The following is a 144,179-nucleotide window of genomic DNA, read 5'->3' as shown; positions in this document are numbered from 1 at the left end:
TCGCGTTTTAATTCTTACATTTCGATTATAGAACAAAAACTGTTTTTTTTTTTCGAAAAATTCGCGTTCAATGCTAATACTCTTTTCAAACTCATTTTCTCCCCAAAGCAAACCAGAGATGATCTTCAAGAAAATGTTGAATTATTATGCTTTTCAGAGCCTGAAAAGCGTTTTCATTCTTACATTTTGACTATAGGACGAAACCTGGGTTTTTCGAAACATTCGCGTTCAATGCTAATACTAATTTCAAACTCTTTTTCTCCCCAAAGCAAACCAGAGATGATCTTCAGGAAAATGTTGAATTATTATGCTTTTGAGAGACTGAATTTATATATGACATCACACACCAAAATAACATAACAAAAACAAAATGGCGTCACAGAAATAAAAACAATTAATAATAATAATAATTAATAATGTTGGCCGCGGTGGCTCAGTCGGTAACGCGACTGACTACCATGGTAAAGGTCCCGGGTTCGATACCCGGCCGGTTCAAATCCGGGAACTTTTCTAACGATGGAAGCGGCCCCGGCGCCCACCCAGCGTCGAATAACATGGGTACCTGGGGGAAACCCTGGGGGGTAAAGGCGGTCAGGGGCGTGATGCTGATCACATCATCCCCACTCACGACCGGATCAAGAAAGTGTGGGGCGTTACCCCCACATCCCCTATACGCCTTCATGGCGTGGTGCTATGCACAGGGGAGCACTTTTTTTACTTTACCTTTAATAATAATAATAATAATTAGAGAATTTCAGACTCATCAACGCCATCTGTTTTCAAACACCGGAAACACGTACTCCAATTTATATATGATGTCACACACCAAAATAACATAACAAAAACAAAATGGCGTCCCAGAAATTAAAACACTTCATAATAATAATAATAATAATCCTAATATTTCAATTAATAATAATTTAATAATATAATCTGGTCACGTGACTTCCATTTTGTGACGTCACAAAGTCACGTAAATTAAAACATTTCACAATAATAATAATAATAATAATAATAATAATCCGGGAATTTCAGACTCATCAACGCCATCTGTTTTCAAACACCGGAAACACGTACTCCAATTTATATATGACGTCACAAAACAAAATGTCGTCACAGAAATAAAAACAATTAATAATAATAATAATAATAGTCCGAGAATTTCAGACTCGTCAACGCCATCTGTTTTCAAACACCGGAAACACGTACTCCAATTTATATATGATGTCACACACCAAAATAACATAACAAAAACAAAATGGCGTCCCAGAAATTAAAGCACTTCATAATAATAATAATAATAATATTTCAATTAATAATAATTTAATAATAAAATCTGTTCACGTGACTTCCATTTTGTGACGTCACAAAGTCACGTGACTCCCACGGTTATGTACCCCCGTTGAGTCCGATAAATCAATTGATTGGCAAAGATCGATCAAAGATCAATGACTCATGAACGCCATCTCTCTTCAAACAACGGAAACAACAAAATTCCCAGAATTTCTGACTCATCAACGCTATCTGTTGTCAGACACCGGAAACACGTACTCCAATTACCAGAAAACCTACCGTCACCGCGTCGCCTACTTTTACTCCTCCCAACCCAGACTTTCTGACTCATCAACGCCATGTTTTCAGACACCGGAAACACGTACTCCAATTACGAGAAAACCAACCGCGTCGCGTACTTTTCCTCCTCCCAACCCAGACTTTCTGACTCATCAACGCCATCTGTTTTCAGACGCCGGAAACTCCCTTCGTCACGGGAAAAACCCGAATTCCCTCCTCCAACCAATCAAAACGCTCCTTACAAAATAAGCCCCGCCCATTTATGACGTCACAACCAATCAAAATCATCCTTACAAAATAAGCCACGCCCCTTTTTATGACGTCATCCCAAAAAAAACTGCTGCGTCATCAATTGATCTTTGATCGATCTTTTCCAATCAATTGATTTATCGACCTCAAGGCGGTACCATAACTACTATAGTTAACTCTTTTTTATTTAATATTCAATAATTTTTGTTATTTGGATCCATATTTAATGATTTAAAGAATAAGTTACCTTAGGGATAACAGCGTATTCTTTCTTGAGACATCATATCGACAGGAGGGGTTGCGACCTCGACGTTGGATAAAGATATCATTTGGGTGTAGCATTTCAAATTTGATGGTCTGTTCGACCTTTAATTTCTTACATGATCTGAGTTCAAACCGGCGTGAGCCAGGTTGGTTTCTATCTCTTAATATTTAAAGTGTTTAAGTACGAAAGGACCAAATATTTATATTATATATAATATATAATATATTGATTAAATAATTACTATTATGGCAGAGAAGTGCATTGAATTTAGAATTCAAGAATGAAGATAAATTATTCTTTTTATAGTAGATGATATTAGATTTATTTATTGGAATTATTTATTTTATAATTTTGGTTGTATGTGTTTTAATTAGTTTCTTTTTTTACTTTGTTTGAACGTAGGATTTTAGGTTATATTCAAATTCGTAGGGGACCTAATAGGGTTGGAATTTGTGGTATTTTTTAACCTTTTGCTGACGCAGTTAGGTTATTTATAATTAGAAAACATTACCTATTTTGAGAAATTATTATCCTTATTATATATCTCCAGTTTTTAGTTTATTTTTATCTTTATTTGTTTGGGTTGTTTTTCCCTATCATACTTTATTGATTAATTTTTATTTGAGGGCCTTTTTCTTTTTATGTTGTATAAGAATGGGATGTATACAGTAATATCTGCTGGATGGTCATCTAATTCTAATTATGCATTGCTTGGTGGTCTTCGAGCAGTTGCTCAAACTATTTCCTATGAGGTTAGATTGGTTTTAATCTTATTATCTTTTATTTTTTTAATTGGTGGTTATAACTTACTTTTAATTAATATTTTCCAACATTATTTGTGATTTATTTTTATTCCCGCTAGCTTTAACTTGATTAAGTTGTTGTTTAGCTGAGACCAATCGAACCCCCTTTGATTTTGCTGAGGGGGAGTCTGAACTTGTCTTTGGATTTAATGTTGAATATAGTGCTGGTGGATTTGCTCTAATTTTTATGTCTGAATATGCTAGCATCTTATTTATAAGTGTTTTATTTAGAATTTTATTATTGGGGGTATAACTTTTCCTATTATTTTTATTTAAGGATTATCTTTTTAGGATTTATTTATATTTGAATTCGAGGGACATTACCAAGATTTCGTTATGATAAACTTATATATTTGGCTTGGAGGAGTTTTCTTCCAGTTTCTTTGAATTATTTTTTTGTTGGTTTTAGGGGGTTAGTTATATCAATTTATATTTAATTGCATAATAGTTAGAATGTAGAGATTCTAGAATATTCATATTCTATTTTATGTTTTCAAGACATATACTTAAAGTTTCAGCCAAGAAGCCAATTTTAAAAAAAATTAGCTTATAATAGTAGTGTTGCAGGAGATATAATGAAGTATATAAAATATGTAACTGTTAATACTTGTCCTGTAGTAATATATGGGGTTTCTACTGGTCGGGCCCCAATTCAAGTTAATAGAATAAAGGTTGCAAGTATTGATCAAAACCATACTTGATTTAAAGGGTAAAATTGTAATCCCCGAAAATTTCTTTTGTGATGTATTGGTATGATAAATAGAATTATGATGGATAATACTAGTGCCACTACTCCTCCTAGTTTATTTGGAATTGATCGTAGAATGGCATATGCAAATAGAAAATATCATTCTTGTTGGATATGTACTGGAGTTACTAGTGGGTTTGAGAAATGAAGTTTTCTGGGTCTTGTGACGTGGTCGCGTCCTTTAGTATAATGGTATAAATTTGGAAGCTAAACAAAAATATGAAATAGGTTTTGTTATACCAGTAAGTACACGACCACTTCACATCAGCACTGGCCAAAAAAAAAAAATAGAGCCACAAAAAGGTTGGTTGCCCAAAAAAAAACTAGATCTGTACAAATATTCGAAAAAACCCACAACCCTTTTCTCTTTTGCTCTATTCCACTATTTATTGCTACCGTGGTAAAATCACCATTCAGTCCAAAACGATGACCACAGATATAATTGGCCCCCTTGCGCTGACTCAAATTAACGTGTATCTCGAGCACCAATCCCCACCATACCATAGATTTCCCAGCTTATCTAATCGTCGAGATTTAATATTGGTTTCCGTGTTCGTGGTCGTCTAGCCACGAAAACGGAAACGCTCTCAACATATATCAAAGCAAGGTGGAACGCTAATGAACGTAAAAATAAGAACCATTGCATACGTCATACTTCAATTTTAGTGTCCATTTATTGTAACAAATTAGCACCCGGACAAATAGAAACATCTCCCCAACAATTTGACAAAAATCTCTCCCAATATATTTAATTGTGTGTACCATATAATAAAACCCACGTGGCAAAAATAAATACAAGGTGGTTATAATTAAAGTGACGGTGTTCAGAGTGGTACAGCACGGGCTGTAATGAGAGTAGCAGTCTGAAACTTCGTAGATATGCTAATGAAGCAATGCGCTCGCAAATTATGCAAAAAAAAAAAATAGTTCCAATTCTCGCCACCAGGGTAAAAAATGGCGCTGTAAGCAGTCAAAACGTGGTATAGTTACAGGAAAAAGGCAGGAAAGATCAAACACATGAGAACAATGGCTCTGGCATGTTTATTAGGAACTATGGTTACAATAACTGTTCAATATGGCCTCCCAATTCAGCAACATGCTGCATTCGTAACACGGCATGGTCGACGGTTGCTCGCAGCATGTCTGGTGAAATCTGAGCGACATGTCGTTGTATGCTAGCCTTCAGATCAGGCAGAGACCGGACATGTCCCTGATAGACACGATCTTTTAAATATCCCCACAGCCAGAAGTCACATGGATTAAGGTCGGGGGATCTGGAAGGCCAATCATCTGGAAACTGCCTAGAGATGATGCGGTCATTAGTGAAGGTTTCTCGCAGCAAATCTTTCACGTGGCGAGCGACATGTGGTGTTGCCCCATCTTGCATGAAAATGGTGATGTGTTCACAGTTCCGTTCTTGCAAAGCTGGAATCACGTGTTGCAGAAGGAGGTCCCTATAACGTGCAGATGTCACTGTACACCTAACAAGCCCTCGAGGTGTCATCTCCTCAAAGAAAAACGGACCAAGAATGAAGGAGCTAGTGAACCCACACCATGCAGTCAAGTAAACTGAGTGCAATGGTTGTTCCTGCACAACATGTGGACGAGTGGAACCCCATATGCGACAGTTCTGAGTATTCACTGTACCGACCAGAGTAAAATGCGCCTCGTCAGTCCACAGAATATTCCCCGGCCACATGTCATCCACTTCCATGCGTGCCAAAAACCGATGGGCAAACTCACGGCGTTGTGGAATATCTTGGGGTTTCAATTGGTGCACAATTTGAATCTTGTAGGGATACCAGTGTAAAATGCACCGCAATACCTTGCGAACTGTTGACCAGGGGAGTGACAATTCACGTGCCACAGCTCTAGCACTGGTTGCAGAAGTTGAGGCATGTGATGCACGGTCAGCTACAGCTACAGCAACTTCGTCCACAACTTCCACGGGGATGGGCCGCCTTCCTCTCCCTGGTGCAACACCCAATTCACCTGTTTCCTCGAATTTCTTCATCATCTTCTTCAGCCCATTAATTGACATGGGCCCTCTTCTCAGCCCTTTCTGTTGGCGATATTTCCGCAGTGCAGCGTTACTATTGCTCCCATTCTGGTAAAACAACTTCACTAGCAGTGCACGGTCTTTCTTCGCAATAGCCATTGCTTTTTACACGGGAAAAATCAAACTTTTAATGTTCGGCGAACATTCACATCACTAAAGGAAAAAAAAAAGCAACAAGCGTCACCAACAACAACCAGGGAGCTCACACAATGGTTACGCAATGTCACCGACTTTGACGTCAGAGTTACGGAAAATTCCACGTTTTGACTGCTTACAGCGCCATTTTTTACCCTGGTGGCGAGAATTGGAACTATTTTTTTTTTTTTTTTTTTTTTGCATAATTCGCGAGCGCATTGCTTCATTATCATATCTACGAAGTTTCAGACTGCTACTCTCATTACAGCCCGTGCTGTACCACTCTGAACACCGTCACTTTAATTATAACCACCTGGTACTTCCCTTTTTTGCTACATGTCGTTAAAATTTATAACACGAAACACCCGTTAAATAAATACAAATCCATATTTGTGGTTTAGGTGATCGGAATCCTATATCGACGAAATTATCAACAATCAAGGTGGCGAATTTTTAACTGTGTTACGTCAGTCATGGAATAAATGCACTAAGTTTTAAATCACAAAACGGATAATTCCAAAAAGACTATTCCTGAAAATCATTACTAAACAAAAAGGACCGGTCACTTAACTTTAACCTAAACTGAAATAAATTAAATTATTATACTCTGTTATTCCATCCAATGCCACAGTCACATTCCTATGTCGATGCGGATCCGATCACCCTCGCCTGTGACCAAGGAAGGAGAAGGAAGCTCCTTACTATACCAATGACTCAGCTGCAACGTTCTGTTCTCTCGGGAGAAAACTTCGCCCGCAGCCGAAGCTTTCCCCCTTTAGTTACAAAGTTCTCCGCTAGGGGAAACAGTGTTGCCAAATTTAATCTGCTCGACGTCCGGAGCCGAGCGTCAAGAACACAATGGCGCAAAAACTCCTTGTTAGAATAACGAGGAGGATGTGGTGGAGCTTTTAAAATTATGCGAGTTATAAGCAAACACCACAGTCTCCTAGGGTTGTAGGAAATATTAATGAGAGTTGTATTAGTATTAAAATTATAAATATAAACCCCAATATGTATTTTATGGAGAAGTATGGCTGAAATTGGATTTTGTCCATATTGCTGTTAATAGAAAGTGGATTATTAGACCCGGTTTGATGTAAAAAAAGTAGGTGAATTATGGATAATGCTCTTAAAATAAATGGTAGTAAAAAATGAAAGGCGAAGAATCGGCTTGGTGTAGCACTATCTACTGCGAATCCACCTCAAATTCATTGAACTAATATGGTTCCTAAATATGGGATTGCTGAGAGTAAATTAGTAATTACTGTTGTACCCCAGAATGATATTTGACCTCATGGTAGTACATATCCAAAAAATGCTGTTGCTATTGTTGTTAATATAATTATAACTCCAATTCGCGATTAAAATTACCACCTGAGCGCTAGTGTCGCTTCCAATATGGCCGCTCTAAGTAGGATAAATCTTTGTTTACATTCAGCAATAGTACAAAATAGCAGCGTGTTGTCATGACTGCTATGGTAGAAAACGTTTAAATAACGCATTATTTTTAAATATTGCGAATGCGATGTGAATTCCAGGTACTCTAACAAACGTGAAGCTGTACTGAGAACGAAGCATTTGATTATGATAGGCAAAAATAACAGGGAAAATGCAGACGAAACTATGTATACGCACTGGTTGTCCAAAGCAGTGCTGTATCATCTGCACGTCATGTTGTAACTGGGGTTCTCGGAAATTATTTGAAAATAAAGGAATTAAAATTGACCTGTACTTGAAAAGCTGGGACAGGAGAAAATTGTGAACATATCGTTGCAGTTCTTTCTTTAAAGAGAAAGGCTGGTTTAGTAATAATATTCACGATTTCATGACCAGGCTATACTCGCTGAGAAAGGACATCGTACTGAATGAAACAGTAACATTAGCATGTCCACTTTTTTTTCTGGTTACATTTGATATTAATTCATTCTCAAACTATTTTCATCTTCCCTCTTAATCGACTTGCACCTGTTCCAAATTTCACACATACGTAATACTGGTAATACATGGACGCATTGGGTAAGACGCTTCATGATTTTTCGGAAAAAAAGCTTTATTTATAAAGTACAATTTAAAACTTTACTTTCATGGTAATATATATTTATCTCTCGAAAAATAAAGTAAGCAGACTCGTGCATTCTTCGTAATTTCCTTGCCGAATTACAGTGTTATATCCCCCATACCAATCTTCTGTCAATTACGTTTTCCTGATTTATTAACAAATTTCATTTTGTTGATTCCACGGGGTGGAAACACATGAAAACTTTTAATTTGTTCTGACCCATAAAACGATTTAGAGAAGAAAAAAAACCCTGAACAGTAGACCGTACTCTCTCGCATATTCCCCATGCTTTAAACGACTTCAACACAACGTATCCTACTTAGAGTACTTCCTGAAAATCCCACCAGATGGCATATCGGTTAATTTTAATCGCGAATAGATCATGTATGAATATACAAACATGTATATACGTATATACAAATAAAGAATATGGAGGCTCCATTTGCATGAATAGTTCGTAATATCCACCCATAAAATTTACATCTCGACAGATGTGAATTACTCTAGAAAAGGCTAAATCTGTTCTTGAAATATAATGTATTGCTAAAAAAAAGACCTGTTAAAATTTGAATTGAAAGACATATATCTATAAGTGAACCAAAATTTCATCAGTAGGAAATATTTAGTGGAGCTGGTAAGTCTACTAATGCATTGTTTGCTAGTTTAAGTATGGGGTGATAAGTTCGTGCTGGCTTTGTCATTTGTAATTATATAATTATTTTTAGGGGCCCATGCGAAAGGCTAGTAATTGTTACAATTGCAATTAATGTAATAAATAGATAGGTTACTGTTATAGTAGTTATTATTATAACGGATTCATTATATAATTTTATCCCTAGCAGTGGAGCTGTACTTCTTCAGGTTGTATATGTATCTATATTTTGTAGTGTTGAGGGTGTTAATAGTGGGTATATTATTATTAATATAAATAAACATAATAATATTACGGTTACACTAATAGTTATTATTTTTGTTCTTATTTTGAACATTTCGTTTGGTGTAAGTCTTGTTGTAATGTGATGAAAGGAATTTCCTATCCTGTGCCCCTGAATAAGATCAATCAATTTTTAAAAAACTATAGAGAGGAAAAAAGAGAAGATCTCGATATTTCTGTGTTCGGGGTTGACGATTGCGGCGACATTTGTGTGTTAAGACCTGCGAGAAGCCAGAATAATGTAATTCGACTCTTGCTTGTAGATGGCCGTTACAGTTTGATTCGCAATTTTTCTCGCCTAGTCGGAAGACAGATCAGCAAGCATCACGATAAGATTGAAATTTGCGATCGGTGTTTGAGAATTTTTCGCGGGGGAAAGAAGATGAAAGAACAGCACAAGTGTTTTGGCTCCGTGAATGCAGAACCCGAAGATGTCATGCCGGAACCCGGAACCAAGATGAAATTTCAGAAACACCAGGCTCTTCTCCACCATCCCGTTGTCCTTTATGCCGACTTTGAAAGCTTCCAAGTTCCCATGACGTCTTGCAACCCTGATCCCTCTACCTCAAGCACAATACAAATTTTTCACCACGAACCTTGCAGTTTCTCCATTTACGGAGAAAAATTAAATGATGTCTTCTTGTATTGCGGACCCGATGCGGCAAAAAAATTTGTTAAGAAGATAGCGGAATGTGCAAGAGAACTTGCACCCAGCCTGAAAGGCCCTTACGTTTCTCCACCTCCTCTCACAACGGAACAACAACGGAGACATGACACGGCAACAAGATGTGTGGAGTGTAACCAGGCTTTCACCCCCGAAAATCACAAGGTCGTACACCATAACCATCAGAATAATTTTTTTCTGAATATATGTAATTCCTGTAATCTTAAAATTAAGGAGTCACATTTTGTTGCCGTGTATCTGCATTACACAGAAAAATATGATACGCATCTGTTCATCAAAGAGTTGTACAATATCACGACTCGAATCAGCATCATCCCTAGAACGAGCGAGAAGTATATTGCAGTAAGAGTGTGGATCCCTCTTGAAGAAGGAGGAAGTGTGGAAGTTAGAATCCTGGACTCTTACAATTTCCTGTCCTCCAGCCTCGCCACCCTTGCAACTCAACTTGGCGACGAAGATCTTGTGGCCACCAAGCAATGCTTCGGAGATGAGAATTTGAATCTGTTGCGTCGCAAGGGCGTCTACCCCTACGAGTACGTCAATGATTTCAACAAATTTGACGAGACAGAACTTCCACCACGGGAGGCATTTTATTCTCATCTCACGGAGGACTACGAACACGCTCGTAGTGTGTGGACGGCATTCAATTGCCAAACTTTTCGCGAATATCACGACCTCTATCTGAAATTGGATGTGACCCTTCTCATGGACATTTTCGAGTCGTTTCGCAAGAGATGCATCGCGATCTACAAGTTGGATCCTGCGTATTTCTTCACGACGCCGGGATTGACTTGGGAATCTATGATGAAATACACCAACGTAGAACTGAAGCTCATCGCAGAGAAAGAACAGTATGCTTTCATGGAGAGTGCGATACGCGGTGGTATTGTCCAATGTCCCCGACGCCATGCTCTCGCAAACAATCCTCATACGCCTGGTTACGATGCATCGAAGCCCAACACCTACATCGTCTACTGGGATGTCAACAACTTGTACGGTCATTCCATGTCGCAGTGTCTTCCCATCGGCGGCTACGAATGGATGAACGAAGAGGAACTCTCCTCCGAGGATTTTCTCAACTGGACCGAAAATAACGAATGGGGCTGTTTCTTGGAAGTGGATCTCGATTATCCCGAAACGCTTCACGAGAAACATCACGGATTGGCCCTGGCCCCCACGAAAGAGAAGCCACCTGGAGGAGGATCGGAGCCAAAACTGATACTAAGCGTGGAAAACAAGCGGAATTACGTTCTCCACTATAGACTACTACAATTTTACGTGAGTCATGGTTTACAGCTGAATAAAATACATAAAGGATTGAGGTTTAGACAAAGCAAGTGGCTGGAACCGTACATAGCCGAGAACACGCAACGCAGAGCGCAATCAACATCCCCTGCAGACAAGGATCTGTACAAACTATTCAACAACGCCATCTACGGCAAGACGATGGAGAACGTGCGCAATTACATCGACGCAACGTTGGTCACGGACGAAAACAAATTCGAGAAGATCGTCGCATCCCCCTACTTCAAAAACTTCACCATTTTCGACGAGAATCTGATATTCGTCGAGAAGAACAAGAAGCAAGTGATGCTCAACAAGCCGATTGCCATAGGTGCCACCGTCCTTGAACTCTCTAAATTGCACATGTACCAATCCTACTACGATCAGTTTCAACCCTTTTATGGAGATAACATTGAAATATGTTACATTGACACGGATAGCTTCGTTTTTCTAAACCAAACACCAAACCTACAACATGATCTGAATTCGATGAAGCAACTTTTTGATTTTAGTAATTTACCATCAGGCCATCACTTGCATTCGACAGAAAATAAAATGACGATTGGAAAATACAAAGATGAAGTTGGCGGGGAGTACATCAGCGAATTTGCGGGGCTTCGTGCCAAAATGTACTGCGTCAAGATTGCAGATAAGAAAGAGATTAGGAAAGCGAAGGGAGTGGAAAAAACAAGCACTGGTAAATTCACCATGGAAGACTACAAAGAATGCCTGTTTCAAGGTAAAAGAAAACTCAGCACCGATCATCGTATTGCCAATACATTACACGAACTGTACAAGACGTACAAGACAAGGTAGCATTGGATGCCAGAGACAACAAGTTACGTATTCTTGATTGTCAAATCCACACAAGAGAGTGGGGCCACTGCAATGGAAGCAACAAATGTGACGTGTGTGTACTCTAACCCCATAGCCATGAAGTTCGCTGTCTTTTTCCTTCTCCAAAAACATAGAGAGGAAAAGAGGAAGCCCTCAGGCGATGAAGTCGTTATGGTCGCTCTAACGAGGCTCATTAAATTCAACTCTTACCTTTTTTTTTCTTCATCATGAACTAATGACATAATTACATGTTCGAGTCTTTTTGAATTGCATCGCTGCAGAGAGAAAAACCTTCTCTTTTTTTTATTCGATCTACAAGGGGCACACCATAGAAATTTTATTTTAAATAACTACGAAGGACAATGAATCTTTTTGGTTTCCGAAAGCAAACCAACATGGAAACTGTGCACCGCACGACAGATCTACCTTCCGTGTTAACTAAACTCAACGGTCTACTGATCGTTCACCTTAACAGCATTTGGACGAAATTCGATGATGAAGTCGGCAAGATTTTTTATGTCTTCAACAACAATTTAAATTTCTACGAGATTCCGATCGACGGGAAACTTCGGATCACCGTGAATCCGGAGAACGCAGGCGAAATCAAAATTTCTAGCGGCAAGAACATTTTTCGAATGAAGCACGACAAGATGTTTTCTAACATGGCGTACGATGTGTCTGCAGGCGATTATCTTTACGTTCAACTCCTCCGAGATTACGACAAACTCATTCCTCTCTTCGTAGAATTACAAATCACCTATCCTATTATAAATAACCGTTAACAAAAAAATGCCTAACGACATTTTTGGCCACACCAAGCGTGTAGACCACATAAAGAGATTCTCATGCTGGGCGTTCGAGTTAAAAAGTTGAGGAGCGATTTGATCGCTTTGCAGGAGACCTTAAACAAAAGTTTAGAGTCGGAGATCGCTACGCTCCAAACGCAATGTCTCGATCCTATTCTGAAAATCGATTCCGAACTGAAAACGCTCATAAAAAATTATGTTGATGTACCTTCTTACGACAACGTTCAAAATATACAGTTCAGCGTGGATTCGCTTCAAAATGATCTGGCCAAATTACAGCAATTTCAGTCGAAAGATTTGGAAAAATTGAAACTCGAAATCGAAGAACGAACTTCCGCAATTGAAAAGAATTTCTCTGAACTTCAAACCGTTGTGAATGATATCGATGTAGAACGCTTGCATGTCGTCGTTTCTAAATTACAAGAAGAATTCACCAGCACATTGGAAGAAATTAAATCCAAGTTACAGACTTTGGAAGATACCATGACAAACCTACCATCGTCAGACGAACTGCAGGTCATCGGTAAAAGCGTTGCGAACATAAAAATTCAATTGGAGGCTTATCAAGATTTCGAACACATTCAAACCACCATCGCTACGCTTCAGGCGTCTTTGGAGTTGATCAACGAAGAAATTAAAAATATTCACGTTCAAGCAAGTGCGTTGACGAGTATTCAAGACACGTTAAGCACGGTTCAGCAGAAGATCGAATATTTAGAAAATTTGAACGTGGAATCGAACCTTGCTCATTTTCATCACGTACTGGACAACATACAGGGTGACTTGGAATCGTTACAGACGAGTGTGCCTTCGAAGGAAGATTTGGAAAAATTGGAAAACGGCAGTGACGGCATTATCCGAATCGAGTGACATCAAAAGTTCATTGAGCGATCTCGAAAGTACGGTGGCCAATCTCCCCACCCCCAAAGAATTACACGCTTTGAAAAGGAACATATCTCGAATGCTGAAACGACTAGAAACGGAAACGGCAAACGTGGAACAGATTCGAGATGAAATTACTTCGCTGGTGTCGACGTTGCCCGCTTCGCAGAGCGTCACGGATCTTCACACGCAGTTTACCGAGATGCTAAGCATCGTGAACGATCTTACCGAGAAAAGTTCGAAATTGAATCAAGTTGAGAACCTTCAGAACATTGTCGTCAACATCAGAGATCAAGTTGGAGTGCTGGAATCCACGCAGGAATCGACGCTGGCCTCTTTCGGTGCCTAGTTGCAAGAACTGAACGAAAACTACAAGCAGTTGAACGTGGAAGTGAAAATCAAACCGTTATTTTCTGCCGTAACGAATACCATAGTCGAGCATTTGTTGCCCATTGAAAATAAACTTGGACACGTTCACAGTAATTTGCTCAGCGTCGACACTAAAATCGCCAAATTGTTCACCTTGCAAGCCATCGAAATCAACAGCGTACCCAATCAACAGAGAATCTCCACGTTCGTCGAAGGTAACAAACTGTACGTGTTACATCCTTATCATCCGTATTACAAGTTTCTCCTCGATGCCAAAATTCAGATAAACGAATTTTCGTACTGGTCTCACGGCAGAAAAGCTAGCGTCCCCACCATGACGTTGATATCGAATCGTGGTGTCCAGAAAGCAGGAAACATTCCTCTGGCACGTTGGAACGAAACGCACAACATATATGAAATACACGAAGACGAAGATCTTACCGTTTTCGACGTGAGTGCCGGCGATAAGCTGATCATTCAAAACACAAGCGAGGTGTCACCCTCTTTTAATCCCATCACGCTCGTGCTTCTCTTCAAACGTAATCTCTAAAAAAAAATGTCTAGGCAAGCCATCGTCGAAGAATTGCATAAACCTGCACGCCGCAACTACAAACGTTTAGCGGTGGTAACCAAGGGCATCGATGACCTCTGGGAAAGTGACCTCGTGGAGATGAGTAGCGGCAATTTAAAAAATGTACATAAATTGAACAAGGGCAACAAGTACCTCCTCACCGTCATAGACACATTTTCGAAATTCGCATGGGCAGTACCTTTGAAAGCCAAAACGGGAACATGCGTCAAGGAAGCATTCAAATTAATTTTTCGCGAAAGCGGCAGACGACCTCGGTTTCTGCACACGGACAACGGGAAGGAATTCTACAATGCCACGTTCAGGCAGTTTATTCGGAAACACGACGTTCAACATTACTCGACCTTCAGTGACGTCAAAGCCAGCATCGTGGAAAGATCCAATTGGACTCTGAAATCGCGCATGTGGTCACGCTTTACGCTTCAGGGAAGCTACAAGTGGGTCACCATTCTTCCGGAACTCGTTAACGACTATAATCACACATTGCACAGAACGATAGGCATGAAGCCAGCTGACGTTACGAAGTCCGACGACCAGCGTTTAATTTCTACCGTTTACTGCCCAAAGTACACACCCACGACAAAAAGACCTAAATACAAAATTGGAGACCAGGTGAGGATCAGTAAATTGAAGCGAACGTTCGACAGGGGTTTCACCAGAAACTGGAGCACGGAACTTTTTACCGTGGTTCGAGTTTTACCCGGGAACCGTCACACATATATAATAAAGGACAGTGGCGGTGAAATTTTATTGGGGCGCTTCTACGAGGAGGAACTCTCTAAAACTAAATACCCCGGCACGTACCTTATCGAAAAAGTTTCGCGTAAGAGAGGTGACAAACTTTTGGTGAAATGGCTGGGACTTCCGGAAACGAGTTGGATCGACTCGAACGAAGTGATTCTATGAGTACGTGGAATGTTGTGAAACGTTTACCTGATTCGGAAAGTCAAACGAAAAAAAGGAACGGCGAATTGCTCCCCGACAGCATACGGTGTCTGATTGTAGGACCTTCAGGGTACGGAAAGACGACACTGCTCATTGATAATTTTATCCTCGCACCCAATTGGTTAGACTGGGAAAACAGACACCTCTACGTATTTTCGAAAAGTCTCGAACAAGCAAAATACCAGCAACTTATGAAACTGTACGAGGGACTGGACATTGCAACTTTCGCATCTGAAATCATTCCACTGGACGATTGTCTCGAGAATTCCGTTGTGGTGTTCGACGACATGATCTTGGAAAATCAAAACGAGATTCGTAATATTTTCACTCGAGGTCGTCACAAAGGATTAGATTGTTTCTACCTGGCACAAACTTTTTCCAAGGTTCCGAAACAACTGCTACGCGATAATGCTAATTTTATTTGCTTGTTTCGACAAGACCACACCAATTTAAAACATGCACATGATGATTACGTAGGGGCTGACATGAATTACAATCTATTTTCTAAATTCTGCCCCCACTGTTGGAACCAAGGTGATTTCGGATTCGTGACCATTGACATGACTCGAAAAGCAAACCAAGGAAAGTATAGGAATAAAATAAACGTTTATCTAGACGTCTCAGAGGCTAACAAGAGGACAATTTCAGATTTGAAACGAGAAGAAAGAAAATAAAAAAAAATTCAACGGTCGAGAATCTAAACAGTCAAAAAAATAAAATTTGAAAAAACGTTCTTCTTTTTTCAAACGTCTCAAGCATGTATATAAAATAACCATTATAACAAAAAAAGTGAGTGTTAGAAAAGTGGATAGTCTCAAGCGGGTGACGACAAGAAAACTACGAGAACCGAACGTATAGACTGAGAATTCGACGTTTCAGAAACGTTCCGACGTATATAGAAAAATGTCAAAACGTCAATTTCAAGAAGAGGACAATCTCAAGTTGCGGGATTACCTCGCGAAACGCTTCAAAGGTTGGAAATCCGAGAATCGCGGATTCTACGAAGAGAAAAAACGTCAAAATCAACCTGTGATCGACGCCATCATTGGTCTAGGTAAAGAAATTAAAAGTGTCACGGAACAAAATAAAAATTTGATCAACGAACTCGTACCACTTGCAGCTAAAAGTTACACTGTACCCACGCCCATTTCAAGCATTCCTTCGACGCCGTTCGAACTGAAGGAAGTACCGGCACGACGTCAAGCCATAGGTAGCACGTCGTCTTCGGATAAGATCGAGTTGGGACCTTTGGCACGAGACTACCTGAGCACGGGGAAATTCAACAAGGATGAAGTGTTCGGATTGTATCCGAACATGGAAACCAACGAAGGCGTCGTGTGGAAGATTGGGAAATCGAAAGTCACCTTCGAAGGCAACGACATTAAAGTTAATTTAGGCGATAAGAATAGTTGGACCAGGTATCCGGGTACGGTGGGACTGTGGGAACTCGTTGCCAAAAAATATCCGAAAGATTACACCGACGAAGATTACCAGAGTTACAGGGAAATTCTAATCATGACGGATGCCATGTACCAGAACAACGATGCCTCGCAGAATAGGGTGAAATCGAGTAGCGGTGAGAAGTACAGGAATCTCATCAAACCGATATGGAACGAGGTGAAAAGTGGAAGCGGTGTCAAACGCTACAACACGTTACCCAAAGAATTCGTTTGGGTGGACGACGTGAGAAAACTCATCGACCGATTGTTAGTGATAGCCGGCGAAGAGAATGCAGGCAATCGTAATTTTTACAACGAGAAGGTTGGCATCGTGGACATGATCAGCACCAAACTTTCCAACTTCATCGTGAACGACGACAAGGGTATCGGCTACCTGATCAAAATCATCAACACGCTGCCTCCGAGATTCTGGAACGTGGCCGAAGGAAAGGGACTCGTGAACGACATCATCATCAAGTTACCTTTCGAGATGCATTTACCTGGCTACCAGTACTGCGGACCGGGTACCAAACTCGAGAAAAGATTGGAGAGAGGAGACAAGGGTGTGAATCCGTTGGACGCTGCATGCAAAGATCACGACATCGCTTACAACACTCGCACCGATCTGGATGCACGTCACGAAGCAGACAAGAAATTGGAACATGCCGCTTTCGAAAGATTCGTCAGCAGAGACGCTACTTTGGGTGAACGGGTCGCCGTATTGGGCACCACCATTGCCATGAACACGAAACAAAAATTTGGTTGGGGTATATAAATAAATAACATAGAGTAAAAAAAATAATAACAACATGTCTTGTATAACCGACTTACCGCCCGAACTGCTATGTAAAATATTCAAATACTCTTTAAAAGGAGATTGCGAGGATGTTGATAAACTTGTAATCATAGCAAAAACAACGCCGGCATTTCGTGTCCTTTGTGAAATGGTTGTCAAGGACCATCTTCGGGAGATAAGCGGCATGAGGTGCAGTGATCTCGACACTCTTCTTTTGGCCGCAGGGGAAAAATTAAACGACAGGATGGACGAACTTCACGAGGCGAGGCAGGGTAGAAGACGATACACGGATGTTTGGCGCAAGTCTAAACAGGAGACCGATGATATCATCACACACATCATCGCGTTTTCCGAAGTACGAACTTTCTTCCTCTAACACACTCTGTGAAAAAAATAATAATATACATGTCAAAAAAAATGTACATGTCAAAAAAAAATGTACGTGTCAAAAAAAAAGTACGTCAAAAAAATGTACATGTCAAAAAAAACTTGATATATAAATAACACACACAGTGAAAGAAAAAAATTCTTCGGTATATAAATAACACATTGTGAAAAATTAAAATTCTCTAACACACACACCCTGAATTTGTCTTCGTTATGACTGAAAAAATGAGTGACCTCCAAGCATTAAAACAAATGCTAAATTTGTCAGTCGAGTATATAAAAATTCAGGAATTGGAAGTCGACAAACCTTACACGATAACTTCCGGTTCAATTGTTTCTACCCAGTATGGTCCCAAAGTACGTCTGTCGCTCAACGGACAATACAGTCTATTTTTACCAGATCGATACGCTAACATGTTATCCGACGAGAAGCTATCTATTTTAATCGAGAACAAAACTCGAATCGTGTACAAGGGGACAAAGGAACTTCTTGGTAAGAAAACGAAGCACGTAATAGAATTTGTGTAACGGCTGCGGAGTATATAAAATAACATACCTTGAAAAAAAATTACACGAGAGGGAAACAAAAAAAATCTCAGAACATAAATATATATATATATAAATAACATACCGTGAAAATAACATATAGAGCATCAACATGAAGCCCAAGGGTGTCGTGTACCAGATACCATATTCGAATCTGAAAACGCTGGGTGCCCTCGATGGGTTACTCGCCAAGAAACAACGCGAGAAGAAACGTTCTTGCTTGTCCAAAGGACATGGAATGAAATTGCTGCTCAGCACTCCACAATTGAGACGGTTGCAGCTTTCGCGGAAACAGCAAAAGACACGGGGGTTCATATTCAGCATCCCGGCCATCCTGGCAGCATTGGGGCCCGTTGGAAGTATGACTGGGGGTAGCGCCGCCATCGCAAAAACCGTCATCGACTCGAAGAAGAACAAGGCGGAATTGGAAGAACAGAAACGTCACAACCTGGCCATGGAGAAGAAAGGGAAGGGGGTCATGAGGAAGTTTTAAAAAAAGAAACAGCACTCACCAACCGAGACATTGAATCTCTGATCAAACCATTACAAATCAAACACTTCAGAGGCGTTTTCATGTCCGACTCGTTACCTTCAACCGTTAAAAATAGAGAATGTGGAGTAGTCAACTGGGACAGTCAAGAAAATACAAGCACGCATTGGATATGTTACCACAAAAATACAAATAACAACAAAGCATTCGTTTTCGATTCTTTCGGAGGTGTTCCACCTACAAATTTACTTCGTTATCTGAAAACGAACAACCTATACTACAACGACGAACGCATTCAAAATTTCGGAGACGTGAACTGCGGTCATCTCTGTCTCTCCATGCTCACGTTTCTCTCTAAAATAAATAAGCCGCAGGTGGAAGATTTCCAGAAAGCATTGTGGAACCCAAAGCATCACGATGGGCGTGTTCCATCTCACGAGCGAATCTTCGATCTTGAAACTCACGCTGCACGACGACATCGTCTATCCTAAATCCATAGCTCTGCGTGCATTCTACAGCATGTACCTCATACCTAACGTCACGCAGCACAACAACAAAATTAGCGTCGGAAGCGAACATATCGTCGTCACGCCAGGTCAATACAATCTTTCTACTTTGTAAGCTCAATTACCTAAAGGCACGTACCTTTCTCAAAATTCGGTCACGCACAGAGTGGAAATCGTGTCCGCGACGGAGACCGTGGACCTGGGCACCATAGGAGAACTTTTAGGTTTCGAGAACAACACCAAACTCGAAGCTGCCATCAAGCACGTAGCAGCCAATATTCCTAAATTTCTACCCATAGAGACTCTGAATGTACACTGTAACGTAGCGGAAGGCATGATCACGAAATCCGACGGATTGTTAGGAAGTCACAAGCAGACGGGAATCATAGCCACGTTCAAACCCAGTTCCGAATTCATGGAACCGATCATCTACACACCCTCTTCGCCGATCTGTTTTCCAGTATGTCGCAACCGCATAGACAACATAGAGTTGGTGGTGACGAACGAGAAAGGCGACATTGTGGATTTTGCAGGTACCACGACGACGGCCGTCCTGGAGATCGACGTATAATAAATAACACATAGTGAAAAAAAATGGAACAAATCGAAAGTTACGAATTGCAATCTTTCCCTCCCAACCGTCGCACGTTCGCAAATTTGAACGAAGCGAACCGGGAGATCGAATACGAAGTAGACGTAAGCGATGGGTTCGTTCATCCTCACAGAGCGGACCTTTACCTTCAATTCGACGTGGTGAAGAAAGAAAGCGGAGACGCGTTCCCCGCAGCAGCAAATTTGATACTCGTGGACAACTTCGTGCCTCACCTGTTCTCGCAGGTGGAGGTGAGGAAGCACAACACCGTCATCGACAGAATCGATTATCCAGGCATCACGTCAACGCCAGTGGGAACATTGAAATTATCCAAAACGGACGCAGCATACTATCAAGCGGGAGGATTCGAAGCGGGAACCAAAATATCGACGAGAAGTCACACGGTGCTCTTTCCCATGCGTCTGCTTCCGGGATTCTTCTCGGACTACAAGGAGATCATGTGGAAGAGAGGACTGAGAATCACATTTCGAAGAGCGGCCAACGATAACGACGCACTGATGCGATACAGCAACTTGAACGCAGACGGTATCACGCCGCTGCCCAACATTTTACCCGAAGCAGCGAAATGCGTCATCCGGAGCATGGAGTTGAGAATGCCGGTGGTGGAATACGAAACGAACCTACGCCCTCAACTACAAAGCGGAGATCTTGAAAAGTCCACAGGTGCCCATTCACTTTCACGGTTACCAGTGCGTGCAAAAAATAGCGTCGGGAAGTCACATGGAATTCGACGTGACGACGCAGTTCAACAACATACAGTACGACATGCCAGATTTCGTCATTGTACTCTTTCAGACCGGGAGGGACAAGAATCAGGAAAAAGATTCCAGCAAATTCGACGACTGCAAGATCAAGAACGTTTATCTCAAGAATGGCAGGAACGAAGTGTTCCCGCGCGAGAATTACAACCTCGACATGACCAAAGATGATTACCTAAAACTTTACGAAGCGTACTCTGCTTACAAGCGCGTGACCGAGGGAAACGTGGACATGTACTACACGCCCAGCGAATTCAAAACCCACAGACCCATGTTCGTCATCAATACCACGAAGAAGAAGCAGGTGGTGGTCAACGATCGCACCAACATCAAGGTCGTCTGCGAGTTCAACAGTCCATTGCCCGAGGACACCGTGTGCAGCGTCATCCTGGTCGCAGAGAAGTCCTTCATCCATGACGTGAAGAACGAGAGGGTCACAGAGTAGTTTTAACATTTTTTTTCTTGCACTTGCACAATCAGTTACAATAAGAAATTTGTACTAGCATAATCAGTTACAATGATAATATGCACAATACGAATTTCACCAGTTATCAGTTACAATATCTTTTTCATCCTATCAGTTACAATGTATTTTTTTTCATCAGTTTTTGCACTATAGCATGAGACAATCAGTTACAATCAGAATTTGCACAATTTTTTTTTTTTTACATGAGAAAATTAACAATGAAATTCTTTTTTTTACTTTATCGTTTCAGATGCTGTCGAACATCAAAACACATACACATACACACTAGAAAAAAAAGCATGCAACTTTATTTGTAACACACATTCTCCATCTTCATCAAGAAAATATTATAATAAACATAATTTTTATCTATCTCACAATAAACTCTATATCCCAATAAAAAATACAACATCAAATAACACTAGAGTCTTTAGTACACGTTGCATGCATTACGGAGGTCCTCTGTAGAGTTTCATGGAAGTTTGAGAGAAAAAAACACGTGAAACTCTACAGAGGTGTGGTTATCTAACCGCAGCCGTTAGAACCTTTTTTTTGGTTGGGCACCACGCACCCTGGCAGGGTTATAGGGGCCAGCAATCCTTAAAAAAAAAACAATTATTATTATTTGTTTGTTTGCTTGAAAAAAAACACGTCACAATACGGAAATAATGAGAGGCGCGCGCGCGTGTGTGTGTGGCAGAAATATCACATCGTTCGCGAGAGATTTACAAAGGTCACGATATATAAACATTGACCCGGACTTAGAAAAATTACGATAAGGCGCATTCATCCTTCAAGGATGAGAAAGTGCATTTACTCATCACTGCTTTTCTGCGCTGTGAAACATCGTCAGCGCAATAAATGAGACGCGGAACGTGGAGAGAAAGTGAGTTTTTGAGGTTTTGGTACGATTTTCTTAGAGGTCAAAAAATCAGGGTTGTCGTCCAAGGTACATTTACTGTACTACTTATTAGTAACTCTATTAAGACTGGAATTTATTGTATTATCTTTATATTTATATATAACTTATTGTTTTGTTAGTAATCAAGAAGAATCTTTTTGCCTGTTATTTATTTCATTTTGTGTATGTGAGGGGGCTCTTGGCTTGTCTATTATAGTATCAGTTACGTGTACTCATGGTAATGATAATTTTAATTCTTTTGTATTATTGAAGTGTTAAAATATATTTTTTATTTTATATTTTTAATACTTTTAAGATTTAATAGTTCTTTATGAATAGTGGTTCAAGTTTCTATTATTTTTGGTTGTTTTTTTTTACTTTTATTAATAGTGTGAATTGGTATTGGGGTATGGGGGGTTGGTTATTTTATTGGGTTGGACGTAATATCTTACTCTTTAGTTTTACTTAGTATTTGAATTATTTTTTTAATAATAGTGGCTAGAAATAATATTATCTCGATTTATTTTTATCCTTGTAGATTTATGTTTTATTAGTTGTTTTATTATTATTATTAATATTAACTTTTATGAGAATGATTTTTTGTTTTATTTGTTTTTTGAGGGGTCATTGGTTCCTACTTTATTTTTAATTTTAGGATGGGGGTATCAACCAGAGCGAGTATATTTGCTTTTTTATACATTACTTGCTTCCTTGCTCCTTTTCGTTGGTATTTTTATATTAAACTATAAGGTAGGGGGTTATATATATATACATATATTTAGATATGTTAATGTTGATATAAATTATTTTATTTGATATATTAGAATGGCGTTTGCTTTCTTAGTAAATATGCCTATGTTTTTGGTTCAATTGTTGTTACCTAGGGCTCATGTTGAGGCTCCGGTTAGTGGTTCTACAATTTTGGCTGGAATTCTATTAAAGCTTGGTGGATATGGTATTTGGGGAGTTATTTCTTGTATTGTGGAGTTAACTATTAATTATATTTTTTGATTTTGAATTAGAATTGTTGGTATTTGAATAATTAGTCTTGTTTGTATACGTCAAATTGATTTAAAGGTCTTGGTTGCATATTCATCTGTGGCACATATAGGTCTTGTTTTAATAGGAATTATAACTATAAGAATGTGTGGTATAAGTGGTGGACTTACTTTGATGGTAGCACATGGTCTTTGTTCTTCTGGTATATTTTGTTTAGTAAATATTACTTATGAACGATTGGGTAGTCGTAGTATATTAATTAATAGGGGAATGATTAATTATATTCCTAGATTATCTTTATGATGATTTATATTAAGAATTACTAATATGGCTGCTCCACCCTCTATTAATTTGTTGGGGAGATTAGTTTATTAAATAGAAATATTGGGTGATCATACTTTACATTTATGGGGGTTGCATTACTCTCTTTTTTAAGCGCGGGTTATACCTTATATTTATATTCATATACTCAGCATGGAATATATTATTCTGGTGTATTTTCTTCTTGAAGAAGTAATATTCGTGAATATTTATTATTATTTTGTCATTTATTTCCATTAAAGTTTCTAATTATTTTTTTCCCAATATTCACTGAATTTAAATTATTTAAGTAGTTTAAGTAGAATAATAAGTTGTGGACTTAGTGATAACTAAGAAGTTCTTAAATCAATGGTTTTTAGTTTTTCTATTACAAGTGTAATATCAATTATTTTATTAATTAGTATAATGATTCTATTGTTTGTTAGGAATAATATTCTTAATTAAGGATGTTACAATTTTTATTGAGTGAAGTATTGTTAATTTAAATAGTTCTAATATTATTATAACAATATTGTTTGACTGAATATCCTTAATTTTTTATAGGATTAGTTATATATATATTTCCTCTATAGTTATTAGTTATAGAGGTTCTTATATAGAAGGAGATTATAATATAAATCGATTTATTATTTTAGTTTTATTGTTTGTTGCGTCTATAATGTTTTTAATTGTTTCTCCTAATATTATTAGAATTATTTTAGGATGAGATGGTTTAGGGTTAGTTTTTATTGTTTAGTAATTTATTATCAGAATGTTCGTTCCTATTCTTCGGGAATATTAACTGCCCTATCTAATTGAGTTGGGGATGTTTTTATTTTATTATCTATTGCTTGAATATTAAATTATGGTAGCTGAAATTAGCTCAAACAAAGCTTACAGTACGGTGTTTCAAGAGCGGACCCATTACCATAATTGTTTTTACAGGATCTTATGTACTCTGTCCAGTGTTTGTGTTTTGCTATTTACGTACGTAATTCTTTACTTTGGAACAATAACTTCAGCGGTCGGAATTGTTTTGGTCGCCATTTTGAAACCAGTCAGAGGATTACAAAATCATGTTTGCATCCTTTTCACGTTTTCTGTGACCTTTAAAACGAGGTATTACTCGACCCCCTTTGCCATTTGAAATTTTAGAGTTCTTCCCTAACTTTAGACCCCCTTTTTTGGGTCTCGCGGTTTCATCCTTTTTTAGTCCCGCAGTCATCATGTGGCATATCGTTGGAAAGCTTGTATCCTGCAGTTTCAGAAACTGTTATGGTGCTGCACTTATCTTAATTGTTAAGCTCGGTATACTCGATTTGGTTCACCTTCCTTTTTTTGCAAAACCATTTTCTACACGGAAAACGGTAAGTGGTACAGACAAATGCTTCATATGGCAATCGTATTTTTCCCCGCCTTTCCGAATCTGCATTCCAAACATACCCTTCCCATTTGAAAATCGCACGAACGGGGCATGTGCCCCCCCCCCCACTAAAACCACAAATGGTGGCTTTCTGGCTGTTGCAAATACTTTCTACGGATTCTTTGGGCCCAACTTAGTGGTGCATTCCTTTGTTTCAACTTGATACAATCTCCCATTCTCGAGAAAAGGTTAGTGTCTGGGTCGCTCTGAAACACCCTGTATTATATATCATTGTATTTGACCCAATAAGAGCTTCAAGAAGCAACAGAAATCTCAAAACAAGCTGTAGCCAACTTCTGCGCCATTTTGTGCATAATAATCCATCGCTTAAAAATACATAGGATGCAAGAGAAAAGTTAATGAAAATAATCATGGACAATTTGCATGGTAATACTAATGGATCCCACTTTCCACAGAGGACTCCAACTGCCCCGGGTTCGATACCCGGTGGAGCCACATACTGGTTCGGATCAGGGCCGGATTAAGACGAAATTGGGCATGATGCTGCTACTAAGTAACCTGTTTAACGTAAATTTGATAGCATTAAATTGAAATCTTTCGGTGAAGAATAAACACAACGAAGTTATAGTTACGTCACAGCGCAAAGAATACTAGTAACTGTATAATAAGTAACGCTGTGTCTAAGTCCGAAATTGGGGCTCCAAATTTCATTCTAAGATTTATTTTCAGGTTAATATAGCAAAAGAAAACTGTTCAGCTTTCGGAAAATTCTCGTCTGTTTTAATCTATGCCTCTTTCAGGAATGGGCCTAGTGCTGCGGCATCAATAGCACCCACCTTAATCCGTCACTGGCTCGGTCCAACTTTAAACTGTAGGTCCAGTCCCAATTAGCCTTACTGTGCATAAAGTGGACTTAAAAACACCAACTTAAGCCCCTATCACACGGAACTAGATTTCTAGTAGGAATGCCCTAGTTGGCGCTGAACTAACTTTCTAGGTAGCAATCATGGCCGCCTGGCTGACTGCTTGACTGGTTTGAAGGAATAGGACATGTTCTAATTGCTACTTGCTTTCCTCGACTGGATTCTGTGGAACAGCCAATCAGAGCAAAGTTTCGCCATGTGAAGATAATCTGTGAGTATGAAAAGGAGCGCTTTTGTCTGTGGTTTCCGAGTGTTACTCTAGCATTGTATAACGTATACAGCATGAAAGGAGCGTTGAGTTACAACATCTATGCTGAGTGCACGGTGTTTACATTTGAAACAACTAAAATATTCTTCGATACATGTACAGTAAACGTTGTAAAGTATGTATTTAATCAGCGCCATTGTTTTGTACCTAATAACGTTTTATACGAAACGTTATTCCTCTCGGTTGAATAGTTATCGGCTTTTAAAAATGTGAAGTGATACATTGTTTACATCTCACGCTGCCGCCATTACAACTTCCATCGTATGGGAACAAAAGTCTATCGACAAGTACGCTGATAAGTATCGTGTGAGGCGAAAACTAGCAAATTGGTAACCAGTCCAGCACCAACTAGGGCATTCCTACTAGAAATCTAGTTCCGTGTGATAGGGGCTTTAACTAAGGTCTGCAGTTGCTTCCATCTCATGTAAAATTGCTCATTAATCAATCGAGTGTGCTTGTTTTGTACGTCCTACTTATCGCACAATGTTCAACCAACAAACCAGCCCTTCGCATTCTGACGTCATCGAAAATAATTCCATTGGTATGTATACGATTGTTACATATTCAGGTATAGTTCTCTAAGCATAAATAATACATTTTCTGTCAAGCCCCGAGAAACTACAGTGTATTTATTTATGCTAAGAGAACTAACGTAACAAGCCTAACCTAACAACGAAGGATTTTCGCTTTGACGTCAGGGGGAGAAGGAAGGTAGGGAGATTGGTTGAAACTTGTGCGATAAGTGAGACCCTCTTTTGTCCTCTGAGGTACATCCAGGCGCCGCTTGTGCATTATTTACCTGGGGGTTCACTGAATGCATGTGTCACATATTCAGTTTCCGCAAATAAACTAAAGGATGGGGGGAGGGCTTAAAAGGTTTGTCCAGATTTTTTTCATCTGGGAGAATACGGTTTCATAGTAAGGCTGAAACTACAATAAATTGTGCCTAAAAAAATGTGGGGTTTTATTGGAATATCATGCACGAGTATAAGCAAGGAAGATATTTTTCTCCAGGAGGGGCAAAAAACACTCCTTCAGTTTGAAGTTACTCCAACGCTTTTATAATAATTACCATAAATTACTGTGACTGAAATTAAATTATATGCGTGTAATATATATTTTTTGGTTGACATTCATTTTTCGGGGGGGGGGATGGCCTCCCTTTTCCCCTTCCGGACGTCCATGCCGATTAATCAGAACTGGTCCTACATTCATTAAAGGTAAATGGCAACTAATGGCATGTGGTGCATACTAGAAATCGAAGCTGAGACCCTTTCATTGATACGCGACAGCTTTGTTCAAATCTGGGGCTAGTTGACCAGCACACGTTTTCTTTCAGCGGACAAGGAAGTTTGTTTACGATAATTATGTGCATTTCTAGCGGTCATTTCTTACCTGCGCGGACAGCAACGTCTACACTGCATCAAATGACAAAAGCGTAAGTTAGGTAAACTCCATCCCTCGCTTCGGTCGCAGCATCATTTAATACTTTCCAACAAGTATCCAAGCACTTCAAAAACTAACAAACTTGAGACATTGACAGTTTGACACCGAGCGACAGCGAGTCACGTCTTCGTGCCATTCTCTCTCTTTCGCGAACCCGAACCCGAACCCGAAGTGTTTCCACCTTTAAGGAAAAGTCTCTGGATGCACACACGAGCAATTTTGGTAATGTATCTCTTTTATTTTAATTCATCGCATCTAATTCCAGCTTTTATTCGTTTCTACTCATCCATCTCTGCCACAATCTTGCATTTATTCCAAGAAGTTTGGCGCAAAAATGATACCAAGCGAGGATTGAATATGCAATGTGTGCCCTTCAAACTTGAACCCCACAAGGCAACACTGGAAGGGAGGAAGAAGCAGCGAGAACGGAGAGAACGAACTGCGCATGACCGTTGTTTGGAGACATGAGTTCTGTAATATCCTCTTCCATGTACTTTGCCCTATACCCTCCTCGAGCTTCTGCTCCCGCACGAAGCTTTCACAATTGCACGAGCTGTCCTGTGGGGGTTCAACTAAGGGTCTCTATCAGGGCGGCCGATTCGCGGTTTCTTCTTCTCAGCAAAAGAGTTCGCCGTGTTACGGACACAAATACATGACTTATTGTGTAAAAATGTTAGGGAAATAATGTGAAAAGGTAAAGACATTGTTTATTGTTCATTCTCGTGGTGATTATCGTATATTACTGGGGGTTCACTGATCCTGTACGCTATAGAGCCAACCGCACCTGGGTACATCCAACGGCAAAGTAATAGGGTTCAATCAACATTTTTCATTAGGGTCTGTTTTCCACATTGTGATCGTCATGTACTGAAATAAATACTTCAAGATTCTGCTTCTCATCAACGCAGGTTTCATTCCTTAAAGTAACACAGTAACTTCTAATATATAAAAATGGATATGTGTGTGTGTGTGTGTGTGTATGTGTATGTGTGTGTAATTTTGTTCCAGCATAACTTTCGAACGCCTGGAGCGATTTAAACCAAACTTGGAACACGTATCACTTGCAATCAGGAAAGAAATACTGTGGAGGTAAGACAGCCCTGACACCCCTGGGAGTGAGGGTGGGAAGGGGTGGCATGTAAAAATAATCGAAAAAGACCGATACTAGTGTGGAATCCATAGTTTTCGGGGTCTCTAAGATGAATAGTGACACTCCTAATGCCGTTCCACTTCAAGTTCATCACCTATCGGGATGGGGGTGAGAGGGGGTGAAAATTAAAATGTCAAGAATGACCAAGATTAGTGTCGAATCCATAGTTTTTGGAGTCGCTAGCTAATTGGTAACATTCACGATGACCAAACTTGGTACACGTATGACTTACAATCTGGAAAGAAATACTGTAGGGTAAGACACCCCTGGCATCTCTAGGTGGGGTGGAAAAGGGTGACATGTAAATATAATCGAAAACGATCCATATTAGTGTGGAATCCACAGTTTTCGGGGTCGCTGAGAAAAATAAGGACACTCCCAATTCCATTCAACCCAAGATACCTCTGGCACCTCTAGGGGTGGGGGTGGGAAGGGGTGACATGTAAAAATAATCGAAAACGACGGATATTATTGTGGAATCTATAGTTTTCTGGGTCGATAAGATGAATAATGACACTCCCTATGCCGTTCAAATCCAAGATACACCTGTCACCCGTAGAAGGGGGGTGGGTAGGGGTGACGTGTAAAACTACTGATATTAGTGTGGAATCCACAGTTTTCAGGGTTGCTAAGATGAATAGTGACACTTACAATGACGATCAGCTCCAAGACACATCTGGCACCCCTGGAGATGGGGTGGGAAGAAAGGGACATGTAAAAATATTCGAAAACGACCCATGTTAGTGTGGAAACATTAGTTTTTGGGGTCGCTAAGATGAGGAGTGCCCTAGGGGTGGGGGTGAGAAGGTGGTGACATGTAAAACGACCGATATTAGTATGGAGCCAAGAGTGTTCGGGGTAGCTAAGATGAATGGTGACACTCCCAATGCCGCTCTTCTCCAAGACACCCCTGGGGGTGGGGGTTGGAAAGGGGTGACGTAAAAATAATCGAAAACGACCGATATTAGTGTTGAGTCCATAGTTTTCGGTGTTGAAAAAATGAATAGGGACACTCCCAATGCAGTTCAACTCCAACACAACTCTGGCACCCCTAGGGGTGGGGGTGACATGTAAAACGACCGATATTAGTGTGGAATCCATAGTTTTCGGAGTCGCTAAGATGAATAGTGACATTCCCAATGCCGTTCAATTTATTTATTCTTGCTCCTGAAGGTGGAAGTAAAAATGTTCTTCATAAATTGTTGTTAAATTTATATTATAGTGAATTTGTAAAGGATATTACTTCATAATTTGTATACTGTACTTATACTTTTAAATACCTGTAAATAAAATTAGTTACATTTTACGCTATAGTTGGTATAAAAGAAGGTAAAGTGTTCCCCTCTGCTTAACACCACCACGCCATGAAGGCGTATAGGGGTGTGGGGGTAACGCCCCGAATCCATTAAACACCCGGGCAACGACGGGTAATCCACTAGTCTAATATATATAAATGGATGTACTCGTATGTGTGCATGTGTGTGTGTTTGTTTCAGCATAACTCTCGAACGCCTGGAGCGATTTAAACTAAACTTGGAGCACGTATCACTTGCAATCTCGAAAGAAATACTGTGGGGGTAAGAAACCCCTGGCAGCCCTAGGGGTGGAGGTGGGAGGGGGTGAAATGCGAAAATAATCGAAAACGACCGGCATTAGTGTGGAATCCATAGTTTTCGGGGTCGATAAGATAAATAGTGACACTACTAATGCCGTTCTACTTCAAGTTCATCACCTATCGGGATGGAGGTTGAGAGGGGGTGAAAATTAAAATGTCAAAAATGACCAAGATTAGTGTCGAATCCATTGTTTTTGGAGTCGCTAAGCTAATTGATTACATTCATGATGAACAAATTTGGTACAGATATGACTTACAATCTGAAAAGTAATACTGTGATGGTAAGACACCTCTGGCACCCCTAGGGGTGGAGGTGGGAAGGGGGTGATGTAAAAATAATCGAAAACGACCTATGTTAGTGTGGAACCCACAGTTTTCGGTGTCGCCAAAATGAATAGTGACACTCCCAATGACATTCAACTCCAAGATAATCCTGACACCCCTAGGGTTGGGTTTGGGAAGGGGGTGACATGTAAAACGACCGATATTAGTGTGGAATCCATAGTTTTCGGGGCCGCTAAGTTGAATAATTGCCGTTCAACTCCAAGTTCATTTTACACTATAGTTATATTATATTACATTATATTCCTGTCTAATATAAGATTGGGATAATAAATAAATACCCGGGCAATCCGCTAGTATAGAATAAAAATTAACGAAAATAGCAATGGACAATTTGCCTACTGCTATCTTTGTCGTTGACTTCGGACGGGTCTCACTTATTGCATACAATATTGAACACCGTCGTCTACTGACGTCATTCTTTTCTGACGTCAGCGTGGAAAGCCATCGCTATTAGGTTCGGTCTGTTAAGTTTAATTATATTAACATAAATACACTGCAGTTTTTCGGTCTTGAAGAAAAAGCTATTATTTATGCTATGAGCTCTAAACGTAACGTACCTATCCTAACGAGAAAAAATTCACCGTGACGTCAGTAGACGACGGTGTTTAATACGGTGTCCAATAAGTGAGACCCACTTCCCACGGCTGCCTGGTTGCTCCAGGTTTCAGGTCGGTTGACCTGGCAACACTGGCATAATAGCAGACTGATTTTGTTCTGTTTCTGTAACAGTGCTGAAAACTATGGGTGGTAATGATTGAATACAAAGTATGTTTACGTTTATTGGCCATGTTAATGTTTTTATTTTTGTACTTAAAAACGGATGAAGCAAAATGCGTGTACTTCATTTAGCAAACAATAACCTAGATCACACATGAACGATGTAGAATGGTAATGGCCGAAAGACCGAAAGCACCTATTAGGGTGGGATTCTATGACATCGAAAGGACAATAGGGAAGGGAAATTTTGCTGTTGTGAAGTTAGCGAGGCATCGAATTACGAAGACTGAGGTAAGTTTTATCTCTTAATTAGTAAGCAATACCAAAATCATTATGTTTAGGCACTTTAACTTAGTTTATTAGTATGTTCCTGGGCAATTGTAATGTACAAAATCATTTATTTTTTTCCCAGTTTATCTATTTTTATTCTCCGTGACGTTTCTTTGTCAATGCACCATTCATCCCCATCGTTGCGATTAACCTAAATGTAGAAAAGCGATAATACAATACAATTGTGTTTTATTTTAGTGAGTGCAGTTTTTGGTGGTTGATGCACGTCATACTCTACAAATGTCCCTTTAACAATTACCCTTGTTACCAGATGGTGTTAAACTTAGTTCGGAAAACTGACCTTTCCGCTATTAAGAAATCGGGATACGCAAGCTTTCGGGACAATATGATAAAAGGAGAAACTGGTGATCGAATGGAGCCCCCTCAAAAATTAGTTTCATTTTTCTTGTTATCGTTAATTTCGATGTTTTACATAACATGAAATTTGTTTCAGAACTTTGATACCCCAAATATCTTAGATATTTTGTCCCGAAATATCTTTGCTGCTTTTTATGCATAGAAACCGGTCAGGTACACATTAAAAAAAGCGAACTTCAACAACAACAACACGAAACCTAATGCTGCTAGTCTGACAAAAACACAAAATTTCTATCAGCGTGAAACTTAACAAAAACGTCAGAAATAACTAACACCATTAAATGTAACATTCCTATCCAAACAAATCTTACCACGGTAACGGTTCCGATTGTTTTATGATTTTTCAAATTCTCCTAGCAGAAAGACTAATTATGACAATTTTGGAAATCATTATCACGAAATTTGAACCTTCCTTAAAGTAATGAGGGTAACAGTTTCTTACATCAGAGACACATTTCTTCAATTTTACAGAAATTAGTTTCTCCAAGGTTTACAAGTTCGTCGAGGTATTTTCTTTCATTGTGGAATATATTTGACCCGGAAATCATGTATTTTTCAAGAGAAATATCTCACCGACGCACAATTGCCATTGCTTTCATTTGCTTGCCCTACGACAACCGGATGCTGCGTTCGTTTGATGATGCAAGCCCCTGTCAGTGTTTCAACCCCCCTTTTTTACTATGCTTGCCTAACGTAACCAAACCTAACCTAACCTTATCGGAAATGGTTTGTGGGGCTATCGGTCAGCTACCGTGCATAATGGTTCATGCGGCTATCCGTGAATGGTTCGTGGGACTATCCGTGCTTGGTTTTTGGGGCTATCTGTGTATGGTTCGTGGGGCTATCCGTCAGCTACCCATGCATAATGTATAATTTCCACCGGTGACAAACCCGATAGTAGGTATTTTTCGATGAAGAAGGTTGAAACACTGCATACCCACAACGTGAGTCAAGATGTGCCCGCCATATTGTGTGTTCCGGAAGCAAAGAAAGGAATAAAAAAAAAGCATGGTACTATTATCGCATGAGGGAAACACCTACGAATCATATATTTCGGACTTCTTTACATTGCTAACGTGTTATTTTCGAATGTGGTACATTTCCTAAAGTCAAATAATGCATATCAATGTCTATTTCTTAGATTTATGAGTACTTACTGTTACTTGTTGTTTCGAATCTGTAACACATTATGGCCGTGATAGCGTACTGGTTTATGGGGCGTTCTGAGAGTGTTTTGTCGATTTATGCAGTGTTGCAACCTCGTTCACCAGAAAATATCTACTTTCGTGCCCGGATTTGAAATTATGCTAATACGTCGCAAACCATTGACGTTAGCCTCACGAACCATTGACGTTAGCCCCACAAACCATTGACGTTAGCCCCAAAAACCATTCACATTAGCCCCAAAAACCATTTTCCGTAAGGTTAGGTTAAGTTAGGTTAGGCAAGCGTAGTTAAAAAAAAAATACTAGACACGTCATGTTCTAGTGAAAACATGGCGAGGCTGAAACACTGGCTACGGGGTTGCATCATCTTAACACACGGAACATTGCACTCTCGTGCAGAAAGCAAATGGCGGGAGCGGAAACAGCGTGTCGGACAGAGATTTTCGCAGAAAACAACATGCATTCACATTAAAATGGATCAAATCTACATTCAGGAACTTCCACAACGCTAAAGAAAATGATTTCCGTAAGTACTTTCTCCTGTAAATTTGAAGGAATCCGTTTCCCTCATACGATAATGTTACCAAAAGCACTCAGAATGTGAAAAATTGCGTTTGTTTTCATGTAAAAAGCATAATGGCACCTTGAACTATGTTCTGCAATACACAATTGGTAAGCACAAAACATGCGAAACACAAAATATGTGATTTTAATGTGTCTCCGATCTATGAAACTGGTACTGTAATGAGCACTGCTTGGATTCGAAAGAAAAAAAGTATTTTTGTTGAAAAGAAAACTTAAAAATTACCTTACGCATGCATGCGCGCTTCCCGTGGACAAGGTGTTCTCCATTGACAAGCCACAGTAAGTATCGTAGACTAGTGGGCATGATTGTGGAAGTAAATTGGAACATTAGTAGAATGGGTAAAAATCTGATATTCCCCAGACACCTATAACTTCTTCGTTTTGTCAATTTTTGACATTTGTACTTACCTATCTGCTTCGTGGAACATTCTTTAAGGTGTATTCACATTTTTTTGATCAAAGTAATTGCAATTTTTCACATAATTTTAACTATGTTTGCCTAACCTAACCGAAACTAACCTAACCACACGTCAATGGTTCGAAATTATTTTGCAATTTATAGATCCTGATACTACCACAATGAAATTTTAACTATCTTTGCCTAACCTAACCACATGTGAATGGTTCATGGGTCGGAGAATTAATTTTCAACAAAGAACATGAATTTCCGCTATGAAACATTCCCACATCACACAAAACACCTTCCAGATGTTAGACAATGCTACAGGAACTTATTAGCATAAGTAGTTTCTTCTGTAAAATTGAAGAAATCTGTCCGGGGAATATCAGATTAGTACCGTGCAATGCATTTAAAGACTTTATTTTAAGACTAAAAGCGCCAGAATTTTTTACTACCTAGAAGCGCCATCTTCGGTCAAAATGACCGGTATTTAAAATTTGACCATTTCTCAAAATGGCTATTGCCAATAATCATTATGACTAATAAAAAAAAGTAAAGTGCTCCCCTGTGCTTAGCACTACGCCATGAAGGCGTATAGGGGGTGTGGGGGTAATGCCCCACACTTTCTTGATTCGGTCGTGAGTGGGGGTGATGTGATCAGCATCACGCCCTGACCGCCTTTACCCCCCAGGGTTTCCCCCAGATACCCATGTTATTCGACGCTGGGTGGGCGCCGGAGCCGCTTCCAACGTTAGAAAAGTTCCCTGATTTGAACCGGCCGGGGATCGAACCTGGGACCTTTAGCATGGTAGTCTTTTATTTTTTATGACTAATAAAACAAAATATTTTGTAAAAATATTTTTTTGTAAAAATATTTTTTTGTAAAAAAAGTACAAAAATACCATGAAACCTAGCGATTTTTATTTTCCATGCACTAATTACAACAATAAATATTAATTTTCTTCAAGGAAATAAGTTTCCGTCATGAAATTTCACATATTACATTTTTTGCATTTCAGTACCTTTTCTACACCAGAAACACATTTTCCACAAACATATTTGTTGCACATTGAACAAATGTCACTTGTTTTGTTTTCATTGCACAATGCCACCTGGCATTGGAGCCTCTTTCTGGAAACAGAGCCACTTACATTCCGTGCATGTGATATTGATGTTGACAATATTTTATTGGGTTTTGCATTCAAATATCCTTCTCTCAGTTCCTCAGCTAATTCTATCAAAAAGTTGTATCTCATAACGTTCCTCCCCGTGACTGCCATGTAAACTACCCATGCATTTATTGCTGCCAGATCTAAGATATTGTAAAGCACATGTACCGGTCATCTATGTGATGAAGCACGGACTTAATATTTGCGTGCCATTTGATCAACAACATCAACACCGCATTTAGTTTTGTTATAATGCTTGATTGTTTCTGGGAGTTTCTTCTGGCTTTGGAAATCTACTTCTACATCTGAATGCACGGAGCTTAGAAGTAGAACATTTTTGTTTGGTTTAGCTTAGTATGCACACAATGTAATGTCCTCCATTTTTAGCAAACATGTTTCATATACTCGTGTTCTAATGTTCACAATTTCATTAGGAATCTCCTTTCTATTTTTCTTCATAGTGCCAATTAGGCTTGTCTTCTACTTTAGATTCTCAGCGAATTTTAGCGATGTGAAATAATTGTAAGTATTTACATTTCTACCCGCATTTAGATAAGGCGAAGTAATTCTCAATACAACATTTTCAGGTACAGTAACATTATCATTCCTTGATTCATCTTCCCCAAGGTATGGAAAGGCATTGCACACGTATTTGGAATATACCTCCAATAGCATCCAAAATTTTATACCAAATTTTTCTGGTTTGTTTGGCATGTACTGTTTAAATCTACACCTCGCTTTCAAAGGAAACAATTGTTCGTCAACTGTCAGATTTTCCCCTGGAGTGTCCCCTGAGGACACATTGTCTAGAAAACATGCTTACAAACTGCAGTGTTCAAACGAAACTGAGTCCTCACTTTCTCCTTCTTATCAGCTTCGACAATACACCAACATATATGGGCGAGTCCAAAAGAGGAAGGAAGAATACGGGTGGAAACTGTAAGTGCAACGTTCCAATCGAGAAGTGGTTTTCCATTGAAATACATTAGTGGTCAAAATGACCGGCAACGGCGCTTCTAGGTAGAAACACAAATATTTCCATTAGTATTATTTTTTTTGTAATAAAGCATAGCAGTAATAATGTACTGCGAATTTTAGGAAAAGTCACAAAATTTCAACGCACGAAGAAAAATGTTTCTGTACAAAGCAGAAACTGCAATTTGAAAAACGGTCAAAATGACCAGCTTGGCGCTTCTAGTGTTAATGCTAAGAGAACCAAACCTGACCCACCTAACCTAACCAAGAAAGCATATAGCTATTGAACAAAATCTTAAGTAATCGCTAAAACTCCGCAAATCAAAAATCGAAGCTTGTAAAATCTCCGCAGTATGTGTTAACAAAAAACAGACATAAATTGACATCGAACCTTGTAAAAATTGCATTTGTAGCATGATGAAATCGCAATACGTAAATTTCTCGTAAGGGACAGACAGCTGAAATTTGTTAGTTTATTTAATTTGAATATTCGTACTTACGTATTCTGCATTGAGAAACATTGCTGATGGTGGCATTTCGCTTATTTCATGGAAATATGCTGTATTGCGACATATCGAGTAAATTTTCTTCGTTTCTTTTTGCCTTCGGTAACACACAAAATGGCGATCACAGTTTCACTACCGTACTCGGCATGCAGTGTTTCCACCCCAGTGCACCCAAAAATACCTATGTAGCCCCACAAACCATTGACGCATAGCCCCACGAACCATTTCCGGTAAGGTTAGGTTAGGTAGGATCACATATAGGTTACAATAGTTAAAGAATTGGTTTCGAAAAAAAGTATGCGTAGCCCCACACACCATTCTCGCATAGCCCCAGAAACCATTTGCGGAAACGTACCTTCTTGAGTTACAAACACACATGTTTGGAAACACTGACCGGGATTATGTCATCACACACAGGCTACATCCACCTGGAAGTAAATGGATGCAATAACTTTCATGCATCGGTCACACATTTATGTCGAAAAATAGTTGCTTTGCTGGCAAAATTCAATGAACGATGCGAGAAAACACTTCCCCGAACTTCCAGAAGTATAAAGAAACTGCATTCAGTAAGTGATTTCTCCTGTAAATTTGATGAAATCCATCTGTCCCGTACGAGAAATTTACCTCGCAATAAAACAAAAGTGACCTGCCTAACCTAACCACGAAAGCATATATTGAACAAAATCTTAAGTAATTGCTAAAACTCCGCAGTATGTGTTAACAGAAATAAATCAAAATCTAACCACCTAAAAATTATAAAACTTCGGTATGGTCCCAACACCTCTCACTCGTTTCTTTCGTCATTTTTAACATTAGTACTTACCTATTCTGCATTACGAAAGATACTTCAAGGTGGTATTTTGCTATTTTCACGAAAATAATTTCAATTTGTGACTTGAGGAGCAATTATTGTTGTTCCTTATTTCACTTATGTAAGACACAATATGCAATTATAATAGAATAAAGCGAGAAGTTAACCGCACGTTTAGAAGTAAAAAAAGAGATTACTTGAAAAGCAAAATTAACGAAATTGAAACAAACAGCAAAAATAAAAATATCAGAGATTTATATAAAGGTGTAAATGAGTTTAGAAAGGGGTGGCAACCTAAAGTAAACTTGATAAAAGATAAAGATGGTGATTTTCTAGCTGACCCAAGCGATATTCTAAATAGATGGAAGAACTACTTTAATGACCTTTTAAATGTCCATGTCGGAGATAAATCAGAAGTAAATGAAGTCCACACAGCAGAACCTTTAGTTCCAGAACCTAACTTGACTGAAGTTAAAGATGCTATTAAAAGGCTAAAGAATAACAAAGCACCTGGCATTGATTTAATACCAGCTGAGTTAATTAAATATGGTGGAAATTCATTAATATGTCAAATTCATAAATTAATTTGTTTAATATGGAATAAAGAAGAAATCCCTCAACAGTGGAAAGAATCCATAATTGTTCCTGTGTTTAAAAAAGGTGATAAAATGAATTGCAATAATTACCGTGGAATTTCTCTACTCTCAACAACATATAAAATATTATCTAACATTCTTTTAACAAGACTAACCCCATATGCTAATGAAATTATAGGTGATTATCAATGTGGATTTAAACGTAACAGATCAACTACAGATCAAATTTTTCACATCAGACAGACACTTGAAAAAAAGTGGGAATATAATCAAAATGTCCATCAGCTATTCATTGATTTCAAAAAAGCATATGATTCGGTCAAAAGAGATAAATTATATAATATATTAGTAGAGTTTGGAATACCTAAGAAGCTTGTTAGTATGATAAAAATATGCACCAGTGAAACAGAAAGTAAAATTCGTGTGGGTATTAATATGTCTGACAAATTTACAATTCATGATGGGTTAAAACAAGGAGATGCATTATCTCCATTGCTCTTTAATTTTGCCTTAGAATATGCTGTTAGGAAGGTAAAAGAAACTAAAGAAGGACTAAAATTAAATGGTGTGACTCAGTTGTTAGCATATGCAGATGATGTAGACTTACTGGGGGATGATGTGAATACAATTAAGAATAATGCTAAAATATTTTTCAAAACTGCTAAAGAGATAGGTTTGGAAGTTAACAAAGAGAAAACTAAATATATGCTTACAGGCCGAAACCAAGTGTTAGGTAATAATCAAAATCTAATTATTGATAACAACTCGTTTGAACCAGTTTCCAAATTCAAATACTTAGGAGTAATATTAACAAATGAAAATTATATTAAAGAGGAAATAAAAAGTAGGCTTAATTCAGGAAATGCATGTTACTTCTCTCTTCATAAACTTTTGTCTTCTCGTTTAATATCTAAGAAACTAAAAGTTAAAATATACAAAACAGTAATTTTGCCTGTAGTATTATATGGATGTGAAACTTGGTCCCTTACATTGAAAGAGGAACATAAATTGAGAGTATTTGAAAATAAGATCCTTAGGAAAATATTTGGACCTAAAAGGGATGAGGAGACAGGTAAGTGGAGAAGGTTACATAATTTAGAACTACATAATTTGTATTCATGTCCAGATATTATTAGAATAATTAAATCAAGAAGACTTAGGTGGGCAGGCCATGTGGCACGAATGGGAGAGGAAAGAGGAGTTTACAGGATTCTTGTTGGGAAACCTGATGATGGCAAGAGACCTGTAGGAAGGCCAAGACGAAGATGGAGGGACAATGTTGAGATGGACCTAAGGGAAATCGGTAGGGATGGAAAAGAGTATATAGAACTTGCTCAAGATAGGGAAAGGTGGAAGGCCTGTGTTGCTGCAGCCATGAACCTTCGGGTTTAAGAAGGCTAGGGAGTTAGTTAGTTAGTTAGTTAAGACACAATATGGCGAGATAGCTTGACTAGCGTGGTACATCATCATTGGGTGTGCAGTGTTTCCAACCTTGTCAACCGAAAAATGAACGATGCGGGAAAACACTTGCAAAAAACGGTGTGGTTGGAAACACTGACAGGGAGTTGCATCATCAAACATTCGCAACATTTAAGTTCACGTAGTGCAAGGAAATGAAAGGAACGACAATTGTGCGTCGGAGAGATATTTCTGTTCAAAAATACATGATTTTCCGGTGAAATAGACTCCACGATGAAAGAAAATACCTACACGAACTTCTAAATGCTACAGAAACTCATTTCCGTAAGTAGTTTCTTGTGTAAAATTGAAGAAATCCGTTGGGACCGTATCGAATTTTTACCAAAATTTGCATTGGTCGCATGATGAAATCACAATTAAACTAAAGCAACTTGGGCCCTGATCAAATCTAAAAGAGAACTATCACCTTGCATTTCCACTATGTGCCTGCAGGAGAGAAATTTGCCAAATGGCACACAAATCATGTACTACAAACACTGCTAGTTACAGGCCTACAGGGTACTTGCTGAAAAACGTCAATTTAAGTTTGTATCTTGACAAAAAAAAAATGTTCAAGGTCATTTTGTGAACAAAACAACAAATGGGGACTGGGCTTACAGTTTAAAGTGATATTTGTCACCCTCACCAGAAATCTAGTCTGGGGCCTACAAGGCCATTGTGGGTGGGGTGCGCAAAGAATGAAACACTGAAGGGGCAGAAGTGACAAAGACCATCGACTATTAAAATTCCTTAATAATGTGACAATAGCAAAATAAAACAACATATCAAGTCATTTTACTTGCTTATTAAAGAAGGTGGAAGGAAGTAGTTTCTAGCGTAAAAGATCTTCTTACATCATAACTCTATTTTCAGTACGTACGAGGGATGATCGAAAAAAAAGGTTACAAAGCATATAACTTTTGTTTTATTCACTGTAACGTAACGGAAAATTTATGTGTAAATTAATAACATGTTTGTCTTGTTGCGAGTTTGAGGACTTCGGATTTGACCATGTATACCCGAGAAGCGGACATTTAAAATGGTGACTCGTCTAGAAAATTGGTCAAGAGTAGAAGTGAGGGTAGTGATGCGGTTCCTGTGGGCCAAAAACACTACACCTGCTGACATTCATAGGCAGATTGTGGAGGTGTATGGGGAGGGGACAATTTCAAGGCAACATGTAGTGAAGTGGTGTCGTGCCTTCAAAGAAGGACGGACCAGTATTGTTAATGACAACCCTGTACACAGCGGTAGGCCCAGTGCCTCAACCACTGACGTGAACTGTGCTCTTGTGGATGAGTGTATTTGTGAGGACAGAAGAAGAACATTACGCTCAATATCAGCTGAGCTGGGACTACCATTTAGTTGGCTGGCCACCATTATCTGACATGTGATGATGTCAAAAGAGCTGCCTCACGGTGGATACGAGAACTTGACGTGGATTTCTGTGGAACCGGTATGGAAAACCTCATCTACCGTTGTGACAAGTGCTTGAACAAAAAAGGTGATTACATCGAGGACTAGTGTTGAGTGCCCTCCATCATCATGTGTGGATCTTCCAGCTATGTCTAACACATATGCCATAATAGGCTTTGTAACCTTTTTTTTTTTTTTTTTTTTTCGATCATCCCTCGTATTATAACCGGAATGCATTCTGTGTGGCAGACTGCAATGGAAGCTGTGCATAGTCACGTAATAATGCTCAAATGTAAACAATTGTTCCTCAAAGAAAATAATGTAGACATTGAAAGTAAAGTGGAGGAATATTGAGGATTGTTATTAACCAGTGACCTTTTCTGTTTGGGAATCAGATCACGAAAAATTAAGAAAACCAAGAATTCAGTGCTTCTAAATGGTACGTTATACTGAAAGAATGATCACTCTACCTGATACTACTGTTTCCTTAACGTCTCTAGGAGGAAAGATGAATGTTCTGGTGCAGTTGTTCATTTTTTTGAATTGCAGCTTTTCTGTTGTCAAACATATTTAATGCAACAGACTATCGTGGATGATTGAAACAATTTTCAAGATTTTCACACATTGCAATATTCACAAATCCACTTTGGCACCACATAGTTCTTCCCGTAGTAAATAATACACAATGCCAACACTAAAGTTTTTGAAGCAAACAAATAGAAATTTACAGTAAAACAGTAGGCTAACTTTTCACCTCGGAAAGCTCTTGAAAAAAGTCTGACCGTGGCCAGCAAGTTTTACCAACTCTATTTGGCGGATGTGTCCATGGGTATGTTAGCTGTCTTAATATACCGAATGCTCTGAAACGTTTATCTTCACATAGAATATGTCATCCATATGTCAGCAATCATATTTTTGTGTTTCTCCTGTGTTTTGAAACTTATAGTTTATTTATGAATATAAATTTTAACTAGCTTGGTGGATATGCTTCATTGCTGAAAGTATACAGCACACTTGGACACTTAATCCTGCAGATCGCAACACTGAGAACATCAAGCGATGGCACTCTGGCTTTCTTTCAGCCCTTACCGATTGGAAAACAAAATTTCCCTCCCTTCCATTGGATCCTTCAAGGTCGCCTGTTGATTTTTCGGGCCATTGCTGGCTACAGGCTGGCCAGGGTGATGTTACGCAGATGTTTTGTCAACATGCCACGAGAGGGTGTTGGCCCCATATCGGAAAAGGACAAACGTTGGGGACTTGCAGGTTGATTCTGTTGAGGCAGCATGGAAGAAATATTCAGAAACCAAAAGTTAAAGAAGTAGTTTCGTAACAGTTATGCTGTGTGCCGGCACTGCTGGCCTTGCTGTACCGGAGTTCATATGCATGTTAATAACATCCTTGTTTCTCAGTTCACTGTCAGTGTGGCTACTGTAATGTAGTGTTGTTTTTTCCTTTGGTATGTGTGTGGTATTAGTGTTGTGTGGCAAAATGCATAGCACAAGTGGCACTTATAAACAAAAGTTAAAAAGAAAGGGAAATGCTTTTTTCGGGTGCAATTAGTGGAAGGGAAGTACCATGATAACAAAACTGTCAATAATAATGATGATGATGATGATGATAATAATGTTGACATAACCCAAAAAATGACAGCTTGTGGCCCCAAATTTTAGAAATTTTCCCTCTGTTTTAGTCATGATTTTTGTTCGCTAATGCTTTTACAAATGTGTCCAACTTGATGAAAAAGTAACATTGCTGCCAACTTGAGAATGCATGCTGGAACCGAAAAATATTTGTAAATAATACCACCTACTACTAAGTTACAGTCCCCCTCGGTGAGCAATGCGTGTATGTTTGTGCTCACGCATGTGCATGGGAGAGAGAGAGACCGAGCATGCACAAAGAAGGTATTGAGATTAAACTGAGCTCAACTGAGAAAGGTGGGGGGGGAGGGCAGGCCATCCACCCCTTGTTTTTCGATTTTTCAACTGTGAATACTTGTATTTAAAAAATTGAAGCTAAATTACATTGTTCCCTAGCGTGTTCCCAATACATCAGTGTTATTTTTGTTCATAAAATCATGAAGGTAACATACATAGGAGGCAAAATCCACGTGATGGGCCTATTATCCCCCCTCCCCTCTTTGGGATATGTGTTCCAAAATTACATTTGTGCTTGTAACATTACACAATTGATTGGTATTAGTGGTAATTTTTATAATTAATAAAGTTACTACATAACTACACGTACAAAAAGCATTGATGCAACATTGATATGTTCTTTTTCTGAGGTTTAGTGAATAATAAAATATCTGTGTGCAATAACACTGTTCGGCAAAATTAAACTTTTTGTCGCTCCCATGAACCAAAATAGGTGATTCTTATAGATTTCGAGCTCCTGAGTTCGAATCCGCAAACCGTTTTTCTCCAGGACGTATCAGTTTTGACCACACAAAGGTGCTATTCTCCCCCCATATAAATTTACACGCTATCATCAGAATTTCAATATAAAACAAGCCGATACAACTACATAAAGAGTAAAAGTTCAACACTTACATGTCAATTGGTGTTCCTGCTCCTCTTGTAATTTGTACAGGGTGTCTCGCATGTTGCATTCCAACAGAAGTCTTCCAACATATTCACACTCCTTTTCCCACTGTAGTGCCTCTCCATGGAAGCCATTTGTTGATGAAACCTTTCACCGTGTTTATCGGAGACCTCCCCCCAAACTGTACTGTTGAGGAGAGAAGTCCAAGTGACAATGCAGGAAACGTAACTTGAGGGACATGTTACACCCCATGGTACGAAATGAAGTAATTAACCTGCCCACAACATCTTTGTAATTAGGTGACTTATGATTCCCGAGAAAATTACTGCACCCATCTCGAAAGGCCTCCCAAGCCTCACGTTCCACATCACTCAGCTTAGAAGGAAATGTAGGATCCTTCAAAATGTCTCTGATTTGAGGCCCTGTGAAAACATCTTCTTTCACCTTGGCCTCGCTAAGTCTTGGGAACAGATTTCTGAGATGAGTAAATGCTTCACCATCCTGCTTCAGGGCCTTGACAAATACCTTCATTGGACCTAATTTTATATGGAGAGGTGGTAAGAATACTTTCTCCGGATCTACAAGAGGTTCATTAGCCACGTTCATCTCTCCTGGGACCAGTTGGTTCCTTGGTGGCCATTTTGTGATGGTGTACTGCTCTTTGGCTCAACTGTCCCAACTACACAAGAAACAGCAGTGTTTGGTGTAACCTCCTTGCAAACCGGTCAGGATGGCAATAACCTTAAGGTCAGCACATACACACCACTTAAACTGTTCGTAATTTAATTTCTGTAGTAGGTTCCGCATGTTCTCGTATGTTTCTTTCATATGCACAGCATGAGCAACAGGGATGGCAGAATATTGATTGCCATTGTGTAGTAACACTGCCTTGAGGCTAGTCCGCGACGAATCTACGAACAGTCTATATTCTTCAGTGATGTAGTCAAATTTCAGTTGTTCCATAAGCGACGGAATGTCACTGCAATACACCAAATCACCATCCTTTGTAAAATTAGGAACTAGGCTCACCTCTCTTTTTCTGTACATCAATATATTCACATCTCGGTCAAGTACGACTCCATTGTTGAAGTCGTGATGCAAGCAACAGAGCCTTGAACTTCGGAAGGTTTAAGTCTCTGATCAGATCATTCAGTTCTTCCTGACTTATCACACGTGGTTCCTTAGTGTCAGACACTGGGACGTAATTGGGATCTGAATATGCATACTCGAGGATTGTGCAACATCCTGACAAGCTGCAGGTTCTTCTTTGGACGAAACACTGCTCTGTATGTATGAGTCTGGTGGTATGGGTACAGTCAGAACAATATCATGTGGGACAGGTCTCCTCGCGGAATCCAAGAGAAACCTGTAATATTGGTCAGGCAGAAGTAACAGTCTGCAACATGATTCCGGGGCTTGCGCCATACCATAAGTACGGCAAACGGCATCGATTTATGTGTACCTTTCAACCATCCTTTTAGAGACTATGTGCACACGAGTTACAACTTTGTTTGGGAGCCCAATCACAATCCTGGTCGCCGACTTTACACCCAAAGTACAGGTGGTACGCGCTCTTTAGGAACAGTGACAATGGCCTACTTTGGCCCTTGAAGACCACTTCCCCACATATGTAGCAGAATGAATCTACCGAGTTTTTGCAAGTTCGTGGCATGTTGGTTTAACACAAATGTCAATATTTCACGCAGAAATAGTTTTCCTTAACGGTACACACCTCTGAAGTAAAATATCTGCTTCATGGGACAACGAGGTGGATGTCTTGGCACCTTTTCCCAGCCACATCCAGTTTGTCGTCTTGACAAGGGGGTGCCAACGAATGACCACAAGTTGAAGGAAGCCAAGGTGACAGTGTAGGAAGAGTGTAACGAAAATAAAACGTTGAACTCCAATGTACACAAATAAGCCTGTCACACATAGGTAAAAACTGTAATATACCATTCATTTTAGAGCCAGTCACTTATGGCTGGCTCGTGGGACATCGTGAAAATATTTCTTCCAGCAGTAATGTTAAAATGCAATATTATTCACATTTTTGTTTTGACATTTATCTGGAATTCTCAAAAAAATGTGCATTGTGGCCAAATTCACTGTTTTTTGAGGTGGGTGAGGTGTATTTGGTACTTTTCCTATTTGGGGGGGGGGGGCAGGGGAAAGAATGTTCCTAGGATATGGTAACAATTCTTGGATTGAGGTAAAAATACACAATTATGTATCCCAAGCATAAAAAGCACATATTTCATTAAAATAATACAATTTTTCGGTAAATTTTTATGGAAAATGCCCCCTAAAAAAACCTTACATGCTGGAACTTTTTCAATGCGATATTTGTAATCAGCGACTCGAAATCTATAAGGTACACCCTTTCATCCTCGTGGGAGGATTTTCATGCCGAACAGTGTAATTGTTTCCATTTTTTTATTAATGATGGTAATTTTTGTAACTATTATAATTATTACACAACTGCACACACACACAAACAACAAAGGAAGCAGTAATTCAATAACAAAATTGTTTCTTGAATTTTTAACTTTGACGCTATGAAATTAGATTTTCACAAGGAAGGTTTGATGCATGTAAAGATTGTGACAAAGAAATAAATATGTTGTTTATACTGATGAAACAAGGTGTTTCCCATTCTTATTCATTATTTTGATTGTAAAGCAGGGCTATAGAGAATGAAGTTATTTAGGGTGTCTACCAGTCAAGTAAGTCAAGAAGCAGGGTGCGAAATTATTGAAAACTGGTGGGGAGGAGAAAGTTCTTAATTTACAAACCCCCTTCCCCACAAACATATGTGTAAATTATACGATACATATTTGTAATGTTATTAAAAGTAAAAATAAATTACTCAATTAAAAATATATTATTATTATTACTATTATTAATTATACATAAAGGAAATTAATTTGTTACTTTTATACATATCAGATATTGCAAAGCAGCTAATTAATTCCTTTACTAACTGGTTAAAGATGTTAATAAATTATGAAATAGTTCAAGTGGTTTTTATTGTGTGTGAGTTTTTGTTTAGTTTGTGCTTTATGGTAAATCAATTAATTTCATAGTTATTATTTTCTTGCATTCTTGTTTTACTTGTATTGTGCGTATTGAGAGAGAAAATGCATTCAATACTCTCAACTACACTAATTTGTGTGTGTTTTCGATATTATTCTTAGTAAAGTCTATTTGAAATTAAAAGTAATTGCTTATCTTTTGTTTGTTATAACAAAAACTCCCCCCCCCCCAAATTTTTTGGTGGGGGATTTTTTAGGCCAAGATTGTTGGTCGGGGAGATTTTTGAGGCCAAGATTGTTGGTGGGGGGGGGGAATCTTCCGTCCCTCCAGTATTTTGCACCCTGTCAAGAAGTCAATAAAAAATCAATAAATTATACTTGTGGTCAAGAATTATTGCTATCCCAATGACTGATTAGTTCATTGTTTATTTTACTTAACTTTTCTGCCCCTTTGGCTAATCACGAAGATGAGGATGAATGGTGGTAAGATAAGATGGATGAAGGGACAGTCACAATCATATTGGGAGGACACCACAAGCCACACATAAGATTATACTGGCTGTGAGTCCAGATGCCAGAGCCTCACTAGTCTGCCAAATGCGTCCAGCATGCATTAACAGATAAAAGAGGTCTGCCTATACTGCTGTGGTTTTCATTTTAACTGGCCTTTTGGTAGGATTTCCTTATTAAATATTATTTTCTTAATTGCTAATTTCCAACTTAACCTTTATTTATTCGACTCCTACTTAGGTAAAGAAAAACGAAAAAATGTAAATAAAGGTCCTGAAAAACTCAAGAATTTTGGATTTGTTATTTTGGTAGACACCCTGTTATTCAACTAAAAACTACCCAAGATGAAACTTCTGGAACCAGTTCAATTACGGTAGCTGAATATTTGTTTGCCATTACAGGTCATAATGCAAATGTTGAGAGATTACTTTCATTACCATCAGCACAACGGACTCACGAGAGAATTTTTTTTTTTTTCAAGTCTATAAGAAGTTTGGTACTGGTCCATATAATTTCAAAGAGTTTGAATGTCCAGTCTCTCATAAATATATTTTGACTAAACCTGAAATTGTGGGGAAAATTGGCCCCTCTGACAACTACCAGTTAAAACAGGTGCATTGTTTAGTATGATTACAAGTTTGGAAATTTTGAATTTAAAAACTCATTAAAATTTTTTTTTTTTTTTTTAACTGAAAAGTCAATTTTAAATTACTCTGTAACGTGTTCTATAGAAAACTGTATTATTTATTGCGAATGTTTTGTGTCCTACATTTTGACTCAATGTCCTACATTCTGGAACATTATGTCCTACATTTCCCTTATAGTGATCTGGTAACCCTAGATGTACTGTGGTGATTATTACATTCGAGTCACGTAACAACTCATTTGCAACTTTAGCATTCATTGTGATAATGATTTGTGGGCAAATTCCATTGACAGAGAATAGGGATGAGGGGTGGTTGTCCTTGAGCATCACTCCAACGGGGGATGCTTGATGCTCACAACTTCGACAGTTCCAGCAATAAGGTATCTCTTGGCAGTAGCGTGCCCAGGATTTTTGAAAGGAGGTTATATATATATATATTTTTTTTTTTGGTAGTCGATCCTCATTTTGCTATCCTTTCCTGCTTTTGATGTTCTTTTTTTAGGGATGCTGGACCAAAAGGGGGGGGGGGTGTTTATGACTACTACTGTGTTCACCAAATCCAGCTTCCAATTGTCTGACAGAAATATTTGCAAAATGAATGGCAAACAGGAAATCGCCAATAATTTATGACACAATAACAATTTAAGTGTCTTAAAATAACTTTAAAAGTAACTGTTGAAAATGTTACTTTCATTGAAAAAGTAACTGTTACAGTTACAGATACTTGCTTTTAAAAGTAACTAGTTACAGTTAGATTCCTTCAAAGAAGTAACTGTTACTTGTAACTAGTTACTTCCAAACACTGACATACACACTCTGGTCTGTAATTGAAAATATCATACCCCTCATATTTCCATATACTTGGAAAATTTCCTTTTCACTACAAATTAAGGAGCAGTAGAACATGTTTCCAGTACAATACAACATATGTGGAACACAGGCAAGTACCACACTGCAGTAAATCTCCTTCGAAGATTCGGTCATCAAAGCAGTACTGCTGTCTGTAAACCACCGAAACTCTTCAAAACACTGTATAATGTAAACCATGAACATGACATAGCTAGGCTTTCCAATTCTCCCGGAATGGCAGGGAGTCTCCCATATCAAATTCACTTTCTGGGACAAACTTTGTTGTCTCCTGGGATGATCAGATTTAAACTAACTAACTAACTAACTCTCTAGCCTTCTTAAACCCGAAGGTTCATGGCTGCAGCAACACAGGCCTTCCATCTTTCCCTATCTTGAGCAAGATCTATATACTCTTTTCCATCCCTACCGATTTCCCTTAGGTCCATCTCAACGTTGTCCCTCCATCTTCGTCTTGGCCTTCCTACAGGTATCTTACCATCAGGTTTCCCAACAAGAATCCTGTAAACTCCTCTTTCCTCTCCCATTCGTGCCACATGGCCTGCCCACCTAAGTCTTCTTGATTTAATTATTCTAATAATATCTGGACATAAATACAAATTATGTAGTTCTAAATTATGTAACCTTCTCCACTCACCTGTCTCCTCATCCCTTTTAGGTCCAAATATTTTCCTAAGGATCTTATTTTCAAATACTCTCAATTTATGTTCCTCTTTCAATGTAAGGGACCAAGTTTCACATCCATATAATACTACAGGCAAAATTACTGTTTTGTATATTTTAACTTTTAATTTCTTAGATATTAAACGAGAAGACAAAAGTTTATGAAGAGAGAAGTAACATGCATTTCCTGAATTAAGCCTACTTTTTATTTCCTCTTTAATATAATTTTAATTTGTTAATATTACTCCTAAGTATTTGAATTTGGAAACTGGTTCAAACGAGTTGTTATCAATAATTAGATTTTGATTATTACCTAACACTTGGTTTCGGCCTGTAAGCATATTTATTTATTTATTTATTTATTTACTCAGAGTTTCAGATACAGTCTTATTTGGCCATTTTACACTGAAACATCATAAAGTAGAAACAAAAAATAACAAAAGATAAAAACAATAACAAGATGGGATAGATTTACATGTTCTTCGTCAGTAATATACAAAAATTTCGTTCTGGAAGGAAAATATCTACATTCAGGGGAAGTTTGTTGTAAATTTCTGGGAGCCTGTAAAACAAGGAGCGTTGTAGAAGGGATAGCCTAGTGGTTGGGTTGTGGAAGAGTTGCAGGTTGCGCGTTAGCTTTTGGGGTACCCTAAGTGTGAATTCACTGATTAGGAGATCTGTTCTGAGTTTGCCATTTATTATCTTGTATAAAAATTTCATGTCAGCTAGATCCCGACGAAAGGATGGAGTGTGAATATTCAGAGCAGCCATGGTCTCTGATTTGGATACATGTCGAAAGGAAGGTATTCTATGGCGAACAATTGCAAGAAAGAAACTGAGAACAGAATCTATTCTGATGAGATTGGTTTTTGAGGCCATTGCCCAAATTGGGGAACAGTATTCGAGGATGGGCGAGATGAAAGATTTAAAGAATAAAGCAAGAGATGATGGGTTTTGAATTTCGCTAAATCTGTATAGAAGACCGAGAAGGCGCATGGCTTTTTTAGTGGTAGCAATAATATGATAATTAAAGGTGAGTTTTTCATCCATGATAATACCTAGGTCCTTTTGGGTGGAAACGTTTTGGATTGGATTGTTTTCAATAGTATAAGTAGACACCACTTTGTTCTTTTTTAGGGAATAAGTAAGGAAAGAGCATTTCTGAGGGTTTAGTTCTAAATTCCACTGCCGACACCACTTAACAAGTTCTGTGAGAGCATTTTGAAGAATCATCATGTCATGATGCGATGAGATCTCCTTAAAGAGTTTACAATCATCCGCAAACAAAAGTATATTGATAGGGAGGGAGGACAGTTTTTCAGGGAGGTCATCCATGTACAGAAGGAATAGGAGCGGCCCTAAGACACTCCCCTGGGGAACTCCAGACAAAACGGGAAGAAAGTTAGAAGAGGTACCTGAAAGAACAACACGTTGTTCACGCTCATGGAGGTAGTCCTGGAGTAAAGAGAGAAATTTGCCATGGATGTTAAATCTGGATGATAATTTATGAAGAAGAAATTTATGATTAATTTTGTCAAAGGCTTTCGAAATGTCCAAATATATGGTGTCAAGTTGGGAGTTATTATCAATAGCTCTGGCAGCATGCGAAAGTAAGACGGAAAGATTTGTTAGGCAAGAGCTGCCTGGAAGAAAACCATGTTGTGCTGTGTTGATATATGGTGACGTAAACTGAAGTAACCTGTTTTTGATGATTTTTTCACAAATAATTGACAGTGGCGATAGAAGTGAGATTGGTCTATAGGATTTTACACATTTTTTATCTCCAGTTTTGTGAATGGGCACAATGTTGGCCCGTTTGAAGTTTTTCGGAAACACACCCTTAGAGAAACATTTGTTGAGTAAGGCAGACAGAGGAAGAGCCAAGGAGTCGGCAGTTTTACGAAGGAATATTGTGGGGATTTCATCTGGACCTAGGGACCGGTGGAGGGGCAATGAAGCGAGAAGGTATTTTACTTCCTCGGGGGATGTTTTGATTGAAGATAGCGTGTGAGGACAGACAGCATTTAAGTGGGGGAGAGGGTCGGAAACTGAGGGAGGTGAGAAGTTCTGATGAAAAAAAACATTGAAAAGTTCGGCTCTTTCTTCTCCACTAGCAATATCAGTATTGTGAACAATTTCTTTAGGTATACGTGGGCTTTGTTTTCTTGAATTTAGTAAAGTGAAGAATCTCTTCGGGTTTGTATTACATTCGGTTGTTATGTTATTTATATGTTCACTATATTTTTTTCTGAGTAGGTATTTTGAATGACGTCTGATGTCACAATAGGTACCGTGAGTGTGAACATTAGGGTGCTGCTTCCATAGGTACCAAGCCTGTTTTTTATTTTTTAACACAAAGAGAACTTCTCTGTCGAACCAGACGGGGTATTTGGTAGATCTCGGTCTCGTAGTGGGCACGAAGTCCTTTATCGTGGCATGCAGAATTTCGACAAAGTTCTCAAATGCTTCGTTCACTTCCTCTTCCATCAACAAAAACCAAGGGTAGACATTGAGCGCCCGCTGGATGGCATTCCATGGAGCTTTTCGCCATAGGTGGTGGGAGGGTTGGTTCTGCTTGACGGATTCCTTGTCTTTCTTCGTGGTAGGCAGGTGCATCGTGACGTCGAGTGAGTCATGGTCGGAAGTTAGAAGATTTTTTCCTGTAGTTACCTGCATATTAGGCAGGGTTGCCAGTACATAGTCAAGGTTGCTGTCACCACGTGTTTTACGCAAGTTGAACTGGTTTAACCCTATTCCGTGAATGAACGTATCAATAAACCACTGATCATTTTGGCAGTTTATAGTTCCCGTATTTGGGCTTTCCCAATTGATGGACAGGTTGAAATCACCAAATAACATAATATCACCACTTGTCATTGCTGCTAATACCGAATCCCTGCAGGCTTCGAGGATGGAAATAGGAGAGTTCTTATGTGGGCGGTAATACGATCCAATAAGAAGTTTTTTGTTTTTTTGAAAATTGAGTTCTATCCAAATAATTTCACAATCCTTGATTAGGTCTCTTCGTATTTTACAATTCCATTTAACATTAACGCAAATCATCACTCCTCCACCACGACGACTTGCACGGTCATTTCTAAATACATTGAAATGCTTTAAAAATGGAAATTCACTATCCATCACCGTGTCGTTTAGCCAAGTTTCGGTGAAAACTAAGCAGTCATATTGCAGTAGCTCGCTTAAGTGAATGTCACAGTCAGAAAGTTTGTTTTTAATACTTTGCACGTTCTGGTAATATACGGAAAAAACAGCATCATTTCCTTGTGAGGGTCCCGGGTTGACATGGATGTCACCGCACAAGAGCACGAGGCACAAGAGGTGAAAGTAACCGAGAGTGGATCGCTTACCTCGCGGTCGTTGGTCCTCGGACGTCCGTAGTCCCATCATGGCTGCGGTCAGGCCAGAAGAAGTTCCAGCGGCCGGAAAAAGAAAGTTCCTATATCCTATTTTCCACGTCTCCGATAATGAGCCACTATTGACCATAGTTACTTCAGAGTTCTGATTCACACGTACGTGGTATTGAAAAACACAAATGAAGCACAACACCAAGAAAATAAATCCACAATTTGCAGAGCGAAGAAACACGCTCCCAGTACTATCCGCCATCTTGATAACATATATTTAGTTTTCTCTTTGTTAACTTCCAAACCTATCTCTTTAGCAGTTTTGAAAAATATTTTAGCACTATTCTTAATTGTATTCACATCATCCCCCAGTAAGTCTACATCATCTGCATATGCTAACAACTGAGACACACCATTTAATTTTAGTCCTTCTTTAGTTTCTTTTACCTTCCTAACAGCATATTCTAAGGCAAAATTAAAGAGCAATGGAGATCATGCAACTCCTTGTTTTAACCCATCATGAATTGTAAATTTGTCAGACATATTAATACCCACACGAATTTTACTTTCTGTTTCACTGGTGCATATTTTTATCATACTAACAAGCTTCTTAGGTATTCCAAACTCGACTAATATATTATATAATTTATCTCTTTTGACCGAATCATATGCTTTTTTGAAATCAATGAATAGCTGATGGACATTTTGATTATATTCCCACTTTTTTTCAAGTGTGTGTCTGATGTGAAATATCTGATCTGTAGTTGATCTGTTACGTTAAAATCCACATTGATAATCACCTATAATTTCATTAGCATATGGGGTTAGTCTTGTTAAAAGAATGTTAGACAATATTTTGTATGTTGTTGAGAGTAGAGAAATTCCACGGTAATTATTGCAGTTCATTTTATCACCTTTTTTAAACACAGGAACAATTATGGATTCTTTCCACTGTTGAGGGATTTCTTCTTTATTCCATATTAAACAAATTAATTTATGAATTTGACATATTAATGAATTTCCACCATATTTAATTAACTCAGCTGGTATTAAATCAATGCCAGGTGCTTTGTTATTCTTTAGCCTTTTAATAGCATCTTTAATTTCAGTCAAGTTAGGTTCTGGAACTAAAGGTTCTGCTGTGTGTACTTCATTTACTTCTGATTTATCTCCTACATGGAGATTTAAAAGGCCATTAAAGTAGTTCTTCCATCTATTTAGAATATCACTTGGGTCAGCTAGAAAATCACAGTCTTTATCTTTTATCAAATTTACTTTAGGTTGCCACACCTTTCTAAACTCATTTACACCTTTATATAAATCTCTGATATTTTTATTTTTGCTGTTTGTTTCAATTTCGTTAATTTTGCTTTTCAAGTAATCTCTTTTTTTACTTCTAAACGTGCGGTTAACTTCTCGCTTTATTCTATTATAATTGTTTAGATTTGTATCATCAGAGTTATTTAACCACCTAAGTCTAGCCTGATTTCTTATTTCTATTAGATTATGACATTCATCATCAAACCATGGCTTACTTTTTCTCGGTTTATGGTATCCTATACTTTCTTTAGCTGCTGATTCTATTGCATTACGTATGTGCTCCCAATTCGTATTTACGTCTGTTTCATTTATATTTTCATCATCATATAAATCCTGCAAAACATCAAATCTATTTGACAGTTTAATTTGGTAATCTTTCTTAATTCTTTCCTGTATCAAATTTTCAAATTTTTTAACTTTTAGATTTTGTTGCTTTCTCTTAATTTAGCAATTACTAAATAATGGTCACTGGCACAGTCAGCACCTCTATGTGTACGAATGTCAATTATACTAGTATGCCTTCTCTTATCAATGAGAACATGATCTATCTGATTATGAGTTTTACCATCTGGAGAAGACCAGGTATATTTATGGATATCTTTATGTTTAAAAGTGGTACTTTTCACAATTAAATTCTTTGAGGTTGCATGAGATTTAGTATTATTAAATTTTTATTTTATTTTCATATGTATTTGCTGAGCGAAAAAAAAATGTTATTACAAATGAACAATTAAGATTCACAATATTATTTTGAAGGCTCCTGAAAAATGAGTCACTATTTAAGTATGTGTGAGGAGGGAGAAATAGAAAGTTTAAACGCAGAAAATGAAAACAAATGCATTGTTTCATCAGTCTCGAGATTTCTTTATTTCCCTCCACCTAATTTTACTTCATTATATAGATTTAGTTCATGGTATGAAACAGTGGGATTAAGTGTATTTCAGTTTTTGTCTTGTTGTCATGCCCATTTTGAAGTCTCAAGAAATGTATTACTGTATGTTCAAGGATGCATGGAAAAGTTCCTTCGTTAAAGTTACTGTAAAATCGTGACTTTCAAGCAGAATGCATAGACTATATAAATAACTACTGTACGATATCTCTTTTGCAGAATTTTGTTGCATTGTAACAGCTTCACAAGAGTGTGCATCTGTATATTGATTTATTTTGTTTACTTACAAATTGTGGTTGCTAGGTTGTTTTGAAGGAGTTGATTTGCTTTTATATTCACAGTAGCAAGATTGATTGCATTTTTGTTTTAAGTTCACTTTATGCACAGAAAAGCTAATTTGTACTGGACCTACAGTTTAATGTGGGATCCGAACAACTATGTGCCTCAGATAAAAGCTGATCAATCAGAGCATTAACCTTTAGCCACCCGAGCCTCTTTCACATGTAACCCCCTTGCTGCCTGAGCCGATTTTCAGCAAAATGCAGAGTTTTATAAAAATGACTGTAGATCAGACACTAATTGCTGTAGACAGACAAATGATATATCGGTTTACTCGGAATGAACCATAGATTGGGACTATATAAAATTTATGCACATTCGGCGTATATATGGAGGAAGGTGGTAGGAAACTGAAAATTCCAAAAAAAAAAAAAAATTAAGAAAAGAATGGGGGTTTCACCCCCCACCTGCACCTGACAAAAAGTACAAGACATTATAACAATACACATGGAAATAATCGCTGGAGTGTTAGGAACAAGAAAATAATTGCATCATTATCATATGATCAATACAACACAACTTGTACCCCTAACATGTCTGCGTGCCACTGACTCAAGTCTTGAATTTCAACAAAATGCATAGTTACCTTCAAACAACTGTACATCGGATGCCATTGGTGAGCCCAACTTATGGGGCTTATGACGACAGTGTTGCCACATGGTGCGCAGTGGAAGAAGGCTCCGGCGCGCATCGAACGTCTGCTGTAGTTAGTGTTGTCCACGGAACGAGACGGGACAGGCTTGTAAAAATTCGAGACGAGACGAGATTTTTCATGTGTCCCGAGTCAAACGAATATTTTCGAGACATCTCGTGGGCAACACTAGCTGTAGTACATGCCGCAACAAAAGTTGGTAATCAACGGAATGGGTACGGTTCAATACAAGAATGTAAATCCTTTCGCCATGATCTGATGGGAAGCTGTTCTTTCATGTGACTGTGGTACAGAGTAATGACGGTCCATGGAGGGAGATTTCCAAATAACTGTTCCCGAATATACTTGTCATACGCCTTGCTGTCCATTACATCGTGTACGTTGGCCATGTTTTTTTCTTTTAAGTTCACTTTTTGCACAGAAAGGCTAATCGGGACTGGACCTACAGTTTAAACTAGGATCCGAACCACTATATGGCTCCACCGGGTATCAAACAAGGACGTTACCACTGTGCCATCGGAGAGGCCTGTTTCACATTTATCGGCACACTGTCTCGTTTGAGACAAAACAGTGTTCATTACCGGCATGCACCAAAGCAAATCTCTCCCCCCGACCTGTAAGTGTTCGCAAACAACTTGTAAGGCCGCACAGAAAGTCTTGTTCTGTCTTTATTGTTTTGTCCCTCTATTAGTTTTGCACAGCAGCAGCTCGCCAGTCATAGGCGGGTCTAGATTTTTTTTTCTGGGACGTGCACAGAATATGCTGTAAGCATTACCTAATATTGGAAATACACAGTATAATGTGCAGATTTGCAACTTATTCGACACATCAAAAAGTGCCCTTATATCAGTGTTGTGCCCTGTGTTTTCGAAGAGGGTGGGGGGTAGTACATATACTTTTTAGTAGCCGGTCCTCATATGACATCTTCTCCTGCCGTTGACCCTCTACGTTTAGGAATACTTATCCAAGGGGGAGTTATGACCAGCACATACGCCCATTGGACATGTCACGTCATTCACATCAATATAATTACAAGGGTTCTATCTAGGTCTAATTTGTGGTCAGATGAACTAATCGGGACCGAACCTTCAATGTATAATCCATCCTAGAATGTACCTCCGCCAGGAAACGAACCCAGGGCCCTTCGATTCTAAGGAGATAGCATTAGTAGAATTTCCGTTGTCGCATTATAATCCAGGGATCCAGGGTTCGATACCTGCTGGAGGCACATAGTAGTTCGTATCTCACATAAAACTGTAGGTCCAGTCCCAATTAACCTATCTGTGCATAAAAGTGGACTTATTTGTACTCATATGAAGAACAATTACAGAAAGAAGGAGACTGGCATTCTTGTAACTATCTAGGGAAAACAGCTCGATCATTTTTTTTATCTTTTAATATGATGCTATCAATACTTTTCATAATACTTAGTCATCATTTTGGTAGGGGCAAGTGATCCTTCTCCCGAAAAATCCGCCAATGTATTATATACAATGTGCCTGCGACTTTTCGCCGCACATCGCCTCGTATAAAAGTTATATTCGAAGTCGTAGGATTTTGCGTACCTGTTATTTCTTGACGTTTTTCTCCTCGTTTGGTGTTGCAAGAGGACCTTTAATCGCTTCGCTATTAATTTTGTAAACAGTTTTGAACGAAATTCCAGTCGTTTCAGCATTTTTGCTTGCAGTCCAACTAACACTTTTACCAGGATTTTTCTGATTTAAGTATACAAAAATATTTATTACAACTTGTCTCTCTTTATTTGTAAGACTCTGGACACTTTTATGCTTAATAATACCACCCCCTTGCAATTTTGCTGTTGTAGAATAATTATAATAATAAATTCCTTCAAGAAATATCCAAAATGAGAAAGCGCGCACGCAAATAACAAACCACTTGACCCCGACAGAAGCCTATTCACGAACTTTACATTCCCCGCCTCCTTCCCTCTTCTGAACACGTGTTTGCAGCAAGTGGCAACCGTCGGACGGCTGTTAGTTTTAACTCCCCAAATCGTGGTAAACACAAGAAAGGAAAACGTCTTGTTTTGATGGTCCGAATTGCAAATGAAGGTGTAAACCATCAAAGCCTTACATTTCCTCTGGTTTTTGCTTATTTATTATTTTCTCTTCGAATGTTAACGACTTTTGTTTCTGACAGAAACACCCTTGTTTAGGGGTGGTGATCTCAAAACTAAAAGCCCATAAGAGCCCATACTGAACTCTTAACTTGGGCTCCACTATAATTGCCGTAGACAAACAAATGATAGTATATCGTTTTACTTTAAATAAACCATAGATTCGGACTATATAAAATTTATGCACATTCGGCGTATATATAGAGGGAGGGAGGGGATGAACCTGAAAATTGAGATTTTTTTTAAAAAAAAAATGGGGGTTTCGCCCCCCCTCCACCCGACCCCGACAAAAAGTATAAGACATTGTAACAATACACATGGAAATATATTGCTAGAGCTGTACGAACACTGAAATAATTGCACTGTTATCATATGACCAATAAAACACGACTTGTATCCCTAAAACGACATGTCTGCGTGCCACTGACTCTTTCAGAATATACTTAAGTGCACATTTGCTCAAAAAGTCATTGGAAAAGACGTACAAATATGATGTCTTTTGTACTTACCTCCGCTCCGCTCTTGGTCTGGAGCCATGACTCTCACTGATGGTACTCCATAAAACATGACTCCAAACACAGCGGCACATCACACTAGGGATGGCCAAACGGATCCGGATCCGAAAAATCCGGATCCATTCGGATCCGGTTCCGGATCCAAAAGTTACAGATCTGGATCCGGATCCGAGAGTTCTGGATCGGTGGATCCGGATCCGGGTCTGAAAGTTTCGGATCTGGATCCGGATCCGGATCCGAGAGTTTCGTATCTCAATCCCATTATAATATTACCACACCTTAAAAGGTATTATGATCTTCGATTAAAAGGAAATTTTTCGTTAGTCCTACAAGAATTTTTTTCAAGTGTTGTTCCTAAAATACTTTGCTACGCATCGGCTAACACACTCGTGCACACATGTCAGAGGTGATTTTGTAAATGCCATTGAAACGAATATGTATTCATTCGAATGTATTGGAAATGGAAACACACATAAATGTGTGTTTCCAGGATGAAACCTCTAACACATATAACAAGATTGAAATGTTATACAAAAATTATGCAATTGTTCTACAGTTACAGTTCTACAAATTAAAATAAAACATTATAATATATCCAGTGTTAAATAATTACAAGGGAGGTTATCTAAGTGTCCCCCTCCAATTTCCATGAAACTTGGCAGTATATTGGGGCCCAAAGGAAGAATTACGTGTTTTTTTGTTTCAACTAAAAAAAGGTTTTAGGGGGCAAAACCCCCTCAAATGTCAAGATGAAGACAAATTGAAGTGAGGATGTGACCCCCTCCGATTTCCATGATACTTGGCAGGTGTGTGTGTAAACGGGCCCAAATGAAGAAATACTTTTTTTTTTGTTTCAGCTAAAAAACGGTTTTTGGGGGCAAAACCCCCTCAAATGTCAAGATGAAGACAAATTGAAGTGAGGATCTGACCCCTGTGTCCCCCTCCGATTTCCATGATACTTGGCAGGTGTGTGTATAAACGGGCCCAAATGAAGAAATACGTGGTTTTTTTTTTGTTTCGGCTAATAAACTCTTTTAGGGGGCAACCCCCCCCCCTCAAATGTCAATATGAGGACAAATTTAAGTGGGCATTTGACTTATGTGTCCCCCTCCGATTTCCATGAAACTTGGCAGGTGTATAGTGGGGCCCAAAGAAAGAAATACGTGTTTTTTTTTTGTTTCAGCTAAAAAATGGTTTTACATTGCGAAACCCACTCAATTGTCAAGATGAGGACAAATTAAAGTTGGGATCTGACCCCTGTGTCCCCCTCCGATTTCCATTAAACTTGGCAGGTGTGTGTATAAACGGGCCCAAATGATGAAATACGTGTTTTTTTGTTTCGGCAAAAAATTTGTTCTAGGGGGCAACCTCCTCTCAAATGTCAAGATGAGGACAAATTGAAGTGGGGATCTGACCCCTGTGTTCCCCTCCGATTTCCATGAAACTTGGCAGGTGTATAGAGGGGCCCAAAGGAAGAAATACGTGTTTTTTGTTTCGGCTAAAAAACTGTTTTAGTGGGCAAAACCCACCTCAAATGTCAAGATGAGGACAAATTGACGTGAGGATCATCTGACCCCTGTGTCCCCCTCCGATTCTTATGAAATTTCACAGGTGTATAGAGAGGCCGTATGCCCCCTGTTTCTTCCTATGCCATATTTACGTGGTTTCAGGGTCAGATCCCCACTTCAATTTCTCATCATCTTGACATTTGAGGGGGGGGGGAATGAAAACACACATAAATGTGAGACATTCCATTCCAGGATGAAACCTTTAACACATATAACAAGATAGAAATGTTATACAAAAATTATACAGTTGTTCTACAGTTACAGTTCTACAAATTAAAATAAAAAAGTTCTGGATCCCCGGATCTGGCCATCCCTACTATACACCTGCCACGTTTCATGGAAATCGGAGGGGAACACAGGGGTCAGATCCCCACTTCAATTTGTCCTCATCTTGACATTCGAGAGGTTGTTGCCCCCTAGAACAATTTTTTTGCCGAAACAAAAAAACACGTTTCTTCATTTGGGCCCTGCAAGTTTCATGAAAATCGGAGGGGGAGACTTAGACCTCCCTTGTAAGTGTATTAATTAATTACAAATCGCGCACGTGCGCACGCACACTATATATATGTGTGTGTGTGTATGTATATTATATATATATATATATATATAGTATATTAGCAGGTAACAATACGTTATAAGCACATTCTTACTTTCCAAAGAAGTGCATGTGGGATGGCAAAACGGATCCATATCCGAAAATTCCGGAACCAAAAGTACCGGATCCGAAAAATTTTAGGATCCGGATCTGGCCATCCCTACATCACACGTGAAGCAGCGGGCACATGTGTGGCATTTGGTTCGTGGTCCACACAGTGCACAATGTCGCTGTTCTCTTACCATTTTGGGGAAATGGCAGAAGCCACGAACCTCGTACCGCTTAGCGTGTGTAGAAGATGGTGTCCTGGCCCCAGATTGTCCAGGCCGTACCGCCGCTAGGGGAGCTGCAGGCTGGGTGCCTGGTCTGCCACTTGTCTCCAAAGGACTTTAGCCAACCGACGGCGGAACCCCAAGTGCCTCATGTTCAGATTGAAAATCTTGAAGAGCAAGAAGGTGTTTAGAATGGACTGGTCGAGTAAAACTAAGATCAAATTGACAGTCCACTTCATCGTCCTTCATTGGATACTGTAGGAGTTAGTCATACGGTCGACCTTGTCAATGTACCCATGTGGGTATTGTATTTGCATACAATAGCTGGCTTGAGCAAATTGCCATTGCCATCGGGGAAATTTCCCTCAGCTGGTGACTGATGCATGTTCGTCAACACGTACATCTCTCTCTCTTGTCTTTCCAGCATATCACGGTTAAGTCATTCTTCACCCGAACACATAGGTCACCTCTCTTCAGCTTCAAGTCAGTCTTTGAAAAGTTGGGGGGAGGCCTTTTCGTGGGGGATTGACAGTCCCGCATCAATACATACCTTTTGCTACAAGATCATCAAATAGCTCAGGAGAAGAGAATTAGTTGTCCATAAATAATTTATGGCCAACTCTTTGCACCTTCCCCATCATCGCTACAACAAGAGTGTGAGTCAAGATCATTCCCGCACTCTTTGGCCTTGCCCAGATACACAGTCATGTCGTATCCCAAATAATCACAGTTTGTTGATCTTGATCCCAAACCTCTTGTGTTTCTTTGGAATATACTGTTGGAAAATGACTGTGCCTTTGTACAAGACCATAGCTTCATTGACTGCTAAATGCTCTATAGGATAGTAGCATTTAGAGCTCAGCTTATTGATCTTCTCAAAGACAAACCTCATCTTCCACAGCATGTCAAAATTAGGATCTTGGGGGAGGGGTTCTTCGTATTGTCCTCAAAGTGTAGGAATCTGAGCAAGTGAAGGAATCTGTTACGTGACATCGTCTGTCAGTGAAACAGTGTGTGGAGGTGGGCGTGTCATAGACCAGTAGTCGCGCCATTCTGCTCTGCGATCATGTCCCATCAGTAACGTCAATCCAATGAAAGTCTTCATTTCGTCAAGGGTCACTTCACGTTCGGGCTTTGTCGTTGGGTGCTTTGCGATATGCTGGTGGTAGTACCTGTTGGTCTCAGTCACCAGATGATGGAAGATTTCCTCTGAAAAAGTCAGCATAAAAAAGTGCAGGGGAGAGAAATTGTTGTCAATATGTCGAGCCTTCAGTCCAGTCTGACCTAATAAAGGTTCCAGTCTGACCTAGGAAAGGTTGCAGGTTGGGAGCGGTCCTTCCAGTTCAGGGTGGGGGTTGCCAGTGGACAGGAGATACAGGAGGGGAGGCTGAACGTGTGTCACATCTTTGTGATTCTGATGATATGTCACGAGGGAATGTCACTCGGAGTCCATGTCCATTGCCTCAAGCTCATCTTGAATTTCATCTGAACGGAGATCATTTGGAGAAGCCTTTTGGAAACACTGCAGGCACTATTAGCACTAATGGCACTTGAACAGCCCGTTCCGACAAACACACACACTCACAAACTAATTGATGAGGTCATATAACAAACTTCACACAAAATGCCAACTGATGCATGCACGAAACCACCACCGCTGAGCTACGGGATGTTGCTAGAATGATAGCCAGGAAAGGGGTGACGAAAGCGCGCCAAATCTTCCTCTTTCTTGCATCTGCAGCACATTTCTATTTTTAGACAATGCAGCTTACATTGCAGCAACTTGATAAACATGTGCTCGGCAACAAAGACCTGTTTTCATCTTGCTTTCTAACTTTTCTTTGTAATAGCGCAGTTTTCATCAACTTCCCCTTGTGGTGACACAGGAAATTCCTTGTGACCTTGGGTACCAAGAAGCAAACTTTTCACGTGTCTAGTTTCCAGTGGTAGAAGAAAAGAATTGCTAACAAATCCAGCCTTTGTTTGTCAGAATTCTTTTTCCTTTGTGAGGAAGCTGCACAAAAAAAGCTGTCATTTTCCCGCTATTTTTGTTCGACACCAAGACTGCAAGAGTCATAATTATTTAATGTGTGTGTTAACAATAATGTAAAAGAAGAAAATCGCAAATCCAGCCAAAAATAGTGACATTATAACGTAAAATCTACGAGCATGCTAGAGTATCTCGATCGGGATGCAAGGGGTTACATAGGATCTTAATCGAGACGCAGACTCTTAGTTTCTGGCCTATATATCCGTAACCAATGGTCACAGGCAAATAATCTTTTTTTAGTCTTAATCCTCATTAGATGTGCTCAGTGTGATACTTTTAAGAAATTTCTATGGGGGGAAATTCTACTGACTGTCTAGAGACAGCATTAGATAATACTTTATATGCTGTGTATGTGTGTGTATAGCTATATACACATGTGTTTGTGGCCGCTAGAGGAGAGGGGATGTGGGGGGGGGGTGGTATCTCGGCAATTTTAAATGGTAAATGGGGTCATCCACACTTTGTTTTATGCCACTCAACTTAGAAAAAAAAAATAAGATGGAAAGAAAAGGCCAAGATCAATTTATGATCAAAACAGCTATTCGAAACTGGGCCTACAATTTTTAAAGTGGGATTTTGTCACCTATCCCCAGAAATCTATAGTCTGGACCTAACCTTTGGGAATCTGAATCGAACTTGGACATAACTTTAGGGGCCAGGGTGGGAGGGGGGGTAGAATCAAAAAGTTTTCTACCCCATAAAAATAGGACCCAAGACTACTTTGCTAAATTACGGTTACATTTGCGAAATCATAAAAATTACTCCTTCACTTCCTTCTCAGGTCCCAGAAGGTTAGCACAAGTTCCATTAGCTTGTTAATTCTGAAAATTTGTTAAGTGGGCAAGTGCCCCCGCCAAGTTACGGCTGATTAGTCTGGGGCTCCTTGAATACAAGTCAATAGGGATTACCACTATTATACAGGGTGTCATTTTAATGGCGCCCACGGACCACGGAAACGTATAGAGGACATCAAAACAAACAACTTTTCTCAGTAACATTTTTCTCGTTGGTGCATCATTTCGGCGCTACAGTCGTTCAAAAAAGCCCGTTTTGCCGCCTGAATGCTGGCAACCACACACAACATTTGATTGCATCTGTGACGTCATATCCCGTCGTGAAGCGATGCGTTCCAGGGTTGCCAGGAACACACATATTCTGTGAAAAATAATATAGCTGCAACCAACCACATGTAACACTACGGACCTCAATTTGTTGTTCTAAAAGGGCTGATGACGTTTTCGTGTGTTTTGGAGAAATAGAGTATTTGAGTGAGCGAGTTCTTCGAAAAACAGTTCCGGTAAATGTATTCATTTCAGAGTAAGAATATTACATGTTATTGCAAATTTGACATGGTTATATCCTAATCAGTGACAACTAAATGTGTGCATTTGTATGAATTACAACATTCAATAACAATAACATGTTAGTGAAAAGAACGTTTGTGTTCAACCAGCCCTAAGTACGACATTTAAGAATTTGTGAACCTAGCTGAATGATAAATGACTGATTTGTAACTACATATATTCAACTATCTAACACGAAAATAAGTTAATTGCTATGTATGTGTCCGTATTGTTGTGCATAAGTTGTATGAAATTGTGCACTTCGAAGTGTAAAGGTCACGTATTCATTATCTAGACATAATAGCAAGATATTCAGTTATATTCTCAAATAATATATTTATGTTCAGTTTAAAGGAACTATGCGCAAGATGATAAATATGATGTCAAATAAATATTATGTCCATTAATGAATTTTTACGACTTCGTTCAATTTTAATTTTGTGGTTAATTTTTGTACCTTAGTACCTGATGCAAACAATGCATGTTATATTCTCCTTCTCAAGGAGACCAAGATATTTATGAATATTGCGATGTAGTTAATGAACAATATAAATAATGTGCACACCAGAATTTAAGATATGTAAAATTAAAATCTGCACAGAAGTTCCTAAAATTAAAATTTGCTCTTTACGAATAGCAATTCTTAACTTTGCACAGTCAGTCAGTGTGATTTCCTGTAACCTATTTGCATTCTTTTTAAATTTATGCTTCGTGTTGACAAGTATGAGAGAGAGATATTAATGTCACAAGTGCAAGGGAAAATATAATTCCCAACTTGCATGTCAGTGAAATTAATGTTGTACCAATTCAACTATACATCATTTCAACGATTAAGTGCTTTTCTGGAATTCGTAATCTGGGCCAAGTTTAGATTGCAGGGTGATTATATCTTCATATACACACACACACCTATTTTACATGACATGATTTCGATACACATCTATGTAGAGTTAGCAGTATAATGTCGTTAGGAAAGGGTGAAGCACACGTTGACTGACATTCATGAAACCTACGACATCTCCTGAGAAAAGACTTGCATCATATATTACCTCTTAAGATTTTCTATTACCTGGCTTGTCTACCGAAAAGGAATATAAATTATAAGAGTTTTATAACAATAGCAGCATTGTCCTGATTTTGCATGAGGACTACTAGATTCTCTTGCATCTTGCTTAGTGTTCATTAATTAATGTAAGCTGCTTTCATTATTATTGCCAATGTGTTTTTATTCTCTTCGTTAATATAAACCCCTTCCCATAGGTTTGAATTAGTGAGTTAGGCGAATTAAGTTTGGTGTTCTTAGCATCCAGATGTTTCGAGTAGGTTAGGCTAGTTTGTTTGTAGCATAAGTATTTAACACTTTCACTCCTCGCCTGTTCGAGTGTGTACGCAGGATTTTTAATGGATGAAAATGTAACTCATGACTACCGAAACTTGTGTAATCAAATACCTACATGAATTCTCAGAAATTAAATATGTGTGCAAAGTACACTTTGCGTTTGCAAAGTTTGAAAGTTTATTTAATACTAAATTTCATTCTTACATACTCTTTCCTCATCTTCATGTACGTAAAACTTTTGAAAGTTATCTTTCATACGGAACTCGGAAACATGAGTTAGTTTCACACAGAAATAAAATACGTATGATTGCTGAGAATTCTTTAACAATTAGTGTGTTTCTAAGCTTGTATGTAATTTCTAAGTAATATTTTTCTGTGATCCTTTTCTCTTCGTAATTTGAAAGGTAAGGGCAGGTTGTGAAGAACAGCAAACGGAAGTGGATATATCGAATTTTGTCTACGTGTAATTTATTTGCAAATTACAATTTCATTCTTATTCAAGTTTTTCCTTTTATTCTCAAATACGTAGATACTACATTTTATTCATTGTAAACCATGGGAGGGGAGTTCCAATGAGTCATTCGCCCCACTCTTGTAAATTGTCAATGTTAATTTCAATTCATAAAAATGCAAAAATATTGTTCGAACAGAATAACCAATGTAACAATTGCTTTAGATGGAATCACCGAGTATAAAATACAGGAATTAAGTTGTGTTTTAATATTCGACCATCCAAAACAAGGAATATACGGTTCCACTTTTCAAAATAAAAAAGAGAGATTTTTATGTAAGAAATCACACAAACTTTAAGATTCCATATTCCTCTACAGACTTTTTTTTTAAAAAAAAGGTATATTAAAATTAATAACTAAATAGAATGATTACGCAATTCAGTAAACCAACTGTGGAGTCAGAGACTGGGCAGTTCAGAGATAACATTCTGTGGTGTGTTCAGTTTTATTTTAAATTCGCATGGTCTCTGCAACGTGTGTAAAGAGACATCTTTTCACTACCGAATGGTGCCAGTTTTATTTACCTTATTATTTGAAATCAGAAATAATTAGCGTGAGGAGAAGTGCAACCTGTAACACGTCCAGAGTAAACCCACCTACTGGGGTGTTCTAAATACCCCACTGGAATAATAATCTAGTTCAGGAATGGGATACAATTATTCTTAACACATTAATTACTCTGCTCAACAAGTTTTAGAATAAAATCAGGATTCACTGACCTTCTGAAACATATAGTTTAATACCTTTGTTCGAGATCTTATGATAAACACACGTCAACTGCTTCTTTCCCTGTGTTTGTTATACTCCATTTCCCTAAATATATTACAATATTATTGTTAGTATTAATAACAAGAACAACAACTTTCGAGTGAGATTTGTTTATTATATTAGTATAGTGATTATTGTACAATAATAATCATAGTCATGATAATAATGTTTTTGTTATTTTTTTCTATTATGCAAGATTTATCAATGTCTAACGCCCATAGTGTAAACTTATTTATCCCTCCTGTATCCACGATTGAAATGCAGGTAAGAAAAGTGAGGGCACGGTAATATTTTTTTGCAATATAAAATGAAATTCGCCTCCCGATGACGTAGTATTAGACCATCGGGTGGTAATCAAGGTGTACCGGGTTCAATACCCGGTGAATGCACACAGTCGTTCGGATCCCACTTTAAACTATAGTTTTAGTGCCAATTAACCTATCTGGGCTAAAAAGTGGACTTAAACAAAACTCAAACTCAAAACAAAATTCATAGATGACCAAAAACTACTAATACTAGTAAAAAAAAACAACAACAAATAAAAAAGAAACTAAAGCTAAAAGAGCACGTGCTCAAAATGTCCACCCTGCGTAGCGAGACATGCTTCAGCCCATCTTCGAATACCAATTTGCACGCGTAGCAACATGTTAGCATCAATTGTAGCCACTGCTGCGTGCAATTTGGCGACTAGCTCTTCAGGACTTGTTGGTGGTGCTCTGTACACGATTTCTTTCAAATGGCCCCAAAGGAAGTAATCTAGTGGACTGAGATCGGGCGAACGAGGTGGCCAACGTACAGGTCCGTTCCTTCCTATCCATTTATTCGGAAAAAATCTGTCCAAGTGCTGTTTTATGAACCGAGCAAAATGTGCTGGCGCTCCATCATTCTGGAAATACATTCTGAGGCGTGAATCCAGTGGCACATCTTCCAAAAGTTCTTGTAGTGTGGTCTGCAGAAATTCAAGGTACTGGTGAGCGTTGAGGCGGTTTGGAAGCAGAGCAGGCCCTATCAGTTTAGTGCCGACTATTCCACACCAGACATGTATTCCCCATCGAACCTGGTGACCGCGCTCTCTTGTAAGATATGGGTTGTCATGTGCCCACCAGTGGCTGTTATGAATGTTGAAAACACCGTCCCGAGTGAACAGTGCTTCATCTGTCCACAAAATATGCTCCGAGAATTGGCCATCTTGATCTAATTGGTGTACCAACCATTCGCAGTACACACTACGACGATTGAAATCCCCAGGCATCAGATGTTGTGTCCTTGTGTAGTGGTACGGATACAGTTCTTCGTCTGCCAGAATCGAATGTACCATTTGTCTGGACAAACGAAACCGGCGACCGATGTCACGGGTACTTTGCATTGGATCTTGCTGAATTGCAAAGAGTACTTCCTCTTCAGCACGCGGTGTTCTCACGTACCGCGGACGACCTCTGTCCACCTGAGGAGAAGGTGCGACACTTCCAGTACACCTCATCCGAAGACCCAGTCTGCGTATTACCTTAGCATCAGGATGACGCCTTGCTGGATAACGTTCGGCATATGCTCGGGCTGCAACTTTAGCACGTCCACGCGATTCCCCAAGTAACATATACATATCGCAATATTCCTCGAAGGAGTACTCCATTCTATTGTCACTGTGCAAACCACCTAGTTTCAAAAGTCCGAGTTGGTATTTTTCTACTTATAGCACCCGTTGCCATAGATATTGCCAGATTATTGACCATTATCATCATTCATCAGCAATATTTTATTCGACTTACAGCTTTGACTTTGGCTGTTTATGCCCAGCATACATTTTCATTTTGAATACATAAAAGACACACTTTAGGTATACATTTCTGCCAAAAGTTGAAATATATTCTTAAGAAACATGTTTACATATAACTACATTCACTCGTTCATTTCCTAAAAAATTCAATTTTATATTAGCTTGTCTCAAAAAGCAATCACAATATATCGAATATCTGTTGCGTTCAAAAATGAAGTCAAATGTATGAAAAAAAAACACATTTTATAATACTTTGAATAAAATGTTTCTTTTCTGAAAAGTATAAGTAGGACATTTGAAAATAATATGATGAACATCGCTCTTGAATTACTACAATCACAATTTGGAGATTTTAAAATGGATTCTTTGCAGATTTATATGTTATTCTATCCACTTATCCTTCTGATACGTTGTTCCTGGGATTGTAGAGTGGGATCCACTGTACCGTGCAAATTATCCATCACCATGTTCGTGCACTTTATTTGACCCAATAAGAGCTTCAAGAATTAAAATAAAACTCAATACAAGCTATTGACAACTTCTGCAACAACAAACATAAAAATCCATCGCTTAAAAATACACAAGATGGAAGAGAGAAATTAATGAAAATAGACATGGATCCTACTGTATGTGTTTCAGACGTAATGTAACAACGTGAACCTCGGATGCTTCTATTATCAGCACCACAAACAATACCACAACGCGTGTATCAGGACAAATGTATAGACGTAACCTGTAGATATCAACCTTGCAATGATATTTGCAAATATTGAACATGTAGGCTGAGAGACAAAACCGGATATAACCACTTTCTTTGGAATGCGTTGTTTTTTAATCATTTTTATTATCGTTGGTTCATTTCCGGGTTGGTCTACTGGATGTGTTTCTCCCTTCGTTTTACAGCTGATAATGTGGTTGGTAGTTTGCTATTATTCACAGAATATGTGTGTTCCTTGCAACCCTGCCGTGCGCTGTTTCACCGCAGGAAATAACGCTACAGATGCGATCAAATGTTGTGTTGGGTTGCCAGCATCCAGGCGGCAAAATGGTCTTTTTTGAACGGCTGTAGCACCGAAACGAGGCACCAACGAGAAAAATGTTACTGAGAAAAGTTGTTTGTTTTGATGTCCTCTGTACGTTTCCGTGGTCCGTGGGTGCCATTAAAATGACACCCTGTATATCTAACACCCATCATTGTGTACATAATTTCATATCAGTTGTTGTTATGGAACTGATCAAGAGAATGAATTCAATTTCGATTCTTCTGTACTTTTTGTTATGATATTTTATAAATGTGTTTAGTTTGCTGCAAAATTACAAAACTGCCTACGAACTTGACAATGCATGCTCAAACTGAAAAATATTTTCAAAAAAGGATCCCACATTCCAACTTGCCAATGTGTTATAGTTTGATTGATTTAGTTTATTTTACTACACTTTTCTGCAATATTTGGCTAATTGCAAAGAGGAGGATGAGTGATGATGATGTGATGAAATTGATGAATGGACACTCAAACACCCATGCCCAGGCTGGGATTCCAACCCGGGACCCTTAGCATCGTAGCACAATGTGCTAACCACTCTACCACGGGGATCGGCTCATGTATTTTAATTCGGTGATGTTGAAAGATAATGTATGTGTAACATCACTAGATACATATCAAGCCATGGCAGTGTAATTTTTCATTTGTTAAATTTTTCACAGGCAACCAACAATCAAAAGGAACTCACCACTTTAATAATCCTGCCTTCTTGTGCAGATCCACTTGCAAATTTTCAGAACCCATCCTTTGACCAGCACAGTCTTTACCACCACCAGATTTTGTTCATTTTGAAGGCAGATTCCTGATATTGCAGAGTCTGGAACTCGTTAACTGTTTCCTTTCCACTAACATTCTAGCTTCACAAAGAAATCTAGTTCATCATTCTAAAAAGAGCACAATTGTTCTTTAAAAAATGACTTCGTAAAGGGCTAGCACGCTCACTTCAAAAATTCCATGTAGGCTTTCTTCGTGCACTATTGTTCCACTGATACAAATACTGACGTTCTGTGGTGATAAGTTCGAGACACGTGACAAGTCATTTGTAACTTTCACATTAATTGTGGTGGCATTTTCCTGCCAAATTCTGTGGACAAAGAAAAGGGAAGAGGGGGGGGGGGGGTATTCTTCAACCCTGGCCACTTGTTTGACAGTTCCAGGAATAGAGCAACGCTTGAGGCCACATCTGTGTTCGTGTATTAGAGCTTCCAGTTGTCTGACAGAAAATGTTAATTGAATGGAGAAGTGGGAAATAGTAAGTAAATTGCTAAAAATTTATTGTTTCCCCCCCAAAAATATCATTCCCCCAGGGATAAAATTTATCAAGCAGAGAGGGGGACACTAGTATCCAGAAGAAGGAATTTCCCCCCCCCCCATCCCCTCCTACAAATTCCACACTGGATGTGCTACAAGAAAGGTCCTGTTTAATTTTTTGATAATGTCAGTAATTTTGCCGTAATATAATTTTTTTTAATAATTTAAATTTTAAGAGAAAGATAATAGTAATCTTTAAAAATTGAATTTTTTCTGGTACTTTTTAAAGTTTTTGCCGTGTATCTTTAGAACAAATTAAATTACAGGAAATTATAGTTAAGTATAAATTAGATGTAGTAGCTGTTCAGGAAGTTAGGTGGCCAGAAGAAGGGAATTGTAAAACTAAAAATTATACTTTTTTCTATGGTGGTACTGAAAATCATAATTTTGGAACAGACTTTTTCATAAATAATAGAATTATCTCGGCTCTTAAAACAGTAGAATTTATTAATGATAGGATATCATATGCAGTTTTACAGGGTAGGTGGTGTAAAATTATTTTAATAAACATACATGCACCAACGGAAGATAAAGATGATAATACTAAAAATGATTTTTATACAGAGCTAGAACAGGTCTTTGATAAATTTTCTCAGTATAATATGAAAATTCTGTTAGGTGACTGTAATGCACAGATTGGCAAAGAAGAGACATTAAAACCCACGATTGGTAAAGAAAGTCTTCATGAATTAAGTAATGATAATGGTATAAGATTGATTACTTTTGCAACCTCAAAGAATTTAATTGTGAAAAGTACCACTTTTAAACATAAAGATATCCATAAATATACCTGGTCTTCTCCAGATGGTAAAACTCATAATCAGATAGATCATATTCTCATTGATAAGAGAAGGCATACTAGTATAATTGACGTTCGTACACATAGAGGTGCTGACTGTGCCAGTGACCATTATTTAGTAATTGCTAAATTAAGAGAAAGACTCTCAGTGATAAATCATAAGCAACAAAATCTAAAAGTTCTAAAATTTGATACAGGAAAGTTTACTGATGAAAGAATTAAGAAAGATTACCAAATTAAACTGTCAAATAGATTTGATGTTTTGCAGGATTTAAATGATGATGAAAATATAAATGAAACAGACGTAAATAAGAATTGGGAGCACATACGTAATGCAATAGAATCAGCAGCTAAAGAGAGTATAGAATACAATAAACCGAGAAAAAGTAAGCCATGGTTTGATAATGAATGTCATAATCTAACAGAAATAAGAAATCAGGCTAGACTTAGGTGGTTAAATAACTCTGATGATACAAATCTAAACAATTATAATAGAATAAAGCGAGAAGTTAACCACACGTTTAGAAGTAAAAAAAGAGATTACTTGAAAAGCAAAATTAACGAAATTGAAACAAACAGCAAAAATAAAAATATCAGAGATTTATATAAAGGTGTAAATGAGTTTAGAAAGGTGTGGCAACGTAAAGTAAACTTGATAAAAGATAAAGACGGTGATTTTCTAGCTGACCCAAGTGATATTCTAAATAGATGGAAGAACTACTTTAATGACCTTTTAAATGTTCATGTAGGAGATAAATCAGAAGTAAATGAAGTGCACACAGCAGAACCTTTAGTTCCAGAACCTAACTTGACTGAAGTTAAAGATGCTATTAAAAGGCTAAAGAATAACAAAGCACCTGGCATTGATTTAATACCAGCTGAGTTAATTAAATATGGTGGAAATTCATTAATATGTCAAATTCATAAATTAATTTGTTTAATATGGAATAAAGAAGAAATCCCTCAACAGTGGAAAGAATCCATAATTGTTCCTGTGTTTAAAAAAGGTGATAAAATGAACTGCAATAATTACCGTGGAATTTCTCTACTCTCAACAACATATAAAATATTATCTAACATTCTTTTAACAAGACTAACCCCATATGCTAATGAAATTATAGGTGATTACACTGGGGAACAAAAAAAAGATTTTATTTTGCGGCATAAAGTTTAATAACAGTTTCAGCACACAAAACAGCTATTATTGCCAATTGTATGATTGGTTCAGTTGAATTGACTCCAGTTATAAAAATAAACACACCATGGAAAATATAGGAGGTAAAATTACTCTACGCTTTTCTCGGTAATATGAAAATTTGATAATGGGCTGAAATTCCCATAATAAACTTAATTATTTATTTGTAAATTGTTGCTAGGCAACTTATGAAGCATCGCTAGGCAATATATCGGACACTCAACAAACCTTAAGGAAGAATACCAAAACATAAAAATGGTTTTAGAAAATAATTGAATATGCTGAACATAAGTGGCTTGTGTGTGTGGATTTGAAGATGGTGATTTTTTTACTAGGACAGCAAAGTGGGTACACAAAGTATCCCTGTTTCCTATGTTTGTGGGATAGTCGTGCTAGAGAAAAGCATTGGACGATAAAAGTTTGGCCCCCACGGGAAAATATTAGTGGGAAGAGCTAATATCATTCATGAACCGCTGATAGATAGGGACAAAATCATCCTTCCGCCACTGCATATTAAACTTGGGTTGATAAAACAGTTTATCAAGGCCTTAGCTACAAGTGGTGATTGTTTCAACTATATATGCCACACTTTTCCAGGACTAAGTATTGAAAAATTGAAGGCAGGAATCTTTGACGGACCACCACAAATTTGTACTCATAAATGATGCCAATTTTACAACTTACATGTCTTACATCGAATAATCTGAGGCCTGACTGAGCTTTGTGTCCGTCGTCAAAAACCTTTTGGGGAATCACAGAGCAGAAAAGTACTCCGATATATTTGGAAATATGTTGAAATTTTTTTAGAAATTGGGAGCTAATATGAGTGTGAAGATACATTTTCTACACAGCCACATTGACAGATTCCCTGAGAACGTTGGTGATTTAGTGAAGAACGGGGAGAAAGGTTCCATCAGGATATAAGGATAATGGAAGAAAGGTACCAGGGATGGTGGGATCGCCACGTGATGGCCGACTACTGTTGGAGCTTACAGAGGGATTGTCCTCAAAAGCAATACAGCAGGAAATCGTATAGAAAACGTTTCACATAGTTTGTTACTTCATTGTGTACATATTTTCTTAATTATTTTGATCATAGGCCTATATAAATTTATTTTTATAATAATGATTGTAATCACAAAAAGAAATATTAAATTGTTGTTGGAAGTTCATTTATATGTATGTCTTATGTTTCCGCCATTTTGGTTTAGTTGCATTTATTTCATAAATTAGAGCCAATTCAGGAAATATATTATTATATCATTATTTTGCAGCATGAAATTGCCCTAAATTAGCTCTCAAACACTGTGCCGCAATTTCACTGTTCCCCAGTGTTATCAATGTGGATTTAAACGTAACAGATCAACTACAGATCAAATTTTTTACATCAGACAGACACTTGAAAAAAAGTGGGAATATAATCAAAATGTCCATCAGCTATTCATTGATTTCAAAAAAGCATATGATTCAGTCAAAAGAGATAAATTATATAATATATTAGTCGAGTTTGGAATACCTAAGAAGCTTGTTAGTATGATAAAAATATGCACCAGTGAAACAGAAAGTAAAATTCGTGTGGGTATTAATATGTCTGACAAATTTACAATTCATGATGGGTTAAAAAAAGGAGATGCATTATCTCCATTGCTCTTTAATTTTGCCTTAGAATATGCTGTTAGGAAGGTAAAAGAAACTAAAGAAGGACTAAAATTAAATGGTGTGACTCAGTTGTTAGCATATGCAGATGATGTAGACTTATTGGGGGATGATGTGAATACAATTAAGAATAATGCTAAAATATTTTTCAAAACTGCTAAAGAGATAGGTTTGGAAGTTAACAAAGAGAAAACTAAATATATGCTTACAGGCCGAAACCAAGTGTTAGGTAATAATCAAAATCTAATTATTGATAACAACTCGTTTGAACCAGTTTCCAAATTCAAATACTTAGGAGTAATATTAACAAATGAAAATTATATTAAAGAGGAAATAAAAAGTAGGCTTAATTCAGGAAATGCATGTTACTTCTCTCTTCATAAACTTTTGTCTTCTCGTTTAATATCTAAGAAACTAAAAGTTAAAATATACAAAACAGTAATTTTGCCTGTAGTATTATATGGATGTGAAACTTGGTCCCTTACATTGAAAGAGGAACATAAATTGAGAGTATTTGAAAATAAGATCCTTAGGAAAATCTTTGGACCTAAAATGGATGAGGAGACAGGTGAGTGGAGAAGGTTACATAATTTAGAACTACATAATTTGTATTCATGTCCAGATATTATTAGAATAATTAATTCAAGAAGACTTAGATGGGCAGGCCATGTGGCACGAATGGGAGAGGAAAGAGGAGTTTACAGGATTCTTGTTGGGAAACCTGATGGTAAGAGACCTGTAGGAAGGCCAAGACGAAGATGGAGGGACAACGTTGAGATGGACCTAAGGGAAATCGGTAGGGATGGAAAAGAGTATATAGAACTTGCTCAAGATAGGGAAAGATGGAAGGCCTGTCTGTGTTGCTGCAGCCATGAACCTTCGGGTTTAAGAAGGCTAGGGAGGAAATTGTTTTGAATAAAAAGTTGTAGCCCAATTTATAAGCTTTTAAATTATATAAGTTTTAATGTATTTTATTGAAAGATACACCATAAAATATGGCTCAAAAATGGAGGATAGTACCAAAAAAGTGTGTCGTTATCACAGTCCGGCAGTTGCATCGCAAAAGGTTTTCTCAAAAAGGCTCCAAATAGTGTAAATTTTCATAACAAATCAATAAATCTATTTTTGAAAAATAAGAAATTGTATTCATGATTGGGAAAAGAGAGACGCGGTAGTATATAAATACGGAGAAACTAGTACTCACTTTTATCCGCGAAGCTGTTTTTTCTTCTTTTTCGATTAATTTCAGTGGCCACTGCCACCATCCTCGTTGGAACTTGCTGCGCTGTTGCTTGGCGTGCGTCTTTTGTTCGTAGTTCTCTGGCTGCCGTTAGGTGCGCTGCTAGGTGCGCTGTGCATCTTGGTGCGTCGTCTGCTATTTCCGGGCGATAACTGCTGCAGTAGTGGAATCCAAGTATGGTGCGCTTGCCCGCTATCGATGTTTAGTTCGTGCGGGAAGTGCATTATGGCGTGCGTTTCCTTGATTTTGGTGTCTATGAGCATGTGGGCAGTGTGTTTGACTCGAACCTTTTGAATTTTATGGCTATTGTATTTGATATGTCTAGCAAGACCAGTAGTGGGTTGGGCTTTTTTCGCATCTGCTAGGTGCTGTTGGATTCTTTCATTGACAGATCTGATGGACCTGCCGATGTAATGAGCCTTGCATTCACACTCTGCATCATATACACCTGGGTTGTCAAGGGGGGAGAGGAAGTACCGTTTGTGCTTGTTCAGTTTATCAGTTATTTTGGAGTTGGGTTTGTGCGCTACTTTGATGCCAAATGGGAGAAGGGCTTTGGCTATGCGGTTGGAAGTGGTGGGATGGTAGGGGAAGGCAAACCATTTATATTGGTCGCTGGGGGTTGGTTGTGGCTGGGTTGATTGTGGTAGGTTAGGGTGTCTGACCTGTATTTCCGCCTTACTGCACCAAGTGGAAAGTTGTGATTCAGTGTAGCCATGTTTCAGGGCTATTTCTGTGATGGTGGCTATCTCCTCTCGTAGATCATCTTCTTTGCCACAGTAGGAGAAGGCTCTTCGATAAAAGTTTAGCCACACATTGGCTTTTTGCTTAGGGGGATGGCTAGAGAGAGCATGTATGTACTGGTTGCCTGCATCCGGTTTTCTGTAGACGGTGGTTGTGAATTTGTTAAGTGCACGGCTGATGGTGATGTCCAGGAAGTTGATTTTACCAAGTTTTTCATGCTCTAACGGTGAAGTTGAGCCTGGGGTGGATGTTATTTAGTTTGTTCACTAGGAGGTTGAGTTCTTCTGCCTTTTTGTATACAACTATTGTGTCGTCCGCGTATCTTCCATATCGGATGTGTTGTAGTTCTGGAGTGTGGAGTATCTCTTTTTCAGCCAGGTGCATGACGATGTTGGCTAAACAAGAGATAACCAGGCTATTGGAAGTTTGTCTAAAACACATTACTTTCAGTTTGAAGATAAATTCTACAACCAATCCGAGGGCCTTGCGATGGGCAACCCGCTATCAGCTCCTTTAGCCAACATCGTCATGCACCTGGCTGAAAAAGAGATATTCCACACTCCAGAACTACAACACATCCGATATGGAAGATACGCGGACGACACAATAGTTGTATACAAGAAGGCAGAAGAAACTCAACCTCCTAGTGAACAAACTAAATAACATCCACCCCAGGCTCAACTTCACCGTAGAGCATGAAAAACTTGTAAAATCAACTTCCTGGACATCACCATCAGCCGTGCACTTAACAAATTCACAACCACCATCTACAGAAAACCGGATGCAGGCAACCAGTACATACATGCTCTCTCTAGCCATCCCCCTAAGCAAAAAGCCAATGTGTGGCTAAACTTTTATCGAAGAGCCTTCTCCTACTGTGGCAAAGAAGATGATCTACGAGAGGAGATAGCCACCATCACAGAAATAGCCCTGAAACATGGCTACACTGAATCACAACTTTCCACTTGGTGCAGTAAGGCGGAAATACAGGTCAGACACCCTAACCTACCACAATCAACCCAGCCACAACCAACCCCCAGCGACCAATATAAATGGTTTGCCTTCCCCTACCATCCCACCACTTCCAACCGCATAGCCAAAGCCCTTCTCCCATTTGGCATCAAAGTAGCGCACAAACCCAACTCCAAAATAACTGATAAACTGAACAAGCACAAACGGTACTTCCTCTCCCCCCTTGACAACCCAGGTGTATATGATGCAGAGTGTGAATGCAAGGCTCATTACATCGGCAGGTCCATCAGATCTGTCAATGAAAGAATCCAACAGCACCTAGCAGATGCGAAAAAAGCCCAACCCACTACTGGTCTTGTTAGACATATCAAATACAATAGCCATAAAATTCAAAAGGTTCGAGTCAAACACACTGCCCACACGCTCATAGACACCAAAATCAAGGAAACGCACGCCATAATGCACTTCCCGCATGAACTAAACATCGATAGCGGGCAAGCGCACCATACTTGGATTCCACTACTGCAGCAGTTATCGCCCGGAAATAGCAGACGACGCACCAAGATGCACAGCGCACCTAGCAGCACACCTAACGGCAGCCAGAGAACTACGAACAAAAGACGCACGCCAAGCAACAGCGCAGCAAGTTCCAACGAGGATGGTGGCAGTGGCCACTGAAATTAATCGAAAAAGAAGAAAAAACAGCTTCGCGGATAAAAGTGAGTACTAGTTTCTCCGTATTTAAGAAATTGTAGTTTTGTAGAATAAGTCACTATTTGTAACATTTTATGTGAATAACTGCAAGTTGAAAGTCTAGAATCAAGCAATAGTATTTTATATTTTGTAAGGTAGAGAAATGTTTGTTAGAAGACTTTATGAATCCTTAAAATACTATTTTTTTTATATTTATAAATTTACTTTAAATAACATTTTAAAGTGAGATACATTATACATTCAACCCAATTTGATTTCGGAAAATAATTCAATGAAAGTTATACAATATTAAACTGTTTTATTATTTGAAAGAAAAGCACATATTCACGTGTGCGCAACTTATAGTTAAGTAAATGTAAAATTATATTTCATTCGTTAGTGGTTTACCACACCTTCAGTGATTTATTCATACATTTCATAGAAGAAAGTTGAGCTAATATGGCAGGAAGCGCAAAAATGTAACAAATAGTGGTCAGGCTCTCTTTTGTGTGTGAGGGAGGGGGAAGGGGAAGAAGAAAACCCCTATTATTCTTGGGTCAGTTTGCTGTTTCCATAGTGATATATCAGCCTGGCAGCCTTGATTCAGCCGGCAAAGTACACAGAATGCAGTATAGCAAATGGCAGAATTTGGCACTTGCAGAGACATTTGGTTTGGTGGCAACACACTTGTTCTCTAATTCCATAGCAGAATGATGATATGGAAGGAAAGTCAGGCTGTTCTACTGCTGCCAACTTGGTTTCTTTGAAGCAAGATTTATCCACACCAAGAAACTTTCTAGTCTTCATCCATTTATCTAACCATCTCAGAGGCCATTTATGCTTGGCTAGCCCTATAGCAGATGCCAGCAAAGCCGTTATTGCAATTTCCTCCTTCCGAAAGACTGCTGACATTCCAAATTCTGAAAAATTAAATCTGTTCAGAAATCCTTCTTTTTCCACCTGTTTGAGTAGTTCAGGTGCCCACCCAGCATCCTATAAAGTGGGTACCTGAGGTGCCACCGTCATCATCTGGTTTTCTCAAAAGGGCTCCAAATAGTGTAGCCTTTCATAACAAATCAATAAATCTATTTTTGAAAAATAAGAAATTGTAGTTGTGTAGAATAAGTCACTATTTGTAACATTTTACGTGAATAACTGAGAGTTGTGGGTAAACTGGGGGCTAAAGGTGGCCAGGGGAGTAGTCCTGATCAGATCACCCCCAGCTTCAGCCATGATCAAGAAATTGTGGGACCTATCTCCACATCCCCTATATGCCTTTATGGCATGGTGCAAAGTACAAGGGAGCACTTTACTTTTTTACTTTTTAGAATTCGTTCTAGAGCATTCACCTGAATCTTCACATGGTTTGCCTTCACAGTTGTCTAGATATTCACAACAGTTTAATAAGATTACATAGTCATGAAAAAAATATTTCTTCTAGTCTTTTCTTCCAAATTATAATTTATGATTGTGGCCTTACTGCTATGATGAACGAAAGGATGTATGATCACTACCCTACCACTCTTATTATCAGATATATTGAATTGTATAGTGACATTTGCTGTATACAAAACATTTTTATATATCAGATTATATACATATAAGTGAGTGCACCAGTGATTGACCATTCCCAAATACTACAAAGCAAAAGTCAAACTGAGCCCTTAAGAAATGGCCTTTCATTCATCTACAATCCATATTCTCTTATGTAGGTTGTGATTGGTTTGCCCAGGTCACAAGGTAGGGGTAGGGAATTCAAGAGCACACTTGTTTGAGTTCAGCAGTTGCGACAAAGAACCTGGTGTCCCGATTAGCCTTACTGTGCATAAAGTGGACTTAAAACAACAAATCACTCAAAGAACCTGGTATTGCTAATAAGGTAAGGATTAATACATTGTAATCATGTATACAAGAAACATTCAAGTTGTGTGAAATTTGTGCTTATGTAATGGTTACATTATGAAATCAGAATAATACGCTATTCAAAAATCACACATTCTCTGTTGTACATTTAATTGCAAGAAAGCAGGGGGGGGGGAGGTCATGCACTAGATACCAATTTGACATCATCTCTAGTAAATGACCACTGCAGTCAGGAAAGAAAGGAAGTTCCAGCTGAAATTGTTAATGCCTTCCAATCATCTGCAACACTGACACGTGACCGACTACCTCTTTTTGATCTTTGGGAAAAAATCAAAGGGAAAGCTTCTGGAAATGAGCCTTGTGATTTTCATTTTCATGAGGAAGGAAATACTGATATGTCCTGAAAAAGTAAACATGCTGGCCAAGGCAGTAATTTATTTTATTAAAAACATAAACTAAACGTAACGTTTCAACCTTCTAGCAAGGTCTTCTTTAGACTCTGTATCAAGTACAAGGCTTAATGGTGTTATGATATGTCCTGCTCATTGCTACATGAAGGAAGTGAACTTCAAAGTAGTCAAGCTGAAATTTCAACTCTGATACGAACATCAATACCTCAGTCTCCAAAGATACATCTAACCTTGATGTACATCTAATGCAGCTCAGTTCTTGGTCACTGACAGTGAGAGGAAAGAATCGTCTCCTGTGGTTGAGTGCCAACAACCAAAGACTCCATAGGAAGAGTGGGTTGCTTACTTACATTGGCCTAAAGTAAACAACAATGACATGAACAGCCAACAAAAGAAGATATGATAGATTACCATTTGCAATAACATCAAAGAAATGGAGAGAATGTCATGAACTAAAATAACGAGTGATAAAACAGCAACAAGTGAAAGTGGATGTTAAGAAGAAATCAAAATCTATCACATGGGAAGAAGATAGTAGATAGTGAGACCGATACAGATTCAGATCAAATGTCCTTGGCATCAGAATCTGAAGGAGATTTACATGAGTTGTCATTATCTGTTGTGCAAGACAAGAGTGAAAATTTCATCATGCACAATGTTGGTGATTACGTTATAGTGTGTTATGATGGTGAATATTTTCCAGGAATAGTGATTCGTAATAAATTTGAGGATGAATCTGAAATAAAAGTTTTGCATAACTGTGAAGCTGACAAATGGAAATGGTCTAACAAAGCTGATCAAATTTGGTACAGTCATTGAGACATCAAGGAGACATCAAGCTCCACAAATATCCTGTCTGAAAGGTCTTATGGTGTTTACTATACAATACCTGAAATGCTAAAATATATTAAGAAACAGTCCGTAACTTTTTCAAATTTCTTTGTTCAGGAAACTATTATTATTATTAAAAATGTTTGTGGTCATTCACTGGTACTGAGGTAGTCATTCACTTGTGTTTTGATTGGAATTCACGAATCTTTACATATTTCTTTCATAATGATATGTATTTACTTTAAAATAGTATTCAATGAAACCCAACATTATGACTAATTCATTCATGCAATTTGCTTGGATTCACTTTGTTTTTGCTTTGACCTAGAAATAAAGTTGTGGTAAAATGTTCTTAACTAGTTATTTACTGCACTCACCCTACATACATATAATTAGGAAATTCCTCTTACGAGAGTGAATTATAAAATGGCCAATATTTAGGTACTCTTTGTAACCTTCAAGTAGTACCTGCAGTGCCAGATCTACAAATCTCCCCCCCTGCAAAATATTACCAAAAGCCCCCTCTGCCTACCTACCTTTACACACACACACATACATGCATATATCTATATCTATACACACACACACACACACACAATACATATATTTAATGTATGTGTGTGTAATTCTTAATCTCATGTTGACAAAGTCACATATAAGGGCCTAGAGGGTGATTTAAAAGTCCCTTAACACCCCCTTATAAAAAGTAAAGAGGTTAGGCTGGGTATAATTGGTCTTGATGGAAACAGGTTAGGCTTAGGGGGATCCACATTGGTGTGTTCCAAGCGGGCATCCTCCATAATGGTGGTTGCCAGCCATGTTGAACTCAAAATGTTTAAAAATGGGAAGGGGGTCATGTGATATATATAGGTTGAAGAAACTTTCACCACTGCATTTCTCATAAAATTCTAGTCTGATGGCCACGTGGGAAACCTGGGATGGATGATCTAAGGTCGGAATTTTTTCCAGCTTTGTCCCCCGCAAAAAGTGGCTCTAGGGCCCACCCAGTCTCAAATCAAATGGTACCAGGGGGAGGTGGTTTAGGCAGCTGCAGCATGGTGCTGATCACATCACTTCCAAGATGACTGACATTGAAAATATGTGGATCCCACATACGCATGCCTTCATGGCACATTTCTATATGCACAGGGAACTTGAATTTTACCTTTATCTGTATATATTGTATTCAGTTCTATACCTCTGACGGCCGCATGCACCAACGCCGATTATTTCGAATTTCAGATGAACGAAATCAATTTTAATCCACTCTAAATGAACTTGGTTTATAGATTTGCATTGCACCAACGAAAAACGACGTTCAGGAGATTCCGTTCAACTGATCCGAGATTAATTTGTAAGGCTATACCTGATTGGTTGGCTAAAACAAATGACAATCAAGAACCCCATAGAGTAATGTGATGTGTTAAAGTATCAACATGTAGGAGAAGAAAATAATTCGGGCTGCAAACTTCTCTGAATTTGAGAGATGTACTAATCAACCTTGTCAATATGTACAAGGATGTAGTGGAGTGTTAAAAAATAATAATATTAAAAAAAGAACTGACGACGGCACAACACAAAAGGAGAAGGAGAAAGCATGGAACCTTCTTCTACGAGGACTTTAATGCCTTACGAAATGCATTCGATTTTGAGAGAACAGCGTATGCTGAACCTCGCCCGCTCAAATAAAGATATATATATTATTATTATTTCTATTATTACTGTACTGTGGTAAGTATTTGAATTTTTCATTTCTTAATTCTTATATATTTATATTGTCGTATCGCGTAAATAGCTAGTAACATGTATTTTCGTAAATTTATTCAATCATATTTCCCACACCATGTAGCAATATCGTAAACATTGCTGTGTTCTAATTTACCTTGCACGTGATATATGACATTTATATATGTTTTGTGTTCTGGGATAGAAAGTACAGTATTTATAAACATTACAACTTTGCACCACAGAACCACAAAGTATTGTTATTATTTTGGCAGTTTTTAGTTTACATAGTTCTCGAATTATCAGCATTGTACATCCAACATATCTAGCATTTGCACACCCTCGATATCATTTTCCGCTCTTTTTATATTAAAAAACAACTGCCTGCAGTCCAAGCGTCAGTATGGTGAACCAGGATCAGACACCAAAACGGTCACGAATGGCCGATCAGAAGATAAACTCGTTTTGATGTTCCTAGATCGCGATCAAGTGTTTAACCGTCTTCGTGCAATGGATAGTTTCCAGCGATCCTTTCCCGATCCGAGTTTAAAATTTGATCTTCGTTCGTGCACACGGCCTTGAGTAACTATTTTTTACATACACATATATGAACCCTATACTATGGCAGTAGCGGCTCGTGCCTAAAATAACAGGTGAAGAAGTATATTTATAGGCAATGAAAACAAATAGTAAGTGCCAGTGCCCCCCCCCCCCCCCCCAATTTAAAACGTCTTTTTTGTCTTCATCCGTCCATCTGGAAAATGGTGTCTGCAACAAATTACACACTAAGTCATTTACTGGGTTCATTGTAGAAACCACAGCTCAACACATGAACACAACACACGATAGGAAACGCGAAACACACACGCGGAACAAGATCTCGCGAGAACGCGAAGATTTTGTCACAACCACTGGATGCGATGTTTTCTCCGACGAGAGAACTGATTCACGTAGAGGGCGACACCATGTTCAAGGCCAACGCTAGGTGACGTCACCGTTGCCATGACAACCGGCTAAGTCTTCCGCACCCTGACGGGGTTTGCTCTTCGACGAACTCACGTGCGTAGCGCCGAGCGGCGTAATTTGAGTATTATCGCGTACGTTCTGCTGAGAAATAGTTTAATTTAACAAGCAAATGAAAAATGTCAATATTAATTTGAAAATTAGGTGAAAACATCTGCACTTGTTGCACTTGGCGAGCCGCCACTGTACTATGGCAATGTCTGAGGGTCCCCTAAAGGCTTAATTGTCCCTGGCACTATGGGGTTTTGTTTTTGCTTGTAACAACTGTAGGCTACAAGAGAAATAAATTAATATTAGTGATTAATTACAATACTTATTATTGTAATTAATGAAGTACACACAGCAGAACCTTTAGTTCCAGAACCTAACTTGACTGAAATTAAAGATGCTATTAAAAGGCTAAAGAATAACAAAGCACCTGGCATTGATTTAATACCATCTGAGTTAATTAAATATGGTGGAAATTCATTAATATGTCAAATTCATAAATTAATTTGTTTAATATGGAATAAAGAAGAAATCCCTCAACAGTGGAAAGAATCCATAATTGTTCCTGTGTTTAGAAAAGGTGATAAAATGAACTGCAATAATTACCGTGGAATTTCTCTACTTTCAACAACATATAAAATATTATCTAACATTCTTTTAACAAGACTAACCCCATATGCTAATGAAATTATAGGTGATTATCAATGTGGATTTAAACATAACAGATCAACTACAGATCAAATTTTTCACATCAGACAGACACTTGAAAAAAAGTGGGAATATAATCAAAATGTCCATCAGCTATTCATTGATTTCAAAAAAGCATATGATTCAGTCGAAAGAGATAAATTATATAATATATTAGTAGAGTTTGGAATACCTAAGAAGCTTGTTAGTATGATAAAAATATGCACCAGTGAAACAGAAAGTAAAATTTGTGTGGGTATTAATATGTCTGAGAAATTTACAATTCATGATGGGTTAAAACAAGGAGATGCATTATCTCCATTGCTCTTTAATTTTGCCTTAGAATATGCTGTTAGGAAGGTAAAAGAAACTAAAGAAGGACTAAAATTAAATGGTGTGACTCAGTTGTTAGCATATGCAGATGATGTAGACTTACTGGGGGATGATGTGAATACAATTAAGAATAATGCTAAAATATTTTTCAAAACTGCTAAAGAGATAGGTTTGGAAGTTAACAAAGAGAAAACTAAATATATGCTTACAGGCCGAAACCAAGTGTTAGGTAATAATCAAAATCTAATTATTGATAACAACTCGTTTGAACCAGTTTCCAAATTCAAATACTTAGGAGTAATATTAACAAATTAAAATTATATTAAAGAGGAAATAAAAAGTAGGCTTAATTCAGGAAATGCATGTTACTTCTCTCTTCATAAACTTTTGTCTTCTCGTTTAATATCTAAGAAACTAAAAGTTAAAATATACAAAACAGTAATTTTGCCTGTAGTATTATATGGATGTGAAACTTGGTCCCTTACATTGAAAGAGGAACATAAATTGAGAGTATTTGAAAATAAAATCCTTAGGAAAATCTTTGGACCTAAAAGGGATGAGGAGACAGGTGAATGGAGAAGGTTACATAATTTAGAACTACATAATTTGTATTCATGTCCAGATATTATTAGAATAATTAAATCAAGAAGACTTAGGTGGGCAGGCCATGTGGCACGAATGGGAGAGGAAAGAGGAGTTTACAGGATTCTTGTTGGGAAACCTGATGGTAAGATACCTGTAGGAAGGCCAAGACGAAGATGGAGGGACAACGTTGAGATGGACCTAAGGGAAATCGGTAGGGATGGAAAAGAGTATATAGAACTTGCTCAAGATAGGGACAGATGGAAGGCCTGTGTTGCTGGAGCCATGAACCTTCGGGTTTAAGAAGGCTAGAGAGTTAGTTAGTTAGTTACTTATTATTGATTAATTGATTATAATTTACAATATTAGACTTAATTAATTTCTTTCTTGATTATTTGTCTTCCAAAGCATCAATTACTTTGTTAAATTAGATTTCTTTAGCTCTGAGAGTAAATCCAAACCACTAAAGCGTTCCTGACTCATGATACTGAATAAATAGATTTTTGTAATATTCAATGTAGAAAAAGATCTCTTTGCTGTGACTGTGATGGTAAGGAACATGAAACAAACCATGCATACATCAGAATAACTGAAAGTCAATTAACTACAACCTTAGTGACAATGAAGTTCGACCAGTCACAAATATAGGAGTGCGTTGTGAAAGAAGGAGAACACATGCATATGCTGAACATATTTTATTCAGCAGGCTACATGGAACAAAGGAAAACATAAATTTCCGGTGCAACGCAGCAATGTATGGTGTCCACACAAAATAAAACATTTTCGTCCATCTACACGTGACATTGAAGTTCGACCACTGTTAGAGGGGATCCTGTTTACCATGGTGTGACGCCGCCCCGTCGGCGAATAACTGTGGCAATACGTCGGGGCATGCTGCGGATGAGTTGTTTAAGGTATTCCACATCGATGCGGTTCCATTCCTCCTGCAGGCAGGCGATAAGAGCAGCCACTGTCGTGGGTCCCCTCTGTTGCACACGTCGCTTAAGAACACGCCACACATTCTCAATTAGCGAGAGGTCGGGACTCGATGGTGGCCCTGGCAGAGTTCGCACGTGATGGCGAGTCAACCATTCTCTTGTCAGCCGCGCTGTATGAGGCCTGACATTGTCGTGTTGAAAGATGAGACGCTGCCTGTGGAACAGGTGCCTTCGCACTGTGGGAAGATGCCGCTCTAGTATGCATGTAAGGGCGTGTGCATTCACAATGCCCTCGCAGACGTGTAGTGGGCCAACCCCAGATGCCGTCATGCATCCCCATACCATCACTGACGCAGGTTTCTGTACCTGACGTGCATAACATTTTGCTTCATTCTGTTCCTCCTTCCGACAAATGACTGTTTTCCGTATTTTCCCGTACACAACATTGAAAATGGATTCGTCCGTCCACAAAACCCTGTTCCACTGCCGAAATGTCCATCCCCGGTACATTCGTGCCCACCGTAGTCGATTGCCTTTGTTCAACATGGAAAGGAAGGGTTTACGTTTCGCCTTGTACACTCGGTAACCGCATCGCTGTAGGTAACGGCGAATGGTTCTGGTTGACACTTCAATGTGAAAGCGTTCTCGAGTCCACAGTCGTAATTCGGCCACAGAAACATGATTGTTGGTCTGGATATAGCCCCTAAATATCCGTAGGTCACGCACGCTTAGCAGGCATTTTCGACCGGGGGCCTTACCTGGCTCTGTAGTACCCGTATTTTGGTGGTGTTTGATGATGCAGTGGACGGTTGACTTGGGTAAGTTCAGTTGGCACCCTTTTTCCGGTTCACTGAGTCCATCCCGTTGCAACTCCACCACTCTTCTCCTCATGGTGTTGTCAATAGGTTTGCCCCTGGCCATGGTGATGATGCACTGCGGTTCCTCGGTGCACAGCACGCGCTTATATACGGCAGACTCCCTTACTTATCGTGTCCGTGACGTCATGCTTCCGTTGAATGCGCCACTATCTGGAATTTCCCGTATGGGTCTGGTGCCTGGTCGAAGTTCAATGTCATGCGTATAGTTCCCCGTTTTCGTTCTTTACGTGACCTTGGGTGCAACATGCTGGGATCACGATTCTTGCCTGCTCACATGCCTCCTCTTACACACATGCGTCACTTCTGTGGGTCACCCATTTCACCGCCTATGCCTCTGTGCATTTAATCACGTATTCCTTTCTGGTCGAACTTCATTGTCACCAAGGTTGTATGTTGTATCACAATGAGATCAGCAAGCTCTTTCACACAATGCATGTCCTTTATATTGTTTCTGGAAATGTTTATGCAATTTTTTCAGATTCTTTGTCGATCTCAGTGTCAATAGAACTTGACAAAAAAATAAGATTGCATCACTTTCTGTGTGTCTCCAACTGCTTTTGTGCCTTTAAAATGATTGTCCAGTTGTGAGCAAATTGTGTGTATCATTGGATAAAATATTGGTACTTTGAACCAGCTCTCTCAGTTTTTGGTACTGAGACTTAGTCAAAGTGCTTCTTTATCTTGATTCTTATGCCAGATAATTCACTTGAAATCCCACACTTAGCACATATTTTCGTCATTTCTTGAACAAGTGATTCAAATGATCCCTGAACCTCAGTCATTTCTGTACGAGATCATTTGCAAGCCATAATATCGAGAGATTCTGCTTGTAATTACTTGTATCTGCTACAAGACTTTACATTGAACAGTCAATAATACAATTAAACTGAAAGAGCCAATAGCCTCGCTTCTTTCATTTGGCTTCCTGCATGTAAATATCTATGTATTGTATAAGAAAAACTTTCAAAACATCATAAAACTTCTGTTTAAGAGTATACACAGCTTCTTATCTTCCTGCCCAGCATGTTAGATTAAACGTTTCGAGAGTTGGGTTTGGCTTATTTCTTGTTCATAGATTTTAACACTTGCCATTGCAGAATGCTGGTACCAAAAAATTATAGACATTCTGAACTGTTTCCGAAAAAACAGTTACCTTCTACTGCATCTTTAAGAACCAAATTTAAATTATGATAGCGCAATGTACATGATAAGATTGAAGCACTGGCATATGGAGAGAGCAGATGGTGGGGATGCAGACCCTCCCGGAATTTTGAGAAAATATATATATATTTAAAAAAAAAAAAAAAAAAAAAAAAGCAGTAAATAACTTGGGAAAAACTGAAGTGCTAAATTCAACGCTCTTAAAATGAACCCTGTATACAATTTTTGCCTTGGTACAAGTTGCAAATCAGAGGTTAGAAGTCGTAATTATGAAATATTTCATACCGTATCCCGTCTTTTCTCTACAAGGCAGCCATGTAATATCCATCTTTATAATTCCAGCCTCTTCCGAAAAAGAATCCTGTATACACTAGGGACTTGATGTGCAAGATGTTGGGTTATTTTTTGTATGTACACCAATTTTCCATCCAGATTTGCAGTTCTAGCTTAATTGTGTTAATAAACCTTGTATAATTTTACCCCACTAGCATTCTTAAGGCCTTGTCCGAAAGGTGGAAGACCGTACTTGAAGCTAGCATACTTCGAGGATGGTCTCGCGGTGTGGTCTTGAAGTCGTGGACTGGAAGTGAAGATCTTTCGAACTGCACTTCGACTGCAGTGCCAAATTCGATCAGTAGATATAACCGAGGACAAGTTGGTTTTCCACGTTTTAAACACTTGTTTTTCACCACAGAAATCACATAACATTTGTAAATGTTCTAATACATACATTTCCACACATTAGAAGAACTGTAACAAACAACTTGCTGGCTTTCTACCTCCGAGATTTCAAACAAATAAACAACAAGTCCACTTGTCACGTGACCAAGTGTCTAACTTCGTGTGCTCTGCCCTGTGATCTCGATACCTCGTGAACTTGATGCTTTCAAACTGTACTAAGTGACTTCACTTCCATCAAAACCATACTTCTCAAGTATGTACTTTGTACCTTTCGGACAGAGCCTTTGCTTAGCATAGTGGAAAATCGTGCCATAATTATTGCAGACTTGCACCTATGCAAAACCACCAGCCTTTAGCCTCACATTTCACTATAACATGCCTGCATTGAATTTGAATTGTTGTTTTAAGTACACTTTATGCACATATATTCTAATCGGGACTTCACCTACAGTTTAAAGTGACATCTGAAGCATTTTGCAATATGCCTCCTCCAGGTTTCGAACCCGGGAGCCCTTAACCTGCCTGCAGTGGACCAGTCTAACAAAAAGATAAGTCAGGAAAATCCATTACAGTTTTCCAGTCTTTCAGGATCCCAACCTAGCTATATGCCCCTGTACTGGAGCCTATGGGCACTTGAGCATGACATTGTAGTCTCGTCTGTGGTGAACAAAATTAGGTATGAGTCATAAGTTATGACTCATAACTCTACTGTTCTTAGTTTTTCAAGATATTAACTTTTATTTAGAGTAATGACATTTACAATGTTTGCGAAATGTTTCCTTTTTTTCTTCTCTTTTCAAAATCTTATTTTTTTCTTGGGAAGTAAAAAATGACAAGTGGTCAATTCTCTATACAAGAGTGCTGCTAATTCACATAATTTCATGAAGATATTTGGAAAATGATTCTATATTTCTGTGAGTTTACTATTTTTAAAATTTTTTACAGGTTGCTATCAAAATTATCGACAAATCTCAACTGGATGTTGTAAATTTGCAGAAAGTATATCGTGAAGTGGAAATAATGAAACAGTTAGACCATCCACATATCATCAAGCTTTATCAGGTATGTAATAGATTTGTTATTCTGTGATTCATTCTACTGATCCCTACCAGGTTTTCTATAATATTATTCAGTATTTTGGATTGCACTGGATGAGTAGGACAAGCCCACGGTATCATATACTGTGTGCAAAACATGTTCTGAAAACCTCAGACAATGGATGAGGAGTAAGAGGGAATGCCAATAGAGTGGGGAGAGCAGCACAATTTCTGCATGATACAAGCCATTCAGTTTAGCTTGAGCTCTGTCCTTCAGATACACAGAAGCCTGTCGCTCAGCCCGACGATGCAAGAGTTCCACTGAGGTCAGAGTTGCTAACTGCCTTAACAATTACCTATATCCATAATCTGACTTTAGAGCTTATTAGTAGGGGTGTTTGGGACTTGCTGGTGCTGGTGTCTGGATTTTTTTTAAAAAAGCGACAGTTCGAGAATTTGATAGATCAAGGAAGAGAATGACAGAGGATTCTTTGCGTCAGTGAAACCCCTCGGCGAAAGAGGCATTCTTCTCCTCCTCCTATTCCTCTCCGGGGAGGAAGGGGGCAGAGTTACCATGAGGAAGGTGATTGTTGTCCTGTGTTGCTTAGGGTGTTTTTATTCAACGGAAGTGAGGTGAAAATAAAAACTGGAAAGAAGATTGGAGTAGAGAAATTATCTCAACGTACATAAGTTTATGAAGATAGAAGCTGACTGTGGTCTTGTGTCAATGTTAAAAAAGTGCAAAAGTGTGTTTCCACGGCTACTGGTGTGTCAGTAAGTACTTCGAAATGCCTCTTAAACGAAAATGATTGCAACAAAGTAACTGGGAAGGGATTAGTAATGCCTAACAAAACACTCAGAAGAAAGAAATTTGAAAGTTATGTGGACGAATTTGACATGTTTGGTATTCGTAGAAGAATTAATGAATTTCACGATCATGAAGGACAACATCCTGCTTTAGATTCATAAGTAATTATTTTAATGAGACAACAGCATATAGCCTTTGCCAGTTTCATATCTAGTAGAATTGTAACTTCCGCAGTCGACAAACATTTCCTGCTTTGCGCATGTCAGAGCTCAGGCTAAACTGAACGTGCTGTAAGTGTATCAAGCTTAAACAAAAAGTCAACATTCCCAGAAGTATCCTGACCTGTCCTCAGCTTTGAGATACATTTTTTGCTGCAGTGGTATTCCTGTCCCTATTTTCACATCTTCAAGGGCAAGCAAAAATGACACAAAAAAAGATAGCAGTACAAAGACTGAATACTGAAAAACAAAAGAATTACCTGCCAGATGGATGTTTCAGGTTGACAACACAGTATCCAGCATGAGCCCCTTCTTGACCATAACAAAGTTTTGCTTCCTTCATTATATATCAAATTAGAACTGATGAAAAGTGTGTGAAAACTCTGAATAAAGATGTTTTGGAGGTTCTCTTGGGGTCAACCTACAATACTGAAACCATGACCAAAAAGGTGGCATTTTTAATTTGAAGTTTCACTGTTATGTAGTGAATTTTAATTGTTGATGATAGCTTGAGAAACACATTTTTGTGTGTAGGTGGGTTTCATGTGACGTCAGGGTGTGCACAGATGCCATGTTTGTGGCTAATTTTCTTGTAGTTTGCAAGGAAATATCCACTACGTAGTGTTTGTTACATCTGCACCAACTGCACGTTTGTTTTAAATCACAAATGCCTGTGTTAGTATTTCCTGCCTGCTTGCTTGAATTCCGTATGCTTACAAGAACTGGCCTCAATTATGACTGCTCAAAGCCACAATGCAACGGTTTGTGACATAGGTGAAACACATTGTTCTGATCCAGTCTACTGTAATGTTGAATTTTGTAGTTGCTACATGAGTTTCTCATTAAATCCATTGGGTCTTAAGAGAGTAAGGCCTGTGAGTAGGTCCTGGGAAAGGTAATAATTATGTTGCATTTGTAGTAGCCTGTATCAAATTTGTCTAAATGTTTACAGATTGTTCTACCATCAATCTCAGTTTCATCTAAATATATCTTTTAACATTGAAATATTTGTTTACATTATCTCCAGGGTCAATGCTTTAACAGAGCTAAAATTACACATCATTTCACTAATTGTTTTATTTTATGTATGAATATGTATTTTTTTCCATCTGATAATGTTGCATTTGTAGCAATCTGTATCGATTTTTTTTTAAAATTCAAATTCATGTGGCAAATGCTGTCTTGGTCGGAATTTTTATTGAGTTTCTCACCAAGCCTCATCGGGATTGAAGTTCCATAACAAAATATGAGGAAAAAGTTATACTTGTTTGTATTACAACTTGTAAAAGCAATCCTGACCAAGTGTCATAAATAATCAAAATGCATCATTGAAGGGTATATGGAAGTGGGTCACATTTGGGAAATTGCTATTGTAATAGTGGAGGATTTCTACTAAAGTGTTTAAATGACTGTAATGCATGAATGCACTTGTTTATTTAATCAAAATCCTCTGAATGAAGTTCATCATCAGATTCTAGATTTAGTATTGTTTGTGTCAATTAGGCTGTGGCGTACTTGGGGATTCAATGTTGGCTGGATACCCCTATTTTATGTAAGTGTCCCTTACAAAAGAAAAGTAGTGTCACCAATACATGAAAAGAATATATAATGCAGGACTAAGAAGCCATGATCATTCTTGTTGCCATATTCCTAAACATGTTACAGCACGTAGGGAGTTCATTTTGTGACCATGGATAGCAGCTACCACTAAAATCTTCAGTTCTTGCGAGAAACTGTATCTAATCAGGTCTCCTGTTGATTTTCATTTGAAAACTTAATGAACGTTAAAATAAAATTAACTCATACCTGATGTGTTGCTTTTGAGCAAATTTATTGTCACACTTCAGAGTTTTTAAAATGAATTCCGAAACTCTGTGCAATATATGACTAATTAGGAATTGAATGCAGGACACGTCAATTAACCGTCCAGAGATTTTAAATATTAGTTTCGTAAAAACATCTAACTTTGTTGTGGAATGAGACATCCAAACTTTTAATTCACGAACTTTCTGCTATCGTTTTCATTAGATTATCTGTTTGTTAGGTTTCTAGATTGCACTGTATTACGCAAAATAGCAAGCACTTTTGAAACCTTACAGTGTTACAGTGTGGAGCATTGTCATCAAGGTGTGCTTTGTTCAAAGCATCCGGCACCCTACATCTGAGCCTGGGTCTTTTAGCCTTTTAATATATAAAAATATATTGCAGGCATTGTATAGTTTCGAAAGACCAAGACATTCATACATCAAAATTGAATGGTTAATGCTTATCTCTTTTTTTTAAAAAAAAAAAACATTGATCTAAAGTAACAAAAACACCACAAATATTTATTTTATTCAGAAATTAAAATGAATGTTTTGAACATTTGAATATTTTCTTAAAATTGAAAATTTGTGTTTCAGGTTATGGAAACAAAAAATATGATCTACATAGTGTCAGAGTATGCAAGCCAAGGGGAAATATTTGGTAAGTATTTGAATGTTTTCTTTGTACTGGATTTTCTATCTTTCGAACAGAACTGCAAGAAAATAATTGTAATGGCTTAAGGATGATTTTTTTCTCATTTAAGTTGAAAACTATGGAAGACAGACATTGTCATGAACAGACGATTAACTCCAAGTACAGCTTTTTTTCATTAGAAATGTATGGGGTCACACAACCACATAAAATTGTTGCTCATAAATCCCATAATTCTAATATTTAATTCAAACTTCATCCACAAGTATATTTGAATAAAAACATAAAAATGCAGTTCTGCATAAAACTATGTAGCATGATCGCATCAAATCAAGGAACAACACAACCAGGCATGTTGCCTGATAATGTTTGCATGAGCACGTGAACACTGATGTATATTCATGGTGGTTGCGGTAAACGCGGTTTAAAATTACTTACGTGAAATTTAGAAGATTTCGTAATTCCGCGTTGCACTATTAAATGGTTCAATCCTATTAATTTCGAAGATCCACTGTCTTCATTCACAAAAGGGTACGGCGTTTGAAGCGGAGATGGTACCGCGTCAGTACATTGTTTGTTCCCGGGCGGCGGTGGTTGCGATTTTTCCCGTTCGGCAGCACTGGCGCGCGCATCTTGGTTAGCGTCGTCTGCTTCCTGTTGTCCGGTGGCGTTGTCAGTTGGGGGTTGGGGGGCTGGGCCGTGTTGTTCGGTAATGTGCCGTTCCTGTTCCCCGCGTGGCTGGAGGGGGGTCGAGTATGTGCATAGCATCTTTTCTTTTTCAGGTCGGGGATCTTTCTGAGGACAGGGTGCCAAGTTGGGTGTGCTTGTCCATTGTCCAGGTTTAGTGCTGGTTTCTGCTGGATGATAGCATGGGTTTCTTTGATGGTGTTTTCTATGACAGAGCCGGTTGGGTGAAGTATGGATATGGAGGAGATGGAGTGGTTAGTGGAGTGGAGGTGTTGGGAGAGGCCTGATTTAGGTGTGTCGTTTTTGGAATCTTTTACATGTTCGTTAATCCGTTCTTGGACGGTGCGGATGGTTCTGCCAATGTAGGTGTTGTGGCATTGGCATGTGGTCTTGTAGACACCGGGGGATGCAAGTTTGGGTAGGTAGTATCTCTTGAAGTTGGGTAGTGCCCTTCCGATTTGGGATATGGGTTTGTGTGCTACTCGGATGTTGAAGGGCACATCCGAGTAGCACACAAACCCATATCCCAAATCGGAAGGGCACTACCCAACTTCAAGAGATACTACCTACCCAAACTTGCATCCCCCGGTGTCTACAAGACCACATGCCAATGCCACAACACCTACATTGGCAGAACCATCCGCACCGTCCAAGAACGGATTAACGAACATGTAAAAGATTCCAAAAACGACACACCTAAATCAGGCCTCTCCCAACACCTCCACTCCACTAACCACTCCATCTCCTCCATATCCATACTTCACCCAACCGGCTCTGTCATAGAAAACACCATCAAAGAAACCCATGCTATCATCCAGCAGAAACCAGCACTAAACCTGGACAATGGACAAGCACACCCAACTTGGCACCCTGTCCTCAGAAAGATCCCCGACCTGAAAAAGAAAAGATGCTATGCACATACTCGACCCCCCTCCAGCCACGCGGGGAACAGGAACGGCACATTACCGAACAACACGGCCCAGCCCCCCAACCCCCAACTGACAACGCCACCGGACAACAGGAAGCAGACGACGCTAACCAAGATGCGCGCGCCAGTGCTGCCGAACGGGAAAAATCGCAACCACCGCCGCCCGGGAACAAACAATGTACTGACGCGGTACCATCTCCGCTTCAAACGCCGTACCCTTTTGTGAATGAAGACAGTGGATCTTCGAAATTAATAGGATTGAACCATTTAATAGTGCAACGCGGAATTACGAAATCTTCTAAATTTCACGTAAGTAACTGATGTATATGTTTTAAAATACGTACACATTAAACGCACACACACACACACATATATTTATTTGAAAAAAATATTCTTTGATGTTCGAGTATATACACACAATTTACTCTGACACATCTTTCACGTCTGATAACTTTCTTAGATAGTTGGTAACACTACTCCCACGGTGTTCCACGGATTGCATTGAACACAATTGCTGTGCGTGTTGCATCAAACTGGCAGCTAAGGGGCTGTTGGCCACTATGCCCCGAAAATGTTCACTGCGCTGTGCGAACACATAGTGGTGCGAGCCCTGATGCAAGCAGCAATACTTCTTGCATTCGGCACCAGAGCGCAGCATATACAAGGCATGTGTAGGGGGACTCGAGATGGTCTGCGCTACATAGTTGCAGAATGTAAAATTTAATTTTAATTATTTCTCTTGATATTGTCATTAAGTGCATTGTGCGTCTGTGTGTAGCGTTCAATTACTTGACACACAGTGAGAATTTTATTTTCTGTGAAATATCTAGAGCTCAATTATAGGCTTTGGCCGGTCATCCTTCAGGACCGAGTCCGTGTGCAAATTTATCTATTGCAAACAAGACTACTTACTGATTTGCCCAAATAAGTGGCTAAAGAACACACTAAACATGCACTTTCTTTAGCTACTTATTTGGGCAAATCAGTAAGTAGTCTTGTTTGCAATAGATACATTTAAAAAATATATATAAATATATCTAAAAGAGAATTGTTATTCTTTTTTCATCGAACAGTTCTAGTAATTGATCAATTCACTCGAGTGCATGGATGGACAAAGGACATCCTGGGTGTTTGTTACCATTTGCACATATACAAGCTACTCGCTTTCAAATGACTGCTTCTGGAACGATTCATTTCGTGCAATGCATAAGATCAAGGATGGTAAAGATGTTTGATTGATTGATTTGGTGTTTTAAGTCCACTATATGCATAGTAAGACTAATCGGGACTGGACCTACAGTTTTAAGTTGGGTCTGAATCACTCTGAGCATCCAGTGGGTATTGAACCCGGGGCCCCTCGATTACAAGGCCATGATGGGTAAACATGTTAATGACGACGATGAACAGATGTTACTATATGCTTTAAATCTGTGGTTCCCAAAGTGTGCCACAGCACCCTGGTCACCATGATTGACTTACAGGGGCACTACGAAATGTTCCAATATTTTCACTGAATTGTGAGTCAATGCTATGAATGTTTGAAATATGTACTTATTTAGTACATTTTTACAAATGAAATATGTGTTTAATTTTTAACTTAAGGCATGCAATCTTACAAGTAACTGAGCATTGCAAGTGTTAGAGAGGGATACATTCTGGGTACCACGGAAAAACCTTGAAACACTAAGGGCACCTTGAAGCAAAGAGGTTTGGAAACCCTTGCTTTACATGGTCGAAAATCAATCTCTCTGAACCATGGCAAAATGATGCTAGGAGGAAAAATATGAAACACGAGGGAAGAAGCAATATGAGCAATGTCACATTGATACTTCAATCATAAGCATCGTAACTAAGTTATTGTGAGGGGGGGGGGGGGACATATAGTGCTGGTCCCCAAAGAAACCTCACTTTACTTCAAAGAAAGTTCCGAAAGATCAGTTTTCCCCGTAAGAACAACATGTCAGATCCACGTGGACTGCAATAAATCGTCCCCTGAAACCTTTCCCACGAATAGCGTCCCTCCAAGAAATGACAGCTCTCATCAAGTCCACGTAGACTAAATGAGATGTTGCTAATTCAGTTTCTTTAGAGATTTCTAAACGCGAGGTTGCGGTTCTCTATCTTTGCTAGGTTGTGTTATTGTGTTTTGCTATTTTTTCATGCAATATAAAGACCTTGGGAGTAAAACGTCACAGTGAATGAATGGATGTCTAAACACTGGAGGTAAAAGTGACAACAGCGCTTTGCCGAAAAACAGGTGGTGGCTCGAAACCAGATACGGGTCCGGTCGGCTTCCTCTGGGGTTCTGTCAAAGATGCCGAACTGGCGATACATTCAGGACTTGGGGTATACCGTATAATACCCAAAAAGCTTAATACACAAGATACATTTTTTCTGAACTGGATGCATCCTCCCCTCTGTCCCGCTAACAATGCACGTGCTTTCAATGCTGAATGAATGTGGTTGGTTAACATATGATCGGTGTAATAGAAAGTAGATTGCGAAGTATGGTAGTCTTGCGTTGTACATACCTGAGATTGCATGGTATACTAATTAGTTTGCACTAGCCATTACTAATTGTAAATTACATAATTAAAAGAGTGTTCATTGAATAAAAAATCTTGTATTTCTTCAAATATAGCGTGATTTTGGGGGGAAATTGTTGAAAATAAGTTGAACTGTTATTCTTACTTTTTCAATTGAAGATGACGTTACAAGGGAGAGAGTGAATCTCCATTGAGTAAAAGTAAAAAAAAAATATTTTGAACACCCATATGTGAACCGCATGCGATGCCACTGCAGACATCTGAGTTTTTCTCTCAGATTTTTGCCAATTTTTCTTTTGGTTTCCTCAAGAGCAGGTAAATAAAATATTGGGTTTGCATCACATAAAAACTTGCTGCATGTTTAAAAGAGTGCAGAAAAGGTGAAAATGTCATCCGTGTATAGCTTCCCACTCCAAAACAGCCTTGCTTACAGCCCTAGTTTTGAGTGATTTTTTGCTGTCTCTGTTTTATCTGGGTGAAGTTGACTCTTTCAGTGCTACCACAATGTAGCCTGTTCCCTTTGAAACACTGGTGATGCAAATGGTGCCTAGTTTCTCCCAGTATAGGGCTGTAAATTACCGTACGGTTTGTACACACAGCAGTACACACAGCAGATGTACTACATAGAAATTTCAGCAAAAAATGCCAGAGACTTTGGTTCGAGTTCTGGTCGAGCCTGCATTTTTTGCTGAAATTTCTATATACAAGGGTCGTTCAAGGTTGACCGGGATTTTCGTATGTAAAAAATCGATGAATAGCCGGATCATGATGAAACGTGCGGGTGACGTAATGTATTCCTTCGCGAGTAACTAGCATGACGTATTTTGCGCATGCGCACCAGTTGCAGCGAACATGGCGGCAAGCAGTGTGTCTGTGGCTGTGGAGCAGCAGTGTGTAATCAAATTTCTCGTGAAGGAGAAAGTGAAACCAGCTGAGATTTTCAGATGATTGCAAGCACAGTATGGCGAACAAACGATGTCGCGGACAAGAGTGTACGGATGGTGTGAGCCGTTTCGCGAAGGACGGGAGCTGATGACAAATGAAGTGCATGGACACATTCGCCCGACTGCAGTCACACCAGTGAATATCGCACGTGTTGAGCAAATGATTCTTGAGAACCGGCGAGTAACAGTGCGGGATATTGCTGCCGAGGTGAATATCAGTGTCAGGAGTGTTGAGACAATCATTCACGACCACTTACGCTTCCGCAAAATCTGTGCAAGGTGGGTTCCCCACCAGCTGACATTCGATCAGAAGTGGGCTCGCAGGACGGTCTGTGAACAGCTTCTGAATCAGTTTCGAGCAGAAGGTGATGAATTGTTGCAATCCATCATCACGTGTGATGAAACATGGTTGCACAATTCAACCCCAGAGACCAAATGACGCAGCATGGAGTGGCGGCATAAAGGTTCCCTGCCCCCCAAGAAAAGCAAAACTCAGCTGTCCACTGGAAAGATCATGGCAAGTGTCTTCTGGGACATGAAGGGCATTATCTATGTGGATTTTCTGGACAAAGGGAGCACGATTAATGCCCAGTATTACTCCACATTGTTGAGTGGTGCTGTACGAAAGTCCATTCGCAAGAAAAGACCTGGGATGTTGTCTGGAAATGTCATTCTTCTCCATGACAATGCCCGCCCTCACGCGGCCAATGTGACAACAACAACTCTGGCCGACATGCGCTGGGAAGTTCTGCCCCATCCCCCCTACAGTCTGGATTTTGCCCCCAGTGATTATCATTTGTTTGCACCCCTTAAATACCATCTGGGAGGGAAGAAATTCACGACAGACGAAGCACTGCAGAGCGATGTCCTCCAGTGGCTACGACAACAACCAAGTTATTTTTACGCCAAAGGAATTCGGGAGCTGCCAGAATGATGGCAACGGTGCCTCGGCGCGCACGGAGAATACTTTGAAAAACTGACATAGTTTGGTGTTTCTTCTGCTACCTATTTCCTCTGCAGAAATAAAAGTCCCGGTCAACCTTGAACGACCCTTGTATGTTCATGATTTTATGTAATGTACCAATTTTTTCACATTTCACATGAATGGCACCTGGTTACATATTCAAATTGAGTGTGAAAATATTTATAACAATCATGTATTTTCCTTCATGCACCAAAAAATCTAATTTTGTTTACCAGTGTGATTATTATATTCTAGTTGTTAATAATTGTTCTTCTGCTTTTTGTGTGTGTTTACACACTCAGTATACAAAAAAAACATGACTTTCCTACAGACACATGTTTCCCTCCTAGAAATCAAAGTTATGCTCAATCGTTTGCTGTCTTTTGTTATTGTAGAGAAGGTTGAGATGCCACAATTAATAAGTGGTATCATACACACTTTATTGAGGTAAAGCATCATAAAAATGTACAAGGAGTAGTACTTAGACATGCACATTTGAATATTTCCAAATTTGCAAAGCCACCTGGGTTCTTTCATCAATGAAGGGGACAGGATTATATGCACATGGGTTAAAACAAGATTATAAGTTAAAAATCAAGAATAAAAGTAACTGTTAACTGTTTTAACCCATTTTGACCCCCCCTCTCTCTCTCTCTCTCTCCCTCCCCCCCTCTCTCTCTCCCTCCCTCCCTCCCTCCCTCCCTATCTCTCTCTCTCTCTCTTTTTTTCTTTTTTTTCCCTGATGAAGAAGCAAGGTGGCTTTGAAAATTCCTTTCACATTTTTCTTATATTAACAAGATGAGGTGTGAAATTTTACTTTTTTATGAGGTAAAGCATGTTACTTTTATGCATAAAACTTTTATTCTGTCATCAAACAAAATGTAAATTAAAAGTATCATAAAAGGACAATTTTTACAGTACTACAGGGTGTACACAAATGAAGTATACAGCTTGATTGTAATAAAAGTAAAACAGCAATATGTAGGAAATGTCTGCCATGGGAAAAGTAGTTGGTAACTATAGAAGTTTCTTTGTACACTGCCAACATTGCACTAGTTCAAAACTCTGGCAAATGGTGGTGCTAGTTGAAGTGTAAGCAGAAATAGCATTTCTGCAGGTTAAAGCAGCATGTGTCTTGAGGTTTCCAGAGACAAAATCTCTTAACTCAGGTGCAGTGAAATTTCATTAGAGTGTACAACAGACAACCACTGACATGATGAAGGAACATCAATCATTGGGCTAAGCGGTTTAGAGAGTTGAACAGTGTATGAGCAGTGGTAGACTTTCCATTTCAGGTAAAAGAGTTGAACAGATGGGTCACAAGTCCATAGATTTTGCTAGTCATGAAATTGAAATGCCTCCATCAACATTGCAAAAAAGTTCAGTGAAATGACAGACGAAGTCAAGAAACATATGCTACAGACATGCTGGCTTGTGCTGCTGAATTTCTTTGAAGGATCTCTTTTAGCAATGAGGCAACCTTTCATTTCTCAGGCTAAGTTAATAAGTATAGACTGGATTTTAAAGGAACTTCCTTTTTTTATTTTTCAACAGCAGCATGGAATAAATAACAACAATGTTGATAATTATCTTCCACCAACAAGACTGCATGGTTTTGACTTCCCCTTTTTCCTCTTTTCAGCCCAAATTCCCTTTTTTTTTTCCTTTTTTCCCCCTTTTTTAAAAACATTTTCCTTTTTGGTCCCTTTATTGACAAGATATCAAATATTTTGTGTGACTGTATTTTCCCTGAACAAAACATTCAACAATTGTCCATTTGATGCATCTTAGAGGAAAGAAAGAACAAGCGCCTTCTACCTTACCTTCCTCCATGAGTGTTAGGAGTATGTTGCAGCAATTGTTGCAACAATGCAATCTGGGCTTAAACAGTAACAAATGCATTGTAAGCAGCATGCCTGTTGAGTTGAAAGTGTACTTATCTGCTAGATTTAGACTTTTATTGTTATTTTTTTTTAGAATAGTTTTAACTTTACTGCATGACAGTGACAACCGTATTGAGTGTCAATGAAATGGCAAAGCCAGATACAAATGGCAGCAAGCTATGGAATGTGATAAGCTGTTTTAAGGAATATTTCATCAAACAGATGGTAAGGTTATTCATTGTACTTTACCTTAAAAATGAAAGAGGACTACAGTTTATTTTTGGACTCCACTAAAAATATTATTTTAACTGAAAATACAATATATACCATTCATATACAAAAAGTAATACATTAAATATCTTGCATTTTTTACTTTACTTCATACAAAATTAATTGTATCCCTTTTTATACATGAATGGTATATATTGTTCTTTCATTTAAAATAATATGTTTGGTGAAGAGCAATAATTTCCCTTTTTTGGCTATAATTTTCCCTTTCTTGGTTCTTTTTAGAGTAAAAATTTTCCCTTTAAAACCTGGTCTCTATTAATAAGCATAATTGTAAAATCTGGGGAACAGAAAATCCCCATGTGATCCATGAATGGGGGAAACAGCCTGAACATTAACATCTGGTGTGGCATATTGATTGACAGATTGATGGCACCATACTACTTTGCAGAAATGACCAATGGTTATAGCGTGCTGATACCAGCATTTACCTGGGTGTTGGATTGGATGGAGCAATTCATTTGAATGGCCAACCCATTCCCTGAATATTACCCCATGTGATTTCTTTATTTGGAGCTTGTTGAAGGATACTGTGTACAAGAAAAAGTTGATGTCAATAATGGACCTTCGAGGATGCATTGTCTACCAGTCTAGAAAACCTGAAAATCCTGGGAAAGTCAGGGAATTTACTTTTCTGGGAAACTCGTGGAAATGTCAGGAAAGTTTACTATGTTCCTGCAAAAATCAACATTTTCATGGTAGTTAGTGCTCTAAAAGAAAAGAAAAAGGGACAATCAAGAAAGCTTATTTTTGTAGTGGAGAAACTATTCTTCAGTTTTTATACTGAGTATTACCGGTCGTTACAGTAGAAATTGGATACTAAAGAAAAATAAAGTTAAAGTGTTCCCATGTGCATAGCACCACACCATGAAGGCGTATAGGGTGTGTGGGAGTAACGCCCCACACTTTCTTGATCCGGTCGTTGTTAGGGGTGATGTGATCAGCATCATGCCCCTGACCACCTTTACCCCCCAGGATTTCTCCCAGGTACCCATGTTATTCGATGCTGGGTGGGCACCGGGGCCGCTTTCAACCTTAGAAAAGTTCCCGGATTTGAACCGGCCGGGGATCGAACCCGGGATCTTGAGCATGGTAGTCAGACACGTTACCGACTGAGCCACCGCAGCCTCCTTGGATACTAAATATCCTAGGAAAAGGGATCATCTTTTGAACTATTCTTAAGTAGAAATCTACTTCAGTAATTGATTAATAGTATTTACCACTTTCTTGTTGCAATTTTTGGATTGTGTTTGGTTGATATTAGAATTAATACATATATTAGTAAATTATGTATATTTATGCTGTAATTGTGATTTTTAATATATTTAGAAAAATATTTGTTAACCATAAGTTAGTATGTGGCAAGTATTATGTAAAATCTCACCCCCTGATGCCCTATCCAACAGTCAATTTCTGTCCAGTTTTCCTTTCTTCTTGTTATTACTTTTAAGTTGGTGATGTGGGATTCTAAGGGGTGGTTTTTCAATATCTGGTCAAAATTTTGGTTAGGACTAACAGTTGGAGTTCATCTCCAGCCTTAGGGTACGAACACAGTGAAGCACATCGCACATCTCCAGAAACTCACAGGGACAAGTTTCCGGTAATTCAAAACCATGAAGTTAAATGGGGGAAAACATAGTGGAGCCCCGCTCATGACAAGGGTTCCCAAGAACAGACACGGTTAGATCTTGGGTTGCTTGTTCACAGTGGAAGGCTCAGTGATTGGCCAACCCAAGGTTAACCCCCACCCCTTTCCTCTCCCTCAAAGCAACCCTCTTTCCTTTCCTTTTCACGTGCTACTGTGACATAATAAGTAGGTACTGAAAATGTTTTAATATGAATGAAATGAAACCTCAATTGGTCACGGTAAATAGAGATAAACCTGCGGTGTGTAATAAATTGCAGTAAATTAATTAACATCTTTGTAAAAAAAAAATTGAAGCATGTATTTCCATAGATCGGCAAAGAAAATGTTTAAGTGTCCTCTTTTTACGAGTATAGAAAGATTCATAGAAACTGATATATCCCAACAATATTCCTAATTGATCATTTGAACTGTATTTCTATATTTGACGTCTTTTTTCTGCCACTTTGGCTAATTGCGACGAAGAGGTTGAGCGATGATTAGATGCAGTTGATGAAGGGACAATCACAAAGAATACCCATGCCCAGGCTGGAATTCGAACCCGGGAGCACTGACATCGTAAAGCATGCTAACCGGTCTGCCAAGGATGTCTACATTACTCTCGTAATCACCACCATCATGGCACCATTAGTACAAGACCCATAGTATGTGCCACAGAAGAATGTACATCTAATGCCTTTAAATCAACTTGTAGTATTCTCAGGTAGAATACTAGTTTTATTTATTTACACAACAAGCCTTACACCAAATGAAATATTTAAATTAAGAGTAAAATATTAATAATAAATATAATTCCAATGCTACTCGTATTAGCAATGCTATGTATTTATAGACCCATTGTTAATTCCATCCAATAATTATTTTATCTCTTAGATTTTTATGTGTTTATATGTTTCAACCTCCATGGCGGAGTGGTTAACGCAGAGTACCACAATGCCAGGGATCCTGGGTTTGAATGCCAGCAAGGGCATGGATGTTCTTTGTGAGTGTCGTATCATCAGTCGACTTTATCTTTGCGATTAGCCGAAGGTGGCAGAAAAGCGAAGTAATATAAACCAAATCAGTCAATCACTATTATTATTTGATTCTCTTGCACCACATGCAATATATTGTGCTACATATTTTTACGTGAACAAGTGGGTGGAAGGGAAAAGTCGGGCAATCACATTTTACTCTTATGCAAATTTACTTTTAGTTTTAGCCATCTTGAGGAACAGTGTCGAATTTATGCAAATGCAGAGGACGAGGATGGGGCTCCAAGACTTCCTTTCTGCATATTTTAATGTTTTCTTTAAAGTGTATTCACACAAAATTAGACAAATATTCAAAACTAATGACAAGCCAATCTTCACTACCAGTATCGCTGGAAACGGAAATTGCAATAATAATGTAACAGGGCCACTATTACCGTTCAACTGAAAGAATTGTAGAGCAGTTTGAGCGGGAGAAGCTTGTGCAATGGTGAGCGAGGTGCTTGTGTGACAGCTGGTTCATTCATTATATCCTGACATTTTTATGACCGTACCAGTCTCCATGTCGATGAGCAAGGATCCTTGTGCTTCACCATGTTTTTACCCTCAGGGCCAGTTTTTTAATGTCCAGTTACGGTAATCTTTCTGTTAACTATCTGCCGGTTGGAGATAATTGCCAATCTTAATCAGCACCGGATTAGCCAATCCTAAGTTCACATTTCAAAATAGTGTGTTGGCGATGCTGAAGCATGGAAATATAGGGAATTAATCAATGTGCCATCTCTTAGTGTAGTTTCAAACCATATTGATTGGTACACAACCTAGTGTTTAAATGTAGAACTGCACAGGCCACTCTCGGAAGCAGGTTTTTGCATTGGAAAGAATTGGAACAATGATTATGAAATATATTTAACGAAAGCAAGCACTACAGATTTGACTTTCTTTTAATAAGGGTCAATTCCACACATGTCAAATGCTGTTATGGAGCACAAGAGTAGATACTTCCTTGTAGAAGAAGCGGAACTGTATCTTTAATCATATTTAAAAATTAATGTCTGATGAAGGGCATGTGTTCTCCTAAAACATCACAACAAAACACTGTGTTTTTATGCTTGTAACAACTGTAGACTACAAGAGAAATAATACATCTAGATGTCTCAATTTAAATCAAATTTTGCCTGGTGTGAATAGGTAGAACTACAATAAGGCACATGAGGTTCTTGAAATTCATAATTTTTTATGTAAATGCAAAAACTAACACACATGTATTATGTGTTTCTACAAAGAAATTCATGCAAGGAGAAAGTAGTTACTTACACATTTGGCTTTTTCCCTAAAGTAGGTTGATTTCACAAAACACAAAATGATATTATGTAGGACAAATATTTATGCTTTCTTACAAAACAAAAGAGAAAACATCAAATATAAACTATGCAATTATGAAAGACGGTGGCTCAATCGGTAACGCGTCTGACTACCATGCTAAAGGTCCCGGGTTCGATCCCCAGCTGGTTCAAATCTGGGAACTTTTCTAACGTTGGAAGCGGCAACGGCACCCACCCAGTGTCAAATAACATGGGTACCTGGGGGAAACCCTGGGGGTTAAAGGCGGTCAAGGGCATGATGCTGATCACATCACCCCCACTCACGACCGGATCAAGAAAGTGTGGGGCGTTACTCCCACACCCCCTATACACCTTCATGGCATGGTGCTAAGCACAGGGGAGAACTTTACCTTTTTTATGTTAAAATTTTGCACGTTTCTTACTCGAGAGAATGTAACACCACAGAGAAATTAAATATTTTTGTTGAGCATTCATTGTTTGTGGGCAAACATTATCTCTACCCGACAATAATTTTATAAAGCTACAATTTTAATTCACATTTTAGGATTGCATAAAACTAAAACATAGAATTGTTGGCATATAGCAACAACACGTAAAGTCAAGAGATGAAACACTATGTGTACAATGTCTTGTTAGTCTGCAACCAGGCAAGGTTTTTTTTTAGCTTTGAATAGTCTGTGTATCTGTTTTCTTCCACACCAGCATATGCAATTGATACACATAATATGTAATGATTCTGTCGTTTTCCTACATGTGTATGAATTAACCTTTTGGGACCCAAGCGTCTCGATCGAGATACCCAAATGTAACCCTCCCGGTACCAAGTGTCTCGATCGAGATGCTGTGTCAAAGTCATAGTTTTTATGTTATAACTTTTCTATTTTTGGCTAGAATTTCGATTTTTTTTATATTGTTCCTAACACATGTATTTAACAGAAATGTTTTTTTTTTGCATTTTTTTGGTCTTCATGAAAATGGAGGGAAAAAGGCGGGAAAAGGGACTTCTCTTTTGCCTCTCTTTTCAAGGTCAAATTTTTGCTGACAAAGGAAGGCCGGCTTTGTTGTTCTAAAGCAATGCTTTTCACTCCCTCCTGTTAACTGCATTCGAAGGAAGCTTGTTTATCAGTATCCGATGTCAAAATGAAAGTTTTCCGTGAGGCCGCAAGCAGGGGGTGGGGGAGGGGGAAGACTGGTTGTTGAATCTGCATTCTGAATATGGAATTTCGAAGCACGCTGAAGGAAACCTATGTTTTTTTAGCACAAGTGTCCACAAGTTGCAACAGGGGTTACCCTGCATTGTCTAAAAATAGAATTTCAAGCAGGTGCAAGAATCGCCGCTCATTTTTCATTGCGTTCTAGCTTTTCGTCCGTGAATGTTGTGCGTAGGTGTCGTTTTGTGCCCAAGTGCGAGGACATTTTTTGGGTGAAGTGACAATTTTTTAAAATAATTTTTGGGGGTTTTCTCCCTTCCCCCTCCATATATACGCCAAATTTGCATAAATTTTGCATTTTATGCATTTTGACATTTTTTCGGGGGGGGGGCGGGGGGGAAACACCATTTTTTTAAAAGAAAAGTATTTTTGAGGGGATTTCCCCCCTTTCCCCTCCATATGTACGCCAAATGTGCATAAATTATATATCGTCTGAATCTGTGATTCATTCTGCGTACAATGGTATATCTTTCATATCTCTAGGGCATTTACTTTCTGAGCTGTAGTCAATTCAATGTAACTCTGCATTTCGCTCAATTCCGAAGCTTGAGACAGTGGTGTACAACGATGCAAATATTTTTCTGTTTCTTACATGCCAGCGATAATTTCTATGTGCATTTTGAACTTTTCATATCCTTTTTTTCAGGGGGGCGGGGGGAAACCCGCATTTTAAAAAAAAAGTATTTTCAGGGGATTTCCCCCCATTCCCCCTCCATATATACGCCGAATGTGCATAAATTATATATCGTCTGAATCTGTGATTCATTCTGCGTACAACGGTATATCGTTCATATCTCCAGGGCAAATAGTCTCCAAGCTAAAGTCATTTCAAGGTACCGCTGCATTTTGAAGCTTGAATCAGTAGTGTGCCGACCATTCCTTTTGGGGGTACAACTCAAGTTACATTGGTCATATGATAATAATACAAATATTTTTGTGTTCCTTACATGTCAGCGATCATTTCCATGTGCATGTCGACACTGTCATGTACTTTTTTCTTGAGGGGAGGGTTTTTTCCGAAATTTTGGAATTTTGAGAGTTAGCCCCCTCCCCCATCACATATACACCAAATTTGCTTAAATTTTATATAGTCTGAATCTCTGGTTCATTCCGCGTACAACGGTATATCACTCATCTCTCTATAGCAATTAGCCTCCGATCTACACTCATTTAATTGAAACTCTGCATTTTGCTCAAAATCGGCTTGGGCATCATGTGAAAATGGCCTTGGACACCAAAAGGTTAAAGGCACTTTTTGTTGAAAGTTGAACTTTCATTGTGTGATTTATTCAAATTGACCAATATAACAATAGGTTATGGGCCCAGTCATGGATATAATGTGTGTGAAGTTCAGATTTCATTTTGGAAAGCACACGTAAGGTGTGTAGTGGATTACGAATCTACTTGGAAATGGCGAACACTATGAAGTTTGCGATTTCAAAGTTCAGTAATAGCAACTTCCAAACTTGGAAGTACAAGGTTGAACTGCTATAAATAAAGGAAGATTTATGGGATGTCGTGAATAGTGAGAAACCCACGGAACCAGACATTGAATGTATTAAGGAGGATGGAAAAGCTAAAGCAACGATTGGTTTGTTACTAGAAGATAATCAATTCGTGCACCTGCCTCGACTTGAATTAGCTAAAAGTTGCTGGGAAGCTTTGAAGAAGTATCATGAAAAATCGTCGCTGACCAACAAAGTGTTTCCACTGAAGCTATGTTCAATGCAACAGTATGAAGGAGGTTATAATGAATAATTAAAATTTAAGTAGGGGGCGTTTGGGGGTTTCGAACCCACGTTACGTTATTTAAGGCATGGATGTTCTTTCACGTAAGGAGAAATTAAAATGTACCACTAGAATTAGAATTAGACACGGTACTATGCGTCGTGTCTACGGTCCAAAAAAGTTCGGCCGATGGAAAAGGACAATGAAGTTCCTTGTTCATCGGTCTTCGTGTACAAGCCAAATGTTGTTTTTACATGTAGGAATCAAAAATTGAAAAATCAGAAATCAGAACACTGAAACATGTTACAATATAATATTTTAATACATCACTGTAGAAATACTTACAAACTCTGGTCGCTCACCTACGCAAGACAAAACACTCGCGGACCCATGATGCACCGGGTCAGAACAAGTTAGCAGCGCAGACCGCTGATGGTTGACGCTACCCGTAAAACGTTATACTCGAGCACCATTACCTAATCAGTTAAAGTTTAAGTCTGAAAAATCACAAAGCTAGAAATCTAAACATGGTCCAGAGAAGATAAAACAGTTTCTCTCTGACCTACAAAGGTGCTGAAAGTTTTTAACTGTGTATCAATGTTCTAAAACTGTCTCTCTTAAAAGTGAATACCGAACTGCTAAATCGAAGGTCTGTATCGAACTGTGTAATCGAAGTGTGTCTATCGAACTGTCTATCTCCACTTGCGTATATCGAACTGTGTTTTCTAAGTCCTTACTTCGTCTTTTCTTTTCGTTCTCGGAAGAATTGTCCTTCACTCTATTGGTCGTTGAACTTTTAGCTCCGCCCACACATGGTCACTTCTGCATGTAGGGGCGAGAATCGTTACACACGGGGGTGATAAGGGTGAGAATCGCTTAACATAAAAACACAATAGCACCTTGTTCGAGAGCCGATCTCGAGGAAGAAAAGTATTTTGTTCTAATTAATTTTAATGCTCACAACTCAAATTTTATTGCTCGCAACTGGGACACTTCATTAAAGTTATGCCTTCCTTGGCTGCCAAAATCCCACTGAAGCGAGGAGATACGAAGAGAAATGTTCTGGCGGGGTTGAAGTTCAAGATTCTGCACTAATCACTCTTGTCACTGAGCTGTCCCTGAGCTCGACGAGCTGGCGGTGATCTTGGAATTTATGCGTCTCGTGGAGGCTGCCATGTGTAGAGCAATTGTCTCGATTTCGAGCCTGGCCACCTGCAAAATCTCAGGAGAACAGAGGATCTTTGTTCAAAACAAGGGAGAAAGTCTTCTTGGGGTTTTAAATTTTAAATGCCTGAAGTTCCAGGTGATTAGCTCCTTCTCAGCTTGGATCTATCTTGACTTGAGCCGAATTTGGACGGGACAGATATGGGAGTTTATTGCCGGACACACTGTTTCCTTCACCTTGGAGTAGGGGCGGTGATATATGCAGGGCTTCATGGGAAAGAACGCTGGTTCCTTGAGACATCTGTCTTCTCTCAGAGAGCAGAAAATTGAGATCTTGGGGGTGGACGCGTAGAAAGACCGATGGAAATTGGAAATTGTAATTGGCACATCGGTTATACATCCCCCTGCTCCCGAATAAAATTTGCTGAAATGTAGTGAAGCAAATTTTTCTGCTAGCTGTTGTGTTAGCTCCTGCAGGACTTCTGATGTGTCTTGCCTCACGATGTTAAATTAGGTCAGAATGTAACCCTAGCACCCATAGACTTAAGTGTTTGGGTCACATCTGCCTCTTATTGGCAAGTCTGCCTGTCCCTTTCCTCTTCCCATTGCCGTAGCTCTCTGGTGCGGCTTCTCCTCCTTCCTGGATTGGCCCTGGGCAAGTGAGTGGTGCCCTCGCTGCTTCATTTGGTGTCCATGGCATCTTCTTCCCTCTTCCAACTGCTAACTCTGGTGTTGAGTGGCTCAGGAATACGGTTGGTGATAATGGTGTGCCGCCCTCACTGCCTAGTCATCTTGGAATAGTAGCTCATCCTGGCCTCTTCTTCTGCCATCTGGTATGCCTGGCTGGAGCTCTCGTATCGGCTGTAGAAATGTGTCCGGGGACTCCTTGGTGCTGCTTCTCCTTCTATCTTATTGTTTGTAGTACCTTATTCTGCGAAGTTCAAAGGCATTAGAATATGCTTAATTGAAAGTTTTAATTATTCTTCATGCACTTTCTTCTCATGTCACAACTTCAAGTCTCTTTACCACTTTAAGTTCCTTGTCGTCGTGCACTTGACCACTATGTCTCTTGATTACATTCTTACGAGCAATGAAAATTACACAAAAATTTTGTAGCTTCTACATAGATAGTATAATTATGAAAATCAATACATGATTTAATAAGATATTATATAAAAATTTGTTGGCTAGTTTTGAAATTAAAAATTGAAAAAGTTATCGATATACATATTAAAATAAGAAAATTCCCTTTATTTTTTTTTTATTTTTCTTTCATGCACCCTTCTCTTCAACTTTATCTCATCGTTTTAGCTTACTTCATATTCGATTACTGGGCTCAAGGCTTTACCAACACAAGTCTATTTCACTAACACACTTCCTAGGTTAGGCAGTATTTACCGCACGGGCATTCAGCCCCTTACATGTGCGTACCTAAAACTATAATGGCCACTATGGGCAAATCTTTTGCTCTATGGCAGGAATTATGTGTGCATCATAGGCACATTCTTTATGCTATGTAAAGCATAGGCCTCCTTGGGCAAATTAAAATTAACACAACCCTTATAACAATACCATCCTTGTTATGTGTTGTTGGCAAGTGTATGTGGTAGATGTATTTATTCTGTGTCTTATACCTCACATTAAGTAAAATTATGCAACTTGAGCCACTTAGGATGCAAAATTTAAATATTCTCCTTATCAACATAAAAACAAACAGTGAATAATCATTATGGGGATCTAGCCTCCATCTTCTCCTGATCAAAGCTAAATGGTGCATGAAACTAGTTATTATAAAAACATAATCCTTATTTTACTACACAGACCCAACTTATTTTCTTCATCATACATCACTGGCCGTTCCATGCCTTGGTTGGTCTGGTGTGTCTAGCCTATCAAATATTAACTATAATAAATCAAAATACACCTTTAGATAAAACATAGAAATAGATCAAACAATAATCAATTGATATTAATATTTTCCTGTAAATATTGACAAACAAATGAAAAAAAATAAAAAATAAAACGCAACTACTTCTTCTAAGTAAATAAAAGATTACATGGCACTATGACTGTGCTAATTATCCTTAACAAACAAGATTATAAGTTTCCTCACTAACTAGACATTAATAAAATGATAAGGTGACTTACTGAGTCACGTGTGTGCATTTATAGAGTTGCACCTGATTACACAAGTTTACAAAAAAATGTATTACAAAAATGATAAAAGGCATAAAATTTAAACACATCAAAATAATAGAGGATATTATTGTTTAAATATAATAAAGAAGTTAATATGAGCAAATGCATGAGATTATTACAAACAGATGACTTAACACCACCTTCCGTTAGTTACATCATAAAACACAAATCAAAAGATTAAAATACATTTATATTACAAGTGTACGCATGTGTACAAATTTTTGCTTTTTGGTCGAGTGTAATTGTTGCCTTACTTATTCTTAAGCAATTGTTGCAATGTTTTAGCCACACAGGGCAATTTTATGAGGACTACGTAGTTAGGCCCTAACTTCTAGCAGCCAAATGTCGACCTGTCACGTGGCTGATAGAATCCAGGAACCGAACACGTCCAAACCCAACCCGCATGTATATATAAAAGAGTCCCCCCCTTTGAATCCGACAGCAAGATGATATGTTGATAAAAAAAAATCCCTTAAAGCCTAAAGAAGGCAAAGTGTGAAATAAAATATGCTCCGCGCATGAAAACTGTCGAATTCCGCAATGATTAAGTCAAATCCATATTTAAATCATGTTTAGCTCACGCTGTTGGGAGGAAAGGTGACACGCGGTGTGCTCCAGTCTTCCTCTTCCTAACTCCTTAACTTCCACACCAAAAAAAATCTTTCAAGTTACCCGGGGTATACCAAAAGTATTCCAAAATGGTGGCAAAAATAAATTTTGGGTTCTAGTCTCCTTTGAGATTAGAAATTTTGATCTTTGAGGTTCTCTATAACAAGAAATTAACCCTAGGGAGATATATAAAATGAAGAAGTTGGTCTCCCTTTTCATTTTAATTTCTTATTTATCATCAGGTCATCCGTCGCATTCAGCATGTTCAGGTAAGCACGCATGCTGAGAAAAATATTCAAGTTGATGGTTGCAAAACCATTTATAATGAATTGTTACTTAGTAACTATGATACTTTATGATTACACAAGTCACAGGTATGCTGGTTTAATCAGTACATCGAAGAAAGGTGATTTCGGGAAATAATTCCTCGGAACGTCGAAAATTTTCTAAAAAAATTAGCTGGCAACACTGATTTTCACTAACTTTAAATGGTAGTTGGTTGCAAAACTTCTTGAACACGTATATTAAATAATTAAACAAGTTTGAAGTAGATATCATGAAATAAAAGTAAAATTTTCACATAAATTCGAGGTTTCTTGGTTTACGAGCCTCCGATACGACACCTTCGTATAAAAACTGGATATTTAAAAATAAAATTATGCAAGTCCTGGTTGATTTTTTGTAATTTCCTTCAAGGGTAGTCTATTTATGACTCCAGTAATTAGTTTTCATAAAGATCCAACTGTAATTAAGCATTTTATGGCTGATTTAAAATTCAAGTTCTCCGCAAAAGTACTTGTTCAGACAAAATTTGGATTTCTATGTCACAGTAGTTCAATTTTATGAAGCAATACGAGCTTAACTCATTATATTTAAGTAATTTATAGTTTAATTGCTATTATTAAGATCTAAATGTAAAAATTTGTTACAAAAATTGTAGCTTTTATGCTAAAAATTCATTTTAAGTGCTTTATTTAACAGCGTAACGCTTTTAAGTTTGGAAAATGAAAGATAAGCCAAATATTGTTTTTAAGAACCAATTTTTAGGTTGAAGGAGAAATAAAGAACAAGATTCTATTTACGCCATCCTGAGAATCAAGTGTAAAAGAGTCTCCCAGCCTCCAGTCCTTTAAGAGGACTTCCCTTTTAAAGTATGTGTGTTATGTAACATGTGCGTCATTAACATCCTGTGGGAAAAGATCTGGTCTCTTACCCTTCAACATCCTGAGGTACAATGTCCTTTTACCTTCCGTACAGTGCCACAGCTTCATGTTTTCCACATGCTGATTGGTTACCATCTGGCCGGTACAGCAGTCCAACAGCGTGAACACATCAACTCTCTCCTCCTGGTAGCAGTAATAAGGACCGGAGAAGGTATTGCAGTATTTCCTGGTTATGGCATCCAATAAGCTACTAAGAAAGTGTGTTTTCAAAAAGATTAAGTTACCTACAGAGACATTTTGCCTTTGGGACAATTGTGCATTTATCCTGGTATTTCTTTTGTTCCTTTCACCCGTTGTATTATTATTAGCCATGTACAGACATCTTTCCTCATATTTCTCCAATTATACAGTTTTAAAATCCTTCTCATCATTTTATCTACCCCAAAATGTCCTAAATTGTCATGGTAAGCTCTAAGAACTACTGGTACAAATGATTTTGGTCTGCAACGCTTCTATTCGTTCAAAAAATGATAATCATAGTGGCTGCTATGCCATTTTGCAAAAATTTTGTAAAATACAGCTAATTTCTGATCTAATTTAGCTTTCGTTTTGTAAACAACTCAAAAACTGTATGTTGGTAAGAAGTATGGGGTGTTTCTGCTGTTCCGCAGCTACGAAGTTACAAAAAAAATTTATTCTGGAAGAAGTTGTTCATTATTTACACTCATATTGGTGTAATAAGTGTGTACATTGCACAGTCATCATAAAAATCTGGCCTCTTACCTTCTGGTACATTTGTGTACTTTACCTCTCTTCTTTTTTCTGTTACCCTTCCATACTTGAAATATTTTATGCATGTTGGGTGTTGTCTGGCCTACATGGTTACGGAACGAGGCGGAAACGTCGTGCCGTCCTTTACCTCTGACATTACGCTGAGCCGTACGGGTGTTGCTCAATGCTACGTTAACTTCATCTACTAGAATGCTAAAAAGATATGCTTTAGTGTCTTGGCTACAGTTAAGTTTCATGAGTAGTGACATACTTTCATTGCTGGTTAGGTTAATGCTAGCTTCGGACCATTTACTGCCCTTGACCAGTTCCTTGCTGGCAGGCAAATTAAAGAGGGGTTCCATTACTTTATTTATGTACTTGCTACCTTGAGCTTTCATTAATGTAGATGCATTATTCTTGCCATTACTCTCTACTTTCCCCCTTATTCCCCTTCTCTCATTAATCCTCCAACTTTCAAAGCTACGCAGCCTACTCCTAACTTTCCCATTACGGTACATCCATCCTATTTCACCATACTCAATTAGCCTTAATTCATCAGCAATAATCTTCTTAAAGTGGGTCATATCCCCCCTCACTCCTAGCTCAAAAGTTACTCTATTACTAATAGCAAACTTATGCTTCTCAGCTCTATTAAAATCCTTAATAATAGCATTATCATCATTAGGCCTAACTTCTGCCTGCTGTACCTCACTAACGATTAATTCATCATCATAACTCTCTAAGAGTGCATCTATTTTGTCTCCCCCTTCTTCATTTTCTTTAATTAACTTTTCATTACTCTCATGCAAACTTCAATCTAGTTTTTCATTAATTGAATCCATTTTTCCACATAATTGCCATATTGCTTTTAAAGCTTCATTCAGGGAGTCCTTGAGTCCCTCCATTGATGCTGCCATTTTTCAATTATAGTTTTCTTAGTTATGAGATTAACATATCTCTTCCCCCTGGCATTATAAAACAGCACTAGAAATTCTTAATGCATGGTCGTCTATTAACTTATCATACTTCATTTTCATGGTAGCGATTAAGTTATCTCGCCCTCAAAATTAGCTTTTAGCTCCATAGTTCCCCTTTACTTGTACTTTCACTTTTTACATATGTGCATTTCAATAATATTGTCAACTCGTTGTTTCCACTTTATTAAGTTATGCTACTCGGAAGTTAGTTCACTCGCGAGGCATGCAACTACTATTGTAGTGTCCTGATTTCTTTTAAAATTTAGTGCAAATTTAGAATATTTAGAACAATTTTAGAATTTTAGAAATGGTACATTAAGTTTGGCTTGTAAACAAGTCCCTGTTCGGGCGCCATTTATAATGAATAATTAAAATTTAAGTAGGGGGCGTTTGTGGGGTTTCGAACCTACGTTACGTTATTTAAGGCATGGATGTTCTTTCACGTAAGGAGAAATTAAAATGTACCACTAGAATTAGAATTAGACACGGTACTATGCGTTGTGTCTACGGTCCAAAAAAGTTCGGCCGATGGAAAAGGACGATGAAGTTCCTTGTTCATCGGTCTTCGTTTACAAGCCAAATGTTGTTTTTACATGTAGGAATCAAAAATTGAAAAATCAGAAATCAGAACACTGAAACATGTTACAATATAATATTTTAATACATCACTGTAGAAATACTTACAAACTCTGGTCGCTCACCTACGCAAGACAAAACACTCGCGGACCCATGATGCACCGGGTCAGAACAAGTTAGCAGCGCAGACCGCTGATGGTTGACGCTACCCGTAAAACGTTATACTCCAGCACCATTACCTAATCAGTTAAAGTTTAAGTCTGAAAAATCACAAAGCTAGAAATCTAAACATGGTCCAGAGAAGATAAAACAGTTTCTCTCTGACCTACAAAGGTGCTGAAAGTTTTTAACTGTGTATCAATGTTCTAAAACTGTCTCTCTTAAAAGTGAATACCGAACTGCTAAATCGAAGGTCTATATCGAACTGTGTAATCGAAATGTGTCTATCGAACTGTCTATCTCCACTTGCGTATATCGAACTGTCTTTTCTAAGTCCTTACTTCGTCTTTTCTTTTCGTTCTCGGAAGAATTGTCCTTCACTCTATTGGTCGTTGAACTTTTAGCTCCGCCCACACATGGTCACTTCTGCATGTAGGGGCGAGAATCGTTACACACGGGGGTGATAAGGGTGAGAATCGCTTAACATAAAAACACAATAGCACCTTGTTCGAGAGCCGATCTCGAGGAAGAAAAGTATTTTGTTCTAATTAATTTTAATGCTCACAACTCAAATTTTATTGCTCGCAACTGGGACACTTCATTAAAGTTATGCCTTCCTTGGCTGCCAAAATCCCACTGAAGCGAGGAGATACGAAGAGAAATGTTCTGGCGGGGTTGAAGTTCAAGATTCTGCACTAATCACTCTTGTCACTGAGCTGTCCCTGAGCTCGACGAGCTGGCGGTGATCTTGGAATTTATGCGTCTCGTGGAGGCTGCCATGTGTAGAGCAATTGTCTCGATTTCGAGCCTGGCCACCTGCAAAATCTCAGGAGAACAGAGGATCTTTGTTCAAAACAAGGGAGAAAGTCTTCTTGGGGTTTTAAATTTTAAATGCCTGAAGTTCCAGGTGATTAGCTCCTTCTCAGCTTGGATCTATCTTGACTTGAGCCGAATTTGGACGGGACAGATATGGGAGTTTATTGCCGGACACACTGTTTCCTTCACCTTGGAGTAGGGGCGGTGATATATGCAGGGCTTCATGGGAAAGAACGCTGGTTCCTTGAGACATCTGTCTTCTCTCAGAGAGCAGAAAATTGAGATCTTGGGGGTGGACGCGTAGAAAGACCGATGGAAATTGGAAATTGTAATTGGCACATCGGTTATAAGGTGATATGGGAAAACATATCAACTTGATGCTAAATCGTGTGGATCAACGTACTGGTTTAGGCGAAGTTTTAGCAGAACATTTAGTGGTTGCAATGTTGCTGTGCAGTCTACCAGACACCTATCAAACCTTGGTTACAGCACTAGACACTCGACCTGAAGAAGATTTGACACTTGAACTTGTTAAAGGTAAGCTAATAGACGAATATAAACCAAGAAAAGAAGTGCAAGGCACTTGCAGTGATAAACCAGAAGTGGCACTAATAACAATTTCTTCAAAGAACAAAGGTGTGTGTTACTTTTGTAAATTACCAGGTCATTTTAAACGAAATTGTGGTAAGTATAAGGCATATCAAAGAAATTCTCGGAAGGATAACAAAGTGAGAAGTTATATTGTTATATTAGTCAATTTGGATAAATGATGCAATGAAAGTTCAACTTCCGACAAGAAGTGCATTTTATTCACACACATGTAGAACAGAATGACAGAATCATTACATAATATGCGTATCAGTTGCTTACGCTGTTGCGGAAGAAAACAAGATACACAGATTATTGAAAGCTAAAAAAAAAAAATTGGTCACAGACTAACAGAACATTGTACACATAGCTTTTCATATCGTACTCAAGGTATTGGGTAAGAAGTTATAAGTCTTATGTTATTCTTAAAATAGCAGGAAGCAGAGAAAGGAATGTGGAATAAACAATCAGGCAAACGTTAGGTGAGTGACTTCAGATACGGGTATGGAATGAGCATTGGAATACGGTGGACAGTTGGCAGTTGGCGAGAATACAAGAGAGAATAAGGACTGCGGATTGTGATAGAGAGAGAAGGGAAGTGGGAAGCGATTATTGGACAATGGGACGTGAACAGATTGAATTCTGACAGGAAGGTTGGACAAGTGACAATTGAGAGGACAAGTGTGGAAATAACCTTCATCTATTTGTGAGGCAAGTATTATCCTCTTCTTACCAATATCCATATTGGTTCAGTCATGAAGAGTACAAAACCCATATCTAACTGAAGTTAATTCTATCGCCATTCCTTTAAATGTAACCTCTTGCATATATCACATTTAGGCCAAGCAAGTGATAACCATCTGAAAGATGAATGATGAATAACTACACCACCCAACTCAATCTAATGGTCCTTGGTTCGATCCCATCACAGTTTTAACATTGTGATACGTGGTGGAGGCTGCTTTGGGCTTCTCATCCATTTTTCGCAAATGTGATGAGAAAATATAGCGTTACGTGAAGTACTGCGATTTTCATCTATTTCATCCTGAAATATGATGAAAATAATAGAGCCTTAATGCTTTTCAAATTACGTACGTGCAGTATGGTGCCGGAATTTTCAATTGTTAGCGCTTCACGTTGTGCTGATTATCATTTGTTACCAAATATCAAGAAATAAAAACAAAAGGTAGACCTAGCAATATACTACGCGGTAAGGTGCAAATAAATAAGATTAGGTCAAGGTTTCAACTGGTTTATTTGGCGATTGGTTTGTGGAATAATGAGAATTAACATTAGGATGTTACATAAAGGTTGGTTAACTATTTCAAGATGTATTTGGTACTTTCGTCAATCTGTTGCAGGAGTGTGGAACCTAGCTTATCAAATTTCTGGAAGAGTAAACATTTGCTAATAATGTCCTGTCAAAGCCACAGAGGATGAGAAATGTAAATAAGCAACTTAGTGCTTATTTTAAGCTAATCCAGCATTTTTCCTGCACATAGGCTAATCATAGAATCATCTCTTGACTTTATGTGTTGTTTCTATATACCAACAGAATCAATGGCAAAATTGTGGTAAATGAATGATAAAAGGTAGTCAGGAGCAGGATTCAAACTCTCACATAAAATGGGACATGCACTCCAAGCTAGTGCCTTTATCAACTACATGAACTTACTACATCGCAGGCTTGCTTCACGATAGAATAGAGGTCTCCAGTATGAGTTCAGGAATCAGTCTGTTGACAATTGTACTTTGTTTTTACCTGTTAATATGCACAATTAATTGACCTCTGCCAAGGCAGGCAAGTTTATTTGTACCTCATTGAAACCTTTTATTAAATTATTTTTGTGCTCAATCTGACTGAGAAATTGTCTGGTGGAGATGAATTTTCTGATGAGGCAGCCATGTTTGTTTGCAACTACCAGTTAACCTTGCTGACCACCGGATAAAGCTCGGATCAAGTTCTCTGCCAACCTCCAGTTGAGGAGCTAACCGAACATTGAGAAAATCAAAATTGCAGTAACCCCTAGTTATCTCCCAACCTGGACTTTAATTGCACATTGCAAAACCAGCCCCCAGTGTGGTGTTTAGCTAAAATGTATTTCCACCTGTGTAAATACTTGAATTGGCCTAATGACTGGAAAAACCTGGAAAATTCAGGGGATTGCAGACAGACACCTTGACTTGATATCATGCAGCATACATGCAACCAATAGAACACATGGGAATAACAATAATGAATTTAGGAGCAATGTGAGAAATTAGAAAAAAACTTTTTTTTTAATGACATTCTCTAAATTTTTCATAAATTTCTGCCAAATAAATATTTTTTTTAGGAAATTCGTGATGGTCAAGAGAGTATGAAATAAATGTAGGCATTTATGCAGTGTAAAATAGTTCTCTACAGCACAGGTAAAAGATGTTTTTTATGATTTATTACTGCCTGGACTTAATTAATTCTTGATTTAAAAATACCTATTTTACCTTCCTGTAGATTACATTGCAAGACATGGTCGCATGGCAGAGAGTGCAGCAAGAAGAAAATTCTGGCAGATGCTTTCTGCAGTTGAGTATTGTCATAATCGGAGGATTGTACATCGTGACCTCAAGGTACTTTGAACAAATTTTTATTATAGTAATAATTCATGCATTCATACTGAAAATTTACCAATAGTTTTTGGAACCGATACCGATATTTAACCGATTCTGATACATAAGATTATTCAACAGAAATGGGATGTTATTTTCAGCATGACAAGAATAAATCTGCTATGTACATTTCTATTGCATATCATATGTATATACATATATATTCTCAAAAGATGCAAATGTACATTTGCATCCACAAAAATTGGTTATGTGAACCTTTAAGAACAAACATAGATTCTCAAGAGATTTAGCATTAGTACCCAATCAGTTCTTTGAAATGCAAAATGAATTCCTGTTCTTAATGTTGTAAATTTAATACTGTCAGATTAAACTTCAGAAATACGAGTTTTTAAAGCACTTCTGGGAGTAACCTACTTCTTCTCTTATTGTAAATCTGTTCAGCAACACTGAATACTGATGCAGCAGGTATACCCTTCAGGTTTGGATACTCATTTTTGAATTTCCAATACAACAGTGGATCCTGCCACACGGAATAGTCAGTTCAGCAAATGTACTGTTCTATTTCTGATTTTGAGGTAGGTTGATCTTCTGAATGAGAGTTTGCAATTATTTTATTACAAAAACTTTACAATGATGAAGAATCATAACCTAATTTTCAATAAATGTTAGAAAATTAAAATATAAAACTTATTAGAAGGTAAAAAACTAGTATTATCTGTACTGGTTTAAATATTGGATTTTTGCCGATGCTGATTTGTCAGTTTCTGCCGATTTTCATAAATCTGGAATCAACTTCGGCACATCCCTAATTCATACCATATGAAATATAATTATTTAAAAATCGTATGCCTTAGTGTATGAATGTTTGTTTACTGGATATTGTAATTAGCACATATTGATGAATGAGAAAAATATATTGTGCTGATTTCTGTAATGTAATAATTCTCCATTTTAGATTTACACTAAGATCCTTGTTAATATAGATAAAAATATCGAGAGTATGGATATTCTACCCCATATAACTTTTTTGACTTGATTAGCTCCTCATTAACCATTAGCAGATGGAAGGTTATCAACTGCTAACAATTACTTTTAGGCACAAAATTTGTCACCATGAGCTAAGTAGGGGACTTACGAAGGCAAGCCAATTTTTTCTTAAATTCATTTTTCAGGAAATTTTAGATTTTTAAAGAATATTCCAAACTAAAGTATCATATTCTCAAAAAGTGGTACCTAAAGTTCAAGTAACTTCTGCTTTTGTAGAATCGGTGTTTGACATCAAGTGGCAGCACTGGTGTTTTGCTGGTGCATGATACATTGTAATTTTTTTTAACCATAAACTGTACACACTACCCTTAACTTTTAACTTTCTTTCCAAACCACAGGTGCTTGATTGGAGGTATGAAAATACATAGAGCATTCTAGATTCATGGGATTTATAACTGTAATCATAATAATAATAACTGAATTAAGAATAATTTAATAATCAATTTAACAACTGTATCATCTTAATATAAAAGTAAATTGATTTACTTTCATATTACCATATCATTTTGGCACATATGAAAACTGCTGTTTAAATGGAAGAACAGCTTGTTCAGTACATGATAATGTAATATATTGTGAGAAAATATGAGATAAGATCTTATTTAGTATGTACCTCCACCAGGTTTGATACCCGGTGGAGGTACATAGTGGTTCTGATCGCACTTTAAACTGTTAAGTCCAGTCCCGATTAGCCTTTTTCTTCATAAAGTCAACTTAAAAATAAACTTAAACAAATATCAAAATAGTATTTACCTACAATTTAGTCATATTTTTATTGTATAAAATAGCAAATATTTTAACGTTATTTTCCTTGGGTTATCTCTTGTGTCTCCACCCTCTGTTCAGTCTCAATGTCTAAATTTTTACTGGAGCTCACTATCCTAGTGGTCTTCATTGTAGCAAAAAATTGGATTTTTAGCACTTTACCAAGATCAGAGATATTAGGATCGAAATATGCTCAAAATGATTAATTGATTGATTGATTTGTTGTTTTAAGTCCACTTTATGCACAGTAAGGCTAATCGGGACTGGACCTACAGTTTAAAGTGGGATCCGAACCACTTGTGTCTCCACCGGGTATCGAACCCGGGACCTGTTGATTACAAGGCAACAACGCTACCATTGTGCCATCGGGAGGCCTGCTCAAAATGAGAAAGTATAATGACCGATAAATCTCTAAAAAGAAAAGGCACCATTTCTGGAATTCTATATTTGATACAGTAATAGTACTAATAAATGTGCTTCTTGCAAAGAAAGCTCGCATCCTGAGAATTAACCTCTTCCTTTGATAAGGATGTTGTGAAAAGTAGACTAATTTGCATCATGAAAGAGATTAACATAAATTACTATAATAACATGAATTGTACTCCAAAATGTGCTGATTACACTGATCCTTGTTTCAGCCATCTAGGCTTTACCGTTTCAGGTAATGATAGTTACATAAAGGTCTCCAAACAAAAATTCACCATGTTCCCTGATTGAAACAATGCTACCATTTCGAAACCAATCTTGATAAAAATGGAATGTTTTCAGTTTTGAACTGTGTATACATATATAAATAAAATCATATACATAGATTTTTTTTTATTATTCTCTAAAATGATCAGGCAACAAGTGTTGGACCACTTCATATGGATTGACCCATATTCGAAAGGGAGCTGTGTTTTCTTCCACTGCAATTTTTTTCATTCACTGAATTATAATAATGTGTCTCTGTGAGATAATATGAGTTAAAATATTATTTACATGGTGGTTCTGATCACGCTTTAAACTGTATACAGGCAAAGGAAATTGCGCAGAAATGCATGTCGTGTGGAGGAGGCTTCACCATGGGTGAAGCTGACGGCATGGAGGATAAGATGCACAAAGGCTTCTTTTAGTTGTGGTCACTCTCTACTTTAGATTTAGATTTCCTTAAATGAGAATGTTAAGAATTGTATTGCATATGCACACTTTATTGTTCTGCAGGCAGAGAATCTCCTGATGGATTGTAACATGAACATCAAAATAGCAGACTTTGGGTTTAGTAATTTCTATGTCCCTGGTGAACAGTTGGCTACTTGGTGTGGTTCTCCACCTTATGCTGCACCAGAAGTGTTTGAAGGGAAGAAGTATACAGGACCTGAAATAGACATATGGGTAAGTGATTGATTACTTTGTTTTGTTATTTAATTTATTTACTTTCCAGTTGTGGAAAATCGATTTACCTTCTTGATGTAAAATGTCATGATTAGATGTGCAAAGAAAAACCCACTCATAGGAAATTTGAGAAGTGGAGTCACAAATGTACCGTATTCATTTTTGAAAATATGCAATGAAAGTGTAGATTCAAAGCAGTTGAAGCACTTCAGAAACTTGAGAAAAGCACATATCAAAACATGTTATTTATATCCACCATATCACGTATCCATTGCTACTATTATTAACAAGGGAAGATTGAAAAAGTCCCCCAGAAATTATGGGATAGATTTATAAAAATAACTCCTAAAATACTGCATTTTATTTTAAATTTATTATTTTGCGTGTAATAATGAGTAAAAGGCAACACTTCAAGCAACATGCAACAATTAAGGGGCCAGGGGGGACACAGGGGCAGAGGCCCAAGTTCACATTTTTTCAAATTTATGCAAAATTTCTCAAAGCTGTAATTTCAGTTTTTTTTTTTCAAAGTTGGGCAACCCTGCTGCTCTTATGCATTGTTGTTATTATTTTTAGCCAAGAATTATCAGTCTGTTTTCAATTAAACTTTACATGTTTGTAGAAATATACCACTGCTACATACTACATTTTTCATTCTCTTCAGCCTGTTGGGGTGGGCCACAGGGGAATTTTTTTAAAAAAATTCAATTTGCATCTTTTTCCTTTAACACTAATTATTGGGAGTCACAATGTATAAATTTTAACTCCACTAATAGCCCTGTCTTTAAGAAAGGAAATAAAACCAATTTCATCTCTACGACAATTAGTTCTCGAGCTACAATTTTTTGAAAAGATTCCGTCCGCAGAAGTGTTTCATGCACACAAAGCTACGTCCCATAGAAGTTAATGTAATGATAACTATATGAAAAGTCGCTTTTCCTTATTCTATTTTTTTTTATTTATTTATTTATTTGCAGAGTTTGGGTGTGGTGCTTTATGTCTTAGTGTGTGGAGCCCTTCCTTTTGATGGATCAACACTCCAGTCACTCCGAGACAGAGTTCTTTCTGGACGATTTCGAATACCATATTTTATGAGTTCGGGTAAGTGTTGAGTGGAAGAGAATATATCAGTCTGATGAATGTAACACACTATTTTTACCCCTTCCACCATATTAATTTAGAAACTCTCAGCATAAAATGAGCCAGGAAGTGTGGTACACATCTTTTCCATGTTAAAAATAGCTTTTTAGCCATGAAAAATTACATATATAAGAGTGAAAAGCAAATGTGTATGTTGGTAGTTGTCCATCCTTAAAGTGTTTTTTTTTAATTATGCCACTTTTGGCTAATTTGCGAAGATGATGATGAGTGGTGACATGATGAAATTGATGAATGGGCATTCTCAAACATTCATGCCCAGGCTGGGATTCGAACCCAGGACCCCTGGCATCGTAGCATGATGTGCTAACCACTCTGCCACGGGAGCCGACTGTGTTGTTGAAGTTAATTTTGAACATGGACAAAAATATTATTTTTATCTAAATTAATAACCATGCAAACAGCATGTATGATTTAATGTAAGCCATCACCACTTCTTTCAGACTCTGTATCACTGCCAGTGTGGAAAACAATCAGATTCATTTGGATCGCTATTTCTTGGAATCTAATTCTCATATTTGAGCCACTTTCATGGCGAATAGAACCGAAAAGGATGAATCTTTATTGGCTTTGTTACTATCACTACTGCATTGGACCACTTTCGCTCGAAAATACTCGATCGAATCTCCCACGCTCGAACGTGATATGCTCGAATATATAGAATATCAAATATAATTTCATTGCGACAATAATCGTGCAAGTATAGTATGTGTAAAAATTCATCCTGGTAGTTTCAGCCCATAGTCATCTATTCATTTTCATATATTGCTATGTATTGGTAAGATAGACTAAATTACATTTTAACATGGAGATGATGACTATGTTCACTTCAGTTTCAATTTCACTGCGTCTTTCACTTCACGATCCATACAGACGAATTGCGGTTACACGTGAACTACTGGGCGTATACCAATCGCTTGAATGTTTGAGCGTTATTCGGTCGAGCGAAGAAACTGTCCATTCCATAAGCCACCTAGCGTCCGTCATCTGTGCAAACTAATAGACGATGAAGCGAAAAGGCCTCGATGCAGCACTGTAATTACTAGGGAGACAAATTTATGGTAAATAAAAACTGAGGAGAGCGGTAAATAAAATGTTAGATCAGCGGTATATACCAGCGGTGGAAAAAAAATTGGCACACACTTATTCATCATAAGAGGAAACAACATACAAAAAAAGCTATAAATTGATAAACTACTTCATTTTTATATACTGTACACATACACAAGTACTTAGATTTCAACTGTAATTGCCAGTAGCGGCGATTGGGTGTGGCAAGGATAGTTTACTTTTCTTGCTAGACAAGGCTTAGTATTTAGAGGCCATAATGCAGGGGCAAAGAAATCTAGCAAGTTCAATGAAATTGGAAGTTGAGTAGACATTCGGGGGAAGAAAGTAATTCAGCTTGACAGTGAGCGAAGTTTTCGAACTGAGATTATGTGCATGGGAAATCCCAATTTGCAGCATCTTCCTGATGTGATCGAAGATAAAACGTTCTTCAGCTGCAAGTGGTAGGAAACTTTAGGCAAATGTTTCGCTACAAATCGACAGTTTGCACGCACAACCTCGATTGCTGGTTTTTGCATGTTTTCTACTTAATTTCATGATATTTCACGGTTATTCGCGAAAAAGCGTTCATTTCGTGGAAAAGCACACATTTCGCAATACTTCGCGAATAAAACTCATGCATATTTCATCATTGGGGGTGTAGTTACGTGCAGAGTGTTCAAAATTGCATCTTTTTTTCACATTTCGAGATTTCGCACATCGCGAAAATTCAATGTCCCTACTAATTACTATGATTTAACCCTTAAATGACCAAACGACAAACATGGCAAATATTATGTGTGACTTTGGAACCATACTGTGGCTCAATGAATTACTGACATATTTTTTGTGTTGATTCATGAGCTTTAAGCTGGGTGATGACTAATTTTCTTGCTGGCTTGCCCATGTGATGTAATAGGGTGTCAGGGAGGCAAGATATTTAATGTGTAGTTTTGAAAAGGTGTTTTAAAATGTTTTGACAGTTGTCTCCTCATTTTATTGGTGGAATGGAAGTTTCTATGCACTCAGTGGGTTTGAGTGCGACACATAATTTGTGTACTATAGTGAAGCATGTACTAACCGATATGTAGATACCATTTCCAGTCCAAAGAATCAGAGTGAGTTGTGGCAAACTTCAATTTTACTGATTTTTATTTTTGTTGCTTCTACTAAGTGACCCATGTGTGTATTTCTTGTAGCATGACATTATAGCCTGATCTAGATACTGAAGAAAGTGAGGCATGATTTGTGACACTAAACATTTTAGTTTGTGAGATATAAAATGAATATCAGTGGGTGGCACTGGTCACACACATGCCTAATGGAGACTAAGAGTTGAAAGATAATACAGGGTTCCTAATAACCTGAAAAAGTCGGAGAGATCAACCTACGGCTACAAAGTCAATGAAAAGTCAGGAAATATATATGATAGCTTGCCACATGCCATGAATATAATTTTTTCCACCAAAGGTGCCATACTGGCATTTCCACCATTACTCGTGTGACCATCAGAGAGTTTTTAAATTTGCCATAAAATGTACCACTTGAATAAATTTTATATATTCTTAATCACTATAATTTTTATTGAAGATTTTATTTCCATTGGAAAGGTGTTTTGTTATATTGCTAAGGGGTCATTTCCATTTCTTTTTGCAGACTGTGAGTCACTGATTCGTAAAATGTTAGTGTTGGATCCTTCCAAAAGATATTCAGTGGATCAGATAAAGAGGCATCGCTGGATGCTAGATGAAGGCCCCCCTCGCCTCCTTCCCTGCACAGGACCTGAGCTTGGTGCTGCCAAACTGGAACCTAACGAACAAATTCTTCGCTTAATGCAGAGCTTAGGGATAGATCCTGTGAAAACACGTGAGGTAGGTAGTACCAAAATTTCCCTGTAATTTTAAACTACAGGGTTCTTCAAATGTTCTTTAACGCCCCCTATAAAATGTAAAGGAGTTAGGTTGGGTACAATTGGTCATGATAGAAACAGGTTAGGCCTAGAGGGAACCATATTGATGTGTTCCAAGCAGATGTCCGCCATTTTGTTGGCTGCAATATTGATTTCAACTCACACATTTTAAATGGAAAGGGGGTGATATGAAATATACAAATCAGGTTAGAATTTCATGAGAAATGCAGTGGTGAAAGTTTTATCAATGTATCTTTAACCAGTAAGATATGAATGCTTGTACCCATTTTCTTCTATTCGAGGTGTCTGAAAACAAAGCATTAAAATGCCTCTAACATGTCAGTATCACATCAAGATAATACTGACGTCTACGGTGAGAAGTTCACTTGCCATTGCCATGATTTTAATCGGATACATCTCTGAAGAGTTTAGCATTATGAATGCTTGTCTTGAACAATTATAGTGTGATGCTTCAATTGTAATGAAAAGTCCTTAACAGTGACAAAGCTAATGTTTATGTTCATGATGAAGTTAATAAACAGAATATGTGATACTTGTCATCTGATAATTCACTTTGGACAGAAACTGTCTCTCAACGTTCCCATAGTGTGGTGGTGCTCCGTCTTGTTGAAAAAACTGGAAAAAGTACCTTATTTCATAAGCAAGGATGAAAGAAACTGTTCACTAAACAAATCGAAGTAGCCCTTAGCATTTAAGGTTCGATCGATGAAAAATGGGCCCACCAATTGCATTCCACATACCACAACCACACCACACCACACTACACTATTAAGTCGACTGGGATCTGTCCAATGTGGGTTACCAGATGACAAGTATCGCATATTTTGTTTATTAACTTCTCCATGAACATAAACATTAGCTTCGTCATTGTGAAGGACTTTTCATTCCAATGGAAGTGTTACAGTGTAATTGTTCGAGACAACCATTCATAATGCTCAACTCTTCAGGGATGTATCCAATTAAAGTCATGTGCAATGGCACGTGAACTTCTCACTCTAGACGTTAGTATGATTTTGATGCAAAACTGATGCCTTCCAGGCATTTTAATACTTTTTTTCCTGACACCTCGAAAAGAAGGAAATGGGTACAAGCATTCATATTTCTTACTGGTTAAAGATACATCAAAAAAACAAAAAAACCTTCACCATTGCATTTCTCATAAAATTCTAACCTGATTTATCATATCACCCCCTTCCCATTTAAAAATTTTGAGTTGCATTCAATATGGCACACAACAATATAGTTCCTCCTAGGCCTAACCTGTTTATATCATGACCATTTGTACCCAGCATATCTCCTTTACATTTTATGGGAGGTGTTAAGGAAATTTTTGAATCACCTTGTATTCTACATGAATGTGGATTAAAAGTGATCACTCATCAGAACTGAACCTACAATTTAACATTAGCATCCAGATGGTCGATATTTCAACCCCTCCTGTATTTTTGTTGAGAATGGATGGTTGATATATTGACTAGCAGTGCACGGCAGCAATCAACACACCATTTATTAAAAACTACACACGATATTTCAGTTGTCTTTTTTTATCTCTATGTGAAGGTATGACACTCAAATTACAAAACAATATATATATATATATATATATATACACACAAATAACCAGAGCCACGTCTCACACCTGTGCCATGCGATCCAAAACCAACCCTCCTGCTCTGATCACCCAATACCACCCTCACCTCCTGAAAATTAAACATACCATCCACTCCCTCCTTCCCATCCTCCACAGTGATCCCGACACCAGAGACATCTGTCGGGGAAAAACCTAGGGTCGTCTTCCGATGCCCCCCCCCCCCCCAAACCTCAAGAACATATTGGTCCTTAGTAAACCCATTGCCCCCATCCCACCACCCCCAGCCCACAAGTGCAACAAACCCAGATGCAAGACCTGCCCCATACTTATCACCTCCCCACCCTTCAGATCCCGACTGCAACTGGTGAATTCACCCTTCACCCAAAGGGCACCTGCCAGTCCTCCAACCTAATATACACCCTCATCTGTCAAATCTGTGGTTACTTCTACCTGGGTAAAACCTCTACCCCCCTGAACCTCCGCATTACCCCAGCACACTGACACCTCCACCCGCAGGCGATGGGAAAGGTCTTAACATTTCAGAAATGCATGCCACCATACCCCCCCGGACTCAACCTAGCCACCCAATAAGTATTCCCCCATTCTCCCCTAACCACAACCTGCCCATCCCCCACTAACCACATCCCGCCCATTTCGCAGTAAACACTGGTGAAAGGATCTTTTCGCAAAACCCGTGCTCTATCACTTGTTTCTGGCACCACTGTGCTGACCGATGCTGGCGTCAGTATTCTGTGCCTCTACACTTTCGTACTCCATTCTCTCTACCTACTGTGAAAATGAGGTCATGACCTCGAAATATCGAACATTTCTTCAATTGTGGTAAGTGTTTACTGTCTCCTACTCCATTTTTGTTTACAAGCCCTTCTGGCACTCTTTCTCATTCTATCCCTTATATATATATATAAAATGAAAGAGGAGAGAGGAAACACTTACCAGATGCAGAAAAAAACTTCAAATTTTCGTGACGATATATCACATCTTCAGGAGTAGAGAGGACGTTACTCTACTAATGTCCTATCTACTCCTGAAGATGTGACATATCATCACGAAAATTTGAAGTTTTTTTCTGCATCTGGTAAGTGTTTCCTCTCTCCTCTTTCATTTTTTATTTAGCCCTTGTGGCCCTCCTTCCTTTTATCCTATATATATATATATATATATATATATATATATATATATATATATATATATATATATATATATTGTTACTATTATTAGCAAGTGCCATCTGACAAAGTCCTTTCTTTCCCTTTTGTTACTATGGGATAAATTAAAGATAAATAGCTATGACTCCTTAACCTCTACATCTTTTTGAACAATTTAAATCCTACATGCAAGAATGAGTAAAAAGCAACATTTTAAGTAATGTCCAACAATTAAGAGTCTAGGGGAAAAGTGGGGCCGAAGTTCGAAAGTTTCCATATTCACGCAAGAATTCCGAAAGTGGTAATTTCCATGTTTTTTCCTTTCTTTCTTTTCAAAATTGCGACATTGGCATTACCTATCCTCATAAAGTGATCTTTTGTCGTGCTTCCATCCAAATTTGGTCCATCCAGTGTCCATAGGGCAGATGGTAGAAGCAAAATTCCGGAAATTGTTCCGTAAGCTGGCAACACTGTCGCCTTATATAATGTTGTTATTTTTTAGCCAAGAAGTATTAGTCTGATTTCAACGAAATTGTGTATGGTTGTAGGAATGTCCCACGCTACATACTATTTGTTTCTTCATTCACTTTGCTCTCTTGGTGGAAGGGGCAGAGGGGCGTGCCATATGACAATTTTTTTTTGAGAATTAAATATTCTTCATATTCCTTTAACACTAATTTTTGGGAGATACAATGTGTAAAGTTTACCTCGTAAAACAAAACCAATTCCAATCTCTGTGACAATTAGTTCTCTAGCTACATTTTTTTTTTTTTTTTTTTTGTACTCCGCAGCAAGTTTGAAAACGAGAGTACAGGCAAGTCAGGCTCTGCTGTATAAAGGTTAAACTGGAATCTAAACCATTGTACAGAGTGCTTCCACCATCCCTTCATTACAAACTGACAGCATTTACATTATGTCATAATGAAGGCTCTAAACCTTATGTCTATCATGGGTGTGAAGCACCAATAGTAATAAGAATCTTGCTCCGTATTAACCTGCCTAAAAAATATGTATAGGATGTCCATAAAGCTGGTAAAACTTTTCTGAATTACACAAGGACTATAAATGATACACCTTCAGCATGCTTGTCATATGGAAGACAAAATGTAACTCGGCAGATGTCCACGCGGTAATCAAACAAATGCCATACCCTTTCCAGCATATCCTTTGCTACAGTCATGGCAGCTTCTCAGATCCTGCACTTGAGTTCCCCTACATTTTGTGGTAAAGGTGGCACATACACATGTCTTTGATGCAGCACCATGTGGAAAAATCGCAGGGAGTCATATCCAGTGACCTTGGGGCCCATTTTCTAAACAATTATCACCATATCCAGCACGTTGAAACAACTCAGTGTTCAGGTAATGATGAACGGTGTTGTGAAAATGTGAAGCCCCATTCTGCTGAAAAATAAAATTATTGGAATCTTCCGACATTTGTGGCAACTGCCATCCCTGCAACATATCCAGGTATGAATATCCAGCAACAGTCTTTTAGATGAAGAAGAATGGTCCATAAAGTTTTCAGCATAACAATACCCAGAAAACATTCACCTTAGGTGAATCCAGCAGTACTCACCATCTATAAGTGAACATGTGTGGCTAAGGATAAGCTGCAAGGGTGAAGGCATGTGAGAATGAGAACAAGGTCAAGTCTTGAGGATGAGGACATGTGAGGGTGAGAGCAAGCTGCAAGGGGGAGCATGAGCCATGAGAGTTAGTGTGTGTGTGAGGTTGAGGGCAAACATTGAGATATATAGCTAAAAGTAACAAAGAAAATCTTCATCGGAGGACACTGAAGCACATTAGCTAGCGACTGCCATCTCTTCATCAGTTACAGGTTCCATGTCGGAGTGGTTAGCACAGTGCACTACGGTAACAGGAGTCTCGGCCTGGGTATGGATAGTTATTGAGAGTGTCTCTTCATCAATTTCATCATATCATTACTCATACTAATTATCACAATTAGCCAAATGTGGCAGAAAAGCAATGCTAACAAACAAAAATCAATCAAAGGTTCCATTCTTACACTTGGAACAGCGATACTGTTGTCAGAAGCCACAGTATTCATGGCAGATGGACGCATTGTAAACAAAATTGTAATTGTATTTTTCCTGGAATACGCAGTCACGTTGCAGAGGTGTTTACCATCTGGATGATGGCCCTCATTATATTCTCAGATAGGCTAATTGGGACTGGGCCTACAGTTTAAAATGAGATTTGTACAATTGCGCAATGTGTTGCCTTGATTACAAAAGTCACTAAATTATCACAGAAACTAAAGGAGAAGAGACACTTCAGTTAAACAGAGCATTGATTATTGGAATCATTGTGTCTAGCTTTTTGGCTTTCATCTCAACCTGTGGTTGGGCATTCCAATATGCTTGTTCTGTTCATTCATTCATCTTCATCATAATGATTAACCTGGGGAAGAAGTTATGTAAATTTACCGCACACAATACAAATGGTTGCACAAGTGTCATGCATGAAAAAGGAGCCAGATGGCATTTCCAGAACTCTAACACTTGTGTGACTATTTTTTAAATTTTCAGTCCATTTGCAGGCGATCCATTATGGGAATAAATACTATTCCATGCTATGCTAAATTGACTGACCCTGGATATACAACATTTATTGGAAACTACTTCTAGCTCCAAAGTGTATGCATCTTGCTATAAATGAATAATTACATGAATTTTCTGCCCAACTGGGTTCCCAACTACAACAAAATAGAGGATTTACCTTTATATAATTTAAAACTCATAATTAGGCCATAACTGCATTTTTTTAATTGTTTGCTTCCGTAGAAGTTATAAAATAAATTTGTTGTCTGGCAAAATTCACACAATTGTATACAACCATATATCTTTTTTTTTCATAAATGCACAAATAACATTTTCTTGAACTTCTCATGACATTCATTAGTGTAATTTTTCATGTCCATAAATTGTTCACAAACTTTTTTAAGATGTACAGTACAATGAACTATTCAAAAATATTTATGTACAATATTAATAGCTATTAAATACCGACAAAATAATACTCACCTTTTCCGTGAAACTGCTTTATTTGTAATTCTATTAATTTCAATGTCGACTTCCACCATCCTCGTTGGAAATTGTTGCACTGTTGCTTGGTTTGCTTCTGTTGTTCTGTGTGTGCCATTGGAAGTTGATTGTGGCTGGCCTGTATTTCCACTTTGCTGCACCAAGTGGTGCAACAGCAAGTGCAAATGATTTGCCTTCCCCTACCATCATACCACATATCCAGAGCCTTTCTCGACTATGACATCAAAGTAGCGCACAAACCCAATGTTAAAATATCTGATAAACTAAACAAACACAAACTGTACTTCGTCTTCCCCCTTGATAACCCAGGTGTTAAGGATGCAGAGTGCAAGTGCAAGGCACATTACATCGGCAGGTCCATCAGATCCGTAAATGAATGATCCAACAACACCTATCTGATGCAAAAAAAAAAGCTCAACCCACTACTGGTCTTGCTAAGCACATTAAATGCAATAGCCATAAAATCCAAAAGGTGCATGTCAAGCACACAGTCCACACACTTGTAGACACCAAAATCAAGGAAACTTCCCACATGGGCTAAACATCAATAGCGAACAGGACCACCACACTTAGTTTCCCGTACTACAACAGTTAACTCTGGGTAATAGCAGACAACATGGATGCAGACTAATGGTTGACAACAGTGCACTTTGTGGCAGCCAGGGAACTATGAACAATAGAAGTACGTCAAGCAACAGTTCAACAATTTCCAACGAGGATGGTGGCAGTCACCATTGAAAATAATAGAACTACAAATAAAACAGTTTTGCAGAAAAAGTGAGTTACTATTTTCTTGATATTTATCTACCACGTCTTTCATTTCCCAATTATGAATTAATAGCTATTATTAGCTATACATTTTTGGAAAATTCACCTTGTAAAGATGGAATGGATACTTTAATTTTATTATGGCCTTTGAGTGGTATAAAGAAAAAAGGTTTAGTTACATCATTTGCCTAAAAATACTTTTTCTGAAACATTCAGAAAAATAATGACACTAACATTAGCTAACTTTCAGAATACAGTATTCTGTTTCTAATCTCATCTCAAAAATATTTTTTTAATAATTCATGTCATTGTGGATGAAATTTAAGAAATAATATAATAGAAATAAACATTTCTAAGTTGACTTCCTTTGTCCTCTTTCTAAGCAACTGTTTTAAATTTAGATATTAAGTAATACATGAATGGCGATAAAGTAAAATGAATTTATTTTTTCACCTTGAAGATATATAACTGTGTGCAAATGGAAAATAAAAATTAATATTCCACCAACTAGTCACATGTTACCTAATGGTTTGGCACACACAGGATAAATTTCTATGTAATAACTAGGGGCCAGATTTGTGCATATTTTAATGTTTTTATCCTTTGGAAAAATTGATATGCTTTCAACGGATTCATTCATTTCACTTGTTTGGGAATACTCTGGCAAAGTTTTATAGTGCATATAAATGTATATTTGAGCTTCATATATTGGAAGTAATTTAATGTAGTCATTTATTTCAAGTGTGCCTGTTCCATTTTATTGTCCTTCATGTCAAGACTGGGGCATTATATCACCCCAGTTGGGTGAAGGACATCAAGTAACTGGAAACTACAGATGTTGCAAAGATCTTAAAAACCAGCCTCCCACCAATACTCAACATCAAAAAGAAATGAGTCACTGTTCCAGGCACCAGTGACAGCAGCAGGGTGGCATTATTTGTTGGTTAGCTTTTGATACATTATCTTCAGAAATGTATGTGTAAGGGAGGGTATTTTTACTGTTATTTAGCTGTTTTAATAAATAGTGCATTCTGGTCCTGTTTTTTGGGATGAACTCCTAAAATAAGTCAATTAGTCATCATTTTCTGCTTTATCTCTAAAAATACAAATGGCAGAAAGCAATATTTTTCACTATCGATGTTGACCAATTATATTAGCCAACTGTGCTGGAAATATGCGTCTATGAGTGGGAATTGCTTCAAATTTTCGAATTATGTGGGCAATGGCATGCCCCCCCCCCCCCCCCGGAAGTGGTATTGGTGCAGTCATAAATCATATATAGACCAAAATATACACTTTTTAGGACACAGTTCTAAAAATTTATAGTGCAAAGTGCATATAAATCTCCCAATAGTAATCACATGATACTGTACTTATGGCTGGTGCAGAAACTAAATACAGTACTATGTATACACTACTTAAGCAAAATATACTCTTCTGCTATCCCTAGTTGTACGTCATACAGGAGAGTTGCCAAAGGAACTGTTGGTTGGCATATGTGCGACCTTACAGATCCAAGTGTGAGTGAGTGAACATCTGTGCTCACATTGTGTATTCGTTTTTGATCTCACTATATTCTGCTTTAAGATGAAAAAACTCTGTGAAATGAAAACTAAATTAGAAACATTTTAGGCTCGTATCTTGTGTGAATTGTAATGCCTAATTAGGGAGCCTTAACCTTGATTCTCCATGCCAGTTCCACAGGCCAAACCCCATACTCTTGTTCCTCGTTGATGCTATTTTATATGTGGTTGTGTCTAATTTAGTTATGCACTCTTATTTATTCTTTACAGTCACTTCTTAATGAGAGTTATGATCATCATGCTGCAATCTATTTCCTTCTGTTGGAGAGGTTACGACAGCATCGTAGTAGTTTTCCACTACCTGAGAAGCAGCCTGTTATAACTCAGAAAAGACGACCAAGTAATGTGGTAGAACAAGCAGTGCGGAAGACCAGTCTTCCTACAGGACATTTCTCTACAAGTGAAGCATGCAACCGACTCTCACATGTAATGCCTATTCGTACTAGAGAAAGCCGGTATCTTTTGCAGTGTGGCGAATTGAGCAAACGTGCAGTGCAAGATGTTCAAGAACAGCTTTTTAATCACGAAACTCTTTCTACAAGTACCATTGTAACCTCGGAAACTCCACTGTGGGACATTCAAAGTAATCAATTTCTCCCCTCGAAAACTGGAAATTTAGCAATAAATCCTGTGTATCAAGCTGACCAAGTAACCAGAATTCAATGTGGAAAATTTTCAATTCAAGATTTACCTTTAAGTGACTGTTCCTCCCTTCCTACCAGACCTGCAGCAACCAGTGCCGATGATTTTGCAACAGATGTGCTCAGTTGTGGCAGTGTAATGTTTGGTTCTCCTAGACATACAAGCACAAGCAACGAAATCAGGAAAACTGCAGGCAACCAAAGATATTCAATTGCTAGCTCTGTGTCAACAGGAACTGTTTTATCACACAAACCAGAACCCGTTCTACAATACTTGTCAAGTGTAAATAGTTCCACAGATGAAGGAGTAGAGACAGACATGGAGGAATCGAGCATGTCCGATTCCAGTAGTAGCCAGGAGAGAACTGTGAAACGTTTTCCGTACGCTTCCTCTGCAGGTAGTGTGAGTAAATCCTATAGCCATCGAATAGGGTCTGTTTCGTCTGATGTTTCCACACGGTCTACTTTGGAAAGTGCTTTAGGCACATTCTCCACTTTCGAAAGTTTGGATTCGCAGTTAGATTCCGAACTTGCATCTAGCCTTCCGTCGTGCACTACTTCCAGGAAGCAGTGTTCCGTCGATAATGGAGTAACGAGCACCAGTGCAATTCATCCATGCATCTACGTAAGCCGACCTTTCCTCAGACACAGTCCTCTCCTCTGCGATACAAATCTCATGAGATCTCCGGTGGATTTTAGAGAAGGACGGAGAGCCTCAGATGGCATCGTCGCACAGGGAGAAGCTGCATTTAGTGAAAGACTTTACGAAACTGGAAAAGCTAAGGGAGTGATGGAACTGAATTTGGTGCACCAAGAGCACCAGGTGCTTCAGAATCTCTACAACAGATCGGTTCCTCAGGAAGAAGTGGTTCAAAGACAGATCCAGCATACTCAATATCAGCAAGAACGCCTTGAAGCCAGCAGCGTTGACAGGTCATTTTTGTCAACGAGGATCGGTTTTCCTGACGATGTTCCTTCTGCTCCGTTTGGAAAAGCATCATCCAAAGACAATGAAAGTTGTGGGTCCGGAAATTCTGCAGCGGTGATCAGTGGGAAACCTCTTGCCTTGCAACAGCAGCTTATGCAACACCGCCTCCAACAAAAAAGAAGAATTCTTCAGAAGCAGGGTGCGGTTCAACAATCAAGTCTTTCTGTGGAAAATGCTTCTTTAGCTCATATTGTGAATCGAAAGCAAATGGTAAGACAAGCTTCCTACAAACTTGCTCAACAGCAACAGATTTTACCTCCCCTTCCGACAGACTCTATTGCAAATCCTCTTCTCTCTCAGGGAATCCACGGGGACTTTGTCTTTCAGACCATAGCTGAAGATCAATGCGTTGAATTCAACGAGGCAGCAGTAATAAAGCACGTGGAGGGATACCCTTCCGTGCAGGTGCCTAATAGTTGTGGGGACATTTCATCCAGTTTTGGAGCTAAAAACAATGAGTGGCAATCGTTACCAAGTACAATGGCAGCTTGTCAAATTAGTGATACTACCAGAAATAAACAGCAATAGTCTTGAACATAAATGCAACAATAACAATTACATATATATTGCAGTAGATATACAAAAGATTACATGCACTAGAAGCAATATAACAGCTGTTAAACGAGTTAATAGGATAGCGTAGTTTGTATGTGTTTTCATGGGCATTTTGTAGTATTGGCTGGTTGAGTATAGGCAGAATATATTGAATAGTAATTTGAAAAATGTAGATTCGGTACCAGGTGCCTACCAATAACAAATTCCAAGATACATTTTACTCTTGATATGACTTTCATATTAAGTCTTGGTAACCATGCAATCAAAAATTTGTCAAATTTCTAAAATATCACTTTTTTTTTTCAAATAACATATCTACCTACCTCTTTGTGAGATTTACAAGAACATGTTATATATCATTTTCAAAAACTAACGATACAGAGAGAATGAGTACGTAGAGAATATTTTTGTCCCAACCTTATAAAGAGAAGTAGTTACGGCTCTCCAGTTATTTTTTCCTATTAGTTCAGATACACCGAAGTTGCTGAAGTAATATTTCTGACAATGAATATTAAAACCAAAATCTTGCTCATATCTGGGTGGTGGTCGATATTATTAAAATGTCTTCTCGTGCCATTCAAATTTGAAAGGGCCCTGCAGAGCTGTAAAAATTTGAAATTGAGAATTGAAACTCAGGGATAACCTTGAATTTGATCTCTAGAGGTTACCATTAACGCTACTTTGTATGCAGAATTCACACCTTTCTATTGCAACTGAGAATGTGCGTGCAGCATTTCAGTAATCCAGAGTTGTATTCAACTTATTCTTTTTAACTTGTAAATTGATAAAGAGTGTTCATTGCAATAAGCTTTAGAGGAAATACAATTTCTACATGAATTTTGGTATATCATGTGCATTTAGGAAGACAGAAAAGAAATTAAGTATTTTATATTGAATGAGAACTGACTTTTCTTCTAAAAATGTCAACAAATGTAAGCAACATTTGATCACATGAAGTGTTTTGTCTTAATATGAGGCATCATCAAAAAATGACAGTTAAAATATATGTGTAATGTATGAAGATTTTTGCTAGACATATGCATAAACTTTTGTGTATCAAATATAGCATAAACAATGAATCTCGGTATTTGAGTCACTGCTACAAATGTATTTCATATTTATTTGCGTTTCCATAAAAAAAAAATATGGTGGGCTGTCTTTTCCAGGTATCACCACTTCACAGGAAAAGATTTTTTCTTTACATTGGATGACAAAGAATGCATAACTGGAATCCGAACTTCTGCCTTCAACACCGTCAGCATAAATGTGCAAAATGTTACATTATGAAGGTTCAATTTTTCACAGGAAATTTAAATTTTTCAAATGTGTAGATGTGTCCAAATTTCATATTAGCTGTGGAAACTGGCATCCTCAAATTTTCACCTAGTAACCACTAGGTCAGTGATTCCCAAACATTTTCATTTCACGGTGCCCTTAATGTTTCAAGGTTTTTCCGTGGTGCCCAAGTCCGAATGTAGGCCTTTCTGACACTTAAAATGCTCAGTTAGTGTGGTTAGGTTGCTTGCCTTAAGTTAAAAATTAAACACACATTTCAAATTCAGAAACATTTTAAAAAGTACTAAAATCATGTGTAGACTAACAAGTAAGTGTCATTTAAGTGAAAATATTGGAACATTTCGTGGTTCACCAGTGTGCCGCAGCGCACACTTTGGGAACCACTGCACTAGGTATTAATAATACATTAGAAATTATGACTGACACAAGCATATAATATGCAGTTAATGCATAATTACCTGTGAAAAGTTGAATTCTGTGGTTATCTTACAACATCAGTACAGTATGTATTCAAAAAACTTATTTTTATTCATTATCATGAGCATAGTGATATTAGGAAGAAATATTGAAACTTGCGGAAACTTGTCCGCAACTTCATCACTGAGCCGACCTCTGTGCTGTTGTTGCCCAGCACACTATGCAGCCAGGGGTCCCAGGTTCGAATCCCAGCCTGGGCATGGGTGTTCTTTATGAGTGTCCCTTCATGAATGTCATCATATCACTCGTCCTCATCATCACGATCAGCCCAAAGTGGTAGAAAAGCAAAGTAAAATAAACCAAATCAGTTCAAATCAACTTCATCGAGATGAAGGATTTTACATTCTTCAGTAGTCTTATTCGCAGGAGTTCAATAAAACTGGATGCTCATCATTTGAGACAAACTAATCAAATCCAACACATGTCGCTAGTTTTACTGCATGGTGAGTCGTCAAGTGCACCTTCTTAGAATGGACAATGGTGTTCCAGTCTGCAATAAGCTCTTTGCTAAAACTTTTATGCCCTGGCAGATAACGTAGCCATTTGTAAAGCATGCTGGGCTAGGGAAGAGGAGGAGAGATATGACACCGCCCCCCCCCCCCCCAATCTTCTCCCTTGACCATTGCTTCAAACATTCCCCACTGAAATTAAAACTGAAATGGTGTGCATCCAGTTTGTGCCAAACTCACATCAATTTTGTTACAGAGCTTTAACTGCAAAGAAATCAAGAGAAGTTCCCAGTTAACCTCAAATTTAGGTTAAGTTTAAGAGGAGTAATTGTAAACCTCTCTTACGTAGTTGTTGCAGGCGTGATCTGACATTGGCTTTTGGGGGTAGTAATTGCTGTTGATTAGACAATTATTTCAAAATGTCTACATACAGGATTTTCGAAAAGTTCTTGCCACATATAAATATACTATAACTTTGTAACGAACAGAGATATAAAGTTTGTACTTCACAGCAGTCTTTATGGGCATGCGGCTTACCTAAGCTCTTCCCTCCATGACAATGTTGCCAACTTAGCTCTCTTGGAGCCAGATCTGGCTCTTTCGTGCACAGGTTTGGCTGTGAACTGGGGCAGCCACCCCCCATGCCCCACTATGATGCCATCAATGGCTCCAGCCCACATAGACCAACTTTGGCCATGAATATACACTTTGCACGTGACATTGTTATATTGGCTGCATCACCCCACCCCCACTTACCTCCACAGCTACTTTTTCATAGTGCCATGTTTGACGTAACAAAATATTGTTATCCAGTATTCCATTATTTTTGATTTCATACGACGGTCGGTGGATTATTGAGATGGGTGAAGCCGTCGGATCTAGACAATGACAACTGAGAATAAATTGTCCTCACTTTACCGTAGGAGGCACTTTATCCAATCTTCATAAATCTAGCTCCTTGAAAGTAAGTTTTAACTCCATTTAAGGTGAAATTTAGCTCTATTATGCACATCAGGTTTGGCAACACTGCCAGGATGGCTGTACGAGGCAAAGAGAAATGCATTGCGCTTATGGGACTATTTATTTGATTTGTTCTCTTGGAAATATCAAAATTCCGATGGCATAGATAAATATATCAATGGAAAGAGGGCAGTTTGAAGATACATTAGACCAGTGGAAAAGTCGAAACTTCGATTTGATTAGCCATAACTTGATGTTGAAGTTGATTCCCCATAAGGAATACATGAGATTTGGAAAATTCTTATTCATCATGTTTTTCAAACATCGTGTCTAGCTTAATAATCAACATAAAAAGATGCTTCCACTTGCAACATGGGGAGAAATTCATACTTTCGCATATGCCAAGGTTTTTTTTAAAATAGCAGTGCCCATTCGGACAATATTAAAATAAATGCACAACTGATGCGAAACTGTAACTCCTCCTCGTAAGTTTTACCTGGCAACACTGAATGTCTGTCGCCCTCATTGCCACATCTCCAACTGGGCACCATTCACATCGATGCATTTCTGCATCTCGTCCCGAAACCCAGGGCCTCCCCGATGGTGCAGAAGTTTTGTCATCGCCTTGTAATCCCGGGGTTCCAAGTTCAATACCAGGTGGAGACACATAGTTGTTCAGATCCCACTTTAAAGTGTAGGTCCAGTTGCGATTAGCCTTACTGTGCAGAATGATTTTCTGGCTGCTCATCCAAAATGCCCATAATGACTGCAGATATCTTTGCTTTGAGGTCATCCACATCTCTTGGCTTTTCCAAATATACTTCCATCTTGACATATCCCTACAGTCAAAAGTCACACGGAGCCAGGTCTGCTGCCAATCCACCTGCCTCGGAATACCTGATCCAGGAAGTTTCTGACTACAACAGCTAAATGGGGAGGCACTCTGTTTTACTGGAAGTGCACGTCATCCTCAGGGCTCCTCACAATGTTCTCCCAATGGTCAACCATCTCTTCACTTGTCCTCGGCCGGTCACTTTGCAGTAAATACGTGACACTTCCTGTCTTCAGAAACTTTGCATGCCACTTCTTGATGCTTTTTACATCCGGGGCCTTTTTGTGATACACGCTGCTGAACATTTGATGCACGAGAACACACAATTTCAGCTCTGCATACCACAGAATGCACTGCCTTCTCCAGAATGAACGTCACCTTGGAATCACGTGATTGATTGCAGTCACGTAATCCTCTCAATGTGCACCGTTGCCAGGTAAAACTTTAAAAAATGCTGTGCAGTACAAAATTTATTTCACTGAAATATATCTGTTTGTTACAAAGTTATGTAGTGAATTTAAATCTAGGATGGGTTTTTGGAAATCCCTGTATAATAACACATATCTGCATAAACCAACAACATTAAATTTATCCCTAAGTAGCTGAAGTCCAGTTTTGGCACGTACTTACTTTCTTACTCAAGCTTTCTCCACATCATGTGGCTTCATCAGTAGTTAAGACAAAGTTTGAAACAGAATGTAAGTTGGGGTAAAAAGATTAAAATTGAAGGTAAAAGACAATGCAGGGTGCCTTGCCACTCCTTCCTACTCTATCTCAGGCATCTCAGTTTGTCCTAAATGCAATCTCCCACCTCCCTACCCTCTGTGTGTGGGGGGCAGGTGAAAAAAGATAGAATAGCAGACATCGGAAATAGTAAAATATAATACCTACTACAGGGTGGCTACTCACCGGGAATTATGCGTGAATTGTGCTTGAATTTTTCTCCGTAGACGTGAAAAATTTCAACTTTTTAAAAATCCCCAATTTCATTGAATTTATACATACATACTGAGGCAAGTTCTTCACAGTTTAGCTTTTATTTTTATGGAGGAAGAAAAAGCAAAATAAAATAAAAGAGAATTCTCTCAATGTGTTATCTTTGTTAGTGTCCTTTGCAGAACAAGCTACAATTGTATCTGACAGACAGAAGATTATTACAAGAAGTTGATTTTTTAAGTTGCTTAGGTAAATTTGAAATTCTTTTACAAATAACAATTTTTCGTAGATTACTATATCCTGTAACATTTGTGGCTTTTGTTCTTAGATGTATTTCTAGTCACAGTATGTGAAATGGCAAATGTATACTCCGCACCTTAATTAAATACATATACCGCTCAATTTAATTAATATTTGGATACACTGGAATCGCACAGACCATTTATATTGTTAATATATTTGTGTGTGGATGGTGAGAGACTGTAATACCTAAGTTTGAAATAGAGAAAACACCTGCTTGCACCCTTGAATTTTTGGGAAGTTTTCCTTGAAAATGGAATTATCCTTGAATTTTATCATGGTTCTAGAGTGGCCACCCTGTACTAGTAAAAAATAATCAAAACTCCCACTAAAGTTCTTGAGTACACCACTGCATTTATATTAGAGATAAGGCAGACAGTATTTGTAAAATGGCCCATAATTTTATCAATCTGAATCTGTTCTGTTATTTCTATATA

At 38.3% G+C, this 144,179-nt stretch overlaps 1 protein-coding gene across 1 annotated transcript; it reads left to right on the top strand.

The window, feature by feature from the left end:
• Positions 1-31,256: 31,256 nt before the first annotated feature.
• On the top strand, positions 31,257-138,792 carry LOC145978905 (uncharacterized). The gene is made up of 8 exons (XM_083111858.1): positions 31,257-31,561; positions 90,465-90,581; positions 93,985-94,048; positions 120,697-120,812; positions 123,828-123,998; positions 124,976-125,099; positions 127,860-128,074; positions 136,519-138,792. Exons 1-8 carry the CDS (start codon positions 31,439-31,441, stop codon positions 138,463-138,465), a joined length of 2,877 nt encoding a protein of 958 aa, XP_082967984.1. The 5' UTR covers positions 31,257-31,438; the 3' UTR covers positions 138,466-138,792.
• Positions 138,793-144,179: the final 5,387 nt, after the last annotated feature.

This window comes from Lepisma saccharinum, chromosome 25 (assembly GCF_977018435.1).
Source record: "Lepisma saccharinum chromosome 25, izLepSacc3.1, whole genome shotgun sequence".
In the NCBI taxonomy this organism is placed as follows: Eukaryota; Metazoa; Arthropoda; class Insecta; order Zygentoma; family Lepismatidae; genus Lepisma; species Lepisma saccharinum.
Note: the sequence above shows the minus strand (reverse complement) of the source record. Positions and strands in the feature narration are given on the sequence as shown.

Coding starts and splice junctions, on each gene's coding strand:
- LOC145978905 (XM_083111858.1), top strand. CDS start 31,439: ATGGTAATGGCCGAAAGACCGAAAGCACCTATTAGGGTGGGATTCTAT. Junction 94,049..120,696: donor AAGCCAAGGGGAAATATTTG/GTAAGTATTTGA, acceptor ACCTTCCTGTAG/ATTACATTGCAAGACATGGT. Junction 120,813..123,827: donor TTGTACATCGTGACCTCAAG/GTACTTTGAACA, acceptor ATTGTTCTGCAG/GCAGAGAATCTCCTGATGGA.